The sequence below is a fragment of the Panicum virgatum genome, chromosome 4K, assembly GCF_016808335.1.
Source record: "Panicum virgatum strain AP13 chromosome 4K, P.virgatum_v5, whole genome shotgun sequence".
Classification (NCBI taxonomy): domain Eukaryota; kingdom Viridiplantae; phylum Streptophyta; class Magnoliopsida; order Poales; family Poaceae; genus Panicum; species Panicum virgatum.
In genome coordinates, this window is record NC_053139.1 from 211,587 (window position 1) to 348,579 (window position 136,993).

Sequence of the window (136,993 nt, forward strand, 5' to 3'; positions counted from 1 at the left end):
TCATATCATCTACATGTGTGATTTTTTTTCGTGAATTTAGATGATTTTTTGTCATAATTTGCACGAGTTTTTATGAAGATTTAGTTTCCACCAGATATATTCCCTAAAAAGCTATAACAAACTGTAGTTTGGAATGGTGGGAGTAGAGATTATTATTATTATTATTATTATTATTATTATTATTATTTGACGGCTGCTTTACCAAATTCTTAGCTAGCTATCTGGAGTTATTATTATATTAATTTGGTGCCAATTTCAAAGATATTAATTGATTTCCTGTCTCAAGGATGATGGGGGATTAGGCGTGAATTATTTACTGTTGGTACAAAAAGGAAAGGAGATTTGGTGGCAAACGAGGAGGAAGCAGTAGTGATCTGCTGACTAATCGCTGGCGACTGACTCCTATAGCCGGGTCCTAGGTACGCACTAGGCAAGGCCGCCGGCCGCCGGCCGCCGCCACCAACCACAAGCTCCTCCTCCTATAAATCGGCAGGTCTGCTGCTTGCGCCGGCGGCAACCAAGCAAGCAATGGCGGCAACCTTGGTGCGCGTGCTGTCCCGTCGCACCGTCAAGCCGCCGCCCCGCCCGCGCGAGCGCATCCCCCTCACCACCTGGGACATCTCCATGCTCTCCACCGACTACATCCAGAAGGGCCTCCTCTACGCGCCGCCGCCCTTCTCCACCGCCCGCCTCCTCGACCACCTCCAGGCCGCGCTCGCCGACGCGCTCGTCGCCTACTACCCCGTCGCCGGCCGCTTCGTCACGGAGCAGGAGCAGCACCCCGCCGGCTGCTCCGTCTACATCGACTGCCACGGCCAGGGCGTCGACATCATCCACGCCGTGGCCGACGGCGTCGCCATCGCCGACGCCATCCCTCCCGACGCCGACGTCCCGCGCCTCGTCCAGTCCCTGTTCCCCCTCGACGGCGCCGTCAACCACGACGGCCACCACCTTCCCCTCTTCGTCGTCCAGGTCACCGACCTCGCCGACGGCGTCTTCGTCGCCTTCGTCTACAACCACGCGCTCTCCGACGGCACTGCCTTCTGGGACTTCCTCAACGTCTGGGCGGGGAGCGCGCGCGCGCGCCTCTCCTCAGGCTCCGGCGCCGACAACCAGAACCAGAACCAGTTGCCGCCGCCGCTGCTGGAGCGCTGGTCGCCCGACGGCTCCGGAGCCGTCGTGCTCCCGTACCCCGACCTCACGGGGCTCATCGAGAGGCTGTCCCCGCCGCCGTTGCGCGAGCGCATGCTCCACTTCTCCGCCGAGTCCCTGGCGGCGCTCAAGGAGCGGGCGCGGCAGGAGCTCCTGGCGGCCGGGGACGCGGCCGGCGCGGCCGCCGTCACCAGGTTCCAGGCGCTGAGCTCGCTGGTGTGGCGCTGCGTGACCCGGGCGCGGCGCCTGGCGCCGGAGCAGCCCACCGTGTGCCGCGCCGCCATCAACAACCGCGCGCGGCTCCGGCCGCAGCTGCCGCCCGAGTACTTCGGCAACACCATCTACGCCATCTCGACGGAGGCGGTGCGCGCGGGGGAGCTGCTGGAGCGCGGCCACGGGTGGGCGGCGGCGGCGGTGGGGCGCGCGGTGGCGGCGCACACGGACGCGGACATCCGGGCGCGCGTGGCGGCGTGGACGGCCAAGCCCATCGTCTACACGCTGCGCTACTTCGACCCCAGCGGCGTGATGATGGGGAGCTCGCCGCGGTTCGACATGTACGGCTGCGACTTCGGGTGGGGCAAGCCGCTGGCGGCGCGCAGCGGCAGGGCCAACAAGTTCGACGGCAAGGCGTCGCTGTACCCTGGGAGGGAGGGCGGCGGCAGCATCGACGCGGAGCTGGTGCTGACGCCGGAGCACATGGCTCGGCTGGAGCAGGACAAAGAGTTCTGGGCGGCCGTGACGCCGGACAAGCCGTGTCCTCCTCCTCCGGCGGCGGCGGCGGCGGCCAAGGGGAAGAATTGATTGCCCGACGCCTGCTGCCTTGGAATTTTATTTGTTACTACCATATACATAACAATAGTAGTGTTTTGTTTCCTTAATTAAAGCAATATATAAATAAATAATATGCAGAAGGAGACATCAGTCAAATGTAACATTCATGCCATCAAATCAAAATTCAACTATGCCACTATATGTCCGGAGCTTCAAAACAATATCTCACTTTTAGTTTAGTATCTTTTAATCAAATCAAAGTGGTGAAGTTGCTCTTTCAAACACAAATCATACTTCCTCTGCCATACAAATTAGTTACAAGTTATTTCATATCATATATATTATTGACAAATTATTTTTTTTCTTAACTTTCACGAGAAGTAGATAAAGGCATAGGTGACAAAATGTTCCTTTTCCTAACATTAATTTACTACGAAGTTATTTTTCTAAAATTTTCAGAGTACAAAACACTGGTCTGTAAAATTATTTTTAAGAATATGACAACTTTCCTTTTTGAAAAATATGGTGGGATCATAATTTCCATTCTAAGAAAGTTTAAGAACTCTCTCTCTCTCTCTCTCTCTCTCTCTCTCTCTCTCTCTATTTAGAATTTACCTTTTATAAGAACATGACAACTTTCCTCTTTGAAAAATATGGTGGGATCAGAATTTCAATTTTAGGAAAGTTTAAAGACTCTCTCTTTGAGGTCTCTCTATTTAGAATTTAGCAATGTATTATGATGGATGATGTATCGGGAACCATCCCAGCAAAGAAGGAAAGTAGCACTCGCCTCCGAATTCCGAAATGCACTCAAATTCCTCTCTCTGATCTGATACAACATAGCACGGTCGGTCGCATACGAGGTGCCAACATAAATACAACATACATAGTTGCTGAACCAAGGATCTTCTTGGTTGGATACTAAAATATGGTGGCATACCAAAATATGGGTATACCAATTTTTCTTGCTAAAACCTCGACAAATTTTAAAAAGCACTTGGACAGGTAGGCTACTTTTCTGGCCTTTAACCAAACCACTTGCCCACATTTTGGTACGGCACATTTTCGAAGCGAGCTAATCAGAACCGATCAACACAAAGTTTTCACTGTACAGTTTGTCCAAATGTCTCCTTACAGCACGACAACCAAAAGCAAGCGAGCAAGCATGGATCCAATCACATCTATCTGTACACAGGGGTGCGGGCGGGCCTAATCATTAGCAAGCTCCCAGCTCCAACTTCAAGCTCGCTTCCAGACTTTCAGCTTCTGGGGGGCGACATCAGTTGCCACAAAAACCACTAGATATCCCATGCCACACCACGGCACAAAATCCACCTCTTTCTTTATACAATTTGGGGGTCGATACCTTCACTCTAGACAGTTAGATTTTTTTTGGTTATCATCACAAGCTCCCGGCCATATGCATGGAGCTCTCTCCTGTCTTCACGTCATCTTCATCGTCAAGTGAATCACCTGTCCCATCTTCCACAGGCATGTGGATGCATATGCCATTGATAGGAAATGCTTCCTGGGTTTCATTCGTGGTATTAATAACACTAGATCTACTTTCAACAGCATGCAATTATCTTCAACAACAAAATGCCAGAGCTGGCTGTTTACCTGATTTCCAGATTCCAGACCATTGGGATGAAAAAGAATGGGCCGGCACCTCTTATCCTCATTCATCAAGCTTGAATTCTGAAAATGTGATATCAGCGCAGTCCGTCCTTGGATTCTAGCATAAGCCAAGGAGGCTACTTTCTCACTGTTGAACTTCTCCCATTTCTTCCCATTAAATGCCTGCAGATTAAAGGCAAGATATCTTTCAAGATCCACTCTACTGGTAATCTGGATTCACTAAGCTACACATGGAACAATATCTTAACTCTGGTATTAACATTCATAAACAGAGGAGAAGGGCCGAGAAACAAGGCACACCTGATAGAATGATATAATGTGTGTTGGTGATATCATGTTAATGAATGCATATCCAACATTGCATTTGTTCTGCATAGGCACAACATAAAGTAATTTAAAAAATAGTTGCTGGCTGTCAAAATATACCCGTGTAAATCAGCAGCGCAAATGAACATGACGTCCAGTACCTTAAAATCAATAGGCAGATAGAAGAAGTCATAAGTCCCTTTGTGAAGTTCATCAATCGCAGCCAAAAGCATCTTAGATGTATATCTGTTGGATTCAGGAGTTAAAAAAAACTGAATAACACAACCAGCTAGCAAATATTCCAAATGAAAATGCGATTCGAAACTGCATACTTGTTGGGAATGTTTTTAATCATCAATGTCGTCCTAGTATCATCGCCTTTGCTAATCTTCTCCAAATCAAGCTGGTACTGCCTCTTGCTATCGGCTTGGAGCGCACTGCTGTCAACTCGGCGGTTACGGGCACGATCAATTGAGCTGTCAAGTCCGAAAGAGCCAGGACCTTGGTATGTGGGGTTACTGTAGAATGCATGTCCCAATCTTGGTGACAGCATCGGTCTGAAGTTACTAGAACTATTATCTGTCAGACTTCCACTCAGAGAAGAAACAGAACTCAAAGAAGCACGGCCAGCCAAGTTCAGCATGAGGCCTGCCCCGTTTCTGCCAGTACCAATATTTCCCATGTTCCCAAACCTGACTTGCTTCATAAAAGATGTCTCTGGCGATTCAGGTAAGAAGCCAAAATGGCTCTCAAATGGAGCACCTGAAGGGGCAGAACCAACATGATGATGGTGGTGGTGCTGATCTGAAGACCCAAATAACGAAGCCTGACGGCTGCTGTGCAAGAAGCCTAGCCCCTGAGAGCGGCTATTAGATGACAATGCAGACCCAATTGCTGGTGGACGCCAAACAGGGGATTGAGAGGTTTCTGAATAGGGCTTCGGACTACCCCAGAGAAATTGGGGCCCAGATAAAGTCCCAGGACTAGAATTCAAATGTTCACTGTTGCGATCCTGGTATGAGTGGGAGTGCTGAAATGCAGTTCCCAGGGACTGGTTGCCATTTGAGAATATTTGATCATATTTAGACCGATTGCTATCCTTCCCAATAGGTGCAATCTTCACAGCATTTGACATTAGCGAAGGCATTCCGATTGGACTCATTCCATTTCCGGTTGGAGACCTGTTGAAAGCCTGCAACATGTTGTTATCTGTTGGACTACTATAGTGAGCCCATACCCCTGCCACACAAGGATAAATAAAACTTTTACAAACAAGTGAGTGATTGCAAAATACATGAAACAGCAAAGCTCCAACAGAGGTACCTGGAGGAGAGTTAGCAATAGGTGAACCAACATGAGGATGTCTATAGCTTCTGGGCTCCTCTTGGTCCAAATCATGACCAAGCTGCTGCATCAAGCTAAATCAGAAGATAACAAGAAAACCTCATGGATCAGTAGAGTACACCAGAAACATTCCGTGAAGTAAGTAATGAGTACCACATGTATGAAAAATAAGTACAAGCATAGGCTGCCTAAAACTCAACGAAGATCTCTTTGAGAGAGACATGCATATCTACATTTTACAGAATGTACCATTCAGTGTAAAATGATTCAGTGGAAAGAATTATAGAAACTGTCAAATTGAAAATGAATTACTCAAATAAACTGAACATGAGACCAGAGTTGTAAAATCATCGGAAGTAACTTTAAACCTCCAAAGTATCATCACGAGTATGTGGTTTGTAAAATTATCGGAAGTAACTTTAAGCCTCCAAAGTATCATCACGAGTATGTGGTTTCAAGAAACACAGAAAATTTTAATGATATTGAAGAGACATATAAACAAATGGAAAAGAAACTCAAAATCATACTTTCTACGTGTTCCACCAGGACGACTTGGTTCCAACTTGATTCTTTTTCCAGCTATCTCACTTTTATTAAGTGATCGAAGAGCAGCCTCTGCTGCTCTTACATCATAGAACTCTATAAACTTATGATGCTTTTTGTTTGGTGTCTCTCTTATCTGCAAACAGAAACCAGAGCACCATTGACTTGAATACAGAAAGAAGATTGGAAGCAGAATGAAGGGAAATAATACTTCAAGTGGCATCCTAACCTCTTTTACTTCACCATATACCCCGAAAATCTGGCGAACCTCTTCATTAGAAACTGACGGGTCCAAGTTAAATATAACAAGAGTTCCTTGGTTTAAATCTTTGTCAGATGGATTCTCCTGCAAAAATCAACACAACAATCATTCCGAGTACTTTCGTTGGTTGTTTTGCAAAACACAAAAACAATCATGCGAAGAGGTACTTTTGTTGGTGGTTTTGCAAAATAAAAAAAAACATTCCAAGAAGTACCTTTGGGATGGAAAAATGGATGTCCAGCTTTCTCCTCCTCAGAGGCTTGTTCTGCAACGCACGCATTGCATTGCGTGCCGACCGGATATCAAAATAAGATATCATTACAAAACCCCTGTGCTTTGTTGCAGTGTAGAGGGTTCTGATATCCCCATATTGCTGAAATCGCAATAATAAACATCATCAGGCCCATACAACATAAGTGTGAAGATTCAGTATGGGAGACATGGCATGAATGATAAATGACACGGGGTTAGCATATACAACATAAGTCATGGAGCATCTAGAACCATTGAGGTATTTTAATACCTCAAAAAGAGAGCGCAGTTCAGAGTCTTCAACATTGCTATTGATGTTCCTTACAAACAATGTTCTGGAAGGGTGTTCTCCATACGGATGCTCCCCAGCCACAGTCCCGGCAGCGCTTGGGACACCATAAGGGCTGATCCCATTGCCTCTAGCCCCATCAGCAATACTTGAATTCGCAAAACTAGCCGTGACACTCTCCAGAGGATCCAAGTCCAGCTCCATGCCCCCTCCGCTGCCAAATACATCAAACTCTTCCAACTCCTCCGTGTTATTTGTCTTCCCAACTGGTTCGATCTCATCTGTGATCCCAGCGAAAAACTCATCTTCGTCAGGCAGCAAGTCATCTATCTGGCGAAGATCAAAATCAAACTTGTAGTCCTTCTCTTCTGGGTCATCATCAAGCACTTTCATTTTGGCAGAAGTGTCATCCATTGACGGGGTACCATGTGCAGAATCAGGAAAGTTCACTGAAAGGAAAAAGGGCAGGAGACGTGGTCAGGATATGGGAGGGAAACATATATGCATTAATTAAAAGATTAGATTTATTAGGTTTCTGACGCATCACAACAAATGGGGGCAGCATGAGGCTGCATATTGGACATTTGGACTCTGCAAACAATCATTTGGACCCTCTTACCCCTTTGCATTATTATCTCTAAGACATCCAGACACAAATGTTGAGACAGGAAAGCTACTAAATTTCAACAGCCAGCAGATAGTAAAGCGTATGAGCATGTAGTATGCAAGTGCATTAAGAAGATGCATGGGAAGCGGCACACATACATTTCTCGTGAGGAAGAAGCGGCAGCGAGGTTGAGAAGAGGCTTGCATCGCCCAAGCCAGCGTGTGCATTGAGCAGCGGTGGTTGAAGGATCCTCCAAGGGTTGTTACTTGCAGCCATCTGCCTGGGCTTGGAGGCAGGGGGCACGGCAGGACCTGATAGAAAAAGAATATGTGGTAGATTAGCAGCAGAAGATGGAGGCGGGAAGGATGATCTTTTGCGGAATGCACCGACCTGGCGGGTTGAAAGGATGGTCCATCACAGCAGCATTGGAGGGGTACCTGCAGAGCAAACAGAGGGAGGTAATAAGCAGCAATTGAGTTATGGCCACGAAGTTGAGCAATCGCAGTTGCAATCTAATAGGACGGAGAATTTGGTCCGGTGGACCAAGGAGGCAAGGCAAGCATACATCCGTGGAGCGGTGGATAAGTCAAACCGTGTAAGGTAATACTATCGTATCCTATAAGCAACGAAGTTTGACCCCGAGAGAAGCCGACGCTGATACTGGAGGAGGAAGCAAAGCAATCCAGCTCATAAGATGAATCTTATCTTACAGAAGACCTAGCGAAGCCTCTGTACTGGAGGAATCGGAAGCAAGTAGGAAAAAAAATTTGGGGGCGGGGAATACACTAGTGCACAGGAGGGTAGGTGGCTAGTGGTAGTAATCACAAGAGGGTGGGGATGAGGAGGAGGAATTAAAATTAATCTTAATCCGTGGAAGCAGCTGTCCCGCGCGACACGATGGCGATCAGGGTGGCATGGCAGATGAAATCAAATCAAAGAACTTGCAACTCACCTCCGGTGCGGGTGCGGGTGGAAACCCTAACGAGGGCCTCCAGATGCTGTGGGGGGTTGGAACTTGCAAGGGGGACGACTGCGAGAGGCGGGCGAAATCTTGCAGTCTCTTCTCTCCTTCCCTCGTCGTCCTGCTCCTCGCTCCCTCCCTCCCTCCCTCGCTTTTATATATATGTGTATATATTTATAAGAAGAAGAAGATGAAGAAGAGGAAGCGGCTGCGGCGGCGCAACTTCTCAATCAACAAGCCATTGCCGTCGAGTTGAGGTTGAGGCCAGCACAAGAAATCCCATTAGATTTATATTAAATAAATTTGTTGATTTATTTATTATCCCTGTCATCAAGTGAAGGTAAATAAATATTATTTTTTTTGGGCGAGGGGGAGGGATAGCGACAGCGATATGATTGGGGGGCGGGTCCATCTCCATCCTCCCGTCCTCATCTCTTCCGCCCAATGACATGCGGGTCCCACGCCCACTGGGAGGCTCACATGTCAGACGGCTAGTGGACATGTGGGGTACCATGTGTCAGTGGCCAGCAAGCGCTCTAGACTAGTACTCTCTCTCTCTCTAGGCTGCATTGGAATGGCGGCTGGCGTCCGCCCCTTCCCCTGTGCCTTGTCCAGTTGTTGTTGCCCCGCCTCTTGCTGGCTCAGGCTCAGCTTCCCTCTCTTCCTTCCTTCCTTTCCATGGAGGATGATGAGAGCAGAGGGAGCATTTTTTTTATTTTATTGATCAAGAGAGTAGAGGGAGCATGCGAGTTCCATCCATCCTTAATTCAGGTCAGGTGGTTGATTTGGTTGGATTCCATGCCATGCCATGTCTCCAGAGCTATCTATCTGTCTCTTCAGTTATCCATCCATTCATACATGCATCAGCAGCAAAATTAGATGCGACAGCTGGTAACTGGTCGCATTGCATTCCAAGGACGACGCGTAACTCTCTGACGCCGTGCTGTGCAAGTGCAGTGCCGTCCAATCCAACCCAATCAGTCCCAGAGGCCTGCCTGCTGCTGAAATCGTAAACTCGCTTCACAACTTGCAACAATAACAATGTAGGATCGATCGTGCGTGTTGCTTACAGCAATATATACTCTAGTATATACAGTTGTAAGTTTATTAGAGCAGCGCTTAGCAGAGGTTGTCAATCAGCAATCAGCAGATAATCAATCAATACACCTACCCTCCCTACTTACATAAGCTACTAAGCTTGTGAAACCGACCGCTAAAATATCACATTATTCCATTTCCATCCATGCCACAACTTTTCCTCTCACAATGCAAGTCGCGCTCCACATTGCCTCTGAACCCTTTTCTCAATCAACATGGCACCACAGATTAAAACACCAAACGACCCAATGCTTGCTTCCTTGCTTACTTCATCAGACATAAAACATCAATCATTCTTATGTGCAATCTACCTACCTACCTACCTACCTGCAGATGCTAACTGCTTGCTTCTGTTATATTCTATTCTACAGACTGCATCTTATTATTACATACAGATTATTCTGCCTTTTACACAACACGACTACGGGATAGTATAAGCTGGCTGGCTGGCTAGCTAATCTTTCTCATCCGCACTTGCAGCAGGCTCGCTCGCTGTGGCTCCAGTGTCATGTGAGAAGTGCGACTTCAATCCAATCCAGCATTGGTAGTAATCAAGGTCTCGGCACGGCGAATCAAGAGCCCACCTGCACACACGAGGGATGAGCGAAGACTCGAACATGAACGCCAACGTACCGCTGAGCCTGAATGGCTCATTGGCATCAGCACGGCTGATCGTCGCTTCGTATGTCTTGGTGTCTGGTCCATGTGGTGTCATGCAGCTGTGAAGGCTAGCACCTCCGGGGAGAAAACCATCAGCCTTGGCCTGCATATACAAGACCAGCTCATTGCATTGTGTATCATCCTTGAGCATAACATAACAGCTGGTTAAGAGTATGTCATTGATCCATCCAGATGCATGTTACCTCGTATATCCCATAAATCAGGCCCATGAACTCACTCATGCAGTTGCGATGGTAGTATGGAGGACGGAACGTATTTTCAGCAACCAACCACCTTGGTGGGAATATTACAAAGTCAAGTAATGCGACGCCAGGCTTATCAGTTGGCGCAGTAAGGACTGCAAATCAAATCAACAAGCAGACCCTCACACATGGTTAGCAGTAGGCCTCAAGATGCAGCCAGGAATGAATTATGCAACTAAAGGAAATTCAGTTACCTGTGTTGACTGAAGGATCACCATGATCAAATAGGACCGTATTAAATGGGCAGAACCTACTCAAATCATACTGAATGGAAAGGAAAAAACAAAATAAAGTCACTGTAAAAGTGAGAGAAAAAAAAAGGACTCACTCAAGAGACACCAGCACTGCTACAATTGGCTACCTTGTATGGGACATAATTCCCATGCCATGCAACCACATTGAACGGAGAAAAATCCTGCGTGGCAGTGAATAGTTCACCACCATACTTGTGCACTATTGTGTATCCAGGGCGGTGGACCTGCTCGAACCATGCTGTGGGGGAAAGGAAATCCCTTGGTGAAGCCAAACCATTGGCACCTGCAGAGAGATATAATTAGATTCTGATTCCAATACAATTGGAAAAGGGAAGCCGAAAAGGGCATGTGGTAGTATTACCGATTGGGCCAAGATCAGGGAGCTGAAAGTGGGTGCCGAAAATCTCAGAAACATAGCCTCGTGAGGGGCCATCAGGCAAGTCGATGGCAAAGCGGAAGCCTTGAGGAATCACAACAATTTCGCCAGGTGAAACTAGCATCTTTCCACATTCGGTTGTGATCAACAACCCTGGGCTTGGTAGCAAAAGAAGAGAGTGAGCATGTGTTGTGTGCTTTTTTATATAAAAAAAAGTGTTGTGTTTCCAACTTTCCATAGAGAAGGCATGCGTCATCCCAAGATTGCAGCGAAAATTGAAGGGACGCAAACATCATCTATTTTGGTTTGTTTTGGGGGGAACAACAGAAGCATGCATGTGATCGTTAATTGCTACCCTAATTGCTATGGACCTATGGTGGTGATTGTTAATTGGGTCTGATGACAAAACAAAAGAATATGCGAATGCATTTTGAAAAAGAAAAACAAAGTTATTAAGCCGTTAGGTGAGCGGTGAGCCTATGCCTGTCAGAGAGAGCAGAGGAAAGGTGATCAGAGGACGACGACTTACTTCCTTGCTGGGGAACAATGAGGAAATCACCATCCGCGTTGCAGAAGGCGCATCCGTCCATGGACTTGCTAGCAGCGTACCTGGAGTAGAGTAGAGCAAGTAGTACATGATATGAGGAGTGGAGGAGCCAGTGGTGGTTGTGAAATCTCTCAAAATTAATTCGCCACCCAGTATAGTATAGAATAGAAGAAGTAGAAGAAAACAAACATGTGGACGGCGTATCCGTGCCGGAGGAAGGAGCTCCCGGCGCCGCAGACGGTGTAGAGGCCGTCGATGAAGTCGAGGGGCGGGTCCAGGGGCACCTCGGGCGGCCTCCAGCGCAGCTGCGTGGGCGTGGCGGCGGCGGTGGAGCGGTCGAACTCCCCGACGAGGCGGGCGTGGGCGGGGCTGCGGGGGTGGAAGGGCTCGTGGGTCACCGATGGCTTGATCCGGTAGAGCCACCTGCAGCACATGGACATGGTTGGTTGAATGAATCTGATGGAGCAAGCGATGAGATTGCTGCAGAAAGGACGGGAAGGAGAAGGGGGCGGCGTACGTGCGCAGGTTCTGGGCCCGCGGGGTGGTGAAGGAGGTGCCGGAGAGCTGCTCGGCGTAGAGGCCCCGCGGGCACACCAGCGGGCTGTTCTGGCCGACGGGGAGAGACCCCGGCACCGCCTCCGACGAGAAGGTGTTGCCCAGCCCGGAGAGGTAGCGCAGCTCCTGCTGCTGCTGCTGCTGCGCGGCCATGGCTGCTGCTGGGCCTGTGATGATGTGATGGCGGAGGGAGGAGGAGACGGGCGGGGCAAGGCCTCCTAGGCGGCTCCTGCGGTGCTGGCTGCAGCAGCAGCTGCCTTTCCCGTCCTGTAATAAAATGGAGACTCTTCAGTTCAGTCTTGACTGCTTGCTTGCTGCCTTGCTGGAAGTACATGTCTATCCTGATAGTAGATCGATTGGGCTGTTGCTTCTCCAGCATTCCTTCCATTTTCCCCACAATTAAATTAGATCATTATTATTATTAGAAAAAAATCCATTTTACTACCATGTACTATGAGGAAAGTCCGGATAACCCCCTAAAGAATATTACCTTTCACTTACCCCCACTGTTTTGCAAACCGGTGCACTATTCACCTTTAATCCCCACTCTAATCTGATTTTGCTGACTAGATGGCTGTTTTGCTGATTGTTGTGCACACGTGGCTGGTCCAACGTGGCAGACATGTTTGGGCTCACTTAACCCCCTCCCGATTCCTCCCGGCCCCAGTTGCCAGAACCTCCTCTCCTTCTGCCGCCGCCGCCACCCGTCGAGTCCTCTTCCTCCTCTCGTCCGACACTGCATAATCTTCATCGTCAGTTTCATCATCATCAGCCATGTTATTAAAACATCGTGAAAACGTCGTCTTCACGACGTTTACACGATGAAACGCCATAAGATTGTGAAACGCTCGAACGGTTTTGACAAAATCACATAAAACGACGTTTTATGGCGTTTAAACGTTCCTTTTATTCATTTTGGCGTTTTACCTCGTGAAATTCGTTTAAACGCCACTGCATGGACGTTTTAGGTGCCCATCAGCCCCTCCCAGTCGCCCCATCCTATTCCGATTCAGATCTGGATCGAGTCCCTCCCGTGACTCTGTCTGCCGGCCACGCCGCCTCCTTCCTCTCTGTCCCCGTGCCCCGCCTCCCTTCTTCTCCGCGCCGGCGAGCCGTCGCCTCCTCCATTGGCCTCCCGCTGCGCCTGCGCGTAACGCCGCCGCGCCGTGCCGTGCCAGTGCCAGGGCGCTCCTGCGCGGAACGCCGAGGCAGTGCGCGTGCGCGCTGCGCGGAACGTCGGTGGCTCGGTACCAGGGCGCTGCCACTGCGCCTGCCGCGCGGAACACGGTTGCCAGTGCGCTGCGCCTGCCGCCAACGCCGCCTCCGCGCCTCCAGCAGCTGCTCCAGCTCCTTGACGCCGCCACGCCGGTGCCAAGACGTTACGCGGACCGCGGAACGCTGCTGTCGACCAGACTAGGTAAGCATTTCTCATTCTATACCACCCCTCTGTAATTTATATGCTCTGCTTATCCAGATCCAGGTTAATTTGAGCTACTTAGCAGTGTGATTTGCCTGTGGCCACTTGATTTACATAACCATTCTTGAAAGAAACATTGTTATCCTCAATTCCTCATTGCTTACACAAGAGGATGTTGTCTTTAATCAGAATTTGTTTAGGGCTGAGGGCTCATATACCATTAGTGAGAATGGATTTAGTTGTATTTGACTCCGATTGTATTTGACTCTTGCATAGTTCTTAATTAATGAGAATGCTGCTGTTGTGTGCTGTCTAGATGGCAAGTAGTGGCGATGTTGGACGAGCTAATGCATCTGCAGAGAGTTCTCAGAATGATGGATACGATCCGTTAAAAGATCCAAGAAGAAGGCCAAAATCTAGTGACCCATGATGGAAGTACGCCTATTATGTTGAACCTAGCAAGCGAGATTTGATCCAATGCGTTCTTTGTCCAAGAAAGATTAAAGGGGGGATCATTAGGGTCAAGCAGCATCTTGCTGGTGGAAGCACAGAAATTCTTGTGTGTCCCAAAACCACACCTGAAATCCAGAAAGAGATGAAGCCAGCTTTGTATGCAGGAAAGAAGGACAGACCCGTTTATGATGACTTAGAAGAGGGAGATGGAGAGGAAGATACTGTGGAAGTAATAGAATCATCTAGAGCAGGAAGCAATAGTAGCTCAAGATCAACCGGCAAAAGAAAGGATGGCCGCTAGGTTCCAAAAAATGCGTGAAGAAGGAAAGAACTTTGATCCTTTAGTTCTTGAAGATTTTGATTGGGACAATGAGTGGGTTGATCCATTTGCTAATTCAGCACCTATTGGGGGTGATCCTCTTTTCACATGGGACCATGTTGATCAAGCCGCTGGTGCATCTACACAACTTCAAGGACGTAATTTTCCTAGGCGAGCTCATGGTAGTCATGTGTCAAGAATTGTTCAAGATGAAGATGAAGATGATGCTGATGTGGGTGAAGAAAATGAGAATGATGATGATTTTGTGCTTGATGACCTTGATATGGATGACGATGAAGCAACAAACAATGGTGGCAATGGTGAAGAGGAAAGGAATGATGATATCAGTCTTTATGAATTAGATGATGGTTTTTGAGACATCATAGATGGGAGATTGAATAATGCTTGTGTGCTTATTATTGTGCTTGTGGTTGTGGATTTGATTTGCTTGTTTATGCACTTGTGCTTGTGGACTTGTCATTCTACTATTTTATTTTGTTGTTTGCTTGATTGCTTTGGTTATGGACATGTTATTTTGGAACTATTATTATGTGAACCTACATTGGTTGTTTGATATTTAACTAGTTGTTTGGTATTAAACTTAGTATATTGTGTGAATTAATTATTTATATTGATATTTTCCTATATTATTTGTCACTACATTTAAATGTTTGTTTAAATGTTTACAAGACGAAATCTGCTCTCCAACGTTTCAACATTTTATCGTGCTAATAACATGGATCATCAGAAGGATTGCAAAATGTCAATTTGTTGGGTGAAGTGTAGAATCCTCTCAACTTCTCAACATCCCTTCTAGTATTCTCAAGAGTTCTCTAAATCCTTACTTGCTGAGCTCCATCAGACCTGAACAACTCTACATATACCTCAGCCACTCCACCCTCTGAAATGCAGTCTGCCATGTACAGACATGTTTTTATCATCTGCTATCCTCCTTAACCCAAGTCCTAGATCTGATCCTGGGAACAACCAGTGAAACTCAACCTTGTCTTGTTCAGATAAGTCCACATGATCACCCAAGAAGCTTCTCAATTCTGGCACAGATAACTTGTCCCTATCCAAGTATGACATGTACACTCCCCCACCAACATACTTGAGATCATCATCAACGAAGTCAAATTGCCCTCCACAGTGAAACCGAACTGGAAGAATTTCTGTAGGATCTCTGGAATCCCCTTCCCCATCCATTCCCCTAGCAGTTGTCAAAAATGAAAAAAATTCAGAATAAAGATTCAAGAAGAGGCACTTCCTTTCAACGTTTTCATCATCAGACAATATACAAGCTTATCTGTAATCATCATAACCCATTCCAATCTAAAGAACGCAAGGCATCCCTTTCTGACCGAAATAATCCACATCAAAGCCCTCAATTTCACACTATGATCGATTCCGCCAAAAACGAAAGGAAATACCCCAACCCTAGCCGACTCAAGATCACGATTCTCACAAAAAAGGCATACTCAACAGGTGGGGGTGGGGGGATCGCACCTGGTTTACACTATAGGCGCCGTTCAACTCTTCCCTCCTGCAATCGGGCCCTTGATCGATCCGCCGTCACAGCCGAGAGCAGTGTCGGACGAGAGGAGGAAGAGGAGGACTCGACGGGCATCGGCGGCGGCAGAAGGAGAGGAGGTTCTGGCAACTGGGGCCGGGAGGAATCGGGAGGGGGTTAAGTGAGCCCAAACATGTCTGTCACGTTGGACCAGCCACGTGTGCATAGCAATCGCATAGCAATCAGCAAAACAGCCATCCAGTCAGCAAAACCAGATTAGAGGGGGGATTAAAGGTGAATAGTGCACCGATTTGCAAAACAGTGGGGGGGGGGGTAAGTGAACGGTAATATTCTTCAAGGGGTTATCCGGACTTTCCTCATAGTACAGGGTAGTAAAATGGACTTTTTCCTTATTATTAAATGCATTTTTGTTTGGGATTTTGCAAGAAGATTACTAGTACAGACTTATCAGAAAAACCTTATCATTCCTTCCAAAAAACCAAAACAGACAGCATTCCCATTCACCAGTTCGACATCATCTATCACAGTTGAAAACACTCGCTACAGTCCTCTGTTCCACTTGTCTGCTTTCAACTTATTCTCACTCACAGAACACTATTGAATCAGCGGATCAGATACCCACCTAATGGGCTAGGCTCAAGCTATTAGCCCCATGGCTAATCTGTTAACTCAAGTGCAGTGCCATTTAATTCAGCCTGAGAACCCTCATCTCATCTCCAAAAACTTGCAAGACCAACTCCCACCCAAAGCTGACTCGTTCGTCGCTACTACACAGACGGACAAATTTAGCCTATTTCACAGTTTCTCCGTCCACAAGATCATATGCATTATTTCTGTTTTTCCTTTTTCAGCTCATCAAGCCTCAAGGTAAAGGAACACAGCTAGCTAGCTCGCAGCCAATGCAAGCTCACACAAAGTAGCCCAGAGCAACCAGCTCCCACCTAACAGGTACCAAATCACCTTTATTTGTTACACCTCATGGCTTTCACAGGGCACCGCGTTTTTCTCATTCATTTTGCATATATACACGGGATTTCATGTTGCTGCTTAGAGCTAGTGCTGCACAAACCCGCTGGATTCTCCCCCCTCCCACAAAACCCAATGCAAGCCATGAGGGGTTTTCAACTGCTGGTCCTAGTGGCCTTGCTTATTGGGGAGTTGCACTGCGCAAGAACAGCACCACCACCAGCAGATGCCCCAGCAACATCACCACAATCTCCCGAGCCACCACCAGCAGATGAGCAAACTCCACCACAGGCGCCGGGGCCATCGCCTCCGCCGCCACGGCGACGGGGATCGCCACATCGACGACCAACAGCACCACTTATGCAGGATCCGGCACCACCGAAGCAGGAGCCGGAGCCGGAGCCAGAACCAGAACCGCCGCGGCTGGTTGTGCCACCAGAGGACTCTCCTGCGCCGGCACCACCCGGAATGATCAACCGCACTATGGGTTGCACCACTCTTCTTGTACTTGGGGACTCAACAGTGGACCCTGGAAACAACAACCACCTGCCCACCACAGCCAGGGCAAATTTCTTGCCCTACGGCTTGAACTTCTACGGGCGCAGGCCCACTGGCCGATTCACCAATGGCCGGTTAGCCACAGATATGTTGGGTAACAAAATGCATATTCATTCTCTGCATCTGCTCTTGCCTACGATACGTACTATTTCTTTTGATTCACAACATGGACTCGAGTAGATATGCATAGTGGTACAACAAAATCATGCATTCACGTCCCTCCTCTGGATAATTAATATACGATGCTCAGGGGATATATGCTCTGCCTGAACAAACAAAGAAGAATACAGGAAAAAAAAACGTATTGTCCTAGTTCCAAGGCCTACTTTTAAGAATACTTAACTGAGAGCTTTGATGTCATGCAGCCGAGAAGCTAGGTATAGCGAGAACTATTCCAGGCTTCTTCGACCCAAGCCTGAGGCTGGCCCAGCTCAGGAGGGGTGTAAGCTTCGCATCGGGAGGTTCTGGATACGACGACAGCACTGCCAACAGAATAGTATGTCATCATAATACAGTGCAAATGCAATAAGATCCACCTTAACAGATTTATAAATGCCAACCAAGTGTGTTACTTGATTAAAACAAAAATAATCGATTCATTCTTTTCACTGGTAAAGCTATGATAGAATTGATGAAGATCAAAATCAAATCGGGTTATTCAAGTGTTACTACTTATTACAGTCACATAGATACAGTAGATGAGGCAATAGAGCAGATTTTCTTAGATGTTCATGTTATACATAGTGGTGTGGACAAGGTTACTTTGAGGTTCTGAACTACTAACCAGACAAGCTTCCTACCTACAGAATGTGGTGTCATTCTCTGCACAACTGCACAACCTTTTCCGTTACAAACTACTCATCCGAACATTGCTTGGACCAAGAAGAGCAGAGCGACTTATTAACAGGGCTACCTTTGTGATAAGCTCTGGTACAAATGATATGCTTTCTGTCTATCTTGCATCAAATCGATCGAATGCAATTAGTATGGAAATGTACGAGAATCACCTGATAGCACGTGTTGCAAATTACACCCAGGTACGCATCTCCCTTTTCAAACAAGCACCTGGCATATAATATAATCCAACATAATTTGTAGCGCATATTTACCATACGTCTCAGGCTATGATAATGCTTGGAGGAAGGAGATTTGTTTTTGTTGGACTGCCCCCAATGGGTTGCTTGCCAATTGCCCGAACTTTGGTCGGCACAGGATCGGACAGATGTGTCGAGACATTAAATCAGCTTGCAACTTCGTTCAACTCGAAGCTAGTTCAACTGTTGAGTTTTATAAATTATCAGCGCCAGATTAGAACCTCATACATAGATACGTATACAGCTATACATGACGCAACAGTGGATCCTAAGACCTTCGGTATGCATCATTTCCCTTTCTAGCAGCCACAAGAAGTAATATTTTTATGGCCTAGCTATCTGATTGCTTGTGTTTTTGGAATGGCAGGCCTAACAGAAGTATCAAGAGGGTGCTGTGGATCAGGGGTAATTGAAGTTGGGCAAACATGCCGAGGGCGAAGAACATGTGGAGATCCCAGCAGGTACTTATACTGGGATGCTGTCCATCCTACAGAGAGGACAAACCAACATTTTGCGAATGTGATGATGGATTCTATTAGAGAACTCTATAGCTAGACTGAGCAAAGAGAGGGCCGTGATTTGGAGTCACAGCTTCATCAGACTCAGACATGAAGGGGCGGCTAGTTTTTATCGGAGTCATGTGTATCCAAATGTACTAGAGTTAATATATAGCTGAATTTGAATGACCCTTATGGCCATTTGTACCACAAAGTGACAAACCGTATTGTGAGGTTGATGATGGGATAGATAGGATTAGTGATATCTTATTAGAAATGTGTGTTGCTATATGTATGGAATCGCATCAGAAGCCATCTCTTGCTTTCCTGAAACGAGCTCCCCAGTGTAGTAAGCGAGAGGAATAGCGATTAAGGTGAGGGCAGTTACCATTGCCATCTCATAGCTATATCCTTTGGTTTCCGCCAGGGAGGTATGGGATCTGCCGGAGCTCGGAACAGAAAGATGGTTTGCTGCGGCTGCCAGCTGGAAGTAGCCAGCCTCTGGCAGTTCCATCCTGGTCACTCCAAAGAATCTGTGTAGAGAGAGATCAGTCTCAGCAAGCCAAGCCAAATAGATGTAGACATGTAGTACTATAAGATGATGCATGGATTGCAGATCATTCCCTCTGTTCGTGTTGGCATCACACAGGCTGGTGTTCATCAGGATCAAGCAATCAATGCTCCCTACAGTCCTCTCTGCAAGGACATCATAAGGGCAACCAACCAATAACAAACGAGCCAGAAAACAAGGCAAATTAGCTATTGCAACGCACATGCAGATTGATGATGCTAGTAAGAGCAACACGTCAACATATCAAAACATCACAACATCCATTATCATCACCCATCTTCATCATATCACAAAGGCATAAACTTAAAGCAGACGTCAAAACGGAAACTGAATCACAAACACCCAATGAGAGAACAGCATTAAGATAGACCAGACCACGCCTCGGAAAGCAACAGCCAGACAGACCACCTGCTGCAGCTGTGCTTGCCGCCGCTGCTGTACATAATTATCCTGCTTCTTCAACATATCTTAAAGCTAACAAGTTCCAATCGCCAGGATAACTAAAAGGAGCCTACTGCTACGGCCGCCTTACTGAAATCTATGTCCACAGCCCAAATTCATTCAACAGAGGGTCATATGACTCTTTTCAATCCTCTTCCTCCGCCACGTCCACCAGCTCGTACTCCACCAGCGACATGTTGTTGTCTTCCTTCACCTTGAAATCAGCAGCGTCAGTCACCTCAATCCTCCCCCACTTGTCGACTGCCAGCCTCATGGTCCCCTTGAACATGTCAATCTTGGCGTTGCGGAAGATGACTGTCGTATCCGGCTTCACAAGGTCAACTGTCCCCACAAAAAAAGGAAATAAAGCAAGGGTAGGTCAGTCGCAAGTCACATTGTAACCAACCAACAGTGATGAATATCACAAAACTATTGCGTAACACATTTACATACGAAAGGGTTCATCATGTGAAATGAGAGGTTGAATTGAAATGATGCAAGTATTACGCGGACTTGAGCTAGCAAGGTATAACGGACAAAATGTTGTTGGTGCACAAAAAGGTCAAATAGCATGCATGTTTGGTGGGCTGGTTGCTTCTGCATGGCCACTAAAGAATACACCATGTGACAGATTACATGTGTGTTAGTCATCCACAATTGAACACAATGAAGCCTGTACGATCAATATTAACATAACAAAAATTGCATATATGGGTGAACAAGTAGCACTGTAGCAGGGGCCGGCTATACATGGGTGAACAAGTAGCAGAGGCTACATAGCCTATTATCGAGCACTTAAAAGCTTGGAGTGCGAACGGGTCATGTAACAGGAGCGCAATATAACAACGGCGTGATACGAAAAAGGAACATATATATATATATATATATATATATAGGAGGAATCGAACAAGGCAGGAAATTGGACATATCTAGATCTATGCAATGCAGGTGACAAGTATAGCATGGTGACGGTGCTGGTGGTGCCCAGATCTGCAATGGTACCAGATGGAATCCCATCCCAGTAGAGACAAAGCAGTTGATGGATCAAGGAAGGAATAGTACGTACTCTGGTCGTTGCGCGCTGTGACGAGGATGGTGCCGGTGTGGTCTCCGACGAGGCACTCGGCGACGCGGGTGCGTCCGAGGTGCGGGGAGTGCTTCTCGAGGACGGTGCGGGCGGAGAGGACGCGGGCGGTGAGGGTGTGGCCGTGCGTCTGGGGGCGCAGCTGGTCGATGGTGGTGAAGACGGGCTTGCGCAGGGGCACCGGCGCGGCGGGACCGCGGGTCTTGGCGGCGTCGGCGGGGGGGCCGCGGCGCACGTAGCCGGTGCCGGGGGGTGGGGGCCCGCGGCGGAAGGAGCCGCGCCTCGCAGGCGTCGACATCGGCGGTGATCCTCTCCCTTCTAAACCCTAGCGGCGGCGGTGGGGGTTGCAGTTAGTGGCGGCCGATACGCCCTATGGAGAGGGAGACAACTTGTTGTTGTTGTTGGGGGTCTCGGCAACTGCCAGGTGGGGTAACAAGACGCACGCCCCCAGCAACGGAAGCCCATTCGACGCCTGACATGCGTGGTATCGTGGGCTGGGCCGAAACGGTTCGTTGGAGACCACATACTAGTTGGGCTGCATCTGAAACGTGGCCCGCCCGCCCGCCCTCATTATTTATCGGAACAAAAAAGAGTTCTATTTATCTCTCTTAACTATGGGTTGAATTTACTTTTCATTTTGAACTCGAAAACCGCCCATCCTATATATCTTCCGGTATATTTTTTCTTCCACATCTTCCAGTGTTTGAGATTCGTGCAACCCTTTTGCAACCGTTGGATTGACACAACCAAACCCTAACTCTCACCCTCTCTCACTTGCGCGCTCCCTCCCTACCCTCGCCGCCATCCCATGCGGCCCGCGCACCTCACCGCCGCTGGCGCTCCCTGCCCCGCCGCCCTCCTGTCCCGCACGTCGCGCCTAACTTGCCGCCACCGCTGCTCCGCGTGGGCACGGCCACCGCTGCCCGCACGCACCTCCGCGGCTCCGCGCGCTGAGCTCGCGCCCGCCTCCGCCCGCCAGTGCCGCCGCCGCGCGCCATGCTCGCCAGCCACCGCCGCCCGCTCGCCCGTGCCGCCGCTGCGCGCCGAGCTCGCCGGAGAAGAAGATTGCTCGTCGGAGAAGAAGCGCTTTCAACATTTTAATTTATTATTTTCAATATTTCGCGCTTCCAATTTCAACATTTTCTCTTTACAGTTCCAACAATTTGAAATCAAATGTTGAATCTGTTTATAACAAATGTTGAGTTAATGCTATCAAAATGTTAAACATATTTGCAGCAGCTAATTGGGCCAAATGAGCTTTAAAGATAGATAGCTTATCTATCTTCCACAAGATGCATAGGAGCCCCCCTCGAAAACTGGATATTTTTCCTCCTCGAACTCGCAAAACCGGATATATATAACCCCTATGGGTGGTTCTCTTTGTGTTTTCCCTCTTTTTCTTTTATATTTATTTCGGATGAAGTTTTGAAAAATCATAGTAAATAAAAAAAATCACAAGTGGGACTCCACAAGAGTATTTCTATGCATTGCATATATTATATGTTATAATTTAACAGAAATATATTTTTATTTTTAAATATATAATTTTTTGTAATTAATTCATATCTACATATTACTTGGTCCGATTATGGTGAAATTTTTATGATGAGCTAATAATTAGTACATTCTTAAATTACTGTAAAATTTTCATGGTCATTGTATTATTTATTCTTGACAAATTGAAGAGTGTGGTATAGCTTGGAATTAAACTCCTAAATCTATAACTCAAGCATAAATGATCTAATGAGCATAAAATTTTTACTACAGCTCGATCATTTAATTATTGGACCACCATAAAAATTTCACTATAATTGAACCAAATAAAATGTAGATATGAATTAATTATAAAAAAATACATATCTAAAATTCAAAATACGCCAAACAGCCCAGGCGTTGTAACAGGGAAGGACCGCCGCCGTCGCACAACGTATATCCGGCCTCGGGGGGCTGGATCTGCAATCCCTGGCCGCCGCCTGAATGCCCGACGCGGGTGCGATGTTGACCAGGGCGGGAGCCTCCTAGGCATTGAGGGAAGCCCTAGCCGCATTCCCAGCAGACACCGGCTTGCGGTGCCCTGCTCCAGCGGCAGTGAGGTGGATAGGAGGTCGGTAGGGGTGGTGGCGGTGGAGGAGGGTGGGGCGCGGCCCAGGTCGCCTCTGGGAGGTGACGACGCGGGAGGGGGGCGGGGGAGGACTACTGCTGGTTTGAAGGCTGTGACAACATCTGTAACAGCGGTACTCATAATTAGGTTTAATTTCAGTAATGCTTTTAGCTGTTCCACTTATTAATGGTTTAATGGTTGTACGTTATTGGGTATATTCATTGGCCCTCTCTGGTTCCCATGTCTATAATATTGAAGTGAGTTGAGTTGACATTGATTGTTCCCAAATATTGTAAAAGTAGTCTGTAGAAATTCTCACACTACCAAATGGGCAATTGTTGCTTTTAGCACTTCATTTTCTTAGGTATTAGTAGTTCATAAGTTGGGACCGCGTGTTCTCTCAGACTGTCACTCGATACAATTTTTCTATCGACTGACCTGTATTTCCTGAAGCTCCACTCCATTTCTCAAGAGTGTAAATTCTGGTATGATGGTCAAGCTTGCTTGTTCTGATGGTCTAGACAGTATATATAACAAAGGACTTTGACAATTAATTCTTGTAATGGGGAGACCTATCTGTTACGATGCAGGATGCAATTGAAGAATGCCGAAAGCTCTGTGGTGGGAATGGTTACTTGAACAGCAGTGGGGTTTCCTGAATTGTTTTGCTGTTTATGTTCGTGCTTGCACCTACCGACCTACGAAGGAGACAATGTTGTTTTGCTTTTGCAGGTTTGTGTGGTATTCCTTGGTTGTAATGATACTAATCAACAATCATGCTTTTAGCTAGTGTTAGTTATTGTTTGTGTATGTGTGACTGCATAATTTATTTTCATGCCTTTAAATATGCTTCTATTTTGGTCTGTTAATTGCCTTTGGTGGTGCCAGTAGGTTGCACGTATTCTAATGAAGACTGATGGCTTCTGGGAAGGAACTTGTTGGTACAATGGCTTACATCGGCAAAGTACGATTTATTACCTGTTGCCCGTATTCTAAGGAAGACTTGCTTACATGCGTGTTGTAGTAATAATTCATTGCCTTATGTTTAGGCACTCAGGTTATAGGATACGCTCAAGGCATGTAGAGTGCATAAAGCAGTAGAACCAAAGAACTCTGTCTACATCTGTCGAAACTATTGCCTGTTGTTCATTTACTGTATATGTGTCACAGAACCGCCAAGTTAAACGGCTTAATTAAGCGTAATGGCTATCATTTGAACGCATCAGTCACATTAGCTTAATTAAGTGTAACCTGACCGCCTGTTTTCAACCCACAGGCCGATCGAAACACACCAGAAGTCTCGCGCGACGGCGAGCGCAGACGGTACCAGCATGATACAATTTTACAAAATAGTAAACAATATTAAGGTATTCACAAAATGACTTTTACAAATTAAAGTTCATATAATAGATAACAGCAGCGGTAGAGAGATTCTAACATGAGGAAGATTTTCATTAGAAATCAACTGAAATAAAATGAAGTAAAACGATAACTACGATGACGTGAGGACGTCACATCGAGCCCACTGATGCGAATCTTGGTTAGCTTCTATACCTGAAACAGGGTAAACAACAAACCCTGAGTATACTAATACTCAGCAAGACTTACCCGACCAGTGGGTATAACTTAGCCCACATATCTAGACATGCAAAGCCTTCTGGCTGGTGGATTTATTTGCAGAAAAGCATCTAAGGGTAGATCCTTAAATTCAATATTTTAGCTCCAAATTTCCATATGCTTAAACCATCAACTAGTATTTGCATCTTCTAAGCAACCATAGCAAACATTGAAATATTAAATCAAGATAATTAATTTCTAACCACCATTTAAATTCCATATAGCATCACTACGATGTGGTGCTGTGATCAAGGTGCTCATATCCGAGATGCGACGTACGGCGGATCGATCCGATTTAACCTTGCAAGGTGGACCTAACCAACACGGCACGTATTTGCCCCGTCGGACAATACAAACCAACCATTCCCCTCCCCGCCTCGAACTACAGAACCGCCCCACCTACATATAGTCAGCCGGGCTCAACGAGAGACCACCAAAAGTAAACATATGCATCCCAATTCTCCGCGACTACCCGACTCGCCCTAAGGGGTGGTGATGAAGTTCTGTACTTTCGAAACAAGGCAGTACTCAGCTTACCGGTTTCGACTACCTCCTACTCCCGGCATGCGGTTAGTACAATTCAAACTCGATCACAGGGCCAGACAACGAACGGTCCTTAACCGACACAGACGGGGCTAGCCTTTCCCCGCCCGGTCTCCATTTTCTTTTCCTTATCCAACCTATTCCAATATTCCATATACTCAAAATAACGAGATATCCTATATCTCGCGAGTGACCAGGAATCACTCGACTTCTACCGAGATCTTATTACGCATAGCATTTCTATCGTCCTATACATACTAGTATAACTCCAGGGAACCTAGGGATCATGCAACTAGAGTTCCAAACAATTCCTAAACCTAATGCACAAGTAATAGAAACATATATAGGTGTCATAAATTTGAAATATAGGATGTGCACCGGGGCTTGCCTGGGATTAACACTAAGTCAGTGTTAGTTAGATGATACTCGCTTGGCGAGCATCTGCCTTCGGTCATGCACATCGGGATCCATCCATCCATCTTCTAGATGTGTCCACCATTCACCGTCTTCTGGCTCGGCTTCAATGTCACATCCCTCACGTGGTTCATCTATCGTACCTAAATGAAATGCAGCAATGCATATGTATGAATGCACAGTTCTGAGTTGCTCAACAATATAGATGCTATTATTTTTCCTTCACGATAAAGTTGTAGTCTAACAAGTAGCAAACAATCATATCACATGGGCAATCGTTTATAGAGTAGTTAACTACATTTCTAACTACCCAGGGCATCATGATCAACGGCACAAAAGAAGTTCACTAACTGCACAAACAAGCAGTAGTTGATTCCTATAACATGCAGGTCATGGCTTGCTAATAATTAAATAACTCAGTACATAAACAACAACAATTTCAGCAAAAATTATTCTAAACAGAAGGTACAGAGAGCAATCTAATCTGTAAAAATCATTTCTTTTCATGCATCCATTTAATCCGAACAATTCATTCATTCAGACAACTCTTAAAACAAGATTGAATTATACAGGTCAAACCAGAGCAATAAAGAAGTTGAAAATTTAACAGGAGGTCGACACAGGGATGACTTAGCTACTATGAATTTTTCATGATTTTATCTACACAGAATTAATTCTGAGAAAATAAACAAAACCAACATCAATCTAACAAGATTCATTTTTAACTTCTGTTCTAGTCATGAACTGGTGGTCAAACTTCATGGAAAAGCTAATCTATTAAAAAATAACACTCAGAAATATTTTCATGATTTAAAGGACTGAACTTCAAGGATGCAATTCAAATTGGTATCACGCTTCAAAGGTTTACCCTATATACCTTAGCATCACTTAGTAGTGATAACAATCCCACAAATTTCATATTTATGCATGTGTGTGAGTTTAAAACCAAATCTCTTGAGCACATATGTAGGGGGAGTTATCACTACCAAGTTGGATTTTTATGGTGCTTATCCAATCTTTCACAAGTGGTCTTATTGGTGGATAAGAAACATAAAATCCAAACCAAGTTAGCTATTTACACATGTGTGAAGTGCTAGCTTGGAATATGCTTAATTTCCATATCTTTGTAGAGTTGTCATCAATTACCAAAAAGGGGGAGATTGAAAGGCCCTTGTTTGGTTTTGGTAATTGAGTGACAACTTAGGTGGACTAATAAGTATTTATGTTGAGATACACAGGAGATTAGTCCACACAAAGACACTAGTATGAGCAACGTGTGCCATGGAGGAGAAATGGCTAAAGGTTGATGCTATGCTCATATATTGTGATCGAGGAGCTCATTGCATATGAGACATGACATGGAGTTATGTGACTAAAGTGGAGAAGATCAAGACAAGGCTTGGCTTGATGGACCGGTTGCAATGGAGAAGGGCAAGTCAAGGCTTTGAAGCGAGGGACCGCGAGGCGGTGAAGCTTGGGCAAGATTTGGCGCCGATGGACCAAGGCAACGGTGAAGAGCGAGCAAGGTCAAGATCGATGGACCAAAGAGGTCATGTGATGATATGGAGTGGATCATATCATTTAAGAAAGATCAAGCCAAGTGTTGACTCATGATGATGATCAAAAGGCTTGATGGAGTTTGGTGCTTGTGTGGCATCAACATTTGGGAAGATGAAATGGAATGCGCAAGGCAAAGGTATGACTTGTAGGGCATTTCATTTCACCGGTCAAAGGTTGTGTAGAGAAGTGCATGACCGGATTTAGGATAGATGGCCGTACTATCAAGAGGGGCAAACTTGTTTGCATATCGGTCATCTAGTGCCACTTGAGCGATCTAACATTACGATGTTGCTAGGATCGAGTGGCGTGGTGAGATCAAGTGAAAGTCCTTTGAAAATGATTGTGAAATGCTAACACACATGCACATAGTGTTGTTCACGTGGTTGTGTTGGAACATTTGCAAAGGAAAAAGAGTTGGAGTTGATGTTGATCAACTTTGGGAAGCAAGAAAGGTTTTTCGGTTTTCTCCGGAAATTAGGTGGTCTCTTGGAGTGGAATACTGCTTTGATCCATTGTGTTTTGGATCAAGTATTTAGTTGGGTTGTGTAGCCCTCTGAATTAGCTTTCCATAGAGTCCAAAATCACCTAATTTGGACATCGGAGCTAGGAGTTATGACCGTTTTACCGAGGTACATTTCTGCTGGAAATAGACCTGCGGACGGTCCGCCCTTGGGGGGCGGACGGTCCGCCGTTATCTCGGATAAGCTCGAACAGAACCGTTTTTGGCTCTGTGGGTGATCTAAAATGACCTGCGGACCGTCTGGTCCATGGGGGCGGACGGTCTGCCTTTAAAAGCTGAAACGGGCGCAGAAACTTGGTTGTTCTGTCTTGGGTGTCCAAAATGAACTGCGGACCGTCCGGTCCTTGGGGGCGTACAGTCCGCCTCCTACTGAAAATTCTGGGACAGAAACACTGCGGTTTCTGTGTGTGCTCACGTTTTGAACTGCGGACAGTCCGCTCCAGGGGTGCGGACAGTCCGCCGGTCACTTCCAGATTTAGTCAGAGACGTTTGCAAATCGGTTGGTTCGAAGTTTTGAACCGCGGACAGTCCTGCCCCAGGGGCGCGGACAGTCCGCCCGGGGCTCTAACGGTCGACTCTGACACATAATCATTGCAGTTCTAGCCGTTGGTTTTAAATGGCGGACGGTCCGGTTTTTGTGAGGCGGACAGTCCGCGAAAACTCAGTTTTCACGGGATTTGAGTGTAACGGCTAGTTTGGGGCCTCCCTCTATAAATAGAGGGTGTGGCCGGCCATTTGAGAGGGCTGAGCACCTTGGGGACTTGGTGTCCATGTGTGAGAGTGCTTGAGAGCCCTCTACTCACTCTAATTTGATAGTAATCATCCGATCGAGTGAGAGAGCGATTCTAGTGCGATTGCTTTGAGAGATTGCATCGAGTGGCACTAGGTGATCGTGTTGCAAGCCGGTGTGCTTGTTACTCTTGGAGGTTGCCACCTCCTAGACGGCTTGGTGGCAAGAGACTCCGTTGAAGCCCGCAAGAAGTTTGTGCGGTGCTCCGGAGAAGAGTTTGTGAGGGGTATTGTGCTCACCCCGCGGGAGCCGTGAAGAGCAACTCTAGTTGAGCGAGACTTGAAGAGCAACAAGTGGTCCGGCCAGATCATGTGCTAGAGCTCGGTGTGAGCACTCCATGTGGGAGAGTGTGACTTGAGAGTCACCACTAGCAAGAGGATCGGCGGCAACCTTGGAGCTTGTCTCAACGGGGATTAGCTTGGTGGCAACCAAGTGAACCTCGGGATAAAAATCACCGTGTCAACTTTGTCTACTCTTCTCGGTGGTTTGCATTCTCCAAATCACAAGCATTGTATTTACATTCTTCTATATCTTGTGCTTGTGTAGTTGCTCTCAAGTGATTAGTTAGCTTGTGTAGCTTGCTAATCAACTTCTTGCTTGTGTAGCTAGAAGTAGAGATCCTAGTGTAACTAGTTAGCTTGTGTAGCTTAATTAGTTGCTCTTGCTTAGATTGTGTAGCTAAGCAAGTTGAGCACTTGGATTTGGATTGTGTATCCTTGTCCTTGAGCATCTAGTGAGCTTAGGTTTGGCTTTGTGCTTTTGCTCATTAGAATTGTTTAGGAGCTCCCCCGGTTTGTGAAGTACTAGTGCTTAGGCTTGTGTGACTTGACATTAGAATTGTTAGGAGAGCTCTTACTAGCTTGGCACTCCATTTGCTTTGTGTAGGATCCTTTTTGGAGGTGCTTTAGAGTCATAGTTAGAGGGGTGAAGTCTTGGCTAAGCGAATAGTTTCAATTCCGCATAAGTTTCGGTTAGCCGGCGTAATTAGTATTAGAAAGGACTATTCACCCCCCCTCTAGTCCGCCATCTCGACCCTACAAGTGGTATCAGAGCCGAGGTCTCTCATTTGTGGTCCTTACCGACCCGAGAGGATGGCGACTTATGGGCTAGATGTTGAGTGTCCACACATTTTTGATGGCACACACTTTGCACTGTGGAAAAATTGGATGATATGCAATTTTAAATTTATTTGCCCTCAAATGTGGTGGATGGTGGATGTAGGTTTTTCTCATGTGTTAGATGAAGGAAATCTAACTCCAACACAAGAGAAATGCCTAGATCTAGACATCCAAGCTACTAACATATTATTTAGATCTTTGCATGATTGCATTCTTTGTGAGGTCATGGACCAGGAAACCGCCCATGAGATTTGGAGTTATCTAAATGAGAAATATGGGGCGGCCTCCGATGATCATGATGATTTTAAGGCCCTAGAGGAAATATATGAGGATGGTGAGCATATCCACGACATGGTAGTTGTGGAAGATTGCTCCACCTCATGGTCAAGTGATGATGATGATCAATCTACAACAAGCTCACTTGACATAATTGATGGTGATGATTCAAGTGTTGCAAATGATAATCCTACTCCAAGCACACTTATTAATAAAGTTGGTTCATGCATGGATGATATTTATACTTCAAGCTCATCTCCATCATCACATTGCTTCATGTCACAAGGTGACACAAAGGTATCAAATTGCAATGTGATTGATCCTAATTCATATGATGAGCTCTTGAATAGATATGCTAGCATGACCAAATTATTTGAGGAAGTGTTAGCCAAAACAATCAAATTTGAAAAAGAAAACTCTTTTCTCAAAGACACATGTGAACAACAAAAGCATCTACTTTATGTCATGAGTTGTTCACATGAGGAGTTAAAATTGACTCATGAGGAGCTTAGTGTTGCTCATGAGAATTTGGTACTAGACCATGCTTTACTCACTAACAAGCTTTCCAGTAAAGTAATTAAAACTAGTGAGAGCTCATCACATGGGTCAAAGGATCAATTGCAAAATATTGCTAACCCTTGTGATGTAGGCAAGAAACATGTATCCACCTCATGTGATGATTTATTGTCTATGCCATGTACTTCACATATAGATGCTTGTTCTTCTTCTACTATGCAATATGAGACTAACCTGGTAGAAGAAAACAAAGAGCTCCAAAGTCAAGTGAAGTATTTGAGCAACAAGATAGAGAGATGGACAAAATCAAAAGTCACCCTTGAAAGCATAATAAAAAATCAAAGAAGCTTCGGTGACATGAGCGGCATTGGTTCCATCGAGAGCAAAGCCAAAGGCAAGAAATGAGGCAAAAATAAATATAATAGAAAGATGAAGAAGTAAGAAGAAATGAAGCTATCTCATTTCATGTGCTTTCAATGCCATGAGATGGGACATCTTGCAAATGATTGCCCCAACAAAGAAAAGCTAAAGTTGAAGAAGGAAGAAGAGAAGCTTAAACATATCAAATACTTCAAGTGCCGCACTTGGGGTCACCTCACCTCAATGTGCCCAATCAAGCAATTGGTGAAGCAACAAGAACCTCAACCAAAGCCACAAGAAATCAACTGAAATAAAATGAAGTAAAACGATAACTACGATGACGTGAGGACGTCACATCGAGCCCACTGATGCGAATCCTGGTTAGCTTCTATACCTGAAACAGGGTAAACAACAAACCCTGAGTATACTAATACTCAGCAAGACTTACCCGACTAGTGGGTATAACTTAGCCCACATATCTAGACATGCAAAGCCTTCTGGCTGGTGGATTTATTTGCAGAAAAGCATCTAAGAGTAGATCCTTAAATTCAATATTTTAGCTCCAAATTTCCATATGCTTAAACCATCAACTAGTATTTGCACCTTCTAAGCAACCATTGAAATATTAAATCAAGATAATTAATTTTTAACCACCATTTAAATTCCATATAGCATCACTACGATGTGGTGCTGTGATCAAGGTGCTCATATCCGAGATGCGACGTACGGCGGATCGATCCGATTTAACCTTGCAAGGTGGACCTAACCAACACGGCACGTATTTGCCCCGTCGGACAATACAAACCAACCATTCCCTTCCCCGCCTCGAACTACAGAACCGCCCCACCTACATATAGTCAGCCGGGCTCAACGAGAGACCACCAAAAGTAAACATATGCATCCCAATTCTCCGCGACTACCCGACTCGCCCTAAGGGGTGGTGATGAAGTTATGTACTTTCGAAACAAGGCAGTACTCGGCTTACCGGTTTCGACTACCTCCTACTCCCGGCATGCGGTTAGTACAATTCAAACTCAATCACAGGGCCAGACAACGAACGGTCCTTAACCGACACAGATGGGGCTAGCCTTTCCCCGCCCGGTCTCCATTTTCTTTTCCTTATCCAACCTATTCCAATATTCCATATACTCAAAATAACGAGATATCCTATATCTCGCGAGTGACCAGGAATCACTCGACTTCTACCGAGATCTTATTACGCATAGCATTTCTATCGTCCTATACATACTAGTATAACTCCAGGGAACCTAGGGATCATGCAACTAGAGTTCCAAACAATTCCTAAACCTAATGCACAAGTAATAGAAACATATATAGGTGTCATAAATTTGAAATATAGGATGTGCACCGGGGCTTGCCTGGGATTAACACTAAGTCAGTGTTAGTTAGATGATACTCGCTTGGCGAGCATCTGCCTTCGGTCATGCACATCGGGATCCATCCATCCATCTTCTAGATGTGTCCACCATTCACCGTCTTCTGGCTCGGCTTCAATGTCACATCCCTCACGTGGTTCATCTATCGTACCTAAATGAAATGCAGCAATGCATATGTATGAATGCACAGTTCTGAGTTGCTCAACAATATAAATGCTATTATTTTTCCTTCACGATAAAGTTGTAGTCTAACAAGTAGCAAACAATCATATCACATGGGCAATCGTTTATAGAGTAGTTAACTACATTTCTAACTACCCAGGGCATCATGATCAACGGCACAAAAGAAGATTCACTAACTGCACAAACAAGCAGTAGTTGATTCCTATAACATGCAGGTCATGGCTTGCTAATAATTAAATAACTCAGTACATAAACAACAACAATTTCAGCAAAAATTATTCTAAACAGAAGGTACAGAGAGCAATCTAATCTGTAAAAATCATTTCTTTTCATGCATCCATTTAATCCGAACAATTCATTCATTCAGACAACTCTTAAAACAAGATTGAATTATACAGGTCAAACCAGAACAATAAAGAAGTTGAAAATTTAACAGGAGGTCGACACAGGGATGACTTAGCTACTGTGAATTTTTCATGATTTTATCTACACAGAATTAATTCTGAGAAAATAAACAAAACCAACATCAATCTAACAAGATTCATTTTTAACTTCTGTTCTAGTCATGAACTGGTGCTCAAACTTCATGGAAAGGCTAATCTATTCAAAAATAACACTCAAAAATATTTTCATGATTTAAAGGACAGAAATATTTTCATGATTTAAAAACAACATAAATTATTTATCATAATTAAAGTCTACTAAACAAGTATTAAATAAAAGAAATATCTACACAAATCTATAATTAACGAAATTTGGACAGTGGTGTTCATTTAGTATTGGAAATACACAGAAAAGGTTTCATACATATATCTAAATCAGAACATCTAGAAATAAAAGAATATATTATTCTACTATATCTAGCCAAGACTAGGGTTTCATCTAGTTAAAAGTATTAACTTTTGCTCAAATTTTTACACAAAGCTAAGCATGGCATGAAGTAGTTACCCACCAAAAATAACCCATAGTTAGTGAGTAGAACTCCTAGAATAATTATAACCTATGTAATCTAATCTTTTTCCTAGATTAAAATACAGACAGAAAATAAACATGTGCATGTAATGAAAGTTGTATATCTTGTTGCAAGGATTCCAGAACATTTGGATTTTCATTTTTATGATTTTTCTACGAATTTATAGGAATTTTCAAAGTTTGCTGTTTTGGAAAACAAAAGAAAAAGGAAAGGAAATCTTGCATCTAGACCCTGGACTTCTATTTCCTTCTCACTGTGGGTCCCTGGCCGGGTTGGGAAACAGAGGAGGGGCGGGTGGCCGGAATCTGGCGAGGTTCGGCCCCGGTGGCGAGGGGGAAGTTGGGGAAAAGGTTGAGGGGGCTCGTGCGCACCTATGGCTGGTGGTTTGGGGACTCGGGGTGGTCTGTAGTGGTGGCGCCACGGCGAGCGGCGGGCCGGCGGCGAACTGAGCCACGGCGGCGGCGCTCCGGCGTGGTGTGGAGGTGATGGCCGGGCCCGGGAGCTTCGTTGGGACGAGAGCAAACGGATTTGGGGGTTGGTGGGGGTCGGCGCTGGCTCGAGCGGCGGCTCGGCGTGGAGGGGTGGCCATGGCCATGGCGGGCGTGGCGGCGTGGCCGTTCCGGTGGCAGTGGGTCAAGCGGCGGCGGTGTGGCGCGGGGTGAGCACCAGCGTGGCCGGGCGGTGCCGACGCGCGTGAAGGCGCAGCCCGGTGCCGCGCAGGCACTGCTCGCGGCGTGCGGCGGCGACTGGCGGCCATGGCGAGTGGGCGCTCGCGCGAGAGGGAGAGGGAGAGGCGTGGACGGCTCAGGCAGCATGGAGAGGCTTCGGGAGAGGAGCGTGCTGGCCTGCGAGCGAGACAAGGACGGCATGGGCGGGGACGCGCGTCGTGAGCGCGCGCGAGTGGCGTTCGTGGCCAACTTGACCACGGCGACGACGCACGGGAGAGAGAGAGCAGGGAACACGTGGCTTGATAATTTGTTTACCAAATTTGAATCTTCAAATCTTGTTTAGCACTCCTAATTGAGGGGTGTTACAATATGTAACCTCGAGCTAAATGCGTACTTTGGAAAGATCAAGTGGAAGTACGTCTTCAGTGCAGGAACACGTACTGAGTGCTGCCGACTGATTGCCCGTCATCGTCTTCGCCCTCTTCCCGCTTGCTCGCTCCCTCCCTCCCTGCCCTCAACCCATTATCTATCACCTACCTACTGGTATATACCACCGCCCCCCCCTCCCTTATCCTCCTCCTTGCATGCTCATTCCATCTCCATGGCGCCTTCCCCCATCGCCGCTTGCCGGCCCCAGGCGCTACTGACGCCCTCCGCCGCCTTTCCTCTTCCAAGCCCCGCACACTTCTCTCCTCGCCACCGCCACCGCCGACGCCCTCGCCTCCCCCTCTCTTCTGCTCCTGCCGCCGCAGACGGCGACGCCTCCTCCTCCGCCGTGTCCGCCGCCAACCAACGGGAACCTCCCGCTTCCTCCCTTCTCACCTTCCAGCAGGCCATCCAGCGCCTCCAGGTTCAGTTCAAGTCCTTGATCAATGCTCCCCCTTCCCGCTAATTAATCCACACCTACTCATTTTCTCTGCCCCCCCAGGAGTATTGGGCCTCCGTAGGATGCGCTGTCATGCAGTGTAGCAACACCGAGGTAACGTACCTTGTTCTATTCTTCCGCATTGTTACCCCCTTAACTACAGATTGGATTGGATTACATTGCTTTCATCCACCACTGAACTCCAGGTTGGAGCAGGCACAATGAATCCTTTGACATTTCTTAGGGTCTTAGGTCCTGAGCCATGGAACGTTGCGTAAGTTCGCCTTCCCATCCCCTCATCATATAAATGTGTACCCCCCCCCCCCCCCGCTCTTTTTTTTTTAATTCCTACACATTCCGCTCTACAAATTATCAATGAGTATTTTTTAGATTAAGGGAAACCTGGTCTTGAACATTCATGAATGTTACGACTACAAATGAACACAAAGCCAGAAGCTTACACAAGTACGACTCCACACCTCCAACCAAGGAACACAAAAGATAAGAAAGGAAGAATTAAGAAAAAAAAAGCATGAAAGACTAAGCTTCGAACTTCTTCTACGTCATTCCTTCAACCTTGCTTTGGTCCTCATGCAGTAACAAAAATCTCCCATCAACTGTCTTCTTAAAAACTGTTGATGTAAGGATTGTCGATGGTCCTGTACTGTCTGGTCACCCTGATCAGGCACCACCGTTGCTCCAAACTGATCAAATGTTGCCATCAAGGACTCCAAGACGGCGCCTTAAGAGGAGAGCAGCATCAAGATGTTGTCGGTTCTTTGGTTTTCACCTGGATCTGTCCCTATAGGTTGAGGTCCTTACGGTAACGCCTTCTAGAAGAAAAACAATGCCCATGGCACCATCATCACCGGCAGTCGAGGGCCAAGCTAGGCTTTCGCCCGAGAACATGCACACCAAGAAGCAATGCACGGCGACCAGCGACCCCTGGCAGCTCCACCAGGATTCCCATAGGGCACCCAGCAGATCCCAGACGGGAGGGCGGCAATCGGAGACAAGGCCCCCCACGGCGGCAGCCACCGGAGGCGAAAGACGTCCTCTACCTATAGCTCAGCCTAGTAGAGGTTGGTTTCGCGTGTGCCGTCGCCGCCGCATGCCATTGGGGCCGCGGGCCACCGCTGCCGCCATCACATGCAGGGGCCGCAGCCGCCGCAGCCACGGTGGCGAAGCCGAGGAGCACTCGCCGGCGACGCGCTGGGAAAGGACCCCGCCGACCGTCGTCGGACCTCGGTCTCGAGGCACCGCGCAGCAGGCCGCCGGCCGCCGGCCGCCGGGCCCCCGCCACGGGGGGCCATGCCAGGCTGCCTTGAGAAGGGTCACCGGATCCGGGCGGGAGGGGAACGGATCGAGCTGCAGATGTACTGCCATAGCACCATAGCTCAAGACAAGATGGGGTAGCTGGGGGAATAGGGGAGGAAAGGAGGAAAAATCATCCGGCCGACGCCTTCCTCAAGCCTGTGCGGGCGGCGGCGGTGCGGGGTAGTGAGCAGAGAGGGCGGGCTGTGGGGCGGGGGCGGCGGCGGCGGTTCCGCCTGAGTCGCCTTTGGGGGGGTGGGGGTGGGGGAGGAGACGAGGGACTAGGAGCCTCCTATAATAACTTTGTTGGCCCCTTCCCTCTTCTTGGTAATGGCTGGCTGAAAATAGTTTCCCAATAGCTAATTCTCCCTTTCTCAAAATATTGAGACAAAATACTCTCTCTACGACAGTATTATATATAAGGCTAAAATACTAGGCCCTAATGAAACTGATATGGATGCACTTCAAATCAGTTATTGTCTGGTCACATTCTGCTCCAATTTCTACTGCAAATGTTTTCTTGAAGGTATGTGGAGCCAAGTATAAGACCAGACGATAGTCGCTACGGGGACAATCCCAATAGGCTTCAACGCCATACTCAGTTTCAGGTAGACTGAAGTTTCAGATGCTCCTTCATATCTTCTTTTTAATTGACCAAACCATATCCATTAGCTGATTTCAGGTATTTAATCATTCATGCAAATAGGTAATTTTGAAGCCTGATCCTGGAAATTCACAAGATCTCTTTCTGCATAGCCTTTCAGCAATAGGTATTACTAAATATGATCTAGCTTCAGTTCTATTACAAGCTTTGCAACAACAAGGAAGAGTAATGTCTAATGTCATAGTTTTTTTTTATTAATGAAATGAAAGGCTCAAAGGATGCATGGCAATGTTCTTATGTTCCCTCTTTCACATTTTTATGAACATAGATGAAGTCAGTGATTGGTTTAATTGTTTGTCTCACAGGTATTAATGTTTGTGAACATGACATCCGTTTTGTTGAAGACAATTGGGAGAGTCCGGTGAATTCCTACCTCCGTTTGCTGTTATTCTTTTATGCTGGCCCATGTCCTGGTTGAAGTATTAACTGTTTCTGCACTAGATTAGTCTTGTATATTATCATGTTGATGTTTCTTCTTACTGATGACAGGTTCTTGGTGCTTGGGGACTGGGCTGGGAGGTTTGGATGGATGGCATGGAAATCACACAGTTCACATATTTTCAGCAGGTAGGTCTAACAAAAGAGTATGCATTACTTTATTACTTCTGCTCAAATCACACTAGGACCACACAGCTATTTGATGTGCATATCTTGGATGTAGCCAAGAATGCAAACTAGATCAATATACAGTCACTCGTTTAAAAAAAAAACTAGACCATCCAGGTGGAACTAGATTATTTGCATCAAGAATAAAATAGCACCCAAAGTAGAAACTTTATATATTCAAAACTAGATATCCTACTATCCTAGGAGTAGTAACTGGGTGATTTTGCATCATCTCTTCGTTTATTCAGAATTTTCATTTGCTATTCATGTCTAACCTCTGTACATTTTTTTTGTAGTCAGGAAGCCTTCCATTGCAGCCAGTTTCTGTTGAAATAACATATGGACTTGAGCGTATCCTCATGTCACTTCAGGTCGGTCCAGTAATGGTCTTATACTTCCCTTGTATGAATCATGCATATATGGTGTTCTTTATTTCTATTTTTTCCTGTATAGAATGATAAACATTACTCTTGGTTTTGTTGATTATTGATCCTTGACTCCTGTTTGTTCGTAGCATAACAACTGTGATCTTTAGCCTAGGTTTCCTCTCTCTCCTCTCTCCACCCTCCAGCCCGCCGCCGCTGCCGCCGGCCACCATGGCCGGCCGCCGGCCCCTCCTCATCCTCCCCTCTCCTCCTTCCCCTCCCTCGCTTCCCTTCCTTCCCCTCTCTCTGCGCCGGCGCCATGGCCCGCTCGGCCTACCAGGCCCGCCGCCTCCCTGGCCCTGCTCGATCCCGAGCAGGGCAGGGCCGCCGCCGCCGGCAGGGGCCTGGGGGCCGCCGCCACCGGATCTGCCGCTGGAGCGGCCGCCGCCTGGGGCCGCCCCGCCGCCGCGCTGGCCGCCCAGGCCGGCCCTGGCGCGGGCGCAGGTGCGCACGGGGCCCAGGACGGGGCTGCAGCCGCCGCCGCCGCCCAGGTCGTCCCTGGCGCGGGTGGGCCCGCCGCCGCCCAGATCGGGCCCGCTGGCACCCAGATCGGGCCTGCCGCCGCCGCCGCCCAGGCCGTCCCTGGCGCGGGCGCGAGCGCGGGTGGGCCCGCCGACGCCGGAGCCGTCGCCGCCGCCGCCTCCTCCGGCTCCCTCTCGAGCCGAGCCGGAGGTATACCACCCGCCAGTCATCCATCGGGATCCTCGGCATATCCATCCCATGGTGACTCGGCGGATGGCGTCTCAGGCCGCGACTCTCTCCGCCACCGAGGGAGAGCCGCGGGTCTCTCCGGTACCCTCCTCTGTCCGCGACGCCTTGGCGGATCCTCACTGGCGTCGCGCGATGGAAGATGAGTACGCGGCTCTTCTTGCCAACCAGACGTGGGACCTTGTGCCGCGTCCGTCTGGTTGCAATGTGGTGACTGGCAAGTGGATCTGGACGCATAAGCGTCGGGCGGATGACACACTGAAGCGCTACAAGGCTCGCTGGGTTCTCCGGGGGTTCACTCAGCGGCCTGGTGTGGACTATGATGAGACCTTCAGCCTAGTCGTGAAGCCCGCTACGGTGCGCACGGTCCTCTCGCTTGCGCTCTCGCGCTCTTGGCCTGTGCACCAACTGGACGGGAAGAATGCGTTTCTTCACGGCACTCTGTCAGAGACTGTCTACTGCTCTCAGCCAGTGGGATTTGTGGATTCGAGTCGTCCGGATATAGTCTGCCGGCTCAACAAGTCTCTCTATGGACTGAAGCAGGCTCCTCGGGCTTGGTACTCTCGGTTCGCCACGTTCTTGCTGACATTGGGGTTCGCCGAGGCCAAGTCTGACATGTCTCTCTTCGTCTACCGCCATGGGTATGAGACTTCCTATCTGCTGCTCTACGTTGATGACATTGTGCTCAGCCTCTAGTCAGCGGTTGCTTCAGAGTGTCATCTCCTCTCTGCAGCAGGAGTTTGCTATGAAGGATCTCGGTCGGCTCCACCACTTCTTGGGCGTCATTGTTGAGCCTCGCCCGTCTGGTCTTCTCCTGCACCAGCGGCAGTACGCACTCGATATCCTGGAGCGGGCTGGGATGACTGATTGCAAGCCCTGCTCCACTCCTGTCGACACTCAGGCAAAGCTGTCCGCTGATCTGGGTGATCCGGTGGCTGATCCTACTGCCTACCGGAGTCTGGCTGGTGCTTTGCAGTACCTCACCTTCACCAGGCCGGACCTCACATACGCTGTCCAGCAGGTTTGTCTCCATATGCATGATCCCCGGGAGTCACACCTTGCTGCGCTGAAGCGTCTCCTCCGCTACGTCCGTGGCACTGTGGATCTCGGCCTGGTGCTTCACCGCTCATCCTCTGCTGATCTGGTGGTCTACACCGACGCTGACTGGGCTGGCTGCCCGGACACTCGTCGCTCCACTTCCGGCTACGCCGTCTTCCTGGGCGGCAACCTGGTCTCCTGGTCGTCCAAGTGGCAGCCGGTTGTCTCCCGCTCCAGTGCCGAGGCTGAGTACCGGGCTGTCGCTAACGGCGTAGCGGAGGCGTCCGGGCTACGACAGCTCTTGGCGGAGCTCCACAGCCCGCTCGCCAAGAGCACGCTCGTCTACTGCGACAACGTTAGTGCCGTGTATCTCTCCACCAACCCCGTCCAGCATCAGCGGACGAAGCACGTGGAGATCGACCTACATTTCGTGCGCGACAGAGTCGCAATCGGCGATGTTCGGGTACTTCATGTCCCGACTACCTCCCAGTTTGCTGACATCTTCACCAAGGGGCTGCCCTCCTCGACCTTCTCGGAGTTTCGATCCAGCCTCAACATAGCCGGTGGCTAGTTGTGGCTGCGGGGGGTATTTGCCCTTTGTACTCTATTTGTACTCTCTTCTTGTCCAGTCTTGAACACCGCTGCGTCGGTAGTTCAGACTGCGGGGGGTGTTAGCTTTCTTGTTGTCCAGTCTTGAACACCGCTGCGCCGGTAGTTCAGACTGCGGAGGGGGGGGGTGTTGGAGTATATTGAGCCCATGTGTATAGAGGCCCATCTAGAGGCCCATGTATAGGTATTATATATACCCACCCTTCTAGGGTTGGAGGAATACAAGCATTATTCTCTCCTACACTAACTTTTCCGCTAAGATTATTTCAACCTTACTCTGCTCGGTAGTATGACCTTTGAAAGAGCTGACCTTACTTTAGTTTAGATGTTGTGACAGGGAGTTGATCATTTCAAGAATATACAATACACTGAAGGAATTGCATATGGAGAGCTATTCCTTGAAAATGAGTATGTTTCTTCTCGACTGTTTTGGATGCTATGCTTATATTTTCTTTTTCTTTAGCACTATCCCTGCATTTCCTCCTCCTCCTCCTATATATCATGCATAGCAATTTTAATTGTGCTTAAGCTTAGGACCTCGTTTCTGGTTTCTTGACTTCAGGAAGGAGATGAGTGCATATTATTTAGAGCATGCGGATGTCAATCACATTCAAAAGAACTTCGATGATTTCGAAGAAGAGGCTCGCTCTTTATTATCATTGGGTCTGCCAATTCCGGCGTATGTTTGAATGATTTATATACCAAATTCTTTTGGACTGAAAGCAATTAAGTGGTAAATTGATAAGTTGGACCTTGATTTGTAATGAGCTAGGTACGATCAGGTTCTGAAGGCCTCTCACGCTTTCAATATTTTAGACTCTAGAGGTTTTGTTGGTGTAACTGAGCGTGCAAGATATTTTGGTCGCATGCGAAGGTGTGGAACTCTTATCCTTGTTTTCTCTGTGTTTTTCCTCACTTGTTATGCTGGAAACTATCAGTTGCCTCTTTGTTCCTAGTTGAGAAAGAGCACTTCTGTGCTTATCATTTCCAGTAATTAGGGGATACCCATATAGCTGTATTGAACTGATTCAGTTATTTCCATTTTACAAATGTCTTTGCAGAGGTGTAGCATCCTGCATTTTATTTTTAGTTTTAATATTTCTCACTACTTAAATTTTATTGTTTTACCTACCTCATTCTATGGGCATAGAATTCTTAGTTGACTGTATTAGAAGATATGTATAGCTGTAGGTGTTTATTCACCTGCCATGTATACTTGATTCCTTTCCATGTATACTTGAGCCCATTGGCAGTGGCGGAGCTAGCATTTCAGAGTTGGGTATTCCCATCTCAAACAAAAAAGACTAGTCCAAAGCTGTATAAAATAGTTTACAGGTAAAAGCTATACAAAAAAGGCTATCACAAGCCTGTCATGTACATATAAATGGTCAAAATGTGATCAATTAATTGTATTAGAATACTTCGACAGCTAATACATAAGAAGCATGTGTATATGTTTGATGTATACTTGGTTTGGTGTACAAAAGTTGGGTATTCCTAGGAATACCTAGGCATCAATGTGGCTCCGCCACTGCCCATTGGCTATATATGTGGTGCTCCCCAGTCTTTGCCTCTCTACATGGTATCAAGAGACCAGTTCAAAATTCATAATCACCTTCCTTTTCTGCTGCCTTCAACCTCTCCTTTCTGATCTGCACCGTGTGCTCCTGCACAGCGCAGCAACCCCACCAAGCCGTGCGGCACTTATTCACCTATAGCTATACATATCTTCTAATAGACTGCCTCATGTTACACTATATTATTTCACTGAACTGATTTGGTGTTTAACCATCCATTAGTTTGCTACATTGTTTGATATTGGTTCAGTACTCTTCTTTCTTCCAGCTTCTGCATTGAATTCAAAATAAAATTATGATCTTGCTGAATGTTTTGTGTAGCCTTGCTCGTCAGTGTGCTCAGCTTTGGGTGGAAACTCGAGAAAAACTTGGGCATCCATTGGGTACTTATGAAGATGCTAACCTTATCTATCCTCATGTCTCTGAAAAGCCTAGTAGAGAGGTATTCCATTTACATGAGTTCGTACCATTGAGTGTTTTTAAGGAAAAAAATAGACAAGATTGCGCATGTATGATGTTGCAGACTATACAAAACAAAACAACATTGTCTAACTTAGGCCCTTTTTTCCGTCCTTTAGGAAGTGCAAGGGCAGCCACGGGCGTTTGTTCTTGAAATAGGAACGGAAGAGTTGCCACCCCGTGATGTTGTAGAAGCAACCGAACAGGTAAAATCAAAGTTCTTCCTGCACCTTACAAGACAGATTTCAATCCCATGATGATCCTTGCTACACAAATTTTTCTTTTCTGGATAGAATTTTCTGACTTCATTTCATAGTGAAATGACCTGCAGTTTATTGTCTGTTGATCTTCTCCAGCTTGAGAAATCTCTAGTTAACACATTGGAGAAACGTAGGTTGAGCCATGGAAAAGTGCACTCTTATGGGACACCAAGGAGATTAGTGGTATCATGTTGATCATTCTTATCTTACATTTAGTTTCCGACAAGCCCTCTTGATGTATTTTTATACACCATCACATTTTCAAGCTTTGTCAGAAATTGTAGACACTTGAGTATCTAAAATATTTAGACAAAGTGTTCTTTCTGTGAGTAGTCAGTCAATTTGGTGTGATTTCAGGTTGAAATGAATGTGATAACCTGATGACTTGGCCGATTTCATGGTGGAGAATTTTTTCCCCCCTACTCATTAGGCTTCTCTGCATTTGCTTAGCATGTTAGGGATGTTTTGTGCTTTTAATCACATGGAAACAACAAAAAATGGTGCGCATGAACAAGTGAGCATTTTTTGAAAGAAGTTATTTCATGGTAGCATCTTTTAGTTATGTTTGTTTTATGAGAAGTCCTTGATATATTGGACCACTGTTTTTCTTTTCACATCAGTACTTGTCAAATCTGTAGCTATAAGAAGTCCAGCTTTGCTTTACAGATTGTTGTTGAAAATCTTAGTATGAAGCAAACAGAGGTAGAGGTTGAAGTACGTGGTCCACCAGTTGCGAAGGCATTTGACCAAGAAGGAAACCCCACAAAGGTTGGCTATCCAATTGGCTATACTCTTGTTACTGTTCTTGGGTCTCTTCTGTAGCATGGTGCATGAGTATTTGCATGAGGAAAATTTATTTTGGTTCTTAATTAGAAGTGAAATTGTTTGCAAAAGCTGTGTTTTCTACCATTTCTACTAAGGGGCGTTTTCTCTAGAATAATTTCATATTTTATTTAGCTTGTATAGGGATTCTTACAGAATAATTTTCTTTATTCTTATCCAGGCTGCTGAGGGATTTTGTCGAAAGAATAATGTCTCTGTAGATTGTTTGTATAGAAGAACAGATGGTATGCAAAACAAGCTCTTCCATTCTTAATATTGAAATGCCACTTCCTTTTAGAGTTGCCAATATATGTTTCTAATGTTTGTGTTTATCTTCATAACTGCACCATTTATATTGCTTATTATGATTGGTTACCTACTTTTATCCCCACTTCCTCTTCCTGCTTACTATCTCTATCTGAATCACCATATGGAATTGATTGCATGGAATTTATAGTAGAACTGATTATCTGTGCAGCTCAATATAGGTCACAGAATCATATTAAAATCTGCCTCCTATATCTGATTACTCGACGGCCGTGTTGAGACCTTATACTCAAATTAACGGATAATGGTTCATACAAGGAACATATGTAAATTATTTAATTATTTGATCCTACTTTCCCTTTTTAAGCTTGAATATCCCTCCTTGTTGTCCAAAGAGGCCTAAGTTTCATGAAAAGTTTATATTTTACAGGCAAAACAGAATATATCTATGCTCGAGTCAGAGAGTCTGCTCGTTTTGCTGATGAGGTTCTTTTTTATCCTTTATATTTACTTGACAGATGATTGTATTGGGGTAACTGGTGTAGGAAGTTTGGTTCCTTGTATATTTATAATGTTTATAGAGTGGACTTTTTGGCACTGGAATGGGAATGATAAACATTTGCGCATTGGCTAGGCTTTCTTGTGGCACCTTACTTGTATCCTAATCAACAAATTAGTATAATGAATTCAAATTTTGGAATTATTGGTTCCAGATGGCAATTTTTCACGTTTAAGCAGATTGGATGCTCCGTCCTATTTACCATTAGTCAACCTCCACAATTTGTAATAGACTAGGTGCTATATTTCTTTGTACTAAGAGTTAATAAGATAAGAACCTTTAATGGGCCATTGATAATTTAGTAGGTTCTGTGTTCGGGATCATGTCTCTTCTGGTGCCTAGCTCAACATGCGTGATTGGGCATATTCTGTCTCTGTTAATTAACTGTAGCATGTGAATTGCAGGTCCTAACTGAAGATATTCCTACTATTGTTTCTGGTATTTCGTTTCCCAAGTTGATGCGCTGGAACTCCAATGTACGTGTACCCAAAAGGCATTGATGCTACAATGTTACTATTTCTCTAACACGCAGGAGATATGCGTATCATTTCATTAAAAGAAGAAAGTTGTTATGATTCAGGCCCTTACTGCATTATGATAACCACACACATGCCACTAACCAATCGAGAGACAATCCAACAACCTAAAACCGCTGATTGGAGGTCCATCGCCCCTTCTGTGCACCACAGTGATCCTTTGTTGTGCACAGCTTGCAACCCTTTATCTGGGCCTGGTGACACACCTGGGTGACCTAGACCGACAGTGCTCCTCAGATATCATAACGCACTTGCGATCAGTAAATGCTTTTTGCATGATGTCCTTGGTGTGCACCAGTGCGACAAGATTAGGGGCAAGGTCTTCGTCTGTTTGACCATGTAACCAGCGATCTGTCCAAAACTTGGTTGTCATTTCATCACCCACTATTGTTTCTACTGCTACATAGAACATTGCCCTGCTGTAGCCAAGATTAGGTGCACCTGTGTATTTAGGCTGCGCCAAGGACGCGATTGATTGGTTTTCTGGAACCACAGCCGCAGTAGCCGCAGAGCCAAGCCGTTTGAAGGTCATGAACGCCGAGGCCTTCATATTGGATTTTGTTTGACTCACTCTTTCCCAGGATACTAAACAAATGCCACCATTAATTTTCTGATGCTGCTTCCAAAGAAAATTCCGCTTAATTTTGTCAATCCCCTTAAGAGCCCATTTAGAGGCAGCAGAGAGAACTATTCAAACCATAATCAATCTGCCAACATGGTTCATAAGTGAGGCTTTCCAACCTGGAAGATAATCTGCAATCGTGTCAATTAGCTTTACATATCTCATTACAAGTTTAATGCAAATTTGCGTGCCACTCACTCTGGATTATTTCACTAACAGATTGTTTTTAGTCGTCCAATACGCTGGATCTTGGCACTTCATGGGGATTTTGTTGTGCCATTTTCTTTTGCTGGCATCTCTAGGTAATACATTTTGTATAATTGTATTAGTTCTGAACCATTTTTTGTTATGAATTCTGAGTATTATTATTCCTATGAATTATAACTAACATGATTTCCAATGGCAGTGGGAATTCATCATTTGGCCTTCGTAATTCTTCTGTGGCTAATTTTAAGGTGCTAATTGGGCTTCCTTGTATGTTTCTTTCGTTACTTCTGTTTGATGTTAGTCTCGAGTAAGAATGTTGCTGCATAAACTAAAAATTATGATATTTTATACTATTTAAGTTAGTTCTTTTTGACATCTGCCCTTGCTCTTGTATCATACAGAACTTAAAATAACTAAAGCAGCATATTACCAACTAATTCTATTGATGTAATTTCTGAACCCTTGGGGGGGTACCCCTTTCTTCTTAGTATAATGATGCGCAGCTCTCCTGCGTGTTCGAGAAAAAAAATGTAATGTAATTTCTGTAGCTCAATGAACTATAGTTATACAAACTTGCATACTGGCTCAATTAGAAAAAAACTGTGGTTGTATTAGTTTAGAGGTATTTCACTTAATACATGCCCCTTTGCCTGCAGAATTTTTTTAAAAAAACTCAATCAGGGGAAAGGACGTGACTTAGCTTTTAGAAGGCCCCACCTAAGCCTGGCTGTTGGTGTATATGTGAGCCCATGTATAGAGGCCCATCTAGAGGGCCATGTATAGAATCTATATATCCCACCCTTCTAGGATTTGGAGGAATATACAATTTATTATTCTCTCCTACATGATATCATTAGCTTAGGTCTCTCTCACCTCTCTCCTCTCTCTCCAGCCGCCATCAGCAGCCGCGCCGCCGACCTCCTCCTCCTTCCTTCCCCTCTCCTCCTTCCCTCCCGCCCCTTCCTCTACTCCACGCGCCGCCTGGGCCCCTTCCTCTGCTCCTGCCGCCGCCGCCGCCTGGAGCCGCGCGGGGGCCGTGGTCGCCGGCGCTGGGGCCGCGCCAGCCGGTGGAGGTGCTGCCGCCGCCGGGGCTGGCGCCCTTGCCCCTGGATCCGCCGCGCTGGCCGCCGTCCCTGGCGCCCCTGCCGCTGGATCCGCGCTGGACGCCATCGGCGCAGGCGCCGGGGGCGCGAGCACGGCCGCCGCCGCGGCCACGTGGGACCTGGCCACCGCCCGATCCGGCCCCTGGGCGGGGGGCGCGCGACCGCTCGCGCGCGGGGTTGGTGGCCAGCGCTGCTACGCGGGCCAACAGCCCAGTACAGGCCCAAGCTGGAGCGCGCCCACCCAGGGCTGCCCCTGGCCACCGCCGCTGGTGCTGCACCTGGCCCCCTGGGCCGCCGCCGCCACCCCCTGGGCCGCCGTCGCCGCCCCTGCTCATGGCATGGCGCGGCATATGGCGGATGCCGCCGGTCAGCACCGAGTGGATCGCCGACTCGGGTGCCTCCTTCCACACCACCCCAGATGCCGGTATCCTCTCTTCTGTCCGACCCCCACACCCCTCTTGTCCTTCTTCTATCATGGTTGGTGACAGGTCTTGCCTTCCTGTCACCGCCGTGGGTTCTGCTCCTGGTTCTTTTCTTCTTCCAAATGTCCTTGTTGCTCCTCAGATGGTTCATAACCTTCTTTTCATTCGTCAGTTTACAGCTGACAATTCTTGTTCCATCGAGTTTGACTCTTCTTGCCTCACTGTAAAGGATTCGGCCTCCCGGCGTCCGCTACTCCGGTGTGACAGCACGGGGTCCCTTTACACCCTTCGCCTTCCTTCTTCCGCTGCACCACTCTCGCCTTCTTCACCCTGGCCGTCTTGGTCTGCCGCGACGCCGTCTTCCACCACCTGGCACCGCCGTCTTGGTCACCCTGGCCGCGACATTCTGGCTCAGCTCAGTCGTAGTACCGATGTTCCTGGTACTAGGGCTCCTGCTGAGCCCCTCTGCCATGCGTGTCAGCTCGGTCGTCATGTTCGGCTCTCTTTTTCTTCTTCTTCGCATGGGACGCATGCCTTTGATCTTGTTCATTGTGACCTGTGGACCTCTCATATTCTCAGCCTTTCTGGCTATAAGTACTATCTGGTGGTGGTCGATAATTTCTCGCACTACTCTTGGACTTTTCCTTTGCGCGCCAATTCTGAGACCTTTCCCACCCTCCTCCACTTTGTCGCCTGGGTGTCCACTCAGTTCGGCCTCACCATTAAGGCTGTCCAGTGTGACAACGGGCGTGAGTTCGACAACTCCACCTCCCGTTCTTTCTTCCTCTCTCGGGGTATTCAGCTGCGTATGTCTTGTCCGTATACCTCTCTCCAGAACGGCAAGGCTGAGCTGATGATTCGCACGACGAACGACGTCGTGCGCACCCTTCTGATCCAGGCCTCTCTGCCCCCGCGCTTCTGGGCTGAGAGCATCCACATCGCCACCTACTTGCTTAACCGCCTTCCGTCCACTGCTTCTCCTGCTCCCACTCTACATCACGCTCTTTTCGGTACCCCTCCTCGCTACGACCACCTTCGGGTCTTCGGGTGTGCGTGTTATCCTAACACCTACGCCACTACTCCTCACAAGCTGGCGCCCCGCTCGACTCGTTGTATGTTCCTTGGTTACTCCCCTAACCACAAGGGGTACTGATGCTTTGACCTCACCTCTCGCCGCGTCCTGATCTCCCGACACGTTGTGTTTGCCGAGTCGGATTTCCCCTACTCCGCCTCCTCCACACCTCCTGACCCCGAGCTGGAGTCTCTGTTTCCGACTGACCCGGTGGTTCAGCCACCTTTTCCTGTCTGTCCTTTCCCTGCAGGTTTTCCCGGCACACCGGCGCCGCTTCCGGTGATCCCTGCTGCGCTACGCGCGGCCCCGGTGCCCGCGGTCGCGCCACAAGCGGCCCCGGTGTCTCCTGCTGCGCCACGCGCGGCCCCGATGCCTTCCCATGCACCTGCGCGGTACGCTCAGCCGGTGCAGGTGTACCAGCATCGTTCGGCGCCGCCTCCGGCTCCGGAGGCTCCTGCGGCGCCTACACCGGAGCCGTCGCTGCCGCCTCCTACACCGGAGCCGCCGCCTCCTACACCGGAGCCGCCGCCTCCGCCGACTCGCTCTCGAGTCGAGCCGGCAGTGTACCATCCGCCAGTCATCCATCGGGATCCTCGGCATATCCATCCCATGGTGACTCGGCGGATGGCGTCTCAGGCCGCGACTCTCTCCGCCACCGAGGGAGAGCCGCGGGTCTCTCCGGTAGCCTCCTCTGTCCGCGACGCCTTGGCGGATCCTCACTGGCGTCGCGCGATGGAAGAGGAGTACGCGGCTCTTCTTGCCAACCAGACGTAGGACCTCGTGCCGCGCCCGTCTGGTTGCAATGTGGTGACTGGCAAGTGGATCTGGACGCAAAAGCGTCGGACTGACGGCACACTGGAGCGCTACAAGGCCCGCTGGATTCTCTGGGGGTTCACTCAGCGATCTGGTGTGGACTATGATGAGACCTTCAGCCCAGTGGTGAAGCCTGCTACTGTGCGCACGGTCCTCTCGCGCTCCTGGCCTGTGCACCAGCTGGACGTGAAGAATGCGTTTCTTCATGGCACTCTATCAGAGACTATCTACTGCTCTTAGCCAGCGGGATTTGTGGACTCGAGTAGTCCGGATATGGTCTGCCGACTCAACAAGTCTCTCTATGGTCTGAAGCAGGCTCTTCGGGCTTGGTACTCTCGGTTCGCCACGTTCTTGCTGACATTGGGGTTCCCCGAGGCCAAGTCTGACACGTCTCTCTTCATCTACCGCCGTGGGGATGAGACTGCATATCTGCTGCTCTATGTCGATGACATTGTGCTCACAGTCTCCAGTCAGCAGTTGCTTCAGAGTGTCATCTCCTCTCTACAGCAGGAGTTTGCTATGAAGGATCTGGGTCAGCTCCACCACTTCTTGGGCGTCACTATTGAGCCTCGCCCGTCTGGTCTTCTCCTTCACCAGCGGCAGTACGCACTCGATATTCTAGAGCGGGCTGGGATGACTGATTGCAAGCCCTGCTCCACTCCTGTCGACACTCAGGCGAAGCTGTCTGCTAATCTGGGTGATCCGGTGGTGCCTACCGGAGTCTGGCTGGCGCTTTGCAGTACCTCACCTTCACCAGGCCGGACCTCACCTACGCTGTTCGGCAGGTCTGTCTCCATATGCATGATCCCCGGGAGTCACACCTTGCTGCACTAAAGCGTCTCCTCCGCTACGTCCGTGGCACTGTGGACCTCGGCCTGGTGCTTCACCGCTCGTCCTCTGCTGAGCTGGTGATCTACACCGACGCTGACTGGGCTGGCTGCCCGGACACTCGTCGCACCACTTCCGGCTACGCCGTCTTCTTGGGCGGCAACCTGGTCTCCTGGTCGTCCAAGCGGCAGCCGGTTGTCTCCCGCTCCAGTGTTGAGGCGGAGTACCGGGCTGTCACTAACGGCGTGGCGGAGGCGTCCTGGCTACGACAGCTCTTGGCGGAGCTCCACAGCTCGCTCGCCAAGAGCACGCTCGTCTACTGCGACAACGGCAGCGCCGTGTATCTCTCCACCAACCCCGTCCAGCATTAGTGGACGAAGCATGTGGAGATCGACCTACACTTCGTGCGCGACAGAGTCGCCATTGGCGATGTTCGGGTACTTCATGTCCCGACTACCTCCCAGTTTGCTGACATATTCACAAAGGGACTACCCTCCTCGACCTTCTCGGTGTTTCGCTCCAGCCTCAACGTAGCCGGTGGCTAGTTGTGGCTGCGCGGGGGGGGGGGGGGGGGTATTTGCCCTTTGTACTCTCTTTTTGTCCAGTCTTGAACACCGCTGCGCCGGTAGTTCAGACTGCGGGGGGGTGTTGGCTTTCTTATTGTCCAGTCTTGAACACCGCTGCCCGGTAGTTCAGACTGCGGGGGTATTGGTGTATATGTGAGCCTATGTATAGAGGCCCATGTATAGGATCTATATATCCCACCCTTTTCGGGTTTGGAGGAATATACAATCCATTATTCTCTCCTACACTGGCCCCAATAGGAACCTCGCCTGTGTTGCTGCTTTGGCACCCTGGGGCCCATCTGCATCCGTTGTGCAGCGAGGTGGGCACAAATGTGGCAGTACCCAGGGTTTGAGACCGCCTGGGCTGGTGACACCTCACTGGGCGCTCTACCATTGAGCTACACGCTCTTGAGCCTTTGCCTGGAGAATAGTTGCCAATTTTTCTGTCCATGCTAAAATTGACCCCTCTTTATTTTATGTTAGAGTATATTAGGCAACTCGGGATATGGTTAGTTTAGGATTGATTGTAATCCCGGGATAACCTTCCTTATCTCTAGGAGATGCTACTTGCCCTTCAAGCCATGTACTCCTATATATTGCCCTAGAGGCTCAATGCAATATATCCCACGCATTATACTCAATCTTACATTTTAAAAGCATTAATTAATGCACATTACCTGGTACCATCTAATGTAAGTTGCCTAGTTGCTGCATGATACAAAGATATGATGGATACATCCAGTTAGTAATTTAGGTTTGACTTTTAGTGCTTGCACTAATTCTGGGAAGGTTGCGACCCATCATAATAGAACTAATTATTATCTAGTAGAAGATTGTGAAGCTTGTGGCGTAGTACCTCCCTTTTTGAATTTTCTGCATCCAGTATGGTGATGCTACAGCTCGGAAGCATTTGTTACTGTTCTGTTGACATCCAGCTAATCATGTCTATCAAGTAATCTAAAACTTTCTCCAATTTTCAGGTGGAAACTGCAGAATCATATTTATCTGCTGTGGGGAAAGCTGGGCTCTTGATTGATATGCAGGTGAGATGAGCACATATAGGTTCTTCATACACACATATATGACCCACAAACTCATTTTATTCTTGTTAGTTAATAAATCATGTTTATTTTGGGGGTTCCTTGCAGAAACTTGCAATTTCATGTAATATTTGTCATTAGAATTTTGATTTGAACATTTAGTGTTGGTTAACTTTTGTAGCCTGCATGAAGCAGGGAAAAGGTTAAATGGACTCATTAATAATTTTCAATTGCAGCATTCTTGGTTTTACTGTAATTACAACAATAACAACATAGCCTTTTTTCCCAAGCAAGTTGGAGTAGGCTAGAGATGAAACCCGAAAGAAATAAGTTCAAGGTTCAGACACATTGATAGCTAGTCTCCAAGTGCTCCTATCCAAAGCTATCTCTTTAGAGATATTCCAATCCTTAAGGTCTCTCTTAACCGACTCATCCCACGTCAGTTTAGGTCTACCTCTACCCCTCTTTACATTATCGACCCGCTCAAGAACCCCATTACGCACCGGCGCCTCAGGAAGCCTTCGTTGGACATGTCCAAACCATCTCAGGAGGCCTTCGTTGGTCTTACTGTAATTAAGTTTCACAAAACACTCCACTGCAGGAGCGCAAGGAAAAAGTCTTACGTGACTCTAGTATATTGGCTAAAGATGTCGGTGGAGATTTCCTTGCGCCTGATAGCTTGCTGCAGGAGGTAGATATTCCTTTCTTCAATGTTTCACTTCTTATCATAATTCCTACTGTCAGAAAGTGTGACCTATCCCAAATATTTCAAACCACATGATGCAGGTTGTCAATCTTGTGGAAGCGCCTGTGCCCATCCTTGGTCAATATGATGATTCCTTCTTAGAACTTCCGAAAGATGTACTGATTACGGTATGTTCAGCTTTTGATTGTTGATGCCTATTAGCTGTACAGTTTTTTTATTCTGACGATTTGCTGACCAAAATGGTAAGCCTGCTAACATGTAACCTTGTTTGGTAATATTTGTAATGTGCTACATTTTTGCAAGTGCAGGTTATGCAGAAACACCAGAAGTATTTCGCTGTAACTTCCAAGTCCACAGGCAATCTGCTACCATATTTTATCACTGTGAGAGGATCTTTGCCTGTCTTATACTTGATAATTAAGTAATGCATTTGCCCCTTAGTTTAACTCACTTTTCTTTTAGGTTGCCAATGGTGCCATTAAAGAGGAAGTTGTTCGCAGAGGGAATGAAGCTGTTCTCAGGTTATGCAAAGGCGCTGTGATAATTTTATAAACTATTCACGGCGTGCATTTTAATTTCAAGTTATTTGCATGAACAACAAATCACCATAGTCAACTAAACAACATTATGTTTGAAGTTTTCTTTCTGTGCCCTCTTGTAGGAGGAATAGAATTGGTGTAATGGATGATTGTATTAGCTTGAGCCTTAGGGCTGAATATATAGGGGTACATGACTTGGAGGGCAAGGAGCCTCTCCTTCTAGATATGGTAGGATACGGATACAATTCTAATCTACTTAATATAGAGATATCCCTAATATACTCTAACATCCCCCCGCAGTCACAGCGGGAGCGTCGCAGACGGTGAGACTGAGAGAAGTCGACGAGCTGACATACCCCCGCAGTCACAACGGTCAGTGCGCCGCAGATGCTGTGGCTAGAGTGGAAACCCACAAGGTTGCTCAAGCAGATGGTAGCCCTTTGTGCCGATGTCGAGGTAGCCGAGCTAGAGGGTGAATAGCCATGGTCGAGAATACCATGCGTAGGGTAGCCGTGGTCGACGTAGCTGTCGAGGTAGCTGCACATGAAGCCGCTGGCGCACAAGGGGGCGCCAAACAATGGTGGCGCGGATGCGCCGAAGACGAAGACGGTGACGCGTCGAGGACGAAGTAAGGATGACGCCGTCAAACCGCCAAGGCCGAGGCGAGTACCGGGTTTGCCAGACCTAGTAGCGCGTCGGGGACGAAGGCACGTGCCGGTGTTGCCAATACCGGATGTACAAGGGAGAGCGCAGAACCAAGTCACGGAATGTAGGGGACCAGCAGAGGAGGTCTCGACGACAGTTGCGGCGCAGAACGGCGAGGGAGAAGAAGCCGAAGTAGCTCGCGGTTATCGGAGTAGACGAAGTAGAGGCGACGGTGGTGGCGACAAGGTCGTGCTAGACGTAGCGTAGAGATAGAGCAGTCGAGCACTAGCCCAAAGGCTAGCTAGCTTGGCGTAGTGGTCGCGGCGGCGGCGGTCATAAAAGTCGGTGAAGAACTCGAACAGCTTGACGAAGACCATGTGCAGTGCGCAGCGACACGTAGTCGACGACGAGGTCGTGGATGTGGTCGGCGGCGGTGAGGATGCAACGGCGAAGGAGACCACGGGTGGCACCACTGCTGCCCTATGAGGCGATGCAGCGGCAACCCTCCATACTCGGGGAAGTGGCGCGCAGTACGAGGACGGACGTCACGGGAGCCAGGTGGATCACACACGTCGGCTGATCAGATCGAGTAGCGTGAGGTGAGACGACGATGGGCGAAGTCGGTGAAGGCGTCCCGATCGGTGGAGGCGACGACAAGCCGGCGAAGGTTGACGTGCGGACGAGGCGACAATGTAGGCGGCAGCGCAAAGAGCGCCCCTAGGGTGCCGGCCATCTCGCCATGCCGCAGGGTCGGAGAGGAAGAAGTGAAGTTGACACCGACGTTGCAGTAGAGGCGCGAGGTCGACGGGCGGCGGGTGACACAATCTCGATCAGTGATCGAGCAAAAGAAAAGACGATGCAACAGCAGGTCTTGTATTATCCCTGGGTGCGCGTAGCACAGAAACCCCCCCCTATCCTCTTCCCTATTTGCCCACCAAGGTGAAACACACCACAGTGCGAGAGGGGGAAAAAGAAAGGAATAGAGGAGGGGGGGGCGAGAATCCAAATTTACAGTCGCTCGCTATCTTTTTTTCCTGGCGATCGATCCAATAACACTCCAAACCACCACGTGTGTGGGCCCACTATTTTCCACCATTTTCCTTTCCGTGTAGCTCCCTCACCTCATTCCACAATCAACATCCACTCGTTGATCCCCTTCTACTTGCCCTCGACAGGAACGGCCGACAAGCGGCGCAACACCTCAGGCTCAATGACGCAGTGCCTCGCCTGCCGCAAGCTTGCTGCCGGAAAACGGCTTGGGCTTCGCCCGTTTCGCGCGGCCGTCGGAGGCAGCTCGAGCTCAGCGTCGGTACGATGTTCGGTGAAACATCGCGGTCGTCCTTCTTTTGAATTTTTGGTGCACAAAAAATTTGATATGCAACTTTGTTGGACCGACTAGTAAAGCTTCAACTCCAACTTTTTGGTTGTGAACAATTTTTGCAGAAAAGTTATGCACGCGACAATATTCTCATGTGAATTTGTGATAAAAATTTACAAAATTCTCATTAAAAACTTGGGACAAGAAATTACAAGTACAAATTATACAGAAAAGTTGTTTGCAAAAATTCTTTAGAAATAATTTTTCTGAAAAGATGGCATGAAAAAGTTTATACATAAAAATTATATATAAAACTTTTATACATAAGTTGTTAACTTTCTAAAGTTGGAAACTGGTGGAAGATAAACTTTCCAAAAGGGGAAAGTTTGGCTTTGTCGGAGATCGCTCGCTCAGAATGTTGCTGGCGCGCGCTCGCGAACTAGAGGTGGACGGCGGAGAGCTCTGGAGGGCGGGCGGCGTGGGTCCAGGCGGCGGCGGGGGATGAGCCCACTGGAGCAGGTGACACGGCCGGCGGTGGAGGTCCCCATGCAGCGACGATGGGGCGACAAAGGGGGCGGGACGGAGCGGAGTGGCCGCACGAAATCCGCCGGCGACGAGTTGAAGGCGCCACGCCGAGCACCTGCTGCCAGCACAGGGTGGGAGGGTGGGTCATGGGCGCCGTCGGGAGACCTCGGCTGCCACCACGGCAGCGCCGGTCGGGGTCGTCGGTGGCTTCCATGGCGGGTGGCGTGGTACGCCACGATCTACTGCTGCTTGACGCTATGGGGCGGCAGACTAACGGGATCCATCGTGGAGATCGAAGAGGGCGTTGCCCCCGGTGGAGATCGACATGAGTGATCTCCCCGGGGGCGCGCTAGAACGCCGTCGAGGGGGCGCCCTTGATGGGCGCTGTTGGAGACGACTGGCGGCGCGCGGAAGGCAAGGGCGCGGGTGGCGGCGGCGGAAGATTTAGCCTAGAATCCCAAACCCTAATCTCGTGATACCATGTAGGAGGAATAGAATTGGTGTAATGGATGATTGTATTAGCTTGAGCCTTAGGGCTGAATATATAGGGGTACATGACTTGAAGGGCAAGGAGCCTCTCCTACAGATATGGTAGGATACGGATACAATCCTAATCTACCTAATATAGAGATATCCCAAATATACAACACCTCTGAAATTTTTGTTTGATGAGAGAAGTCAACTTCAGATTCTGAATGGGTGTAGAATGCAGGGCAAGGTATGAGGATGCCAAATTCTTTTATAAGATGGATACACAAAAGAAATTTTCTGAATTCCGTTGCCAGCTTAGTGGCATTCTTTTTCATGTAAGTATACTGTCCTGAATTCTTATACTATTAATTTTATAATGCTTGCCTTATATAATATTTACATCTGTTGAATAGGAAAAACTTGGCACAATGCTCGATAAAATGACACGTGTTGAGAATATCGTTGCTGAATTGACCCTTATTCTTGGAATAAACGAGACAGTGATCCCGATTATCAAAGATGCAGCTGCATTGGCTATGTCAGATCTCGCCACTTCTATTGTGACAGAATTTACTTCACTTGCTGGAATTATGGCGCGCCATTATGCTTTGAGAGATGGCATTCCTGAAGAGGTTTCTGGGTCTTCTTTAAATGTGGTAAATTGGTACCAACTTGTCTTAGCATTTTTCCCATTTTGGCTGAGTAAATATTCATGTCAAAGATTGCAGAAGCACTATTTGAGATAACGCTTCCTCGGTTTTCGGGTGATGTGTTTCCAAGAACAGATGTTGGCATAGTCCTTGCGGTTGCTGATAGGTACGTGTGCACACAGAATTATCCCATTCCCGACATTGAGAAAATAACTTGCATGTTGCATTTGCTAATTTTGTTAGCGCACACACAAATTTTGTGGGAACTTCTTAGATCTACTATTGCATTTCGTTTGTCCAAGAATGTATACAAGTTAGAGAGGTTGCTACCCTTTAATCATTTGTTTCACAGATTGGATAGCCTAGTTGGCTTGTTTGGAGCTGGATGTCAGCCAAGTTCTACGAACGATCCATTTGGACTTCGAAGGGTCTCTTATGGACTGGTAAGGAAATTTGAAAAAGTACAAATGTCATCAAATAAAATTTTCTTATATTTATTTTACCTAGGTCCAAATATTGGTTGAGAACAAGAAAAGCTTTGACCTCAGACGGGCCCTCACCTTAATGGCAGAGGTGCAACCCATTAAAATACAGAGTGATGTTATAGATGAGGTCAGTATGCATTTCAGTTTATGTTCATATACTATTGTCATTTAGTATGAAAGCGGTTCCTCTGTCTTAACGTCATGTGACGTGGTTAGTGACCACGACAAAAGATCTATGTGCGTTTAGTGTATGATTCCTGACTGCTTTTATTGTCAACATCATTTTTAGGCAGTACAATTCATCACGAGGAGACTGGAACAGCTTCTGGTACATATCATCTTGATCTTTATGATAGTTATACACATATTATGATTTTTCATTTTGGGTATCTACTAAGGATAGAGATACATGGTTATATCTACCATGGATTTAGAAGTTTTTTTGGATGTACAGATTAGTTTCAGCATTATGATTTCTTTCTTCTCAAAGTTAAATAATTCATATGTATGCATACCACCATGCGACAAGTTTAATATAGCTTCAAGTGCTGTGCTGATGTTGTACTGGTATATCTGCATTTCATGTAAAACTCAACTTGCACCATGTCATCAAAACTTTGGTGGATGATATCCATTAGGTTTTTGAAAGTGCCATATATTCTTGTCATTTTTATCAGGTGGATGAGGGAATTAACTGTGAGATAGTCCGCTCAGTGCTTATGGAGCGTGCAAACTGCCCTTATCTTGCAGCACAAACAGCAACTGAAGTAAGATGTTATGTACCTCTCAGACATCCTCCCCCAAAGATTCTTCAGTTCTTCTAAGTATTCTATGAAGTCCTGAACTGGATATGGCTTTCAAATGTGTAGTACTTTGCTGAATTGTATGAAGGGCTTTGGGTTTGTGGTTAACCGTTTATGGTTTTTGTTATATGGACACTTGCAGATGGAAGCATTTTCAAGGACGGAAACTTTTCCAAAAATTATTGAAGCGTATTCAAGGCCAACGAGAATCATACGTGGAAAAGAAATTGAATCTGCTTTGGAGGTACTGGCTTAAACATGTCCATCATAAAATGTGATTACATTTGAAGTTACGTTTTAAGTTTTTGACTCGGCAAGCAGCCCATAACCAGTCTTGAGTAACTATTTGAATTGGTCATTTGTGCAGTAGCTTTTTTCCTAACTGAATTTATGTGTAGGTGGACCCAAGTGTATTTGAGAAAGATGAAGAAAAAGTTTTGTGGTGCGCGTACTTGGAGGTTGCTGATAAGATCCATCCTGGTACACATTTTTCATTTTCACTATTGTCATGATGGTTTGCTTCTCTGCATTCTCCCTGTTTACCTGTACTGTATCTGTAGGTGTTGATATTAAAACCTTCGTGGATGCTTCTCTGCTCTTGATACAACCCCTAGAAGATTTCTTCAATAATGTTTTCGTCATGGTGGTGAGTTTGAGATGCCCTTCAATAACCTTTGTTTCTGTTGCTGCTGCTGCTGATCCTTGCTGGGTTTCTTACTGATATGGTGCATGTCATGCACAGGAAGATAAGAGAATTCGCAACAACCGGCTGGCGCTGCTGAGAAAGATTGAGAGTTTGCCCAAGGGAATTGCAGAGCTATCAGTTTTGCCTGGGTTTTAGCCGGGGAGCCTGCATGGTTGCCTGTAGGTACCACTTTCACTGCTGTTGCTCGGTTATGAGCATGCTGCAAAGCGAGTCTAAAAGAGAAGGGCAACTTCTGCTGGTGCTGGGATTTCTGCCCGAGCAGATTTTGCCTATATTCACTGCCAGCAAACTAATTTTGTAACAATATTATCTAGCAAAGCAGTGTTTTAGAAGCAAGTTTATTTAAACCTCCTCAGTGCTTGGTAAAGAATTGGCTTCTCAGAATCCTTGCAACGGAGAGCAGCAACAAGATTTAGATCGGTTGATGAGCACCTACTCTTCCTGTTTTCAGTTGGGCCTTTCGGACTGAATGAAGAAACGGGAGTTGAGATCACACTTGGGTAGGAAGTGAGATTTGAGTTGATTTGATTGGTATAGGAAAGCAGGATTATTCATTATGTCTGACATAATTGATATACTAAGACAAACAATATTGTGGGAGCAATCAAAAGAAACAAGGAATTAATACAGCATGTTACAGTGGAAAGCAGATGGATGGCCAAAGCTTTTGGAATTTGTGCGTTAGCCTCTCAGATAACACCAACACACAACGCAATGTGCGCTAGGTTTTAGGCAACACAATATTTCATTTCCTTTCATTTCAAATTCAAATACGTGACGGTGCATCATATCACAGCAAAACATGGTACTCTTCTGAACAAGAGTAACACAACCATTGTTCATACAGGTTACAACATCTTACTCCTACAAAAGCTACAGCTACACCAGCCTCTAGCAACTCCCGTCCCTCGTTTGGCAATGATGGTGAGCCGCAAATCAGCCTGAATGAATCTCAAACATATATATACCATCTTCTCTTCCACAATTGCTCATACTTGAGTGGGCACTCCTTCAGCGATAAAAGCTAGCTTTTGGGCAAAGCTTTTCTACAGATCCATCAGCTGGACCATCCACTGGCCGTAGCTTGATCTCATAAAGCTTTGGCCACAACTTTCCTGTCACTGCAAATTCAGCACCAAAAAGGCTCATCACATCTTTTTAATTCCAAGGCCACTTATTATGAGAGGTGCATCTAGGACAAAAACAGACAACTGCGTAGAACTCACCAAATAATCTGTGATTTCCTTCATCCCAAGCTATTCCGTTTAGGACATCGATATTCTGGAACATAAAAGCAGATTCCATTGAAGACATCGTGTCATTTCTGCTAATTAGATTTGGATATTCTGATGCAACTACGTATTTGTTCAATTCTGTTATTCCAGAATTGACCATCAACAACTGGGAGTATAGAGAGTAAACTACCTACCGTGTTACCAGAATTCCACAAGTTCCGCCTGCAATATGACAACAACGTAAACATCATTACTCTTAAGTGGGAACACTACAATGACGACAAAGCCTTTTTAGACCTAAGCAAGTTAGCGTAGGATAGAGAAGAAACCAAACATGAGTCAATAATACAACAACAACAACAATATAGCCTTTTTTCCCAAGCAAGTTGGGTAGGCTAGAGATGAAAACCGAAAGAAATAAGTTCAAAGTTTAGACACATTGATAACTAGTCTCCAAGCGCTCCTATCCAAAGCTATCTCTTTAGAGATATACCAATCCTTAAGGTCTCTCTTAACCGACTCATCCCACGTCAGTTTAGCTCTACCTCTACTCCTCTTTACATTATCGACCTGCTCAAGAACCCCATTACGCACCGGCGCCTCAGGAGGCCTTCGTTGGACATGTCCAAACCATCTCAGCCGATGCTGGGTAAGTTTCTCCTCAATTGGTGTTACCCCGACCCTATCCCGAATAACTTCGTTCCGGACTCTATCCCTCCTTGTGTGCCCGCAAAACCACCGCAACATCCGCATCTGTGCCACACTCAGTTGCTGGACATGTCGCCTTTTTGTAGGCCAACATTCAGCACCGTATAACATCGCCGGATGAATTGTTGTCCTATAGAATTTGTCTTTTAGCTTTTGTGGCACCCTCTTGTCACAAAGGATGCCAGAAGCTTGCCGCCATTTCAACCAGCCAGCTGAAATTCTATGCCTAACATCTGCATCAATGTCGCCATCCTTTTGTAGCACCGATCCTAAATACCGAAAAGTATCCTTCTGGACCACCACTTGCTCATCTAGACTAACGTCTCCCCCCTCATGGCTAGTCGCGCTGAAATCGCACATCATGTACTCGGTCTTGGTCCTACTAAGTCTGAACTCTTTCGACTCTAACGTGCGTCTCCACAGCTCTAACTTCCTATTAACTCCTGCCCTACTCTCGTCAACTAGCATCACATCATCAGCAAAGAGCATACACCAAGGGATCTCACCTTGTATATCCCTTGTGACCTCATCCATCACTAAAGCAAATAAATAAGGGCTCAATGCTGACCCCTAGTGTAGACCTATGTTAATAGGAAAGTCAGTGGTGTTGTCATCACATGTCCGGACAAATGTCGTCGCATCCTTATACATATCCTTAATGAGGGTAATGTACTTAGTTGGGACTTTGTGCTTCTCCAAAGCCCACCACATGACATTTCTCGGTACTTTGTCATGTGCCTTCTCAAGGTCAATGAAGACCATGTGCAAGTCCTTCTTCTGCTCCCTATATCTCTCCATCAATTGTCGTATTAAGAAAATCGCCTCCATAGTTGACCTTCCAGGCATGAACCCAAATTGGTTTTGGGTCACACTCGTCACTCTTCTTAGGCGATGCTCGATAACCCTCTCCCAAAGCTTCATCGAATACAACAACAACATAGTCTTTTTTCCCAAGCAAGTTGGGGTAGGCTAGAGATGAAACCCGAAAGAAATAAGTTCAAGGTTCAGGCACATTGATAGCTAGTCTCCAAGCGCTCCTATCCAAAGCTAACTCTTTAGAAATATTCCAATCCTTAAGGTCTCTCTTAACCGACTCATCCCACGTCAGTTTAGGTCTACCTCTACCCCTCTTTACATTATCGACCCGCTCAAGAACTCCATTACACACCGGCACCTCAGGAGACCTTCGTTGGACATGTCCAAACCATCTCAGCCGATGCTGGGTAAGTTTCTCCTCAATTGGTGCCACCCCGACCCTATCCCGAATAACTTCGTTCCGGACTCTATCCCTCCTTGTGTGCCCGCAAAACCACCGCAACATCCGCATCTGTGCCACACTCAGTTGCTGGACATGTCGCCTTTTTGTAGGCCAACATTCAGCACCGTATAACATCGCCGGACGAATTGCTGTCCTATAGAATTTGCCTTTTAGCTTTTATGGCACCCTCTTGTCACAAAGGATGTCAGAAGCTTGCCGCCATTTCAACCAGCCAGCTGAAATTCTATGCCTAACATCTTCATCAATGTCGCCATACTTTTGTAGCACCGATCCTAAGTACCGAAAAGTATCAAAACATGAGTCAATAATATCAACATTATTATTTCCTTTTAAAAAAATACCTCAGCTCATGAAGAAAGATCCAGCTCAGCACTTGGCCATTTTCAGGGGAGACTCTAGCTATGCAGTCTGTCTACATATCATAGCTTTCAAAACCGAGGTCCAGATCAAAACATTATAGAAAATTAACAGGTACATTGATAGATTATAAATTAATAGGATGCAGCAAAATTACATGGAAATACAACCAAGTCACACAAGCCACTTAGCCACAGGTGGACAGAAAGATAGATAAAAAACTCCACCATCCTTATTGCTGAATTTGAAAGCAATTCAAATTGATCAGCTAACACAGTTTGTACAAAGAAAGCAACCGGTTTGATAGTATCGTGTTGCATTATGACTTAAGAGAGCTTTTAGTCAGCCATTTAATCAGCTACTACACCGATGATGATGATGATGAGACGCTTGACAAAAGAAAGCCTGAGATAATCCAGACTGATCATGCATATATAACACCTAAGGTGGCTAGTTACTGTGAACAATTTGAGTAGGTGCATTTTGTCACACTCACACAACTCAGACACCTGTGTGGTATCAATGGTTCAGACAAGAACAACTCGGTAAAACTTGGTTGTTCTGAGGAAAGCTGAGGTACACAGAACAAATAATAGGCTGTGAAACTTTTAAATATCACTTATATTTGGTCTAGATTAGGCATTCATGGATGGGAAATAAGCAACAACTTGGCCGCACTAAGGTACTAATGAAGATACCGTGGTCCTTGCCCAATGTCGTTATATAGCTACACTAAGATAAGATACTTCGTAATAAGAGATTGCCAGTCAGAGGAAGTAGACAGCTAACCTGCCAGACATTTGCCCATACTTCACCATCTATATATTCCAGCTCGTTAATAAAGGGGACTTCATTATCCTGATATTTGACGGTCACCATTTTCATGACTGCATGAAAATACATATTAAACCAAAAAAGAAGAAGACTCTAGGTTATTAGAATATCAAGCACAAGAATAATAACCTTTAAATGACTTTGGATCCATCTGATATAACTTTGAACTACCATCGCTACCAAAAAGAACTTTTCCATCAGTCGCCAGACCCCAACCATCGCGCATTTTGTGGGTAAAACTCTTGCGCTGCATATTCGGCAGATAGCACATTAACATGCCACCTAAAGCATTATCCAGAAAATATGGTAGATGAAAAGGCAATTATGAAAGAGCCAAATATCTGCAGCAATCAAAACCATCCTCTGAGTTTGATAATAAATGCTGGAAGCCTTTATCAATAATTTTGTGTCTATGATAATCTTTTCACTGGAAATCAAGCACAATGAACAATAAAAACATTTGGGATATTCTTCTGATGATACTATAAAAACATCTTTTCACTGGAAATCAAGCACAATGAACAATGAAAACATTTGGGATATTCTTCTGATGATACTATAAAGGGTGGATAGGAGGAGGGTCGAAGCAAACAAAAAAAAATAATGTGTGTCCAACTTGTGCATGTATATGCCATAGCAGTAAGACGTATATGCTGTGAGGAGCCTATAGAGTGGCTTAGGTACAAATCTAGAAAGAATAATAATTGCATCTCTGTTTGGAAGTAAATCGGGTGGCCAATAATAGCTCAAGAGATATGAGTAAAGCGTAAAGAAATTGTACATCCAGAATTACCAAGAAGATTAGTGTCGCAAAAAAAGAAATGAAAAGAAAAGCTGCTATCCCGATTAAGTGGGATATTAGGATTATTGACCAAGGTTTAAAAACAAAAGGTCTGCATCATCTGTAACTGGGCCAAACATGGGAGGAGGGGCAGTAACATACTTTGGTGAAGTTATGTCGATCGTATATAAATCCATTGTTCTTCAACCAGGTGACTTGAAACAATCTACAGGATGATTGAAACAAAGGAAATGAGGTCTGGGAGAGAAGTAATTGGATATAAGGTGAGCTTGAGGTTTATGCACCTGTTGCCTAGAAGAGTTAGACCTTCTCCAAACATATCCCCGTCCATTTCATGGTGAACCAGAACCTAAGAAGTGGTGATGTGAGGAACATCATTGATTAAGAGTGTTGCAAGCATGAGATAATAAATAATATGCAAATGATCAATATGAGTAAGCAGCATACTTTTCCAGTTGGAAGCTCAACCTTTCGGACTGAAGACTGTTGAGAAACCAAAAGTAGAGACCTTTATTTAGTGATGATACCGTGGATATAACCATCCATACGATGAGTAGGGTAGAGTAGAGTAGAGTATTGTTGGACAAGGTAAGGTAGGAAGAATGGAGATAATTACCCTGTGGTAAAGGCCAGTGGACTCAAAAAGAGTGTCATTTCCCCCGTACAAGAGACCCTGCATGAAGCACACAGATGAAGAAAATGGATGGTCACGAATTGAGAAAATGTTGTTCCTTTGGACTAGAAGGGTCGTGGGTTGATGTCATGAGACATCCACATCCACATCCACAGATGAAGAAAGAGAAGCAAAATTTCCCAGTGGTGACTGCCTGACTGGCGAGTTGAGATCTCAGGAAGAAGAGAAGAAATATACTGTAATAATTAATTATAACAATACCTGGGTGAAGGCGTCCGGATCGTGGGGGTACTCGCGGACGAGATCGAAGGAGTAGAACCTGGCGGTGGGCGCCGCTGGGCGGGCGAGGAGGGCGGTCGGTGGGATGTCGGATCTCCAGGAGGCGTAAGCGGCGGCGAGGAGGAGAAGCAGGGCCAGAGCGGCGGCGGCGGCGGCGGCAATGAGCGAGCGGCGGAGGTAGAGCGGCTTTGGGGGCGTGGGTGCGGAGACGGAGAGGGTGGAGGAGGTGGGGAGCATGGCGCGACGGCGGTGCGGCGGCGGGGGCCTCCGTCGGGAGGCGGAGGGCATCGGGGTCGGGGTCGGGGTCGGGACTCTGGAGAGACAAGTGAGGAATCCCTTGGCTGGCTGGCAGAGGAAGCAGAGGCGGGCGGCGGTGGGTGGGCGGGCGGGAGACGGGCACGCGGAGGGGGCGGACGCTCAAGGCAAGGCAGGAGCAGCGGCGTCAAGGCCGGATGGCTGATGGCGTTGACTAGCAACAGGAAAGAGACGATCTTCAAACGCCTTCAGCCAAAAAAAAAAAGCCGCGTCATCACCAAAGAAAAAGCCGTTTCAGTTGGAGCTAAAGCCCGGCCAAACAGACCCTAACTGCTCGAGGGTGGAAATTCAATTTATTTTTTACTCTCATTTACGTATATACTAGTTGATTGATGAAGAAAATTGAGAGCAACTATTTTTTTTCGAGAAAGATTGTAACATATATTAAAGGAAAAGCACAGTACAATTCTTTCTTGCAGAAAGGTCCCCGAGTAACATGAAAATTACAACAAAGTCCTGACCACTACTGTTTCTCTTCTTCCCCAGGTCTTGCCGCCACCGACGCTTCACTGACCATCGAGCAAGGCACCAGGACTTCACGCCACCCTTCGTCGCCATGCCGGACCAAAGAGCGGACCCCAAACATTGGTAAGCTGCAAGAAATCCGCGATACCCTCTCTCAAATTGAGAGCAACTTGAACATTTGAATGTCTCATGCATATATATATAGGTCCCTATTTACATGTTTCATTAGATTTATTCTAAGTTAAATTTGATCAACTTTAATCAAATTTATAGAAAAAATAATAACATTTACAATATCAAATTTATTTCATTGAATCCATCACTCCTCAATGTGATCTGTGGTACTCCTGAGTAGATTATCGATCGTGCACGTACCTTCTCGTCCGCCGTTGACCTCGTAACCGGAGCAATAATGCTTCTAGCTTAGCTAGCCGTGTACTCGTAATAAGATAATGTTGATGGTCAAGGACAGCATACATGTGCATCGATTTGCATGGATCTCAATCGGAAAGAGACACTGATATTAGTACTCCTATAACCTTTCTTCTAAATAAGTGTGCTAGTGAGGGGGGCTAAACTATAGTCAAAATTTAAAAATTTTATTAGCAAGCAGCATATTGCTAAAGTTTAGCACTCAATTTTAGTTTATCTAAACATAAATGACATCTTATCGTGTAATGCATGCGCGGATCATGCATCCATCAGGCTTCTAGCTAGTAATATCTAGCTAGCTTTGTAACATAGTAGATTTAATTAGTTATCGTGTAGTACAGGTGGTGGTACGCCCAACATCCTGTCCGTCAGGTCAGGTCAGGTCTCATGTGTCCACACATGCACATACACCTATCTACCCATCTACCAACCAACCTACCTACCTTATTATAAAAAATAGAAACCCAACTGACCTGGAGTACCTACTTACCTGTAGTTATAAATTAATCTAGGAAGAAATATAGAAAAACAAAGGAAATAATAAAGAACTATAAGCGGCATATAAACCCAAAAGATTATTAATTTTAAAGTGATCGATGCCTACCTTTCAGCATTAATTTGAGAAAGAAAAACATAATTTGTATCCACAAACGTAATGCAGGCATGCAGTGGGTACACGGTACCTTTGATTGAGAAATTTAAAGTTATGTGTGTATGTATGTAACTCCTTTTGTTCCCAATTATATATTATTTTGATTTTTCTAAATAAATAGATTTTGCTATGGATCTAAGTAACTCTAGATATGTAGTAAAAATTATATATTTAGAAAAGCTAAACCGACCTATAATTTCGAACAAAAGGAGTAGCAAGCAAAAAAATTGAATGAACAAAAGTATTAATTAATATCTTTGGGTTACATTTTTTTTGTTTCAACGATGATATATACTCACTCCTTCCACGTTTGTAAGGCATATCAGAACATGAAACGGTCTTCTAAATAACACTTGGACCATTCGCTTCTGATATACTATATCACTTATGGTTATAAACTTATTATCATGGTAAAACATATTTGATTACGAATCCAACCATACAAAAACTACATTATAAAAATAAAAAATATTAATAGTCAAATTATTGGTCAAAGATAGAAAAATTTGGATCTTGATATGCATGTATGCCTTATATACATGGATGGAGGGAGTAGTAATGAAGCTCACCAGAGATTAAGCAAGGTCGCTGTTGTGATGACAGCTGAGTGGGCTTAATGAATTATATACTAGCTAGTATGCGATGGGCTTTAATTAATTAGCTGGACATTGTTGTTGTATTATACGTATTATTAATTGTTAATATCGGCCGGTACATGGTGCCATGATCTGTAAGTAGGCGTTGAAAAACATATAATCAGTACTAGCTAGCTAGCTACTTCAGTTACTATTTGAAATAAATATATAGTAGTCGTGTATATAATGTCGTCATTAATTCCTTGGTCTAGGTCATGCAAGAGTAAGGCTAAGGCCTGGCCTGCTATTAATTTATTATATATGAGAACTAACATGAATATGTGCATGTGCTGCCAGAGGAGCATATAACCTCTGTTGTTCGTTCAACGGTGTCCGCTGCACGCAGCACGCCCTTCTAAATTTTATTTTGTTTTTCTTTTAAAAAAAGAAGTATATAACAGGATATCCTTGTTATTAGTCTTTGATGTACTGGTGCTAGCTGTCATTTGACTTTGTGAGTACATAGGTACTACGTGTATCCATCATCCATTATTATTTATTTACAATATAAAAAATAGACACCCGGCTAGCCGGGTCAAAGTACAAACTTTGATTTGTCAAGAACTACAATAGCATGTGTATATATATATATATATATATATATATATATATATATATATATATATATATATATGCTGTTGGTGGTTTGGAATTGATTGCAGCGAGCAAGCGTGGATCACAATTCACACCACACCACACCACCCCTCAAGGTAACTAGGTGAGATACATAGCAAAAACTAATCATATGTCCCTAGAAAGCCAAAACAAATTGTAATTTGGGATGGAGGGAGCATGCGTGTATATAGTATAATGTGTGGAACAAAAACCCTCAAATATTCTCTTATTCATATATTTTTGATGGTGGAGGATAATAGAAGCAGATGGATGGACCAAACAAAAGTCCAGTGAGTGAACTGCTCCTATCCTACTGCAGCAGACATCTTGGGTCCCAGCAGCAGGTGGGTGGGGTGGGGTGGGGTGGGCCCAAAAGCTCCGGTGTGAGTCGGTGTACTTCCTCCTCTAGTCCTTCCAAGCCGTGGTTAACGTTTGTTCCCACGTGGTTAACGCTTGTTCCTTCCTTCCTTTACCCCAGCGGCGGAGGCGCAGGCGCCGGCGAGGTCCCTCACCATCGATCTTGGTCTTGCTCCTCTTTGGGTGTATTTACGTCCTAAAATTTTTCAACGCTACAATAACTTTGAACGTTTGATCACTAATTAAAATGATTAAATGTGAATAATTGACAAAACTTATTCCACAATCTCGGATGTAATTCCGAGAAAAATCTTTTAAACTTAATTGAACCATAATTACATAATGTCAGTGCTACAATAAACAATCTCCAATGACAGATTAATTAGGTTTAATAGATTCGTCTCGTGATTTTCCATCCATTCGTGCAATTAGTTTTATAATTAGATCAGATTTAGCCCTTCTAATCTTCAATCGAAAATTACTAGAATAAATTCCATCTAAATTTTTACTGAAACTAAACACCCCTTACTCCAAACATGAATTCCTCTCCAACAATCTCCATTGATTGATTCATCGTCTCCAGCAGGCTAGGCTAGGCCACTGGAGACGCGGGTCCCACACAGCCCGCCTCCTAATCAAATCACCACTAATTAGAAACTCCTCTTGACCTTGACAGCAGAGCAGAGCAGACCGCGCCCTCCCCGGTCACAGTCTGCTAATCAGACCCTTGCTGCTTGGTGCTTGCTACTATAAAAGAGGGAGAGGAGCTGCCTGTCTTTGTTGTTGTTCCATCCCAATCCACCCCTCATATAGGAGTTCTACTTGCTAGTCTCAATCTGCTGGGGTCAGGGTCAGGCCCAGGGAGGAAGAGAAGACGATGATGGAGGTGGAGAAGCCGTGGGAGACTGGCGTGCAGCACCAGCCGGAGCCGGCCATGAACGACGACGAAGCCGCCGCCGACGGGGGCCTCCAGACAAGGGAGATGAAGAAGAAGATGGCCGGCCCTGGCAATGGCGACAACGTAGGCGATGTGGCGGTGGAGAAGCTCCTCAAGGCGGCGGCGGCGGCGGCAGCAGAGGAGGAGGAGGACAAGAGCGTCTTCTTCGATCCAGCCAAAGGTAATAGTAATGCATACCCTCTTCATTCATTGCTTTCATCTCCTCTCCTTGCACTTGCAGTCAGTCAGTCAATCCAAGCTGGAGATTTGATTTCTTCCATTGCGTGCTTACTCTTCTTCTTCTTCTTTAATCCCTCACTCAAATCCAATGTTTTCTTCTTCTTCTAGCTAGCTAGTAATAGCATTTTAGTACTAGTTGTTTTCTTTCGGTGGGAACATATAAAGAGAGTGAACTCCTGTTCCTGCCTGTGTGTCTGCATTATTTCTGCTGCTCATTTTTGTCCCCTTTCTGGCTGTGCACCCAGTACTCTGAGATCGAGCATTGTACATATAAAGGGACCAAGGCATGACAAAAGATGTCGCAAACTGCAGAATCTTGCTGATTTGGTTGGTTGTGTCTTCCCGGGTCCCTTTCCTTTCCTCTCCTCGCTCACAGCTCACATTTACATACATATGCATATATAGAGACGCACAAATTCCATGCCATTTCATTGGCCACCACACCACCCAGCCTGCTAGCAAACAAACTCTCTCCCTCTCTATATATGGATCACGACGACTCATTTGGAGCCACGCACCTTCATTCTTTTGCAAAATTTCGATTCTTTATTCATAAGCTTGCAAATCAAATCAGACCATGAATTCCAGCAAGAAGGGTGGTACATACTTGCTGTCTTGGGAGCCACTTCCTTTCCATCCCTGGGTGCTGTTCGTCTTCTTTGCAAAGGAACTAGCTTGCTTAGTAGTATGTCTCTTTACAAGGACACTCAAGGTTTGTCTGTCGCTGTTCCTATTCTTACCTGTAAAGTTCAACTTTTTTTTTTTTTGAAACGAGAGAACTCTGCTTTTATTGAAAGCGAATTAGAGGTTCAGTACAAGAATGGGGGAGACCCATTTTCAAAGGCAGGAAACTTAAAACAAAACAGCAACGCAACTAATTGCACTCAAAGTTCCACAATATCCGAACTACTCCCATTGCTCGGAGAGTGGTTTTGGAACCACGTCTTCATCTTCTCTCCCAGGGTCGCGACACTTGCTTGGTCAGATGCTCCCAGCAGCAGCCGCCATTTCTGCACATAAGCAACACCCGAACGAATTACATCCAAGGGGTTTTTGGGGAACAGTTTTTCAATTGCCATTCTATTCCTGGAACGCCAAATGGCCCAGGTAACACCCGCAATAATAAAGAATTTCAGCCGGATAGGGATCTTTCCACCCCAAACGTGGTCACCTAATGCGTCGCTCACAGCAGTTAAAGAGATCAGGGAATTGAGTTTTCAAGGGCACCTGACCCAGCCAAACATCTCCCCAGAAAGCAGTTAAGGACCCATCTCCAACTTTGTGTAAGGCACCCCATTTAAAAAGGTGCTTAACTTTGTGCAGCCCCTGCCAGAATTGCGAGGCTCCTTTACTCTTAGAAGTGAAAAAGTTGCCATCCGGCATGTATTTAGCTTCTAAGAGCTTAAGCCAAGTCTCATTGCCTCCCTTGGCAATTTTCCAAATCCATTTCACAAGCAAACACTCGTTCATAATCTGAGTGTTAATGATGCCCAGGCCCCCTGGTCCTTGGGTCTGCTAAGAGTATCCCACTTCACCATGTGGTACTTGAAGTCATCTCGCGCCCCTTGCCAGAAGAACTTACCTCTCACCGAGTCCATCCCACCATGGGTGCCCTTGGGTAAGAGATAGAAACCCATGGTATAGATCGGAAGGCTAGATAGGCAAGCATTTGTCAGGATAAGTTTACCCCCAGAGGATAGGTGTTTGCCTTTCCATGGGTCTAACCTCCGAGACATTTTCTCTTTCAAACCAGTGAAAGCTGCAATTCCCAACCTGTATTCCGACAGGGGGATGCCTAAGTATCTCATCGGCCAAACCCCTAGTTTGCAAATTAACATATTTGCCATTCTTTCCTTCTCGGGTTGATCAACACCAAAGACATAGACCTCACTTTTATGAAAGTTTATTTTCAAGCCCGAGAGCCATTCAAAGCAGTATAGGATCAGCTTAAGATTCAAGATAGACTTATCAGAGCCATCAATCATAATAACCGTGTCGTCCGCATATTGTATATGTGAAATCCCCCCCGGAATCAGGTGAGAGAGGACCCCGACAAGATGCTTTTTCGCCACAGCTTTGTCCAATAAAGTTCAACTTTTTCGTTAGCCCACGAGTCCAAACTGGCATTCTAAGGTACACGGTGTAATATGTACTGTACGAGATTCTTGCTTTCTTGCTCTCTAATAATACTACTTTCTCTTCCAATCTTCTGGAATAAGATTATTCATCATAACTCTACTTCTTACTAGTATATGTGTTTAACAACAGGAACAATTGCCATTAGTATTCATAATAATTAACACTACTATTCGTCATGAACCTCAAATATGCTGAACAACTCCTGGAGTGCATGTAAAATATCTTTTCAGTTGCACCAGAACCTTGTGATGTCAGGAAAACCATCCTCCCCTCTTCTGTTTACCAAATATCAATCCACCCCATTGAAATTATTTGCTGCTGCATGTGAATGCATCCACAGCGAAATTCTTCTAGTCACGGGTACAGGGTTAGACTATCTAAGTGGATCCGAAAAGTTACCTTTCTATTTCTTGACTGAAGGTCTATGGAAATGCCGGCACTGCGATTGGACGCACCGCTTGAGTAGTCCATGCACAGATCATATCCGCAATCATCAAGGATATTGCCAGATTGCGAGGAATCTTGAATCGTTAGTTCGGAGTGAACCGTTTTACTATTCACCAAACAAAGGTTAGTCTTAAGTATTCACAAACATAGGATCATAGCGATCAGCTCCTCAAATTTCCTTTCTCACTCAACAAAATAATGAGAAGAAATCCAGGCAAACATTCATTGAATACTAAATAATTAATGAGAGGCTTCCATTTTGTATTCTTTCTATTTGCATTCAGCTACTTTGCTTTGTCTGTCTGGCTTCATTTCTTTGCACTTTCTTCTCATCATTTCCTAAGGTTCTTAACTGCACAAAGCATACTCTTATATATGGCAAAAGAAAAAAAAGAGTAGCTTCACAATGTTAGAACTAGTGCTGATGTCACTACTCTACTTTTGGTTTCAGTTTCTGATCATGCTACTGAAGAAGATGAAGTTACGGAAGTGGTGCAATTCGACGGCCAAGTGGAAAACTCAAATGAAACTTCAATTGCAGAAGGCAAAGGGACTGAGGAAGAGGAAAATGTCAATGGTCAAGAAACTAACCGCAGTTCAAGCAATGGCAGGTTGGAAAATGGGTCACACTCTAATGGAGTGCATGAAATCTCTAGGGGTGCTGAAACCATGACTGTTGCAGTGGGAGAAGCACGGCCGCTCAAACTGATAGCAGCAATAGGCGAGAGCAAAAACATCTTGCCAAACTTGAGCGCTGTTCTTGACATTTCCAATGGCAGCACAAGTACAACTGAAGTTCATGAAATTGAAGTTGAGAAGGATGAAAATGGCACCAAGGATAAAGTGAACATTGAAGAGTATGATCTTGAGAAAATCCTTGATGAACAAGAGACTCATGACCTCTATTGTCCCAACTGCAAATCGTGCATAACCCGAAGGGTGATCCTTAAAAAGAGGAAGAGAACAGCAAGACAAGCAAAGCGCGAGGAACCACCAAAAAGACCACAGCTTGAAGAGCCTTCTGCCAATGTTTCAGACCAAACTCCAGTCGAAAGCCATGATCAAGAGTCGCCTGAAGTATTTAGATGTTTATCATGCTTCACTTTCTTCATTCCAACAGGTATCTTAAAACTTGCCTCCACGCATTATTGTGTCTTCATCCTCTGAACTAAAAACCTGACTTGTTATTTACAACTGAACTTCTACACTTTGTAGTTTTTTTTTTCCAAGGAAAGCATGCTTTCCAATGAAAGCATGCTTTCTTTTAAACTAAATTAGCATCAGTGCATTTGAACTGAGGACTGTAGATCTATGACTAATATATCTGGAAATTATTTCTTATGTAGTCTGAGATATGTAAAGAACGTGGTCACATTTTACTGCAAAAGTAAAACTGGAACTGCTGCAAGATTGATCCAGACATAGATAACTTTCTTTTTGGAAAACTGATAGATAGCATTAATACAGATAAATTTCTAGTTTAGTTTTAAGAAGAAATAATCATAGATTCATGTACCTGTGCTTACACTAGTGTCGCTAGAAAATCTTATTCCAAATGGACCGGCTTAACTCATGTGCCATCAACAGGTTGTGGTTTTAATATATTCCGTATATTTGAAAGGAGAGATGCAAACCAACAAGTCCAGGTTCAACATCCTGTTGCTTCACAAGAGCCGTCTGAACATTGTGGAAGTTGGCTTCTTTCTTGTTTCCAGACAGTAGATAGTCCAAAGAAATCAACTGATGCAGGTATGTAATGTATATTCCACTTCAGAGGTTTTTTCTAGTAGTTTCTCTGTAGTACAGAATACAGGTTGATTAGTAATTGAACCATAGTTGACTCTGCGATGCCTTAAACATGCCCAGGCATTATTATAATACAATGTTCCTCTTATAAATGTGTTCTTTTTTTCCTTTTCTGCTATTTTGCTATCAGAAGTTCATGAACAAATTATAGCATTGGCGAGTTATTTTTGGTGTTATGAAAGTTTCTTGACCAATGGCATTGTTACATACTAAACTATTATAGTTTCTCGACCAATGACATTGTTACATACTAAACTATCTTATTGATGAACACTTAGTCTGAAGGGTAGCAAGTACCTGTTAATGTTCTGATCAACAAGACGTTACAGATTCACAGAAGGAGCCACTGTTAAGTGGCTCACATAGTACCGACAATACAATTTCAGTTGAAGACAGCGCATCATCTTCTCAAAGTCACTCTACAGTTGGTGAAGCAGAACAATTGAAGAAACCTTTAGTAGCTGGATCATCTCCTACAGTCCAAATCGCCACTGGAAAGAATGAAGAAATTAAACAACCGTTCAGTGAATCCCATGGAACCGCATCTTCATCCGTAACAGTTCACACAACATCTTCGCAGAGCGAGACAGGTTTGTTTCTCTATAGAATATGCCATCAAGGGCACATAGCCATGCAATAATGATATTTTTTGGTTCACATAGCACAATTTTGCTGTGATGTGCCAGTAAAGCTAGCATAGCTTTCTACTTGCAAACTATGGAGGAATTAATTTTTTTGTTCTTAACAAATAACAGTAGTGTTATAATGCTACTGAAACAGAAGATAGAATAATGAGATATAACAATGTTACCTGGACATTATGACTTTCGCCCTTTTTATTTTCTATTAGAAAACAACCAGAGGATAGATCAGGAAACTTAGAATCATTGATCATCTACCCAGATTAGTTGCAGAATTACAGTTTGTTTAGGACTAGTTAAATTGGCTAGTATCAGAGTGGTGCAAAAGAGTAACAGATATGTATGAAAATCTTGTGCAGGATTATTCACACAGACAGGACATGTGGTAACTGAGCAGCGAGGCGGAGCACACCAAGAACAGATTCCTCCCTCAAAACCTGCTGATGATATGATTAATGGCGTTCACAAACAAGGTAGGTCTGATGAATATGTATGAACTAAGTAATTTGCATGCTTACATTGCCAATTTGTTTTCTTACAGATAATCAAGGAAACACAACAGGAGCCTCTGGGAACAACTCATTTTTCAACCAACCATTTTTCAATCCTGAACTTAAAGTCCCAGCAGGTATGGTGCATTTGGTTGTCAGATATCTCGTTCACACTATTTTGAGGTTCCATATACAAGTACTGCTCATATGAATAAAATAAAATATTTGAGCATTGTTTGTCACCTCCAAATATTACTTAGCCTGTCTAAACAACCTAAAGTAACATGGAGCACATCGGTGAAGTCAGCTAACCTTGAAGAGCATTTCATCCTGAAGTAGTGTGATATTTTCTCCCTATGTTTATATGTCATTTGGGATTGTTTTGTTTATATTGTAAACGATGATGGCATGTCATCCTGCAGGAGTCAACAACCTGACAGGTGAGAAACCAACTCCGGTTATTTCTCAACCAAGTCAGTCGCCTCATGTAGTAGTGCAAGTCCCTGAGGCTACGGAGACACCAGTTCCCCCTGCACCATCAGATCAAAGGGATGAATGGGACATACTGAAAGCCATAGTGTATGGTGGCCTTGTTGAATCAATCACGAGCCTCTCGGTTGTATCAGCAGCAGCAGCAAGTGGTGCCAAGACTCGTAAGTTTCTTTCTTGGTTCTTGCATTGTATTACTGAGCTACTTTGAAACTCAAGTCAAAACTGTTTCTGGCTTAGTTCCCCTGGTGTTGATGTAATCACGTTGTTCATTTGCAGTGGATATATTCATCTTGGGCATAGCAAACCTTATTGGAGGGATTCCCGTAGTTTACCACAATGTAACATACTTCTCTTGGCTGGATTGAATTTTACGCATCCTCTTTGCTGTCACCATGTGACTCACATCTGACAAATTCAAGTTTCCCTTGTCGCAAACAGATCGCTGATCTGCGAAACACAGGAGATGTGGCAGAAAGCAGTGAGCAAGTGGGACACTACTGGTTGGAGCTTGGAAGGCGAAGAAAGTACCGGCTTCACATGGTGGTAGCCATACTGTCATACATCCTCTTCGGGCTGCTACCACCAGTCATCTACGGACTGTCATTCAGGATGAGTGACAACAGGGAGAACAAGATGATGGCGGTCGCTGCTGCATCTCTCATGTGCATTGGGTTGCTCGCGATTGCAAAGGCACATGTCAAGAGACCCAGGACATACATCACAACCCTCCTGTACTACCTGTCCATCGGACTCAGTAGTTCTGGGCTGTCGTACGTCGCAGGCGTGCTCATCACAAGGCTCCTGGCACACTTTGGCCTCATTAATCAGGGTGGTGCATCAGCTCCTGCTCCTCCAAGTCTGTTGTTTCCTCAAGCAATGGGTGCAGACGCAGCCACCTGGGCTTCATACTGAGCCTAGACTGGAGTTTCTTTGTTTTGATGGTCTATGAAATTATCCCGGCGCACATCTGCATCACGACACTCGCTTTGATTCACTGAGTTTTAATTAGCAGCACTAGGCCACTGTATAATCTTTATCAATGAGCTTTGTCTGTACCAAAACCCTGTTATCCTACTTTTGACAGGAACATATTATCAGTTACAATCTCCTTTTGTCACATCAGCATCAGATTATTAAATGCAATAGCACATCAAAATATAAGTATAACATCATCTTATACATCACTGCAAAGTGTTACAAACATTGAAGGCAGCTAATGATTAATGAAGATGTTCGACACCTATCCCAACTACATACCTCACATTGCCTCCTATATACAAATATCCTGAAACTAGGAGAAAACTGGCAATGAAGACTCAATCGAAAGCGTGATGGTGGACTGGTGGTACCAGGCAAGTCATGTCTACAGTTTTGCTGATGAAGAACAGTACCAAGGCTGCAGCTATTGCTTCTGAGCGGGCTTTCCAGTCCAGTAAGTCTTGACCGCCACTAAAATCTTCTCAGGGTTGAACGGACCTGATTCATGATCCATGATTTGGCTCTTCCACCTCATGCCTTCGGTAATAGCTTGTACCTTTCCCAGAACCTCAACCGTGTCCCTGATGATCACAGTCCCTTCAGGTCTTAGGATTCGGTCCATCTCCAGGAGGATGTATGTTATGTCACACCTGCAACAAGTCCATTAATATCTACTTGCTTAAGCTGGATGTTTTACACATTACGACCCAGATACTAGCACAAAAAGCAAAGAAACCTATTAATCTGTACAGTAAAGAAAACCACATATCTTCAGGGAAGTGAATGCAGAAAAAAAATGTCTAGAGATAAAACTAGTTATTTCATTACCTATCCTGATAACTGCTGAAAATGTTATCAGCATGGATGAGGTCATATGTCCTCGGATACGTTGAGAAAGCCTCACACCAGTCCTGGTACGTGCCAATAAACCCTCGCTCATAAATAACACCAAGGGTGTCATGAGGAGAACCTGAAGGCACGACATTCATCACCCAAAGAGGGTACCTCATCAGTGCAGCTGCAAGACCCCCCATCCCTGCATTCATGTCCATCACATTCCTGTATCGTCTTTTACCCAGTGGTGGAATCAATTTCTTGTAGTGATCCACTCTCTCTGACCACAACTTGCTATCTTCTTGGAACTTCTCAGGAGTAAGGCCTGGAACTGAACCTCGGGTTATTCTTGGAGGAACAGTCGATGCTCTTTTTGGCCATTGCTCAAGAGCTCCACCAGCAACTTCATCTTCAGTCTTCACATCTGGAAGAGGAGATATGCAAGTTTCCATCTTCTTGTACCTAAATTGTTCAGATCAGGATGAGCTGCTGCAACCAATAGAGTAAACACTTCACATGAGGAGAGTAAAAGTGTAAAACAAAAGAAATCTTACCATGCAGAATCCACATCATTGCCCTTACAAATCTGAGGAGCGTCATAGACCTTCCTACTATCAACACATTCAATATGGTTGATAGGTTTCTGCCATATAGCAAGATCACCTTTCTCTACAACCTTCTTCCAGCAGAGACGTTTCGCTAAGTCCTCAATCTCATCTTGCTCTTGCTTCAGGTCTTCTTCTGTCCTCTCCCACCCCTTAAAATGCCTTTTCCAATGGATTGGAGGCCCAGAGAGGATCCAGTAGCCCCCTGGTCTAAGAACTCTGTCTACTTCAATCAGATAGATACCGTCTGTTGAGATCCATCATGTGGGGTTAGACTCAATCAATTTGTGTTCAATGTAATGTAGTTACTGTAAGCCATACACATAACGAAACAAGACTTTACCAAGCTTATTCCATGGGATCAAACATCTAGAGCAGTGCGCCATGTCAAACGCTCTAGCGGGATATGGGATTCTCTCAGTCCCCATCACTCCAATCATGGCTGGCACCCCACGCTCCAATGCAAACTGCACCTGTGCCTCGTGTGAATCCCTTGGTGCAAATGACATGGTGATGATGTTCCTCTTCATAAGATAGGCACCCCAACTTGCAACCTGTACAACAGCAAGGATATAGCATCTCCAAATTCTGGAAACTCTTTTTAGTTCTAGAGAATAATAACACACACAATATCATAGAAAAATGGTTCAGGTCACTCACACCACATCCAGTATCAAGTGCAGTTCGGATGTTGCCATCATTCAATGGTATAAGAGCATTTATGTTGTCAATATAAGCATCAGCACCATGTGGAAACATGGTGCCACCTCCAGGGAATCTAAGCAGGTCTCCCTCAACTTGAATCCAATTCTGAACTGCCTTTTCAATACTGAGTTCCCGATGAGGAATGTTATTGTACCAAGCATAGTCCCGACTTTTCGGCCACTCGAAGGGATTCTTATAGCCTGGAGGTGCAGGAATCAAGCAGCGGAGCATGTCCTCTTTCTTAGGGCAGTGCCTCTCCCTGTACTGCATCATATTCTTTGGGAACTTCCTTGCCTTCCTCGGGTCTTGGCAGGGGGTATACTCACTGTACTTGAGCTGGCAAGGTGGGAATTTCTCTGGCGCAAGCGACGATTCATTGAAGCTGACCTGGTGGTGGGCTTGGAAATCCAGGTGAGTACCAGAGGATCGCACCATATTATCGCACCGAGTTTTAGTGCTTATGAAGGATGGCTTGATGCTGTTGGAGGTGCCTTGCCAAGCCCCAAGAATGTATGATGTGACACAGAGCCCAATGACGCCTATGGTGAGTGTTACACGCATCCTTTGGAATTCTGGGTGGCGGGGCTTGGGGGATCCATCCTGTTCTTTTGCCATTGAGCTGCGAGAGATGAGGAGATGCTAAGTAAGTCAAGTGCATGCCATGGAGAGGAAAGCTAAATCCTTAGGACGGCAAAACTAAGTTTACTAGCTGGGCTCTAAAAGGGACGATCTGGCAGCCATAAGAGTACATAAGAAATCCAGTGCGTCATTCCTGAAAGAGAGTGGCGGCAGCTGATAGTAAAGAAAGGCAGTACTGCCCTCATCATCCCTGTCTTGCAGCCTTTGTAAAATAATAACATGTGCAACTAAATCGCAGAGCAGATGGAAAGCAAAAGCGACGCCGTGTAGTCCTTGAGTGCGCATGTATGTAATGATCACAGGCATGAAGTGAGCAGGGCCGGTGTAAGAAAGCCTGCCGTTTTGCAGGCAAAAGTAAGCAGGTTAACAACCCTGCTGAGAGAATGGAAAGGAAAGGGGTGGCATTGCTGAGCGGAGAGCATGTACAAAATCCTCACAGTTTTGGGCACTGGATGTGTGGAAAGCCCAACCAGGAAAAGAAAATTGAAATGTTTCTCTCTATCCAGTGGCGAAAAAAAATGTTTCTCTCTATCTCTCTCTCTCATAAACTCACTCATTCGCTCCCCAACATTGCAACAACCGATGGAGGGTAAAAAAAAAACATCTTTGGATAAACAAGAAAAAAATATCCTTCCCCATTTTTCAAGGAGGAGGAGGGGATAAAAATCTCATGTATGTAAGCCGATGATGATGTCATACTATTCTTGAACGGCCGATGAATACAGCGGGTGTAATAGGAAAACAGGTTATGGAATGACAGTTTTCGATAGAGTAAAGGAAAAAGGGAAGGAATTAAGAAAATTGGAGCACGAAACCCCCTACCTCGACTGTTAGGATATGAAGAGAACCCGCAGGCAGCAGCGATTTGGAGGCGCGGAAGGATCCCCAACCACAGTCGCCGCCGTCGCCGCCGCCGCAGCACACTGAGTGAGCGCAAGGGATGGGATGGGAAAGACCGAAAGAGACAGAGCCCAGAGGAGAGAGAGGCGGCGAAGGGGAAAGGAAGAGGGCCCGTCCCCCACTCGACGTCATCCACCGATCTATCGGAGCCGTCCATCTCATCAGACTCATGAATATACTCGGAGAAAAATGTTTAGTGGGCCCAAATATTAATAAATTTTTTGAAACGACCAAATATAAATAATAATCCTTGTACTAATATACTTCTCTCACGAATTAGTACTAACAATACTCACATTATGAACAAATAAAAAGGAGGTCTACCTTCCTCTAAAAAAATAATGGTTGTACATTACATTATTTAAATTACTCTCCTTTGAAACACCATGCCTCCAGATCTTTTATGTGTTTTTGTTCGAACTGTGATTTTCTCAAAAAAAAAACTAACAATCCATTTTCTTTTCCTATGGTTAAACTTTGGAGTTATTAGTAGATGTTTAAATCAAATAGTAAAACATTCAAAAATCCTAGTAAAGAGCGTTTGAATCTGAGCAAAACTTTTAGCATCTCATCATGAAGAAAATTTGTCAATTTGATGAACATTTTTTTTGTATTTGAACAGAAGTTCTATTATGTTATAGTTGTTAAAATTAAAAAAAAAACATTTTTTTTCTTGTAAATGAGAACCTCTCAAGCATCACAGTTAGTTTCTAAAGAATAGTATTTCAATTTTATTAATAAGATTAACAAGTTCTGAAGTTGGATCGAATGGTTATGCAGTTGATCAACACGTTCTCTCAAGGGCTTAGGATTGAATGATTGTGCAGTTCCTAGTATATAGTATTATATAACAGTGACTCGAACACACAATTAGGTGACTACAGATCCAATCTTATGTTCAACATTACATTGCAATTTATTAACATTTTCCTCCAATCCCATAAGTCATAAACGAGTCCCGCAAAATTGAGGCTATCTCGTAAAAAAAGGTGAGGCCAACAAACAAAAGATAAATTACGAGCAGTACAAGAAAAAACAAAAGGCACACTATTTATATCTTAGTTTGTGGAAATTGATCGATTAATCATCAAACGAAATAACCATGGCAGATAGATAGTCACAGTTGACATCAAGAGATGGAGGGAGTTGCATTGAGAAAAGAAGGGGGGATTAGATCCGGATGCTTTCTGAAAAGACAAAAAAAAAAAAAAACCCAGAGATATGCATGTCCACTTGGTCCCAGTAGATCAAGTTAACAACAGGTAGCTCGATCAAAGAGAAAGAGAACCAAGAGTGTCAATGTCCGAGCAGCACAACGACTCCAATGCCACAAGACTCGTGTCATAGGCAAAGGGTAACCTGCCTTCTTGCTCGATTGATTGATGCATCATATCTTACCCATCGTCTTTGAATAAAAAAACTAACAGTGCACAAGTACCATGCTCCTGAATCACACCTTTTTTTCGAAAACTAAAAAAAAAAGTCTAGTATCCGAGAGATGAGATACGAGAAGAACCCTAGATGTGACAGAGACACTAGAAAAAAAAACTAGGAAGGTAGGTAGTAAGAGAGACGAGAAGAACAAATAACCTATAGATTGCTTCCTCCTACAGGCGAGGGCGAGGGCGAGGCGATCCTAGCTGGAGTACGAACACACGCGTTGCTGTTATATTTATACTGAGTGAAGCCATCACCATCATCATCATCATCATTATCATACACAACGACTCGCGCACAAAAAGGAGTTACCGAGGTTGCCAGTTTGACGAATTTCGCCGGATCGGAGAAATGCACGGAAATTCGTTACAACGGCATCGGACCAGAGATTTATCCATTTACGACTAGTTTTTTTTTCTAGAGGATTTCCCAGGGCCCAACGTAACCAGGCCCAGATGAGACGAGACGAGATGAAGTAGAGTAATAATGGCGATATATCTATGCACCAACAGTAATGCTGATATATCGCTTGTCCAACGCAAAAAAGAAAAGAAAATGCTGACCATGTATGTTATGTACATAACGCATAGTATAATTAATCCTATTAGCAGCATCTAATCACCCTGCAACCACCATCATATAATATATACCTCTTCTGTTTACTGCTTCATTTGCATTTGCCATCTCTCGACCAGCAGGTCGTCTCTTTTCTGATGACGCCCAAATTTGGCATCTGCTCCACGCGAATAGCCAGCCATGTATTATGTACAACCACCAGAGTTACTGTAGTTGTGTTGCTATAGGAATCGACAGGGCTCAAATGCAAGGTCTTTGCCTCAGGTCGCTGCAATGTTGGACTACACTCAGGTGTGATCCATTCCATCGACAGGATTTACATCAGGCTGCACAAACAACACAGATAATTTCAGACATAAGGCAATCCTATAAGCCATCATAGCAACTCTATATATATCATCATCATGCGCCCGCCCACCCACCTTGCTCTGTCCTCTGTTCCAACAAGCTATCCCACCGGCTTCTCAGGATCCCATATGCTTCTGAACATGGAACGCCAATCACACTCGACCCACCATTGGTTGGAAGCTCAATCACCAAGCCCAACCGCACAAGCGTCTCTATTGCCTTGTCAATCGGCATCTCAATCTACAAGTTAAATAAAAACCTCAATCCGTCATCATCTATACATATGGCGGGAAACAAGAGGGTACAAGAAAATACTGTTTTTCACCTTCGCCTTGAATTTCTCGTACATGAATTGCTCGCATGTATCTCTGATGCTTGCTCGAGATGACACCTGCATAGGACAAGTTAAGACTAGTCAGTAACACGATGGATATGAGTCAAGGTACCAGGCGTAAAGCATGCAGTACCTGATACTTCTTTCTGCACAGCAACATGGCATACACCAACAGTGCTTCTTTATACTGCACAAAACCAATCATTTAATGGGATTATTTCCCTCAAACAGCAAAACTGAAAATAGCACATTATGCTTTGCCTGCTCAAGAAGAATCTAACCTGTTGTTGCTCAGAAGCGTCCAGAAGAAAGTAAATTGAACCAAACCCACTTGCTAATGTCTTCTCATACAAAGTCTTATTCACAAGAAGCTGGAAAAGATATACAGTTAACTAAAGGATCATGTTGTAAATTTTTTTTTAAAAAAAACAGATTATTTACCTGGTATCTGTCCCGGGTCTGTTTGTAGCCTAGTGCTACACGGAACACAAGTATCAGTAGTGCACTAAGAGCGACTACATCAAGGAGAAAAGCTGATCTGCATTACCATGGAAAAGGAAAAAATAACATACATTATTTTCTTAATTAAAGAAGTGGTCTCATCAGCTACTGATAGAAATCACATACTTACGGAGATGAGGCCAAACTCTCAAATTTGTAGTTGACAACGTATGCCAACAGACCTATTACAGTAGCTATGTCCAGCCTTACCTGTATTAAAAAAGAAAAAAGCTATTAACAAACCGAAGTGGATGAAAATAAAATAGCAAAAAATTACAGTGTTTACATGGACAACGGGGAATGATTATAAAAAGATAAGTTCCATAGAGAATTACTGTATCTAGGATGCGGAAGGACAACTTCTTGTGGGGAAAAACCACCTGCAGACAAATTTCAGCATGTTAGTTACTATGTTGCCACTTGCCAATGTGGGGAATAGCGTGCAGGTTTTTGAAAGCCATATCAGTACTAAAATAACTAAAAGAGTTTCTGGCCAATTTTCTCATTCTATTAGCCACGATAGTTAATATGCATTCTTAATGTTCAGAGGCTCAGGCACTTACTGGCAGATCTGGGATCGGAATCTTCTCATAAATTTTTAGTTGTAGGGGCAACATCTCGTATTTATCCTTCTTTTCACTTTGAGCAGTTTCATCGGTATATAATAGGATCAACTCTTGGAATGCCGGTTCCTGTCAAAGAAAAGTTATGTATCTTCTTTGGAAATCTTGTGTAAAGTAACATTGTTGTGGTTTAATGACACCCAAGTACAAACAGAACAGCAGATAAATCATTTGATTGAAGATCAGTTCCTTATTTGCCATTGCAAAATTATTTCAATCCCTTATTTGCTTGCCATCGATGCCTCAATGATACATAGGGCACCTGTGTCCATCCATGATAGTACTGTGTCGGATTGTTGGGACAATAGTTGTGTCCATCCTGTGTCGTATTCGAAATGCAGTTTTAGCTTTTGTTTTGATGTCCAAGGCACTTCATGGACATATGTGTGTGTTTTATTGTGTACCTGTTTTTTTTTCTCTTGCATGTGATGTAAGTATTTGATCAAACAATTATTGAACAAACACAGAAACAAGGGCGGATCCAGCGGTGGCTCTCGAGGGGCTCCAGCCCCCCCCCCCCCCCCCCACCCACACACACATCCATTCCTCGATCCGCCACTGGCAGAAACCACTCTGCATTCTTTGTGACAGGAACCATATCAGTAAAAAAATGAGTGGCCTGAAATCAACTTCCCACATACCTGAAGAGTGGACCTCCCAAATAAGATACGAAAAGAAGCTTTCACTATCTCCCAAAAATTGTTGTTGCAAGATTCTCTGCTTGCAGGTTCCCATATATTTGCAAGGGTAATTCTCGGTAGAAAATTTGGCCTGAAGGGAAAGTTGGAATATACTTTATTATTAAGACATGAAAAATCAACAGTCAAGCTATAGGATAACACAATTTCATTGTTGGTTATAGCAAAAATTTTCCACATTTACAGATTGAAATTGAAACAATTAAAGGATAACAATATCAGTTGTGGCCTGGAAGGATGTGTGCAAATGAACAAGAGACTGTGTGTGGACTAGCTTCAAAATTCTGGAAGTTTTAATAAGAGCTTGGTCATCAGATTCTCATGTACGCCCTGGGCTGCATTAATTTGCACAAACTACTACTATTACCGAAACATGATAAAGCGTCCCTAAGTGAAGATAAAGCCACATCTTCTTGGGGTCTAACCTTACATGTCCTTCAAGATGTTTAGTTTCGTCATCAGTTTTTATCGTTGCTTCAGGCAGAGAAGGTATTAAGCCAGTCCATGTAAGCAATCTCCTTAACAATCTACCACGAGGACCAACAGGTGATAGAATTCCTTCGTAACGAGACACCGCCCTTTGTGCAGCAATCCAAATAGGAACATCATCATCGGGTAACTGATCAGAACTAAGCTTGTCCCATGAAGAGTTTTCTATCAAGAACAGTGAATTATCTGCGTAGGTTTGCTCTTTAAGCCATTCTCTTAATTTATCGATCCAGATCTGAAATCCCTGGTTCCCTGTTGATCTTTTCAAAGCCTGCCACGAACTAAATAATCACATACAATTAGCCAAAAGTTCTCAGGTAGAAGCAAACACATTGAGAGGTTTAGAATCCCAAAATCCTTGGAGAGTTCCGGCAATTGAGCATAACATGCATGACGATTCATAACATGTTTCCCAGACGCTCTGAGAACTGCAGCACTCAAATTATTCTGTATGGTTTCGCTAGCTGCTTAGCTCAGTTTGCAATAATCTAGGAGTTCATAGGAACAAGAACAATATCGAATGTGATTTTTATTCCATTGGACAAAGAACCAAAAGTATGTGTAGTCTAGTGTGCAACAATACCTCAGCTCTTAAACTGCTATGACAACATTTGTAGATGATCCGGGATGTATGTTATTTTAGAATCTGAACCATCACTTACAACTCTATGTAGGTGTGTACTACAGTACTCTAGCTACTAGGAGTTAAGGTTAATTGCATGGAAGGTCGACAAGAATACATATTGATGATCGTGAGCGCAGGCGCATGTCTTGACAGAAAGATTGACTGACCTCGTTAAGCCATTTCCCTGGCTTTTTCAAGGGTTTGGAGAGGCTGAAGAAGATATTCTGCAAGAGTTTTGATTGCAGGTAATCGAGTTTCTCAACTAATAGGAGCCCTTTCTGCCTCTCCGTGGCATACCCACGCCTGAAATAGTGAGTAACAAGTTTTACCACAGCAATTTGCTTTGTGCCTGTGCATCAGGCAGGAAGGAAGAAGAAAAAGATGACCTGAATATTATTGCATTGGATTCAGCTGCCTTCTTCCAGTCAACATAAATTGGCAAGGTCAAGAGGTAGTCAGTGTTTAGGGCGTATGTCAAGAGCAAATCTTGCGCAGAGAGTTCTTCAAACTGAGCATTGCGTAGAAGGTTCATGAAGGAGCGCTGGAACTTAGTTGCAAAAGCAGCTCTGTTTTTTTTTCCATATACCCCAGGCACACAAGCAATCGATCGATCATTAGACACACGAACAAAATAGTGTGTTAGACAAGCAACTAGACGATCTCTATATTGAATTTGTTGCTATTACCTTGTGTCCGAACCAGGTTGTGGGGTTAATCCGAGCAGAGTTCTCAAGCCCAGGCTTCTGGTAAGGAATAATGTCCCGTCCTCTTGGGTGATGCCGAACAAGCCAGAGGAGGTTTTGCCGTTGACGATGGCTTGGACGTCGGAGCTGCCCGTCTGATAGTCGTCCTCCTCCTGGTGGCGCTGCGTGAGCATGTAAGAGGTGCGCATCTCCTCGAGCATCCCCTTGTGCTCGGCGTGAAGGATGGCGTCCAAGCATCTGCACAGCACAAGCACAGGGAGATTGATGATGATGATGGCCTGGGATTTGTTGTGCCTGCAGGCACCACATACATATATGCATAAGCATCTCAGAGCTAGCACCTGGCGCAGCGCTTAAAGTCCGCGGCGTCGGCTTCGGAGGGGAATTGGGAGAGGACCGCGTCGAGGAGGGCTGCCTTGGGGACGGCGATGTAGCGCTGGCGCGGCACGTGGATGCCCTTCCGATCTCTGTCCGGCCCATCCTTGTTGAATCGTTGCTCGCCGTCGTCAGTAGTGGCCACCACGCCCTGGTCCGCACCCCAAGGATCGGAGTCGGAGCGGAGGGGCTCGGAGAGCTTGGCGGAGGAGCCGACGGAGCAGCGCGCGGCCGTGCAGCAGGAGGAGGACGAGGAGGGCAGGGGGAAACTGTAGTAGGCGGAGGTGGTGGAGGAGGAGAGCGGCACGGCGGCTGGCGGGCGCGCGCGCAGGGGGAGCATCGCTGTTGCTGTCGCTGCGGCGGCCGGCGGCGAGGAGGAGTCGAGTGGTGGCTGCGGCTCGCTCACTGTCGGATAAGAAGAATCCCTTTTCTTTTGGGCCGGGCCGGCCCGGCCCACTTAACAACAAAAGCAATCTCCGCCGCCCAAGCCCAACAGATCCATCCATACCATACTCCATCATCATCTCTCTCCGTCTCGGCGATCGCCGCCGCCGCCGCCGCCCGACCGCCGTCTCCGCGGTACGCTTCTCCTCCGGTCCCTCTCTCCCTTGCTCTGCTGATGGAGAGCGCCGTGCGCCTCCGCCCCCCTTCTCCTCCCCTACCCGCGCTCTCCCTCACCTCTGGCTCATGCACGCCCGCCACCAGGCGGTAGTCCGTCCAGACTATGCTAGGTCACGACTGATTCAGCCAGGACATCCTTCTCTAAAACTGCAGCTGGTTTCTCCATCTCTCGTCATATATCTGTCCACCCAGTATGTATGTATGTCAAATTGTTCTACACATTACCCCCTCAGTGTATGTTGCATCTTATGTTATTCAGCTTCAAATCAATTGCAAATTACCTGTGGGCATGCCATGTTTGATTTGGGTGCGAATTCACAACTTTAGACATTTAATAGTCGTGTTACCTGTTAATTTCCTTTATCAGTAACTTACCACACCTTGTTCTCTTCAGCTCTTCTATACTGCTTTTTCAAAAAAAAAAAAAACTGTTCTATACTGCATCTAACTGTGTGCATTTTCCTCTTCACTGTCCTGCAGGACCTTGTTCACACCTGACAACAGGATTCATGAGCGCCACGCCTGCAGCAAGCGCTAGCCTACGAGCAGCTCTCTCATACTGCGTTAGGCAAGTCCGCAGCTATGACTACCACCACTATCTGTGCCTTCTCCACCTGCCCCCAGCCGTGCGCAAGGCTGCATTCACCTTTCGGGCCTTCAACGTCGAGACGGCAAAAGCCATGGATGTTGTGTCGGACCCTAAGACTGGCCTCATGCGCCTACTCTGGTGGAAGGACGTGATCGACAAGGTCTTTGCCAACAAGCTGGTTGAGCACCCCGTTGCCCAGGCACTCTCTTCAGTTGTTTCGGACCACAAGGTTAGCAAGCATTGGCTCAAGAGGTCCGTGGATGCAAGGATAAACGACGCAAACCGTGATGAGGGTGCCATTCCTGAGACAAGTGCTGAGCTGGAGAGGTATGCTGAAGACACCCAGTCCACCATCCTTTACATGACGCTGCAGGCTGGTGGTATACAGTCCACTGTCGCTGATCACGCCGCCTCGCACATCGGCAAAGCCAGCGGTCTCTTGTTACTGCTCAAGGCACTCCCTCACCATGTAAATAAGCAAGGGGTGATACCGTATATCCCAGCTAATATCGCCAAGGAGTGCGGCCTGCTTACACGGGAGGGTGGCCGGTCAGAGGTCAGGATGGACGAGAGGCTGCCTGATGCAGTTTTCAAGGTTGCATCTGTTGCTGAAGCTCACCTGCACAAGGCGCGCGAGTTGGCCTCATCTGTGCCAAGAGAGGCAATCCCAGTGCTCCTTCCGGCCTTGCCAGCCCAGGTCCTCCTAGATTCCCTGCGGAGATGTGAGTTCAATGTCTTTGATTCGCGGGTGTCGAGGGGAGTCCACGGGGTCTCTCCCCTCTGGTATCAGCTGAAGCTTAACTGGTACTCGTGGCGAAACAAGTACTGAATCCGGTCACCGTTGTTCTTTGAACGAACTGCTGGTTGTTGTCGTTCCTTGTAGCAAAGCTGACCTCATGGTTTTGCTGTAAGATTGAAGAAGATGAGCAGTGTCTGCTAATCGCTCCAACCGGTCACCTTTGAGCATTTTTTTTAAGCTTGCTGTACAATCTCCCACACACTGTTGGGAAGTTTATGTTGTTTCCAAAATACCGTTTTTACATGAAGCAGATGAATCTGTGTTGTTTACTACTGGTACTGAGGATCCGTTGTGCTTCTGGTCTCCTTTCACAATACATGTATCCTTCGATATTTATATTTTATATGACCCTCTAGCCTTGCTAATTGATTATATGCTCTGCAAGGCTTGCTTGAACGTTACGGAATACAGTTTGTGATTTTCCCAATCGATTGAGGCTCCAGGAGGAGTGGAGTCGGCCGGCGGCGGCTTAGCAGGACACAGGAGCAGCCAAGCTGACGGATCGGCGCCGTCAGCTGCTCTCGTCTCTCGCCTGCACAACCTGCAGGGCCGGATTGATGGAGATCCATCCCTATCGTTGAGCTGTCAAGAGTTCCATGCCATGGCCTGTCTTGCAGGCTGACCTGACCGTCGATGCTCTGCTTGTTTCCACTACAGAATCGAATTTAAAGTCGTGGCCTCTGCTCTGCAACAACAAAGTCGTCAAGAAACATGAAAAATCTGGCTGGAGCACCTACTCTGCAACATGATTCGTCAAGGTCAGGGAAATGAATGGCTACCTCTCTTGTGTTGTCTCTCAATAAATATGTGTTTGGCATGGCTGAAATTAACTAGGTGCTATTGCTCTATTCTTGCTTCAATAAAAACCTGCCACCTGTCATGTGTGCTAATTACCCACCTAAAATATCTAGTATTCTCTTTTCTGCTTTCGTCCTTTTTCTCGATGACAGATATCACCATTACCATTTACTACTTTGCAGCCAATTCTGATGAGTAGCAAATTTTTACTACCAGCCACCAAGGTATGTCCAAGTAACTTTACTAATTCACTGAAAGTTGTTTCAAAAAAGTCACGCAGCATAACTGCTAAAGTGCTTAACTGTCTGAGGCCATCAGGAAATGGTCATGCATACTTCCAAACCTTGAGTGCCATGGAAGTATGGAACTGCTCACTTGATCTGGAATTAAATAAACAACAACAACATAGCCTTTTTTCTCAAACAAGTTGGGGTAGGCTAGAGATGAAACCCGAAAGAAATAAGTTCAAGGTTCAGACACATTGATAGCTAGTCTCCAAGCGCTCCTATTCAAAGCTATCTCTTTAGAGATATTCCAATCCTTAAGGTCTCTCTTAACCGACTCATCCTACGTCAGTTTAGGTCTACCTCTACCCCTCTTTACATTATCGACCCGCTCAAGAACCCCATTACGCACCGGCGCCTCAGGAGGCCTTCGTTGGACATGTCCAAACCATCTCAGCCGATGCTGGGTAAGTTTCTCCTCAATTGGTGCCACTCCGACCCTATCACGAATAACTTCGTTCCGGACTCTATCTCTCCTTGTGTGCCCGCAAAACCACCGCAATATCCGCATCTCTGCTACACTCAGTTGCTGGACATGTCGCCTTTTTGTAGGCCAACATTCAGCATCGTATAGTATCGCCGGACGAATTGATGTCCTATAAAATTTGCCTTTTAGCTTTTGTGGCACCCTCTTGTCACAAAGGATGCCAGAAGCTTGCCGCCATTTCAACCAGCCAGCTGAAATTCTATGCCTAACATCTTCATCAATGTCGCCATCCTTTTGTAGCACCGATCCTAAATACCGAAAAGTATCCTTCTGGACCACCACTTGTCCATCTAGACTAATGTCTCCCCCCCTCATGCCTAGTCGCGCTGAAATCGCACATCATGTACTCGGTCTCGGTCCTACTAAGTCTGAACCCTTTCGACTCTAACGTGCGTCTCCACAGCTCTAACTTCCTATTAACCCCTGCCCTACTCTCGTCAACTAGCACCACATCATCAGCAAAGAGCATACACCAAGGGATCTCACCTTGTATATCCCTTGTGACCTCATCCATCACTAAAGCAAATAAACAATTTGAATAAACAATTCGAACAAAACAATTCCTTTTTTTAATGCTTCTTGTTTTCTAATATGAACTCAGAGGCAGCAAGAAACCAATTGTTAGTAAAAGGATCTGATCATGGTGGTCCACATTTAGCTTGCCATAATCCAGTAAAACTCTCATGTAATTCACAACTTGGACTCCTTGCTATAAAGACAAACAAGACTGGATTAGTTGAGCACTGGTGTTATGATATATGTATATCCTTGCTTTAATATTTACAGCTTCCATAGCTGTGATGATATTAAAAATTAATTACGTGGTCAGGTCATTCTTTATATTGCTGCTGGACTGGTCCAAGGTTGTTTTGTTGAAGTATTATTCGAACCGCATATGAGCCATGGATTATACATATTGCTTAAATGAAGGTAATAAATTCCGCATAATATGATGGATAAGTCTGTGTACTTGGTCTTTGTGGGGCTGCACAAGAGGAGATGCTCTTGCAACAGCACGTTGTGCTTTGCTGCCCCTAGAGGACAGCAAGGACAGCATCTTGACTACCTTTCAGTTGGCATCTAGGACAGCAGTTAGGACTAGCAGTTAGCATCTTGGACTAGTGTCCTTAGCATCTAGCTTGGCTGCCCTGCAGCCCCTTGTATAAATGTATCCCCAGCCCCCCTTGGGATGGCATGGCATTGTGAATGTGAATGAAGAAAAACCCAGAAAATTTCCCCAACTTGAGTGTCATCCTCTCAGCTCAATGAGAGTGAAAATTGAGCCGCTAACATCTGGTATCAGGGTCGTACTTTCCTGTAGACTGGATATCTCCTGTTCTTCTCCCTCCCAAGCAGCAGTAGCAGCTGCTGCAGCACCAGTAGCAGCTAGCGCAGCAGCACCTGCAGCAGCCCCTCTTCCACCTTCCTCACCTGAGCAGACGAGCAGCAGCTCGTCTGAGGCTGCGTCTTCTCCACGCAGCAGCCCCTTGGAGGCACGCCATGTCCGACGCACCGTCTCAGCGCTCGGTCGCCTCGAGCGCACGTCGTCAGCGAGATGCCGAGCTCGCCGCGGCAGAGGAGCGCAGGCGAGCGACGGCACAAGCCGCTGCAGTAGCGGCGAGGGCGGCCAGGCTGGCTGCAGCGGAGTTGGCGGCGGCCAGGGCGGAGGTGGAAGTAGAGGCGGCGAAGGATGCAGCGCGTGCGGCGGAGGTCGAGGTTGAGACCTTGCGCGGCAGCCTCAGCGGCTCCATCGCCGGCGACACCACCGCCGACGGGGACCTTGAGGAGTTGGAGAGGGAAAGAACGCGGGAGCGGACCGCGCGGTGGGCAGCAGCCCACCCCGGCGGCGGCGGCCTGGACGGCAGCGCGCCCGGCGGCGGCCTGGAGGGCGGCGCGCCCGGCGACGTCCTGGACGGCCGCGCGCCCGGCGACGGTCCAGGGGGCCGCGCACCCGGCGGCGGAGGCCGCGCCCCTGGCGGTGGCGCGCAGGGCGGAGGCGGCGCGCAGGGCGGTGGGGGCGCTCCTGGCTGGGGTGCGCACGGCGGCACCCCCGGCTACCACGACCTCCAGGCGGTGGTCAGGGACGTCGGTCCCGGCGGTGGGTGGCCCACCCTCACCAAGACCAACTACGTCGAGTGGGCCGCAGTCATGGAGGTGAAGCTCCAGATGCGGCATATGTGGGAGGCAGTCCGGTACGGCGACGTCGACTACGATGAGGATCGACAGGCGCTGGATGCTCTCATCGCAGCAGCCCCGCCCGAGATGCAGTTCACGCTTTCCAAGAAGCGAACTGCCAAGGAGGCCTGGGACTCCATCGCTGTGGCACGTATCGGCAGCGACCGCGACCGCAAGACCACTCTCCAGGCACTTCAAGGAGTGGGAGAACCTGGCCTTCAAGCCAGGTGAGGATGTTGATGACTTCGCCCTCCGTCTCAACACTCTGCTGCAGAAGGTGGTGCAGTTCGGCGACGATACCTACGACGAGGAGAGAGCCATCGAGAAGCTCTTCCGCTGCGTCCCCGAGAGGTACAGGCAGACCGCTCGCTCGATCGAGTCTCTGCTGGACCTCTCCACCATGACGATCGAGGAGGCGATAGGTCGCCTCAAGGTCGTCGACAGCGACGAGCCACAGCCTCCCTCGGGAGGCATCTCCATCGGTGGGAAGCTCCACCTTACTCAGGAGCAGTGGGAGACCCGGCGCGGTGACAGGAGGAAGGGGGAGCCCTCTTCCTCGACTGGTGGCCGCAAGCGCGGCAAGCCGCGAAAGGGGCGCAGAGGTGCCCAAGCCGGGGCACGAGGGCGCGCCGAGGGTGGTGCCCGCGGAGATGCTCAGGGCGGCGCCGCCGATAGGCCCAAGGCGGCACGAGACGACGCCTGCCACAACTGTGGCAGGCCTGGCCACTGGGCCAGGGACTGCCCGCAGTGGAGGCGTGGGGGCCAAGCCCACGTCGCGGAGGGCCAGCCGGATGACGAGCCGGCTCTGTTCCTACTCCACGGGGACATGGAGCCGCATTCGGCGGCACCGCCTGCCACCGCTCTACTCCACCTCAACGAGCCGCGTGCCCGAGTCCTCCCCGGCAACGGCTCTGCCGACGACAGGGTCGATGGCTGGTACCTCGACTCCGGCGCCACACACCACATGACCGGGCGGCGGGAGTTCTTCTCCGACCTGGACGTCGACGTAGGTGGCTCCGTCAGGTTCGGGGACTCCTCCGCCGTGGAGATCAAGGGCGTGGGCTCCGTGATCTTCACCGCCAAGTCCGGAGAGCACCGGATGCTCACCGGAGTCTACTACATCCCGGCGCTGCGGAACTCCATCATCAGCCTTGGGCAGCTCGATGAGAGCGGCTCCCGCATGGTGATCGACAGCGGGGTCCTCCGCATCTGAGACTACCGTCGACAGCTTCTCGCCAGGGTGGTTCGGGGTGGCCCAGCCTCTTTGTCTTGTAGCTCGCAGGGACGACGAGGCATGGCAGTGGCACAAGCGCTTTGGGCACCTCCACTTTGAGGCCCTGAAGCGGCTCGGCGCCAAGGAGATGGTGCGAGGCCTCCCATGCCTCGACCACGTGGAGCAGCTCTGCGACGTCTGCGTGCTGACGAAGCAGAAGCGGCACTCCTTCCCCCAGCAGGCGAGCTTCCGAGCCAAGGAGCGGCTCGAGCTCGTACACGGGGACTTGTGTGGCCCGGTGACACCGGCCACACCAGGAGGACGGCGCTACTTCCTGCTACTCGTCGACGACCTCTCCCGCTTCATGTGGGTGATGATCCTCGGCAGCAAGGGAGAGGCTGCGGACGCCATCAGGCGTGCTCAGGCTACTGCGGAGGCGGAGAGCGGCCGCAAGTTGCGCGTGCTGCGCACCGACAACGGCGGCGAGTTCACGGCGGGCGAGTTCACGGCGTACTGCGCGGATGAGGGCATCCAGCGCCACTACTCCGCGCCGTACAGCCCGCAGCAGAACGGCGTCGTCGAGTGGCGCAACTAGACGGTTGTGGGGATGGCCCGGGCCCTCCTTAAGCAGAGGGGGATGCCGGCTGTCTTCTGGGGAGAGGCGGTGGTGACGGCCGTCTACATCCTCAACCGCTCGCCCACCAAGGCACTCGACGGCATGACGCCGTATGAGGCTTGGCATGGGCATAAGCCGGTGGTCTCCCACCTGCGGGTCTTCGGCTGCCTCGCGTTCGCCAAGGAGCTTGGCCACATCGGCAAGCTCGACGACAGGAGCACTCCGGGAGTTCATCGGCTACGCGGAGGGTTCGAAGGCCTACCGCATTCTCAACCCGGAGACACAGCGTGTGCGCATAGTGCGCGACGTTGTGTTCGACGAAGGGCGTGGATGGGCGTGGGACAAGGCGGTGGACGACGGCTCGGCTCCTACGTACGACGACTACACCGTCGAGTACGTCCACTTTGAGGGAGCTGGGGTAGTAGGCAGCTCTTCTTCGCCGAGCGTGCCTACCCCGGTCCCCGAGCCTCCACCGACTCCGGCGCCCGCCACACCGGCGGCACCACGCCCTTCAGCTACGACTCCGGCTGCGCCGAGTTCCTCGGCTGCACCACCACAGCCGGCGACGCCGCGCACTCCAGTACCGATAGCCACTCCTCCGGGCACGTCTACTTCGACACCTGCTCGTGCTAAGCACAGTCCGGTGGAGTTCGCTACTCCGCTCTCTCACGACGAGGAGCGCGTCGACGCGTACCACGACGGCGAGCCGTTGCGGTACCGTACGATGGAGGACCTTCTCGGCGATCAGCCGGTGTCGGGACTGGTGCCTCACGACCTGGAGGCGCAGTTGCACCTCGCGTGCGACGATGGCGAGCCTCGGTCTTTCGCAGAGGCCGAGGGACACGCGGCATGGCGTGCCGCGATGCAGTCGGAGATGGACGCTGTTGAGAAGAACCGCACTTGGGAGCTTGCTGACCTCCCTCGTGGTCACCGCGCGATCACCCTTAAGTGGGTGTTCAAGCTGAAGAGGGATGAAGCCGGCACCATCGTCAAGCACAAGGCTCGCCTGGTGGCACAAGGTTTCGTGCAGCAGGAGGGGGTCGACTTCGACGATGCCTTCGCTCCCGTGGCACAGATGGAGTCCGTGCGACTTCTCCTTGCGCTGGCTGCCCAGGAGGGCTGGCGCGTCCATCACATGGACGTCAAGTCGGCATTTCTCAACGATGACTTGAGGGAGGAGGTCTACGTGCACCAGCCGCCGGGGTTTGCGATCCCCGGCAAGGAGGGCAAGGTGCTACGCTTGCGCAAGGCCCTCTATGGCTTGCGGCAGGCCCCGAGGGCGTGGAATGCCAAGCTGGACTCCACGCTCAAGGGGATGGGCTTCGAGCAAAGCCCGCACGAGGCGGCCATCTACCGGCGGGGCAATGGCGGAAATGCCCTGCTGGTGGGTGTCTACGTCGATGACTTGGTGATCACCGGCACCAAGAATGCGGAGGTGGTGGCGTTCAAGGAGGAGATGAAGGCCACCTTCCAGATGAGCGACCTGGGGCCTCTCTCCTTCTACCTGGGGATCGAGGTGCACCAGGACGACTCCGGGATCACACTTCGACATATCGCCTATGCCAAGCGCATCGTCGAGCTCGCTGGGCTCACCGACTGCAACCCAGCTCTCACTCCGATGGAGGAGAGGCTGAAGCTGAGCCGTAACAGCACGGCAGAGGAGGTGGACGCTACTCAGTACCGGCGCCTTGTGGGGAGCCTCCGCTACCTCGCCCACACACGGCCGGACTTGGCGTTCTCCGTCGGCTACGTTAGTCGGTTCATGCAGCGACCGACGACGGAGCACCAGCAGGCCGTGAAGAGGATCATCCGCTATGTTGCGGGGACTCTCGACCACGGTCTCCACTACCCGAGGTGCCCTGGAGCGGCACACTTCGTCGGGTACAGTGACAACGACCACGCCGGCGACATCGACACCAGTAAGAGCACGAGCGGGATCCTCTTCTTCCTCGGCAAGTGCCTCGTTAGCTGGCAGTCGGTCAAGCAGCAGGTGGTGGCCTTGTCCAGCTGCGAGGCCGAGTACATAGCAGTCTCCACCGCATCGACTCGGGCGCTCTGGCTCGCTCGACTGCTTGGTGATCTACTCGGCAGAGACACTGGAGCAGTGGAGCTCAGGGTGGACAGCAAGTCCGCTCTGGCCTTGGCGAAGAACTCCGTTTTCCACGAACCGGTTGAGGTATCACTTCATCCGAGGCTGCTTGGAGGAAGGAAGCATCAAGGCGAGCTACATCAACACCAAGGACCAGCTTGCGGACCTGCTCACCAAGCCCCTTGGGAGGATCAAGTTCCTTGAGCTCTGCTCCAGGACCGGGATGGTTCAATCTTCCCACAAGACGACGCACAAGACTTACGGGGAGAATGATGGATAAGTCTGTGTACTTGGTCTTTGTGGGGCTGCACAAGAGGAGATGCTCTTGCTGCAGCACGTTGTGCTTTGCTGCCCCTAGAGGATAGCAAGGACAGCATCTTGACTACCTTTCAGTTGGCATCTAGGATAGCAGTTAGGACTAGCAGTTAGCATCTTGGACTAGTGTCCTTAGCATCTAGCTTGGCTGCCCTGCAGCCCCTTGTATAAATGTATCCCCAGCCCCCTCTTGGGATGGCATGGCATTGTGAGTGTGAATGAAGAAAAACTCAGAAAACTTCCCCAACTTGAGTGCCATCCTCTCAGCTCAATGAGAGTGAAAATTGAGCTGCTAACATAATGAAGTTAATAACCTGCAGTAGTGCTCCATTGTTGCCAAACACACCGAAAAATTAATAAAAAATTAGTATTCTGCTTCTTATTTTACTTTGTTTTTTTCCTCGAAACTGGAGATTTCACAGCATTTGAGCTCGAATTACTGGGCAAACAAACTCCTCGGAACTGGTAAATAAAAAGTAGAAGTAGCAACCTCCGAAAGGTACTTAGGACAAACACCTGTGCTGACGCTTGAAAGCAACTCAACATTGCCTTTTTGCTCATGCCCTTTATGCCTTTTTCTGAGTGTCTGGTCCCTGGTGGAGTAAACAGCAATCACTGATGGAAGAAGCATTGTCCCCTTGTAGGTTGCCCCCCCAACTGAGCTCCACACCGTATACATGCTTGCTTCTGCCTCTAGAACTAGCCGCACTATTGTTGTTTCACTGTGGTTGCTTGTGGTTGCGGGCTTGCGGCTAAGGAATGGTATTCATGTGTGGCTGGGTCTATGCCCAACTCAACTCATGAGTATATTTTGCTTGGTCCTGAGTGCTGCATACAGGTGCAGCTTAGTCATGCCATATCAATTCCAGGCAAGAGACACGCTGCAATCATTGTTGCATATGCAGCCACCGCAGTCAGCGGTAGGATTGGTGTTCCCAATCCCAGCGGCAGCACACAAGTTTGGCTCTGCCATATAGTGAAATGCCATCCAAAACCATTATAACTGTGTCTCCTATTTTTGTTTAAAAAATCAGGGGTAGATTTCTGTGAACTCAACTGCAATTTATATCTAGTCGCTGTATGTGTCTTTGTCGCCCAATCCAAAACCAAAGTATTCTCTAGAACTTTCCCCCATGAGGCAGCACTGAAGAGTTTGCTTATTTCTTCAGGTTACATATTCGTTTTATTTGAAAAAAACTATACCTGTACTTAGATGATAACTAGGCATGCATGGTTGCAGTTCGATATTTCTTACTTCATCAGCTAGCTTGGTCAAAGGTGGGAGGTGTGCATGAGAGAGGGAGCTGCATAAGTTCAATCATATATAGCACTAGCTTAGGAGTTATGAGTTGAACACTAAAATTGGTTTTAGAAAGAAATAAAAAAATGTTAAAACACTAGTAACAATCAGCATTTGGAAAGGATTGCTAGCTACTTTGCTAGGGCATCTGGCTTAACATAGACTGCATCATCAGTTATAGAATATATAACTGACAATGCAGTCTATATTGTAATCTTGTGCCGCATAGTCCCCTGTGAGCCATCTAGTGGTGTGCATGCGCCCCATACGGCCCGCGTTGTAAAAATAAATTATCATTTTCTCTTCTTAATGGAATAATACGCAGCTCTCCTGCGTATTCTCGAAAAAAGTTATAGAATATATAGATAGATTCAACTGAACTTTTCCTCCCTTGTTTTGGATGATATTATTTTTCCTTCTTGTGGACTGATATATAAATGAACTTTCGAATTCCCGCATGGTTCCTTGAATAAAATTCTTTATATATTTCACTTTGCTCATTCTGCACATTGTGAGGTTATATACTGTTTTATAAATAGGAGTGAAGCATTTCCATCTGCTTCTGTGGAATAGATTTTAAAGAATTTTGATCTGAATTGAGTGGTCCTTGTTCTTTTGCAGCCCAATGATTCGATTCATTTCTGAGATAGGTGGAATAGAAATATTGTTTTCTTTCAAGAAAAGAACTGGTAGAAATATAATAGATCAATGTTATATTTGGTAGCTCATGGGCCTTGGTCCATGCATGGATGACATCATACATACTTCTCCAGCGTGGAATGAACACAATAATGAGGCAAGTACAAGGAGCCTTTTCCCTTGGTCGCATATCTTTCGTTTTAGTTTCTTATATGCATGTCCAGGGAGCATTCTTTCAAGTGCATCTATCTATATGCGTAACGTAGCGTCTATTAACCTCTTACATGCATGGCCACAATATGATGGAATCCTTTTTTTTATTTGTTTGCTTGGGAATAAGATTGGCACATGAATAATTGTACATGCAGTGTGAAAACTGTAGATGTGTATGGCGGATTAACTATAGATTTAGAAGGGCTGTGAGCAGAAATGATGGGGTCTCACATGAGGGCTTTCACGCAGGCATCATGTTATCTTCCTCTACAAACAAACATCCCCTTCCCCTTCCCTCTCTCCATGTACTTAATTATACCCACTTCGATGCCCCCTCTCACTCATCTCATCTCATCCTCCATCGATCTCATTCATGCATGTTGCTGCGGCCTGCCTGGTTCCCAACACCCCTGCCTTTTCCACACCTTCTTTCTAACCTCATACACGCGCAAATAATTCCATCATATTGTGGCTGCCTTTTTTCCTCTCGGACTGTTGCCACTGACATGCAGGCCCGTATGTAACCCATCATACCATGTAGTATACACAGCTAGGTAGTAGTTGAGAGGTGTGATGCAGGCCATGCTTTACCGGAGTGTGTAATGCTTGCATTGCTTGAAGAGTGTGTGTCTGCATGACCGGCTTGTGGTCAGGCCGTGTATGTGGGGCTCTTGCACTATATAAGCCGGAAGCTCGATCATCAGTTGGTGGGAGGCATGCAATGCATTCATCCATGTCTTCTTTGCTGCTCCTATGCATATATATATGCTTGCTGACTTTGATCCCTTAAAGTAACGGCCAGGAAGCATTGCCCTTCGCTCCCTGCATTGGTAACAACTCCTTCAGACGGTGTCACTATCCGGCATCTCTAGCTTTCTCTTCTGTAATCTTGTCATCTCTGCTGGCTTGTGCTTGCTCCACATAATCCTTGGGCCATGATCACCAGCGTGTTCTCTGTGGTAGGTGAGTTAATGTTACTGTTATTACCCTTTCTTTCACGTCATTAGTTAACCTAATATTTGCGAACTTGCCATTTTTTTCACCTTACCTGTTCTCTAGAGATAGACATTTCTTTACTGATCAACTTGGTAAATATACGACAGTGAGTCTGTGTTATCATTCTACATATCCCTTTGAAAAGAAGTGGCATGCCTTTGCTTCTAAACCTGTCCAAGTACTTCTTGTATTGATGCTCATGGCATGTATTTATAACCACATATATGATGAAACTGAGTTTTAGTTAGTTTTCATTCTTTAGCCTGATCTGTTCATGATCTGGACAAGTTTTTCCATGCATGCGCCCTTTAGTCTTCTCCATATCGTTTCTTAAGCATCCTGCTCTAGGTATCAAACTAGCAATTAGTTGCCCTGCTAGAATACTCCTGTCCAGTTCTGCCTTACCAATTATGATCTTGTCCTTTGCATCATATAGTCGCTATACTGTAATTGAGGTCTACACATCCTCACTGATTCCTTGAAGAGTTACTCCAGACGAGGGCACACACCTGTGAGAGAGAGCTAGTGTGATGATCTGTGATAGAATTTCCTGTTGATGTGACCACTACTGGTGTTAATTGTGATAGAACATGGCCACCATAAGTACTGCTATCCGAGAAGTTCGAATGATGTGCCACTAATATCCTGTCCTGAAATTTGTTTCCCATTAATTGCAGATAGTGGATGAAGGTTAGGCTCTAGCTACATAACACGTGTCCTAGGGACTCATATAGCAAGTCATATATAGTTGATCTGCTTGAAGCCCTGAACACAAGTTATCCAAAAGAAAATTCCGAAAAAGTTATTCAATCAAACTAGTTGGAATATATTCAAATGTAACGAAAAACACATGTCTCGATATATTTTCGTCCATATATAGCCTTCTTTCTAGAAAAGAAGAAGGGTTTATTTTTCTTTCTAAAAGCGTTTTTTAGAACATGAGCCTTGTGTGTGTTCTTATAAATAGAACGAACGAGGAATTATCAGTCATTGAGTTAGTCCCTGCTAATACGGCTGTTGTAGAATAAATGGATTCATTTAATTTATTCACATCCTTCATACAGATTGACAAAGAATGATTGCTCACCCTTCGATTCGGATCACATATAGGAAATGATTAGTCATATCCTTCAAATTCTTGTGAAAGGGTGCCTGGCCGGATTGGTTAGGTGCAGTAGCACTCCTTAGGCCCTGGTTCGACTCCCGGTGGGAGCGAATTTCAAGCTGAGGTTAAAAAAATCCCCTCGCCTATAGAGACGCCAAAGCACGTGGAAATAGGTCTTGGCTCATCCCGGCCCGCTCTTACACGAGTTACGGTATGGATTACGACGCTCTTGTGTAAGGGTGGGGCTTCTTACATTAATGCCCGGTGGGCGGCTTGCCCCTCGCAGGTCGAGTTTTTCATATCCTTCAAATTCTTGCTCAATTAAGAATTATTTATTTAGTCCAACAGCTAACGGGCACACACACTTTTGATATATTTCCACATCTTTTTCTAGATATAAATTTTTTACTTTTATATTAGAAAAAATGATGCAAAGTATTAGAAATATATATAGTGGTACATGTATGAACATCTTATATCATATGTAGTTGGTCAAGTGGACTGAAAAATGATGAGGACTAATGCTACAGCTCTTCGAAAACAATTTATATAACTCCAGGTTCAACCTGGTTCACATAGTAAACGTATATCTTGTGAAATATTGGTATAAAGTAAATGAGACGATTCAGTGAAATATCATTTGGGCTTTAGAATGCATTTTTTTTTGCATGTTAATCTCTCTCTCTCTCTCTCTCCCCCCACCACGTCACTTTAGGGATTTCATATTATATATCTAACTTGCCATAATAGTATTCCACTTAAAGTAAAAAAGTGATGCCAAAAGTACATTATATAGAATCACAGCAAAATACAATATGTAATGTGGTTATTGAGTTAATTTGTTGATAGACCAACAACTGAAAGAGTGACATTACCTATTACAAATCACGATTCATGAAGCGTCTAAGTTATCCATGACCTTATTTCATATAGAAACACAGTGATGAAGTATATTCAGTACAACATCATCCTGAAGGAAATAATAAGTAGTACACTCATCTCAATATATATAGTCTTATTTACATGTCATTCCGGAGATCAAATTACTTAGCTGTCCAATCGATCCGATATGATAATCATCATTACTGTAGCTCTTAAGATGATATTTCTATATATATGAGGTATTATGTTTGATTAATTTGCATCATCACTTCCATGGATCAACTTGGCTGCTGGATGTTGACGTTGACGCATAGTCAGTAGCCACCTCTTGCTTCTCATTGACCTGAATAATATCTCCTTCGTCAGTATAATCTACACCCTTTGTTGCATCATGACTAAGTTGAGATGCAACAAACTTGTCTAGAACTCTCCAATCGGTGACTTGGTCTACTGCATCATCCATGAGCTGAACATGCTGGTGAGCATGGTGCGAATTTGATTGATGATCTGGTGAGACCAACAGAGAATGGAAAGAAGGACTCTCTAGCTCGTGAGGAATGGTGTTGAGAACATGATGGCTTGGCATTTGGAATTGTAGCTTCAGTTCCCTCTTGTAGGTATTGTTCAGCATTTGGAGGTGCTGTTCTTGCAGCTGTGACATGGCGTGATGTGGTGGCATTCTGCTCATGGGAGAGTTAAGGTCATGCATGAAGGGTCCATCTTCATCAAGATACCAGCATGGTGCATCATGGTCAGATTCTCTTCTAGTTGTTGGTAGTCTCTTTTTGAACACCCTACATACTACCCATCCTTCTTCCTGAAATAAAGACGGTTCATGTTGAAAATATAATTAGTAGAATTTATTGCTATGCACTTAGACATAATGTATATTATATCTAGATGCATAGCAGAACTATGCACCTAGAAAAGTCAAAACGACTAATAATTTGGGACGGAGGGAGTAATATGCAGTTGACTTCAGAGCAGTCCTGTTTTTAGGATGAACGTTGAGATGCAATAAGCATGAGCAGACTGTATCCTTGGAAAGTAATGCTCTCAGTTGTCATTTTTGTTCATGATATTCTGATATGCAGGTAATGCTGGTTGCAAAATGATCGAGTAACAACGACAACTGAGAAGGCTATCAGCTGGCTACTGAAGGAGATGTGTGTCGAAGAATTGATCAATACACAAAATATAATGACCACTAAGACCAATGTGACATTTTAGGATTTCCATTTTGAACTCTTTATGCATGATATAATGTATTTTGAAACACATTGATTATATACATGATAAATAAAAGATCAATGACTTGCCTGCGGAGGGCCATTCTCATTGGTTTCAAGGCGGTACTCGTGCATGATCCAGTCGGACTTGTGGCCGTTGGGAGCCCTGCCCTTGTAGTACACTAGGGTCTTCCTCATGCCCACCAGCTGCCGCTGCTTGTTGGCGTAGATCGGCTTGTCCCTGCCAGTGGCCTTCCAAAACCCGGCCGCGGTGGCCCGGTTGGTCCGGGTGCCAGTCGGGTATTTCTTGTCCTTGTGGCTGAAGAAGTACCACTCATTCTGCTCCTCCTCGCCAGGTCCTCCTAACCTGCACTTCTCTGTATTGTATGGATCGATATGATACAAATTAAAATTAATTGTGTATGAATATATATGATCAGGTAATAGCAATGTAATGCATGCAGTAACGACCGATGACTGACCTTGGAGATCCCATGGCTCTATCTTGTAAAGATCTACATCTTTGATGACGTTGAGGTCGATCCTTCTCGAGGCCACCTTCTTCCTGAGGTAGTAATCCACGAGCTCTTCGTCGGTCGGGTGGAACCGAAAACCTGGAGGAACTAGCTGCTGCGTCTGTGCTTGTGTGCTGCTCATACCCATCTTGATCAACTGGCTGGGATCTCTATTAATTGATCGATCTGAAATTGAGAGATCATATGCATGCATGTTTTGTATCAAGCTAGCTATAAGATCATATATCGGACGCATGCATGCATGCGATAATAATGGACAGATAAAAAGTAATACTCGAACGAAGCAAGCATGATGATTTGCCGTAGTGACGCATGCACTAATGACCTCAATGCATTGCATGCATGTGATGTATGTGGTGCTGAGCAGCTGATGAGTACTCATTACTCTTTGTGGAATGTTCCCCTGCTGCTGCTGCTGCTGCTGCTGATGAAAGCTTCTCTCATCATACATGTCCTGCAGTGCAGGCTGGCTGCTGGCCTCTATATATATATGATCGATCACTACATGTATGCATTGGGGTCTCCATCAATAATTCCACTAAAGTGTGGCACTCACGCATTGCATCTATATCCATGATCGAATATGTGCTACAACCATCATTTTCGTTCTGATCAATGTAGAATATATAGGATATATATATATATATATATATATATATATATATATATATATATATATATATATATATATATATATATATATATATAGACTGATTATATTTGAACCGATTTATATATATACGTACCTTATGATCTATCAGTTATTGCATACCATTGATATGATTAATATATATAGTACTAATGTAAGTTACGACGTGTACAAAAGAGCTTGTGGAGAACATATATGCATTTTTTTTCTTGTGGAGATAGATACTATATATTTTGTCCACATGGAGTACAATTAATTTTTTCATCACACCATCCAGTATAATATAATGTACAAGGCACAGTGGGAGAGAGACAAATTAAATGTGAAACAAAACTCCAGAAAAGTTTAAAAAATATTTTTGCAGAAAAAGAAATTGTGTACACCCACATGCCTAAAACAGGCGGGGATTATTCTTCCATTTGTCTGATAGAATAACACCCTAAGGTTTTCCATTACATAAATCAATAAAATCAAATTAGACTTTGATGCATTTAAGGTAACAATGGTAAATGGTTTTAATTTCAAACTTGGCGTAGCAAAACAAAATGTACGTACTTGTATTCTACATATATACTACTGATTAGTACTCGTGCAACCTAATAATCGGCCCTTTCGAAAATATATATGTCTAGAAGACAAAATCATTGCAGCACTGCTTGTATCTTGTATGTTATGTGTGTGTTTCTTAGCCTGTGCGTTATATATAACAAAAAACAGTTTTTATTTCCAGATATCAAGACGAGCCTTGTATATGTACATTCGAATTTGAATTGAGAGAGAGATGTATAGATATAGATAATATCATATTCATATCTAGGGTTCTAACTAAATCAGGGTCTTATATAGCCTGAATATAATGCAACCCGGCCGTGAGATCCAACATAAAAAGTATAGCACAAGATCGTCACAGAATATATCAGGAGAGAGAGAGAGAGAGAGAGAGAGAGAGAGAGAGCTGTGTGTATATAATCCGAATCAGAGAGATGTGATGAAACCTTGTACAAATGCAGAAGATCTTGCTTGCTAGCTGCTGCTATATATAGTACATAGAGCCAGGAGACAGAAATGAAGAACCTTTTCTGATCTTCCTTCTCCCTGTCTTTTGGTTGCTCTATGTGCGTGTATTCTCTCTCCCTCCTTTCTCTCTCTAGGTCACTACTATCTGGTTCAGATCCCAAGAAGAATGTCACAGATAGATACGCGTACAACAACAAGAGGATCAGCACAAGAAATGAATGATATATATATATATAGGATATCAAATCAAAAAGAAGAAATCACAACAGTCAAGATCGATTGATGAACCGATCGAATAGTAGTTTAGGTCGAACTCACAGCATGCAGCATCAGGTATGATACCTACATACCTTGCTATAGCAGGCAAGAGTTCATCGATCTGCATGCATACAAGCTCCGTCCCTTGTTCCTCTTCCCTTCCTCTCCTCGCCTAGCCTAAGCTAGTAGTAGCACAGAGAGAGGAGCAGGGAGGAGAGAAGGGAGGCTGGGAGGGAGGGCCGGCTAGCTGCCGTGTGCAGATCGATCGGGAACGGGAACGGGGACGAACGGGGTTGACGTGAGATCAAACTAAATGCAGAACGGGATTGATGGAAGTGCTAAAAAGAAACCCTGATGAGAGAGAGCTAGCTAGATAGCAGAGATAGATCGACGAGCGAGCTCACAATCTATCTATGGTGGCCGTGAATATCGATCGGAGGCAACAAATAATCAACAAACTGAGAGATACAAACTGTAGATGATCGAGGAAGAAGATCAGGGAATTGAAGAGCTTGCTAAGGTAAGTGAAAGAGGAGGAGAGAGAGATGCAATGGTGGATGGAGATAGATGGAGCTAGCAAAGGTGCTGCGTGCGTGGAGGCCGGGCTGAGGAGACGTAGGAGAACAGCGACCTTAACTTTGTCTAGTCGTCCCGGCCTCGATGGAGGTGGGACCCTATACTAGCTCACAACACGCAAAACTAAAGCCAAGCCCGGCCCGGCCGACCAGCACCAAACAAATCCCCCATCCACTGCCTCGCGCCATCATTCCTTCTTCCTTCCCATCATCAACTTCTTTTCTTCCTTCCTTCCTCCTTTTTCTTTCCCACCACACACTTTGCAAGAATATATCTTCTGTCCTGCTAGCTAGTACTTCATTCAACTCGATCAGCTCATCACTAGCAAGATCGATCATCCTCCTCCCAAATCAAGGCTGCGGCTCCTGAATGGTGTAATTACTAGGCAGGGCAGCATAATGAGATTTTGTTTAGTTAGGATTTTGCTTTTTCAAATAAATTTGGAGCAAATTGGAATTTTGGGCGACCGGCTATACATAAATTTTGCCTCAAATTGAAGTCTTCCAAGACCTTTCATGCATGTTTCATCTACATATGTTAGGCATTTCATCTTCATATACTTTATATGACTTCAGATATAGCCCACTCTATATCGAACAACTCCTCACAACGCGCACCATTCGTTTTCAACCTCCTTTTCAATCCGGCCTCTTCTTTTCTCCCTCCATCTATTCCTTTCCTTCTTTCCTCTCTTATTCATTCCTCCTAAGCATATATGCAGGTTTAAACCATCCCCTACATCTTTATACAAATAATAATGAAAGGGAATAATTCACTAATGCTCATCAGGGTTTTTGGCGGCGACGATGCAGTTTTAAGAGTATTATTATTACTCCCTCCATCCCAGGACAATATAATGTGTGGTCAAATTTGGCACGGTCTTCAATATTAATATTTGACTCTTAATATCTCTTATATAATGTTTGTAGCAACAAAATTATATTCATATGAAACTACTTTTAAATATGAATAAAATGGTAAGATTGTTAGACGATGAAGTTTTTATTATATACAAGACTAGTCGTAGGTCAAAGTTTTTAATGTTTGAATCTTGAATTACTTGCGCGCCTTGTATCCTGGGACGGAGGGAGTACTAGTGTGAAAAGAATTTGGAGGGATATATGTGTATCTTCTGGTAGCATGGTTAGGTTTTGACGTAACCGTGTTTCCAACCTAGGAGATGTAATAAACAAATAAGTTAAGAAAAGATAGTCCTTGCAAAGATAATAATGACACATGTATATATATGATGGGTAGCCTGAACGCCGAAAGGGATGGTTTTACTAGTGTTCCACTTTAATAAATTTTAGTTGTTACTGGATCATATATAGTTTTGTTCTCAAGAATTGTCTTTATTTGGTTTGAATGCATATATATAAATATAAACATCGTCTGAGTCAGTGAATCATATACTAGTGCATATATATAGTTTTACTAGTGTTCCACTTTAATAAATCTTGATAAGTTTGAGTCTCGCTCGTCTGATGGTATTTTTCTCGGTTATGCTTCTCACTCTAGAGAGTACCGTGTGCTGATTATTGATACTAACATCGTCAGAGAGACTTGTGAAGTCACTTTCGACGAGACTGCACCGTGCAATTCTTCTATCTTTGAAGTTGCAGGAGATGATGAGTTCGGCACCTCCATCTTTGAAGATGAGGAGGAAGAAGCTGCAGATGGCGACACTGAGGCTACCACGCGTGCTGTGGACCCAGCTATCTCTGCCACGAGTTCAGATGATGACGACGGCCCCGACCCGACTACGTCTACTTCCCGGGGGCTGTTCGAGGAGGTGACTCAGGCTTCACCAGCTGCACCTGAGGAGGCACCAGCTTTGGTTGAGGAGGCGACTTCAACACGGGAAGCACCGCGACACATTCAGCGTCGCCATCCACCTCAACAGATGCTAGGTGATCTCAACGAGCGAGTCACCAGGTCCAAGGTAACAAGTATCGCTGGTTTTGCTCATTCAGCATTTGTTGCCTCTTTTGAGCCCAAGGATATTGGACACGCTCTTTCTGATTCTAATTGGGTCAATGTCATGCATGAGGAACTTGAGAATTTTGAAAGAAACCAAGTTTGGGTTCTGGTCGAGCCTCCACCTGCTTGTAATCCCATCGGAACGAAGTGGGTTTTCAAAAACAAGCAGGGTGAGGATGGGTTGGTTGTTCGAAACAAGGCTCGTCTTGTTGCCCAGGGGTTTTGCCAAAAAGTGGGTATTGATTTTGAGGAAACTTTTGCCCATGTTGCTCGTTTGGAAGCTATTCGAATCTTTCTTGCATTTGCTGCTTCCAAGGATTTTAAGGTTTTCCAAATGGATGTTAAATCTGCCTTCTTGAATGGTTTTATCGAAGAAGAGGTTTATGTGAAGCAACCCCCTGGTTTCGAAAATCCCAAGTTTCCAAACCGTGTTTATAAACTTCAGAAAGCTCTTTACGGTTTCAAACAGGCACCTAGAGCTTGGTATGATAGATTGAAAATCTTTTTGCTGACTCAGGGCTTTAAAATGGGATGTGTTGATAAAACTTTGTTCCTCATGCGATCTGGCACTGATTTTCTTTTAGTTCAGATATACGTGGATGATATTATATTTGGTGGCTCTTCTCACGCTCTTGTCTCCAAGTTTTCTGAGCAGATGTCCAGGGAGTTCGAGATGAGCATGATGGGTGAGTTACAGTTCTTCCTCGGGCTGCAGATCAAGCAAACTCCTCAGGGCACTTTTGTCCATCAAGCCAAGTACACTAGAGACTTGCTGCGGAAGTTCGACATGAGTGACTTGTCTCCTCAGCCGACTCCGATCAGCACATCTACGGCGCTTGACGAGGACTTGGACGGCGAGGCGGTGGACCAGAAGGAGTACAGGAGCATGATCGGCTCTCTCCTATACCTGACGGCGATGCGACCGAACATCCAGTTCGGCGTCTGTCTCTGCGCGCGGTATCAGGATTCGCCGCGCACCTCCCACAGGCAGGTGGTGAAACGCATCTTCAGGTATCTGAAATTCACCCCTGAATTTGGTCTTTGGTATTCTGCGGATTCTTCTCTGGTTTTGGTGGATTTTTCTGATGCCGATTTCGGTGGCTGTCGGTTGGATCGCAAGTCGACATCCGGCACTTGTCAATTTCTCGGTACATCTTTGGTGTCTTGGTCCTCTCGCAAGCAGGCTAGCGTAACGCTTTCTTCCACAGAAGCTGAGTATGTTGCCACTACTAGCTGCTGCTCCCAGATACTTTGGATGAAACAAACCTTGCAGGATTATGGCTTGAGTTTCAGTAGGGTTCCTATCTTTGTAGACAACATGTTAGCCATTAGCATTGCAAAGAACCCTGTCCTACACTCCAGAACCAAGCACATAGACATCCGATTCCATTTCCTGCGAGACAACCATGAGAGAGGACACATAGACCTGATCCATGTCCCTTCAGAGAGGCAAACCGCAGATATGCTCACCAAACCGCTAGAGCAGGACACCTTTGCTCGCTTGCGAGGGGAGCTTGGGGTTTGTTACCCCTTTTGATTGCTGACTTTTCTTTGGTTAGCTTTATAGATTTTATTTGCTTCTCTTTGTTTTCTAGGTTTGGTAGTTGCATTGTGCATATGCATTGTACATGTTTGTATTTTGCAATGTCTCACTTGCACTAGCATTCTTGTATACATTGCTATGATCTTCTAGTGCCTGCTAGTGTGAGTTGATAAACTTGATCATGTATAGCTTGCTCCACTGTGTATATGACATCATCTGAGTTAAGTTATTTTGATTTGAAAATCTGAAAACATGATCACCCTGTCTTGGCTACTAGCATGTTAGGGCGTGTTGATATACTTTGCTATCTTATTCATGCTAGTGTGGCCTTTCGTTCAGCAATTCATATTTGAAATGATCTAAATCTGATAAAATTGCTTGAACTGTTCTGGAAATGGATGGAAAAGATCCAGGTGGGATTGCTTGTCGCACTGATTGAGCTTTCGGGACGGCTCACTTTGCACTTGTGAGAACCCGGGCAAGGCTGTGCATGACTGAAACGAGTGCTTTAAGCTTCTGATTGTCTTTTGGCATAGGCTTGGCCTCGTTGCTAAGTAAAGCATGATAAGCTTTCAACCCCTGGCACTTAGAATTGCTTGATATAAAAATTGATTGAAAAATGAATGTTGGCAACTTGTTTTGGCTGATTTGGCTCACATGTATGAGTATGAGTAGCACTGTTTTTCATTCCCTATTTCTTAGTGCTAGATCATGGGCGACAGGGGCGGACCCAGTGGGTGGGCCGGATATGCCCCAGCATACCTAAAATATCGAGTCCTGCTTAATAAAAAACTCTCAATCATCAAAGACCCAAATCAGCCGTTGGTCGTGGCTGCACCCTCACGCAGGCATAGCAGCGGAGCAGCGTGACTCCGCGTCGGCGCGTCCGTGGGGCAGCTGAGCGGCTCTGTCTGGACTTGAGCATCTGCCGCCGTTTGGCGCGCTGCGCGGGGCCAGTGGGCGGTGGGCTGCTGGCTGCTGCAGACCTAGCTGTGCCGCATGCATCCGCCGACCAACGATGCCTCGGCCCTCTCCCGCTAGCTCGGCAGCTCCATTGCCTCACAAACACATCCTCTAGTATGAAATTTGTGAAACTCTAACCATAGCTCGCTAATTTTTTTATAGAGATTGAACAATTAGACAATTGCTAATTAGTGTAGGATATAGAAATAGATTGAGTGATGCTCTTTTTTTTATGATTGTCTTGTCACATTAATTGAGCGGGATATTTTTTTGAAGTGGATGAAAATGACATAACCGATACTTTCATGAAGTTTAGAAATCGTAGACCAGACAAGAAGTAGCTTCTTTTATTCATTTGAACTAGTATGTTTGAACTATTTGTATTAACATCGGTATTTAACTCTTGAATTTAAACTTGGAATGTAATTTTTATTTTTTGTACCGATTTTTTCGGTGAAATTTAAATTCTATTACCGACTTATATATGGATTATATCGAATTAGAAGTGCAAAAAATATTGTGGCATACCCTTTGTGAAATCCTAGGTACGCCACTGATGGGTGATGCTTTTATTTCTCATAAACTGAACTTGCCTAGCTCTAGACTGATATGATATACCCTGTTGAGCTAGATGCAGGTCTTGTTTATGGATGCACACGTGCTTGTGACTAGATGTTGCTCATATCCTTGTATCCCTAAATGCTTTCACTTACACCTCCTGCATTGCATTCATTGCATAGCATCTGTTCAGGGGGAGTTTCAGCTTCAGGGGGAGCTTTAGGTCTTTTTAGACTTGATGTGTGCATGTGCCAACAAGGGGGAGAATTTTGAGAGAAGTGATCGAAAAGGGGGAAACTTGTTTGATTTTTGAAAAACTTGTTGTGCACAGGGCTTCCAGAGTGTATTATTTTGGGAGAGTTGCACTTTTGAGAGGGAAAAACTTTGCTTGGGGAGTTTCTGCTTTGTTCTTGGCTCCTGGTTTTCCTCATTTTCCCTCTGCTTCTTGCATGACTGCGTCGAGCGTTACCTCTGTCTTTGAGGAGTCATGTTTTGGCTTTTGACCGATTGCGTCGAGCCTTTGCCTTTGTCTTAGGGGATCGATTTTGCTTGAGTGAGTGACTGTTCCTGCCTTTCTGAGCCTTTTGTCACTTGCTTGTGCTTCTTTGTTCTTTTCTGGTTTCACTTCTCTTGGTTTGTTTGTGGTGTGTTGACAATGCACTCATCAACGGGGAGATTGAGGAATGTTGAGTACTCTATCCTGCTTGTGATGAGTGAATTGTCAACCGTGCGGTGTGATCGTGCGCTTGGTCTTTGGATTGTAGGTACACGGGCGTCGAGTGTCGACGGGGAGCTGCCGTGGAGGTGCTGTGGCCGATGGACCGTGCGGTGGACGGCGGTGAAGGGCAGCCGGGACCGGAGCTCGGACCGGGCGGCAGCTGTGGCGTCCACTCCTGGATCGAGGGCGCAAGCGGCGACGGAAGACGGGTTTCTTGGTTTGCGCCACAAAACCAAGGAGGCGGACGGCGGTTGAAGACGCCAAGTCGTGGAGGCACGGGCGTCGGTCTCGGGACTGACGGAGGCGACGGGCGTCGACGGCGTCTAGGGCCTCGCTGCGGGCGAGGAGGTGACGGGCGTCGGGCGGCGTCTAGGGCCGTCAGAAGGCCGAGGCGGGAACGGCGTATAGGGCCACGGCGTGGAGGCAGGAATCTTCCCGCGCGTGGAGTTTTGGCGGTTTTCTCAAAACCGGCCACCTATTCGGGTTTCGCGGACCCCCAAAAACCGCGAACCGGATCTTCATCCACACGGCGGCATCGTGGAGAAGACTTCGACTCGAAGAAAGAACCTCGACCGTCGGATGAGTCATTGTATCTTTTTCCGGTTTTGCCCTTACGGGCTTTCTAGTGTCTAATAGAGTATAGGGGTAGTTTAGTCTTTTAGTCTAGAGTTAGTGGAGGATAAATATCTCTCTCCCTCCCCACTCTCTCTCTTTTTCCTGCGGCTCACAAGTCCCCATCGCCCCCTGCTGTGTTGTTTTGTTCTTCTGGTTCCCCTTCCTTCCTCTCCTAGGGTTAGAGTTTTTGGATGGAGAATTGAACTTTGAATCCATGGGAAAGGAGGCCCTTCCCTCCTCTTGACCTCGGAGCGGTCATTTTTGATTCAATTCACTGGCTCGTTTTGGATTTGTTTGGTCCCTTTCTCTGTTCTTGTGCGTGCAGGTTCGGAGAGCACTGGGCAAGCAGCGCCTGGCTCACGGTGCTTGTGCGCGCGGCATCCCAGCAGCAGGCGGAGACGCTGGTGGGGAGCAGAGCGCGCAAGCCCAGGCACACAGCAGCAAGAGCAGCGGGCCAGGCCAGAAGGCAGTACACGGACGCACAGCAGCAGCTGCAAGGCAGGGAGGCGATTTGGCCCTTGGCATGGCACATGGCAGCAGGGAGGCAAGCACTAGCAGGCATGCGGCAGCTTGGTTGATTTGCAGTGCAAGGACCTGCTTTTGGTGTGCGTGTGTGGGAAATCCCACCTCTAATCCAGTGTGTTCTTCAACAAAAAAAAACTGCGCCCAGTAAGTGTTTGACAAAATGCTTCATCAGGCTTTTCTTTTTCCGTTAATTTTGCTAGAATTGTTTTAGGTCTTAGATGAGTAGCTAATCTTGTTTTTGGGCTGTCCTCTAGCTATAGCTCTTTTGTTCTCTCACTAGATTTATTTTCATGCTAAGGGTTTAATTATTTTCTGCTTAATTAAAAAAAAGGGGAAACAAAAATTAGATTAGTTGTGCCTGTGTTATCTAGATTTAATTCCAGTATCTATAGCATTTCTTTCTCTGTGTGCTAACTCCTCCTTGCTAGAGTAATTGAGATGGTTTCTCTCCAATGATTTTTCTCTGATCGGCTTTTGTGTGGTTGTGCGAGTTTTGTGTGCTTTTCACTGCTTTGCTTTCGCATGTGAGTTCTGGCTTTTCTGTGGGAGTATTCTTAGCGCCGGTAGCCGTTCTGAGCTACGCGGTGTTGATACTCGCCATTTTGAAGTGTGTCGGATGTTATTGGGACATAGGCCCTTCGATTTTTTAAATCGAATTTGCGGCTCTCATTCACCCCCTCTGGTCGCATGTCCGGTCCCTCAATTGGTATCAGAGCTTGGTTGAGGTTTTCAGTACCTTAACCGGTTCGAAAACCACTCGGCGACCATGGCGAGTCTTGGTAAGATCCCAGTGTTTTCCGGCGAGGACTATGCCTACTGAAAGGTTCGCATGAGAGCCTTCCTGCAGAGCATGGGAGCCGATGTCTGGGAGATTACCACGAACCAGCTTTACGAGGTGCTTGCTGTTCGGGCCACGCCTCTTCAGGTGACCCAGCACGAGGCTAACGCCAAGGCAGTCAATGCCTTGTTCGCTGGCGTTTCTCGTGCGGAGTTCTCACGCGTCCAGGGTTTTCAGGAAGCCCACAAGATTTGGACGTGCCTTGAGAACTACCACGAGGGTACACCTCAGGTGAAGGCCAGACTGTTCGAGACTCACCGGCGTGAGTACGAGAACTTCACACAGGAGCCGGGTGAGAGCATTGACCTGATGTTCAGTCGTTTTCAGTCGATTGTAAACAAGGTCAATGCGAACAGATCTGCTGGTGCCCTTACGTACACAGAGCACGACAAGGCTCTCAAGTTGCCCCTCCTTCCAAGAGCGTCGCTCTTGTGACTGGCCCGGGTGGATCGGGCTCTAACGCTAACTCTGCTCTTGGCTTTTCTCTTGCCTCTTTGCCTTCTGTTTCAGATGAGCAGCTGGAGAACAACTCCTTCGACTACTACCGCGACGAGGGAGGCTCCAACAAGGAGCGTCGGCGCCACAAGCACCGCAGTCGTGACCAGGGAGGACGCTTCGACAAGGAGTCGCTCAAGAAGCGCTTCCAGTACAAGGCCAAGAAGCGGGAGAAGACCTTCCTGGCGCAGCTCAGCGACCTCGACAAGAGCTCCGACACCAACCGCTCTTCTTCACCGACCTCCGACGATGACGACAAGAAGAAGAAGAAGAAGAAGCGGGACAAGGAAGCCACCGGCTTCATTGGCCTTTGCTTGACGGCCGGTCGGCGCAAGAGCTTCTGCACCATGGCGGGCGAAGCCAATGGTGCTCGTGCGTCTTCGGGTGGACATGCTACACCGACGCACTCCGGCTCTTCTCCTGGATCCGAGAGCGATTCAGAGGTAAACTCCACGATCGACCTGCTTGATACAGAGGTTAGGGAGTTATACGCCGCTCTCGACAACCAGAAGAGGCTACTTAAGGAAGCAGCCAGAGAGCGTAGAAAGCTTAGGGCTGAGCTGGCTTGCGCTAGGGAGAAATCTAGTGAGGATGAGTGCGCTGGCTGCATATCTCACATGAATGATCTTGTTGCTCTCCGTGCCAAGCATGATGAGAACGTCGCGAAGTTAGATGTTGCTAAGACTTCGCTTTCTGACGTGTCTCACGAGCTAGCCAAGGCCAAGTATGAGCTTGAACTTGTCAAGGACGCTCCCATTGTTAGTGATGTGCTTGAATGCGATGAGTGTCCTATCTTCAAGTATGATCTATCTTCTTTGCAGTCCAAGTTTGCTACTGTTGTTTGTGAACTAGAGGAGCTTAGATCTAGGCCTGCTTTGCTTGGCACTTGTGAGCTTTGTCCCACGCTTAGGTTGGAGCTAGAGGAGAAGAACGCTTTGATCAAGTCTTTTGGAAAGACTAAGATCGTAGAGTCTAGCCCACCTATTGACTGCTCTGTTTGCCCTGGTTTGATCTCTGATTTGGATAATCTTGCGGTAGAGAAAGCCAATTTGGAGAATGAGAACACATACCTTAGGGCGATTCTGTGTTGGGTTTCTAGCAGTGAGCCGCAGTTGGGCATGATGATTAAGCAGTTCAAGCGTGGTGATGGGTTTGGGGTCGGTTACACATACACGAAATCAGACTTTGACAGGTTGTATGGTAAGATTGGCAAGGCTGCTGGAAACACTGCTAGCACAAGCACGCAGCCTTCGCTTGTTGACCCCGCGGATGGTGTGCTTAAAGAACCACCGAAAGCACCTCTGCAGAAGCAGGTTTGGGTTCCAAAGCCCAATGTGCTGAGGAACCCCCTCGACTCGCTCCTTGCTGCCACAGCCCAGGTTGCCCAGAAGAAGAGGGCCGCTCCTCCCCGTCCGCAGGCTAGGCCTCCACCTCCCAAGCGTGAGGTGAGGTACCACTGCGAGTTCTGTGACAGGGAAGGTCACCTGGAGGAGTTTTGCTTCAGGAGGAAGCGGGCTGTGAGGAGAGAGTAGGAGAGACGGAACGCGGACATGTACTCTGCTCGGGTGCATGGTCCTTCTCGGTGTGGTGATAGGCGAGATGCTAGGGCGCGCCGTGTAAGTGGAGGTCAGGGAGACGGTAGTGGTTACCGTGCTCCAGCGGGTGGTCGCTTTGCCGGTCGTGCTCCTGGTCATTTTCAGTACGGCTATGGACCACGGGACCGAGGCTTTGGAGGAGGTTTTGAGGCTCCACGCTTTCCTCGCCGTAGTGTTCGTCAGTCACGCGGTAGACGGGACGGGGGATACGCTTTGTCTGGTTTTGCTAACCCTTCTGTAGAGCAAATGGCTCGACACTGGTTTGCTTCTCACTTTGCTAACCCCAGTGTTGAGACATTTGCTCACCCTTTGTCTCACTACTGATGTGCAGGTCGGAAGCTTGGAGAACAGGTGGATCATGGACTCCGGTTGTTCGCGCCACATGACCGGAAATGACAAATGGTTCTCCAGCCTCACCCCGATGCGCTCAAAGGAGTACATTGTGTTCGGGGATAATGGAAGAGGAAAGGTACATGGACTTGGCGCTGTTCGAGTTTCTGATCGCTTTACCTTGAAAGAAGTTACTTTGGTTTCGAATCTTGGCTTTAATTTGCTCTCTGTTTCGCAACTTCTTGATGAGGGGTTTGAGGTTCGCTTCAAGGTGGGTTGCTCGCGTGTTTTGGATTCCAGGGGAGATTTGGTTTGCCGGATTACACCTCGCGATCGAGTTTTCTTGGTTGACTTCTCTGGAACCCCTTTTGGCCCTTCTCATTGTTTGATGGCTGGTCCTTCTTCTGATCTGTGGAAGTGGCATAGGAGACTTGGACATTTGAACTTTGACATGTTGTCGAGACTGAGCTCACTTGGCCTGATCCGAGGATTGAACAAATTGAAGTTTGAAAAAGACCTTGTTTGCCATCCGTGTCGCCACGGGAAGATGATTGCCACTTCACATCCGCCTGTTAATCAGGTGATGACCTCTCACCCTGGAGAGTTGCTACACATGGACACTGTCGGTCCTTCTCGGGTGATGTCTGTTGGTGGGAAGTGGTACGTTCTTGTGATTGTGGACGACTTTTCTCGCTATTATTGGGTCTTTTTCATGAGAACAAAGGATGAGGCTTTCGAATTTGTTCGAGACATGATCTTAAGGTTGAAAAACGAGTTACCCCAGGCCATGAGAGCGATCCGCAGTGACAATGGCACAGAATTCAAAAACGCTTGTTTTGACGCCTTTTGCAGTGATCAAGGGCTCGAACACCAGTATTCTTCTCCCTACACTCCACAGCAGAATGGAGTTGTAGAGCGGAAGAATCGGACGCTGGTTGAGATGGCGAGGACGATGCTCGATGAGCATAGGACTCCTCGCAAATAGTGGGCTGAGGCGGTTAACACCGCTTGTTATGTGTCCAACCGCATTTTCTTGCGTGCTTTCATGCACAGGACTTCTTATGAGTTGCGGTTTGGACGCCAGCCCCGTGTTGACCATCTCAGAGTTTTCGGTTGCCGGTGCTTTGTGCTGAAAGATGGAAATCTTGATAAGTTTGAGTCTCGCTCGTCTGATGGTATTTTTCTCGGTTATGCTTCTCACTCTAGAGAGTACCGTGTGCTGATTATTGATACTAACATCGTCAGAGAGACTTGTGAAGTCACTTTCGACGAGACTGCACCGTGCAATTCTTCTATCTTTGAAGTTGCAGGAGATGATGAGTTCGGCACCTCCATCTTTGAAGATGAGGAGGAAGAAGCTGCAGATGGCGACACTGAGGCTACCACGCGTGCTGTGGACCCAGCTATCTCTGCCACGAGTTCAGATGATGACGACGGCCCCGACCCGACTACGTCTACTTCCCGGGGGCTGTTCGAGGAGGTGACTCAGGCTTCACCAGCTGCACCTGAGGAGGCACCAGCTTTGGTTGAGGAGGCGACTTCAACACGGGAAGCACCGCGACACATTCAGCGTCGCCATCCACCTCAACAGATGCTAGGTGATCTCAACGAGCGAGTCACCAGGTCCAAGGTAACAAGTATCGCTGGTTTTGCTCATTCAGCATTTGTTGCCTCTTTTGAGCCCAAGGATATTGGACACGCTCTTTCTGATTCTAATTGGGTCAATGTCATGCATGAGGAACTTGAGAATTTTGAAAGAAACCAAGTTTGGGTTCTGGTCGAGCCTCCACCTGCTTGTAATCCCATCGGAACGAAGTGGGTTTTCAAAAACAAGCAGGGTGAGGATGGGTTGGTTGTTCGAAACAAGGCTCGTCTTGTTGCCCAGGGGTTTTGCCAAAAAGTGGGTATTGATTTTGAGGAAACTTTTGCCCATGTTGCTCGTTTGGAAGCTATTCGAATCTTTCTTGCATTTGCTGCTTCCAAGGATTTTAAGGTTTTCCAAATGGATGTTAAATCTGCCTTCTTGAATGGTTTTATCGAAGAAGAGGTTTATGTGAAGCAACCCCCTGGTTTCGAAAATCCCAAGTTTCCAAACCGTGTTTATAAACTTCAGAAAGCTCTTTACGGTTTCAAACAGGCACCTAGAGCTTGGTATGATAGATTGAAAATCTTTTTGCTGACTCAGGGCTTTAAAATGGGATGTGTTGATAAAACTTTGTTCCTCATGCGATCTGGCACTGATTTTCTTTTAGTTCAGATATACGTGGATGATATTATATTTGGTGGCTCTTCTCACGCTCTTGTCTCCAAGTTTTCTGAGCAGATGTCCAGGGAGTTCGAGATGAGCATGATGGGTGAGTTACAGTTCTTCCTCGGGCTGCAGATCAAGCAAACTCCTCAGGGCACTTTTGTCCATCAAGCCAAGTACACTAGAGACTTGCTGCGGAAGTTCGACATGAGTGACTTGTCTCCTCAGCCGACTCCGATCAGCACATCTACGGCGCTTGACGAGGACTTGGACGGCGAGGCGGTGGACCAGAAGGAGTACAGGAGCATGATCGGCTCTCTCCTGTACCTGACGGCGATGCGACCGAACATCCAGTTCGGCGTCTGTCTCTGCGCGCGGTATCAGGATTCGCCGCGCACCTCCCACAGGCAGGTGGTGAAACGCATCTTCAGGTATCTGAAATTCACCCCTGAATTTGGTCTTTGGTATTCTGCGGATTCTTCTCTGGTTTTGGTGGATTTTTCTGATGCCGATTTCGGTGGCTGTCGGTTGGATCGCAAGTCGACATCCGGCACTTGTCAATTTCTCGGTACATCTTTGGTGTCTTGGTCCTCTCGCAAGCAGGCTAGCGTAACGCTTTCTTCCACAGAAGCTGAGTATGTTGCCACTACTAGCTGCTGCTCCCAGATACTTTGGATGAAACAAACCTTGCAGGATTATGGCTTGAGTTTCAGTAGGGTTCCTATCTTTGTAGACAACATGTTAGCCATTAGCATTGCAAAGAACCCTGTCCTACACTCCAGAACCAAGCACATAGACATCCGATTCCATTTCCTGCGAGACAACCATGAGAGAGGACACATAGACCTGATCCATGTCCCTTCAGAGAGGCAAACCGCAGATATGCTCACCAAACCGCTAGAGCAGGACACCTTTGCTCGCTTGCGAGGGGAGCTTGGGGTTTGTTACCCCTTTTGATTGCTGACTTTTCTTTGGTTAGCTTTATAGATTTTATTTGCTTCTCTTTGTTTTCTAGGTTTGGTAGTTGCATTGTGCATATGCATTGTACATGTTTGTATTTTGCAATGTCTCACTTGCACTAGCATTCTTGTATACATTGCTATGATCTTCTAGTGCCTGCTAGTGTGAGTTGATAAACTTGATCATGTATAGCTTGCTCCACTGTGTATATGACATCATCTGAGTTAAGTTATTTTGATTTGAAAATCTGAAAACATGATCACCCTGTCTTGGCTACTAGCATGTTAGGGCGTGTTGATATGCTTTGCTATCTTATTCATGCTAGTGTGGCCTTTCGTTCAGCAATTCATATTTGAAATGATCTAAATCTGATAAAATTGCTTGAACTGTTCTGGAAATGGATGGAAAAGATCCAGGTGGGATTGCTTGTCGCACTGATTGAGCTTTCGGGACGGCTCACTTTGCACTTGTGAGAACCCGGGCAAGGCTGTGCATGACTGAAACGAGTGCTTTAAGCTTCTGATTGTCTTTTGGCATAGGCTTGGCCTCGTTGCTAAGTAAAGCATGATAAGCTTTCAACCCCTGGCACTTAGAATTGCTTGATATAAAAATTGATTGAAAAATGAATGTTGGCAACTTGTTTTGGCTGATTTGGCTCACATGTATGAGTATGAGTAGCACTGTTTTTCATTCCCTATTTCTTAGTGCTAGATCATGGGCGACAGGGGCGGACCCAGTGGGTGGGCCGGATATGCCCCAGCATACCTAAAATATCGAGTCCTGCTTAATAAAAAACTCTCAATCATCAAAGACCCAAATCAGCCGTTGGTCGTGGCTGCACCCTCACGCAGGCATAGCAGCGGAGCAGCGTGACTCCGCGTCGGCGCGTCCGTGGGGCAGCTGAGCGGCTCTGTCTGGACTTGAGCATCTGCCGCCGTTTGGCGCGCTGCGCGGGGCCAGTGGGCGGTGGGCTGCTGGCTGCTGCAGACCTAGCTGTGCCGCATGCATCCGCCGACCAACGATGCCTCGGCCCTCTCCCGCTAGCTCGGCAGCTCCATTGCCTCACAAACACATCCTCTAGTATGAAATTTGTGAAACTCTAACCATAGCTCGCTAATTTTTTTATAGAGATTGAACAATTAGACAATTGCTAATTAGTGTAGGATATAGAAATAGATTGAGTGATGCTCTTTTTTTTATGATTGTCTTGTCACATTAATTGAGCGGGATATTTTTTTGAGGTGGATGAAAATGACATAACCGATACTTTCATGAAGTTTAGAAATCGTAGACCAGACAAGAAGTAGCTTCTTTTATTCATTTGAACTAGTATGTTTGAACTATTTGTATTAACATCGGTATTTAACTCTTGAATTTAAACTTGGAATGTAATTTTTATTTTTTGTACCGATTTTTTCGGTGAAATTTAAATTCTATTACCGACTTATATATGGATTATATCGAATTAGAAGTGGAAAAAATATTGTGGCATACCCTTTGTGAAATCCTAGGTACGCCACTGATGGGTGATGCTTTTATTTCTCATAAACTGAACTTGCCTAGCTCTAGACTGATATGATATACCCTGTTGAGCTAGATGCAGGTCTTGTTTATGGATGCACACGTGCTTGTGACTAGATGTTGCTCATATCCTTGTATCCCTAAATGCTTTCACTTACACCTCCTGCATTGCATTCATTGCATAGCATCTGTTCAGGGGGAGTTTCAGCTTCAGGGGGAGCTTTAGGTCTTTTTAGACTTGATGTGTGCATGTGCCAACAAGGGGGAGAATTTTGAGAGAAGTGATCGAAAAGGGGGAAACTTGTTTGATTTTTGAAAAACTTGTTGTGCACAGGGCTTCCAGAGTGTATTATTTTGGGAGAGTTGCACTTTTGAGAGGGAAAAACTTTGCTTGGGGAGTTTCTGCTTTGTTCTTGGCTCCTGGTTTTCCTCATTTTCCCTCTGCTTCTTGCATGACTGCGTCGAGCGTTACCTCTGTCTTTGAGGAGTCATGTTTTGGCTTTTGACCGATTGCGTCGAGCCTTTGCCTTTGTCTTAGGGGATCGATTTTGCTTGAGTGAGTGACTGTTCCTGCCTTTCTGAGCCTTTTGTCACTTGCTTGTGCTTCTTTGTTCTTTTCTGGTTTCACTTCTCTTGGTTTGTTTGTGGTGTGTTGACAATGCACTCATCAACGGGGAGATTGAGGAATGTTGAGTACTCTATCCTGCTTGTGATGAGTGAATTGTCAACCGTGCGGTGTGATCGTGCGCTTGGTCTTTGGATTGCAGGTACACGGGCGTCGAGTGTCGACGGGGAGCTGCCGTGGAGGTGCTATGGCCGATGGACCGTGCGGTGGACGGCGGTGAAGGGCAGCCGGGACCGGAGCTCGGACCGGGCGGCAGCTGTGGCGTCCACTCCTGGATCGAGGGCGCAAGCGGCGACGGAAGACGGGTTTCTTGGTTTGCGCCACAAAACCAAGGAGGCGGACGGCGGTTGAAGACGCCAAGTCGTGGAGGCACGGGCGTCGGTCTCGGGACTGACGGAGGCGACGGGCGTCGACGGCGTCTAGGGCCTCGCTGCGGGCGAGGAGGTGACGGGCGTCGGGCGGCGTCTAGGGCCGTCAGAAGGCCGAGGCGGGAACGGCGTATAGGGCCACGGCGTGGAGGCAGGAATCTTCCCGCGCGTGGAGTTTTGGCGGTTTTCTCAAAACCGGCCACCTATTCGGGTTTCGCGGACCCCCAAAAACCGCGAACCGGATCTTCATCCACACGGCGGCATCGTGGAGAAGACTTCGACTCGAAGAAAGAACCTCGACCGTCGGATGAGTCCTTGTATCTTTTTCCGGTTTTGCCCTTACGGGCTTTCTAGTGTCTAATAGAGTATAGGGGTAGTTTAGTCTTTTAGTCTAGAGTTAGTGGAGGATAAATATCTCTCTCCCTCCCCACTCTCTCTCTTTTTCCTGGGGCTCACAAGTCCCCATCGCCCCCTGCTGTGTTGTTTTGTTCTTCTGGTTCCCCTTCCTTCCTCTCCTAGGGTTAGAGTTTTTGGATGGAGAATTGAACTTTGAATCCATGGGAAAGGAGGCCCTTCCCTCCTCTTGACCTCGGAGCGGTCATTTTTGATTCAATTCACTGGCTCGTTTTGGATTTGTTTGGTCCCTTTCTCTGTTCTTGTGCGTGCAGGTTCGGAGAGCACTGGGCAAGCAGCGCCTGGCTCACGGTGCTTGTGCGCGCGGCATCCCAGCAGCAGGCGGAGACGCTGGTGGGGAGCAGAGCGCGCAAGCCCAGGCACACAGCAGCAAGAGCAGCGGGCCAGGCCAGAAGGCAGTACACGGACGCACAGCAGCAACTGCAAGGCAGGGAGGCGATTTGGCCCTTGGCATGGCACATGGCAGCAGGGAGGCAAGCACTAGCAGGCATGCGGCAGCTTGGTTGATTTGCAGTGCAAGGACCTGCTTTTGGTGTGCGTGTGTGGGAAATCCCACCTCTAATCCAGTGTGTTCTTCAACAAAAAAAACTGCGCCCAGTAAGTGTTTGACAAAATGCTTCATCAGGCTTTTCTTTTTCCGTTAATTTTGCTAGAATTGTTTTAGGTCTTAGATGAGTAGCTAATCTTGTTTTTGGGCTGTCCTCTAGCTATAGCTCTTTTGTTCTCTCACTAGATTTATTTTAATGCTAGGGGTTTAATTATTTTCTGCTTAATTAAAAAAAAGGGGAAACAAAAATTAGATTAGTTGTGCCTGTGTTATCTAGATTTAATTCCAGTATCTATAGCATTTCTTTCTCTGTGTACTAACTCCTCCTTGCTAGAGTAATTGAGATGGTTTCTCTCCAATGATTTTTCTCTAATCGGCTTTTGTGTGGTTGTGCGAGTTTTGTGTGCTTTTCACTGCTTTGCTTTCGCATGTGAGTTCTGGCTTTTCTGTGGGAGTATTCTTAGCGCCGGTAGCCGTTCTGAGCTACGCGGTGTTGATACTCGCCATTTTGAAGTGTGTCGGGTGTTATTGGGACATAGGCCCTTCGATTTTTTAAATCGAATTTGCGGCTCCCATTCACCCCCCTCCGGTCGCCTGTCCGGTCCCTCATATATATATATATATATATATATATATATATATATATATATATATATATATATATATATATATATATATATATATATATATAAAAGTGCAATGCATGAGGAGCAAACAAAATAGGTAACTGAGATTTTAATGTTTATTATTCTTTATTTTTCTTGTGAGATTTTAATTGTTCTCAAGAATTATTCTTTATTTTATATTATTCCCCTACCTGTAATTGCTCTTTGTGATTTTAATGTTATTATTATTTATCTTAAACGTCATGTGTGTGTGAGAGAGAGAACCAGTCAGGTTGGTATTCTCCTACATGTGTATTACAGGTGCATTATGTGAGATATCAATCCAGTTCGAGTAGGGAGAGGATGAAGGAAAATATCACATCGATTTAGATACGCATCATAATTTTCCATTGGATTTGTCAAGACATTAAACTCAAGCATCCACTGTACGTACATAGCTTTTTTCGAATCGAGGTTGAACCCCATTTCCATTTCACAACGGAAATACAAGAGTTAAAAGTACTGTAGCGAAGATAAAAGAAGGGGGAGGGGGGAACAACCAGCGATTTTCACCCCTAACCTAGCCTGATTCAAGTTAGATTAAGGGGGGTGAGCGTCATTCCTAGGATTCCTAAGAAGACGCCCACACGGTAGTTCGACATAGATCCTTATTTAGAACAAGGTCCTCAAGCGCGACAACCACTCTAAACAGTCATTACTCAAAAGAAAAACCTTCAGCTCACAAGACGGCCACCACACCATCTTTTCTTGTCACACATCTTCCTCTTGGTCGCTTGCATCCTCTTCATTCGGTAGAAGTTGACGCAGCTAGACGGGACGCCGAGTTTCTCCCTCCATGGGTTGAGGTAGTCGCAGTGGTGCCGGGTGTGTCTGCCGAGCCAGAACACGATGCGCACATGAAAGAATGAACTTCACGCTGACAGCCAACTGGTCCTGGAGCTCCGGAGTGTAGAGTCCTGCCCAAAAAACCATCAAAGCACAAGCATGAATCACAATTTCAGCCGGGTTTCGGATAATTTTGTTGTCGAAGCACGCCCTGTTACGAGATTTCCATATTGCCCAACAAATTGCAGCAAAGCCCAACATGTGCACCGAAGCACCATTGGGGAGCTAGAAATTCAACCAATTCTTGTACTGATTCATATCTCTCGGGGTGTTATCAGCACCCAGACATGTGTCAATAATCCCCCACACTACTTTGGCTGTAGGACATTGAAAAAATAGGTGATCAAATGTTTCTGGCCAAGGGCAGAAATGACATGTGGGATCACCATCCCATCGACTCTTAATCATGTTATCCTTGGTGAGGACAGCTCTCTGCTCAAGAAGCCAATAATCCCCCACACTACTTTGGCTGTACGTACGTAGCTAGTTTGGTCTGGACCCTTGGTCGTACCATATGCAATAATTAATCCTCACTTTCTACTTATATAACAAGTGAATTGATGAAGGAGGTCTAATACACGAGAAAATGACTTCATTTTCAGGAATTTACAGCCGCCGTCCCTGCAAGCATATCATTCCACATTCAAGAAAGAATTTGCCTTGGCTCGGCTCAATTAAAAAGAGTTCACTTACAAACTTGATGAAAGAATGGATAGACAATCTTTTGTAATTTCTCTGATTTTCTTTGTTTCCTTTTTTTATTTCGTGAGACAGTGCTGTATTTGTGCCCCTCTTTTATTACTATTCTTAATATATAACCAGTATGTTTCATAAAAAAATACACTAGAAAACAATTTTACCAAGTAAACATGGCCAATAATAATTAATAAGCACTATACACATCAAAGAGAGTTTACACGCATAATAATAAGTGGTGAGATCCAACTCACCTAGCTAGAAGTAGATAAGTTAATATCATTGTCAACTAGCTAGTATATTATTCAAATCATCGTATTTAATAAATCAGGTTATTAAGAAACAAACAGATCATCATATATACTGTATGTCGTTGTGGATCTGGATCATGAAAGATGGAGAAACCATACTTTCCATGGAAAGGCTCTCGTGTTTCTAAAAGCCAGCCGGCCGGCAGAGAGGTGTGTGGGAGAATACAGTTTTGGCTTTTGCTAAAAGGTTGCTGGTAGCTCCGATCCATTCATCCATTGCAGCAGCGATAGCTAGGGACGGAGGACATGCAGGCGAAGGCGTGAGCTTCACTCGATGATTAGTCTCACTAGCTCCGGCTGCACACCCCGGCCGCTATCCTTTTTTATTCACTTGCTTCTGACCTCTCTTCGATCATCCCCATACATTGCTTTGCTTTCTTTAGTTCATTCGTTCTCTTTTTTTTCCTCGTGCCCTAGGCCAGTGACGGAGCTAGAAATTTTGTATGGGTATGTCAAACTAAAATGTTCATTTGCAAACCGGTAAAATCCATTTAGCAATTCGGTAAAATTTTATAAAAATTACCCAACAACTCGGTACACAACTACTAAATGGCATAATAAAGCTTAAATTACAATCTAGATAGTTTAAAACAACACATTAATAGTTTAGAATATAAATAATGCAAGCTTAAATAATAAATAGGATTACAACACAATTTTTCAGGTCTGTGCTTTCTAATGGTTATGAAAGTTTTGACAACATCATCTTCATCCACATCTTTCAAAATACCTAATGCATTGTTGGGCTGGGCCGGAGAAAGGGCAGAGCGTCGCCGCCGGCCATCGGGGATGAGCGCTCGCGGAGTCGCGAGTAGAGGAGCGAGTGCAGGAGCAGCCACGAGGGATGGCAGGTCGCGGAGACGACGGGTGCCGCCAGGGGCTAGAGAGGATTTGACAGCAACTCCAAGAGACTCTCTATATCTTTCCTCGTTGTTAGGAATAGAGATGTTGATGGAAAAAGTCTCCAACAATTTCTCTAAGTGATTATCCAAATGTAGTCATTCTCCATTTTGTATTTCTCGTTAGCCAAAGATAGATAATGAAAATAGCTTTATAGAGTGCACACAAGATATAGAAAAGCTGAGCATCTCCAAGAACCTATACATCAACTATGGAAAGTAATTAACTAAATACGTACTCAAAGCTAGCTTATGTATAAATCAGCAAATATTTTTTAAAAAAACTGCCGCTGCAACCCCCCCCCCCCCCCCCCCCCCCCCAGCTCCTCCAGTGCCTCAATATGTTGGTTGATCTTATTGTTCGGGCATATTTTTGACTAAATTGGTGTCCACATTTTTCGACCTTCCTTAGCCATTACTAGTTCTATGGTTCTGGAGGGATTTGTGTATTTCTCGAATTTCAATGGATTTTTGGCCTAAAGTTTGTTGAACTGTGGCTCATGTTTTCCTACCGTTCATGGTTTTTCTGGAGTATAATAAATATTCTTTAATTTAAAAGGATGTTTTGCCCTCTTCGGAGTCCTAGTGTGAGAATTTTGCAACTACCACAATAAACTTTCCTATGTTCATGCGGGAGCCACCCCACGAATCAATAGAAAGCTAGACGTACATCTATCCTCTGCACAAAATAGAGCCATTATTTGAATTCGTCAACCCTCAGCTACCAAAAAGGTTCTGAAATTCAACCTACAATGCTGTCAGATGTCAAGCTTGCAGGGTTTCAATTCATACAAACAGCTTCAACCTACCGACCGGTTGCTCCATTCAAACCATTTATGCATTTCTCCTGCTAATCATAGCGATCAAGCATGTTCCTATGACCACTCATCAGTCATCACTGCTTTAAGCGCTCCAGGCCGGTAAACAGCAAGAAAGCAAGTCACGCTAAATCATGCCGCGTCGACTAACGGTCCACCACATGTACAGCTGTATCCTGTGGCTCCCAGTAGTAAAACAGCACCTGGTTGAAGCCAATGAAACAAGACTTGTATGTCTAATGTCATGCGATGCCACTGTTTCAGGACTAGATCTTTTCAGTTCAACACACTGATCCTCAAATTCACATGACACTAAAAAGAAACATTTTGCCTGCAAAGTGGATGACAATATCCAACACTCCACAAAGCAATTAAAACATCACAGGCAACACAGCACTCCTTTCTTTTGCGGGTGCCGACTGCCGACAGGCTCAATGTAATACGATGCAATTGGTTTGCTACTACTACACAATTCTCATCGTTCAAGATGCACAAATCCGCCATTTCCATTTCCACACAAATCATGAATGCAGCCTACACAAATCGAGTCGAACCTACTTCAATTCTGTCAAACTCCTAATCTGCAAACAGCAGCTGAGCACAAGCTGGCAATTTCTGTCAATGGCCCAACGCCAAGGCTAACAAAGAGACCAAAACCACGAGCAGATAGTTGTTCAGTTTCGCTGCAGCAGCTGAACTCGATGAACCATGCGGCTTCTGAGCCCTGGGTACAAAGAAAAACAGTTAAGGCATTAGTTATACGAACAGGAATCTACTATCTACATTCTACAGTTGGGTGTGACCAAATAGCATACTTCTGTTTATCCTTGAGGAGGCCACAGTAGAGCATGTTATCTGGTGACACCATCTCAGTAACATTATAGCCTCCATCTGGATCCACCACCCTGATGTAAGTCTCCTGACCCAGATACCATGTGTCCAGATTTTCTGTGCGCACATTCCAGAAACCTGGGCTGTCAAGTGACAGCATCACAGCAGTCCATGCTCCAGGAAACACCTACAGTGTCAATGTGTAGTAGTAATATCAATAAACTGCAAGCATCAACACCTTCAGCAATCATATCTACACAGGTCCATGTTTCTTTATTGTAGTATAGAAGTAACAGAGATTTGTATCCACAAGGGTATCAACATTACCACCCAGGAATACAATAGAACTCACAAAGACAGATCATACTTATCCTACAATCATTACCTGAGTTGTGCAACGAGAAACACCATCCCACTTGTTGTAAGTTCCGCGGCTATTCTCAGTCCACTCACCATAGTCCATTCTGTTGGCAATATGCAAATAACTCAGTATACAGGAGACATGCAAATGTGTCAGCAAAGGAAATGAGTTCTGGAAGCTGTACTCACCCTACAACCCAGAATGCATATCCATCGATATGGTAGGTCTGGACAATTGTGTCATTGTTCTGAAATACAATTTCCAAAAAGTTCTTGTATGTGGAGTTAATGACAGATGTTCTGATCACTGGTGGCCCATCAATTGGCATTGTAGGGAAGTCGAGTGTGTAGAGTCCCTTCTTGTCATAGAGATCTGCCAATCTCAGAGGAGTATCAGGTGGCGAATAAGAGATACCACTCAGTGTAGTCCGTTTTTTCCCATTGATGATAACAGGTGGTTCATTCCTCAGCTTGTAAATCTGGCTCACATTGATAGAACCATAGTGAAATGAACCCTGAGGATTCGGACGAGCAGCGCCTGTGCTCACATTCATCCTGGAAGAAGGGTTTTTTTAGACCAAGATATGGATGCACAGATCATCCAGGCTATTGTATGTGCATAAAAGCTTGTGCAGTATTGATTGGTAATGCTAGAGACAAAACTAATGGCAATGAAGCTTAAGTCACTATTGCTATTGATAACAAACTGAAGTTACTAACAAGGCAGACCGCTAGAGCATGAGGACTAATATTTGTGCAGAAAAATTCCCAGATGAGTACACTGCCAAAAGCTTTGATTTGTGAAAGAAAAAGGATGCATGCATTTTACTCAAATGGTTTTCCCACATAAACAGACAGTAAACCATATCTGGGTAAAATCTCTTGGAGACCAACAAATGACTAACAAATGTACTCAAGCTACGTTGACAGAGGCCAAAAGGCCATAGAAAGGTGTAGAAGGAAGAAAAAAAAAGAGAGAGAAAGAGCACGGCTGTGTGCACTTTGCAGAGGCTGGAGATGCCTCCATTTTCTTATAAAAACTATATTACTGAGCAATAAACAAGGAAGTTAGATAACGGTGGATATAGAAAAGACTTGTGAAGTAACAGCACATGATAGGTCAGATATTTCTATGATCATTGCATGTTAAAATAGAAATTAGGATTACATGAGAGAAAATTAAGCCAGCGATCATTTGGACAGTCAGTAACCAAGAAGGATTGATTATTTTATACACACCTGATTGAGCGTGCCTGGTTCATTGAGAAAGTTTTGTCATACTCATCATTTGGGGGATCAGGAAGAGGACCAGATGCTTTGCCCTTTGAATTTGAATATTGCAAAATTGCAACACCAGTAACTCTGGTCCAGAGGGATTCATTCACAAACCTAGCACTGGCCACAATGTAATAATCACTGCTTGCATTTTGATCCATTGTAACCAAGAAAGAGTAAGACTGTCCCACGTGGATGTCGAGATTTGTGAAATTCTGCTTCATTGTGTATGAACCTTCTGTTTCAACAAGGGCCAGGTTGTGGTTCTGAATCCTGAAGTTCAAGCTTGTGGAGACACCCACATTATGGACACGGAAACGGTATGTTTTTCCTGTTGAGTAGAAGATGTCAGCTATCAAATTACAGCAATGTAGAAAAGCAATAGTTAACCAAAAAAACATTACTAGGCCTCATCAGAGAGATAGGGAGAGAGATAATAATGAACCAGTGCCTTCATTCATGCTAATATTTTAAAGACAGGTGATGCAACCATGGAGAGATGGCTTAGTTTTTAGGGATTCAAAAAACATGGGAAGCAAAAGCAGAGATAAACTTTTAGGGATTTTTTTCTGTTAACATGGAGCTCAGTAGAACACATAAGTGATAGAACTCATGCGGGTTTAATGCAACAACCTATTATGATGATTGATGGAAGTAAGAAAAAAAAAGGAATCACCTGGCTCAACTTTGATAGTCTCGTACTCAATGCCATCCTGGACGAGGGAATCATTGTACCTATATGGCCCCTTGCCATTCATCAAAACACCGTCTGGCATCCCCAACTCCTTTCCATCATCAAGCATCTTCCTAAGGTGCTATAGCAAAAATGATAAAGACCATGAATGCCCATGATTACTGGGAAACAACTAAGTGATGAAGCTTGCACAGTGAAACATGCCCCATACCGTGTGGTTCTTCTTGTACCAATCCCCGATGAATAACGTGATGTCCCCATCTGGCGTGTCGAATGGGACTGAGATCACGGCACGGTTGTTGACGGTGATACCTCCGAAACCCCCAGCAGCACGCTGCATACCAAGGGATGGAAAGTAGAAGAAGCTCCCAATCTGATCCTTGACTTGGAAATTGTAGGTCCAGTTCCAACCAGGCGGTATGGGGCAGGTTGTGCCGAGAACCCCATCCTGCCAGCAATTCTTGCGGTGCTGGATCCCATCCCTGGTTGCAATTAATATGGCACGCGTTTGGGAGTCAAGAAAATAGAACAGGCGCATAATAAGCGTAGAAGAGGCCATAAAGGCGAAAATGCAGAAGAGTGGTCACCATGTGATGAGCAGTGGCTCATCCAAGCTGTTGAGCACATTGACGACGACATTGTAGTTGGTGGTGACATTCATGACAGGGCCAGGGAACTGCTTGTTGATTGCAATCACCTGAAACAAGATAGGAACAGGGAAGCACAAGATTAGATCGGGAAGCATATGCGACGAGGAGGGTGGGGTACAGGAGATCTGAACGAATCAGTGCCTATCACTACCTATGGAAGCGTGGATATATAGTTGGTAATTGGTAAAGAAAAAAACGAAGTTATCGAGGTAGGAATTCGTTTGAACCGGCCCGCCAAAGGGGGTTCAACCGAGAGACCGTTCATGTCCGAACACTTCACAGTTTTTTATAATAAAAATATAAAAAACAAAAAAAAATCTTGTTCGAGCGAGGAAGTAGCAAAAGCAAGTGTTAAATCCTGACAGCGAGCGAACTGCAAGGAACGCATCCAGTGAGGATGCAAATACGCGAGGAGAACGACGGCGTGAAAAATGGAATGCTGAAGGCGACTCTGACGCAGGAGCGAGTGGAGATTCAGGCATCCAAGACTGAATCTTTCCCCGTCCCTACAATCAGGGACGAGAAAACGCGTAGCATCTAATACGAATAAAAGATCAAATCTTTTGGGCCGCCGTAAGCTTTGGGTCCCGATTTGATTTGGTTTGGTTCGATTTGTGCTGCCTGGGATGAGATGCAGCGCTAGTAGTAGGCAGGAGGAGGGAAAAAATGGAATGGGGGGAGGAGAGAGATGGGAATCGCCGACCTGCTGCGGGACGCCGAGCGGGGAGGCCGTCATGTAGGTGACGTCCCAGTCGAAGAAGGCGAAGGGGTCGGCGGCGTGCGCGGCGGCGGCCAGGAAGGCGACGGCGAGGAGCGGCGCCAGGGCCGCCATTGCTCTTGCAGTGCTGGCAATGGCTTGGGAGGGAGAAGAGGGCTTGCAGGCCGGCTGGCTCGCTCTCCCTTTTGGTTAGCAGTGGCCAGTGGGGGGGATGAAGGGAGGAGGAGAGCGCGTGCGTGACTAGTGTGAATAGATGGCTAGCGGAGGCAGCAGCAAGGGGAGCGGGGGGGTTTTGGGTTTCCTTTCCGTTGAGAGGGGGGGGGGGGGGGCAGTTCACACCCAGCCCGGAGCTGAGCGGCGGCGGGGCCACCAGACCGCACCACTAGGGGTAGTACAGCTGTACATGGGTTGTTGACTCGCTCGACTCGAGGAGGGGAAATGTGGATCCGAGGTAGACGACGACAGGCGGATCACATGGACATGGCCATGGCTATCAATCTAACTCCCTCCTCCCATGACCAACTGACTGCGTGGCCATGGCTATCAAGTCTAAAAAGTTTCGCTCGAGGAAGATAAGGGAGTCCTCGTCCATTGCGTTGCCTTCCTTTTCTTTCTCTTTTTTGTTTACACCATCACCAATTCACCATGGCATGACAAGGAAGAGATACGATGATGCTCTACCCAAGACGTACTAGAGTTTTTTTATCAATTGGGCAGGACAGCATTCCTTGCGTATACTCCGGGGCGGGACCCGGCCGGGACCGGGGAGGGCAGCAACCAATATAATTCCGAATCAGCCGCCACATTTCTATCTATACTACAAGAATCCAAAGAAATTGAAATTCTCTCCCACCAAAAAATTTATCCGCATCTTCTCACAGAGAACCCACAAATCAGAAATTTTTTGGTTCAACCAAGACTCGACCAAACCCTCTATCAGCAAAACCAGCGTTTCCGCGATGTTTCTGCCGTCTGAGGCCCCTTTTTTTCACCGCGAAACCTACCCTTCTTGATCGCTACATGTCCGTGGTCGTCATAGTCACGGCGGGCATCAGGCGGACAGACGGGTGCAACGATTCTTCCGTGATTGCAGCATCCAATTCCCTCGGGAGCGAGGAATTCTTCCGTGATTGCCGCGTCGAGTTCCTCTTTTAGGTTTGCTACGGCGGACACGGAGCTTCGGCCTCATCGTCGACGACCCTCCTCCTCGCCCTCTGACGGAAAAAACGGAACCCCGGTGAGCTACTCTTCCTCCCTGGCCCTTTCCCCATGCGAATCGATTGCCGTGCCGTCGAGCCCTGCACCGCGCCGCCATGTGCTCCGGCGCTGCCCGACCGCGCCACCCTGCCCCGCCGCCGGTTGGCCTTGTCGCGTGCGTGGTTTGGGCTGGCCTGCTCGAGCTCCCCCTGTGACCCTTGTTGCCGCCCGCTACATGTTTGATGGCCCTTCCGTGATTGCAGGTCGACTTCCTGCTTTGCTGCCTTTCCTCAATCGACATGGCGGACAGGCGGGTTCTGGTGATGATGGATAATTGACATCCATTATCTGATTTGATGGTCTTTGAGACGCCTTCTAGCTTTGCAATTTTCAGTTTTGATGGAGTCAAGCTCTATCGGCATCAGCCAGATGCCATCCGGGTATCCTATTTTTTCTATGTTAATGCCGCGTGCAGAATGCCTGGCCGAACTTTCTCAAGGAGTACTTGTCAAAAAAAAAGAGTTATTAGTGCCCCCCCCCCCCCTTTCTTTCATTACTGTAGTTTCTTTATGTTGCTTGTCCCCAATTTGAACTGAGCGGGGTTCTAGAATAATTTATTCTTGCCGCTTATATTTGGTTTATGCTTGCCACTTACATGTATTCTTACTGAATGAATGAAGAGATACGAACATGAGCTCATTTGGGCATTAGCTGTTTACTAATTTTGTATACTCCAAACATAACCTTAACCCCTCCATAAATATGTTCGGCGAACATGTAGCATGATCATTTACGTGTTTCCATGTATGCCCAAAATAGTTGGGGGCGTATTTTTCCTTGCATCCTGGGGCGATGTGGGTTGGAATTGGGAGATAGTAACACTGACTGTTTCTTTCCCAAAAGCATTATATGTTTGGCTATTATTTTTCCCATTTGACATACCTTCTGATATTATAACTGTTTATTTTCAGGCGATTTAGGCTCATCTCCACCGAGACAATCAAAATCTGACTAAGAGGACGGTATGCTCGTCTAAGTTTATTTCCAGTGCTCTAGATAACTTGCTTCTTCGGACTTTGAATGTTTTCCACACTTTTCAATATTATTATTATTAGTGTTATTGTTATTATTTTGTAATATATGTTTGTAGAAAGTCTATATGTAGTGATAATAAATGCACCACATGGTTGAATAGAACAGATTGACGCTAGGGTGCGTGGATTGATGGCCCGCCCGCTTCGGCAACGACACGGCACAAGGCCTCCCATTGAGCGCCATCCTCATCATGTCGAGCTATTGGGAGACGACCACACCGGCGGACATCCTCTTCCCCAAGTTCATGTACCACGTCCGCTCTCCAGCATTTTCAAGTCAGATCCATTGAAAAAAAATATAAACAACAATGACTGAGCTCAAATTAGTATGAAGCCCATCATTGGATTTCTATTAACTGATATAGGATGGGAAATTAGGTCTAATTTTATCTACGAGTGCTTTGCGCGGGTCTTGGCGCGCGTAATTTATTTACTTGTTTCCGGTTGGCAATATAAGTTTATATAGAGGTTTGTAGTAGATGTATAGATAAATGGATATACATAAATAGAAATATGATATTTATTTTTAAAGCAAAAAAGGCAAAAAAGTAGTAGCTGAAATCCTACGTCTCAATCTCGCCGTCGAAGGCGGGCGGGAGCGGTCCTTGGGCATCTCCTCACCATGCAATGCGCGGCTATCACGCCCGACCTGCGGCACCGCGGCGTACTGGAGCGAGGCCGGGTCGCCCGCCGGTGACGGCATGAACTCGCCGCACCCGTCGAGGGCGTGCCCGGCGGCCCGCCCAAACTCGCCGCGTGGCTCTCCGGCCTAGCTTCACTGCCGTCGTTGTAGTAGAGCACACACCCATTCGGAGACCACCAAAATTACCGGTCGAGAGTTCTAGATTCAGATATTTTGCAGTGACCGAATGGAGAGCTGACGCGTGGACCATTCGTGTCTCAAGGCCTCAAAGATAACGATGGCACGGCCAGTCACATGCACTGTCAATTTAGGATCGAATGGTGGGAATCTTTTTTACTGATGTGGCCGGTCTGCCCTTGCTCCGACCTTCGGAGCATTCACATATAGAAATTAGGGCCGTGATTAGATTCAAAAATTTTATCCCAAAAACGTCACATCGAATATTTGAGCACATGCATGGAATACTAAATAAAATCTATTTACAAAACTTTGTACACGCATAGGTTGTAAATAGCGAGACGAATCTAATGAGCCTACTTAATCTATGATTTGCAACAGTGGTACTACAGTAACCATTCACTAATTATGAGTTAATCATGAATTTAGTATGCTCATTAGATTCGTCTCGTGATTTACAACCCATCCGTGCAAAAGGTTTTGTAAATAGATTTTATTTAGTACTCCGAAATAGCAAGATTTCTTTTTATCCATAGCCAGACAGTGATTCTATAGTAACCGTCCACTAATTATGAGTTAATCATGAATTAAGTATACTCATTAGATTCGTCTCGTGATTTACAACCCATCCGTGTAAAAGGTTTTGTAAATAGATTTTATTTAGTACTTCGAAATAGCAAGATTCCCTTTCATCCGTAGCCATACAGTGATACTACAGTAACCGTTCACTAATTATAAGTTAATCATGAATTAAGTATGCTTATTAGATTCGTCTCGTGATTTACAACCCATCTATGTAAAAGTTTTTGTAAATAGATTTTATTTAGTACTCTGAAATAGCAAGATTTACTTTCATCCGTAGCCATCGGATCGCGATCGGACGGCCGAATTTTTCCGGCCTACGTGGCCTGCCTGGCCGCTCGCCGCCTCTCGGGGCTTTAACATATAGAAATAAATCTTTCTGCTCATTTGGATGGCTGCAATGCTGTGTTTCCCTCGCACCTCTGACTTTTTTCTGCTCCTTTCTTTCATAGCCATTTTCAAGAACCACGAAGTCTGCAATTAGTACACCATCCAGGTGAATTCGTCAGTGGTTTATACTTACAAATGATTGACATTTCCTGCAATTGGCCTCCTAATATTGCTACCTTTGTGCAGTATTTGTATCAAACAAAGACGGTATTTATACCTGTTTGCTTATCAGCCTTTAAATTTTAGATAAATACTTGATAATTGATTTTTGGCAAGCAATGCATGACTGATTCCAAGGATTATCTCAACCCATAAGAAAACTCCAAATCATATTTTAAAAATGGCCAGATGGAATATGATGAGCTTGGCTGTCTGAAGATGCTCTTATCTTCTGAAACCTTCAGTGATTGGCTCTCATCTGTTAACTTTGTGGCATTGTTTGATGGATATCATTCACCGGTTTTGGTTTATGGATGTAATACTACTAGGACGATAGGCGCGCTTCGCCGCGCCTGCCCGTGCTGTACGCGTAGATGTGTGCCAATACTTTTGACGGGAGTGTTTACACTGTTGTTTCATTTGTTGTTTGCTTCACCTATTTGGTGTTTTACAGAGGATCATTTTATAATTCAATAAATTTTGATTGAACGGTCACTGTTTGAATCGGCGAGGGTTGTAGGGGCACGTGCGAGTAGCAGTGGGCCGGCGGTGGGACATGTGAGCGTCCCGAGCGAGACGGGAGACGGCCATGCATGGGAGGTAACAGCATCGGTGTTGGAGGCGATTTGTTTCGCAGGCACTGACGACGCGCCGGCTTGTTGATGGGCCCACGTGTGGGACGCTGTTTTTGAATGAGTTGGAGCACGCCACGCCACCACTCCATGCGCGTAAAGAAAACGCAAGCACTACTACATGGTGACAGTCAGGTGGCAATCTTCCATTCGTGAGTAGCAGTAAACAGGAGCAGAGGCTCCCATAGACCTTGAAATCTTTCAGCGATATAGATTTACATATGAGCAACATATAATACAATTGAGCATCCTTTTTTGCAGAGTCGACCATATGAAGGCAAGTAGGTGATGGGATCACATGCGAAATGTAGTATTATATTTGTTCTCTTAGAAATTGCCTCTTAATATTATTTCTTACATGTCTGTTCCGTAGAACAGTGAGTATGTGTTAGGTAGGACATGCAATTTCCATTGGTTCAGTAAAATAAGAGGAATGAATTTTTTTCTTGCAATGGTTGGCTATTTGTTTAGGGATATACAAGGTGAGATCCCTTGGTGTATGCTCTTTGCTGATGATGTGGTGCTAATTGACGAGAGTAGGGCAGGGGTTAATAGGAAGTTAGAGCTATGGAGACGCACGTTAGAGTCGAAAGGGTTCAGATTTAGTAGGACAAAGACCAAGTATATGATGTGCGATTTCAGCGCGACTAGGCATGAGGGGGGAGACGTTAGTCTAGATGGGCAAGTGGTGGTCCAGAAGGATACTTTTCGGTATTTAGGATCGGTGCTACAAAAGGATGGCGACATTGATGAATATGTTAGGCATAGAATTTCAGCTGGCTGGTTGAAATGGCGGCAAGCTTCTGGCATCCTTTGTAACAAGAGGGTGCCACAAAAGCTAAAAGGCAAATTCTATAGGACAGTAATTCGTCCGGCGATGTTATACGGT

General features: G+C 46.2%; 13 protein-coding genes and 2 long non-coding RNA genes across 36 annotated transcripts; 7 read left to right on the forward strand and 8 right to left on the reverse strand.

The window, feature by feature from the left end:
- The first annotated feature begins 379 nt into the window (after positions 1-379).
- Positions 380-2,122, forward strand: LOC120702313 (uncharacterized acetyltransferase At3g50280-like). Its single transcript, XM_039986039.1, has one exon. The coding sequence runs from the start codon at positions 529-531 to the stop codon at positions 1,951-1,953; it is 1,425 nt and encodes a 474-aa protein (XP_039841973.1). The 5' UTR covers positions 380-528; the 3' UTR covers positions 1,954-2,122.
- Positions 2,123-2,985: 863 nt separating this feature from the next.
- Positions 2,986-8,445, reverse strand: LOC120702314 (protein MEI2-like 2). 2 transcript variants are annotated; one of them, XM_039986041.1, is made up of 13 exons: positions 8,117-8,445; positions 7,555-7,601; positions 7,323-7,475; positions 6,540-7,006; positions 6,231-6,389; positions 5,984-6,100; positions 5,739-5,890; positions 5,191-5,285; positions 4,200-5,106; positions 4,029-4,113; positions 3,862-3,930; positions 3,544-3,723; positions 2,986-3,451 (listed from the first exon to the last, which is right to left on the reverse strand). In XM_039986041.1, exons 2-13 carry the CDS (start codon positions 7,577-7,579, stop codon positions 3,326-3,328), a joined length of 2,535 nt encoding a protein of 844 aa, XP_039841975.1. In that variant the 5' UTR covers positions 7,580-7,601; positions 8,117-8,445; the 3' UTR covers positions 2,986-3,325. The 2 variants fall into 2 exon arrangements, with proteins under 2 accessions (XP_039841975.1, XP_039841974.1); XM_039986040.1 differs by having other exon boundaries at positions 4,200-5,285; positions 8,117-8,425.
- Positions 8,446-9,392: 947 nt separating this feature from the next.
- On the reverse strand, positions 9,393-12,174 carry LOC120702315 (homogentisate 1,2-dioxygenase-like). The gene is made up of 8 exons (XM_039986042.1): positions 11,841-12,174; positions 11,513-11,746; positions 11,306-11,385; positions 10,762-10,929; positions 10,508-10,683; positions 10,341-10,410; positions 10,087-10,241; positions 9,393-9,986 (listed from the first exon to the last, which is right to left on the reverse strand). The coding sequence occupies exons 1-8, from the start codon at positions 12,029-12,031 to the stop codon at positions 9,678-9,680; spliced, it is 1,383 nt and encodes a 460-aa protein (XP_039841976.1). The 5' UTR covers positions 12,032-12,174; the 3' UTR covers positions 9,393-9,677.
- Positions 12,175-16,562: 4,388 nt separating this feature from the next.
- LOC120702316 (GDSL esterase/lipase At5g45950-like) lies at positions 16,563-19,004 on the forward strand. Its single transcript, XM_039986043.1, has 5 exons — positions 16,563-17,216; positions 17,488-17,618; positions 17,929-18,159; positions 18,244-18,496; positions 18,584-19,004. Exons 1-5 carry the CDS (start codon positions 16,577-16,579, stop codon positions 18,769-18,771), a joined length of 1,443 nt encoding a protein of 480 aa, XP_039841977.1. The 5' UTR covers positions 16,563-16,576; the 3' UTR covers positions 18,772-19,004.
- A 515-nt stretch (positions 19,005-19,519) lies between these two features.
- On the reverse strand, positions 19,520-21,217 carry LOC120702317 (uncharacterized protein At4g28440-like). Its single transcript, XM_039986044.1, has 2 exons — positions 20,792-21,217; positions 19,520-20,067 (listed from the first exon to the last, which is right to left on the reverse strand). The coding sequence occupies exons 1-2, from the start codon at positions 21,105-21,107 to the stop codon at positions 19,871-19,873; spliced, it is 513 nt and encodes a 170-aa protein (XP_039841978.1). The 5' UTR covers positions 21,108-21,217; the 3' UTR covers positions 19,520-19,870.
- A 13,144-nt stretch (positions 21,218-34,361) lies between these two features.
- Positions 34,362-58,724, forward strand: LOC120702318 (glycine--tRNA ligase, chloroplastic/mitochondrial 2-like). Of its 6 annotated transcripts, none has more exons than XM_039986045.1 (36): positions 34,363-34,695; positions 34,774-34,824; positions 34,917-34,984; positions 36,551-36,632; positions 36,731-36,794; positions 36,994-37,049; positions 37,178-37,255; positions 37,591-37,665; positions 40,412-40,482; positions 40,637-40,753; positions 40,847-40,948; positions 41,973-42,093; positions 42,230-42,316; positions 42,467-42,553; positions 43,037-43,138; positions 43,374-43,437; positions 43,890-43,945; positions 44,423-44,494; positions 45,396-45,478; positions 45,583-45,631; positions 51,168-51,230; positions 51,829-51,918; positions 52,014-52,100; positions 52,242-52,316; positions 52,396-52,454; positions 55,673-55,766; positions 55,845-56,087; positions 56,153-56,247; positions 56,434-56,524; positions 56,589-56,693; positions 56,856-56,894; positions 57,244-57,333; positions 57,512-57,613; positions 57,768-57,849; positions 57,930-58,015; positions 58,112-58,724. In XM_039986045.1, exons 1-36 carry the CDS (start codon positions 34,447-34,449, stop codon positions 58,208-58,210), a joined length of 3,234 nt encoding a protein of 1,077 aa, XP_039841979.1. In that variant the 5' UTR covers positions 34,363-34,446; the 3' UTR covers positions 58,211-58,724. The 6 variants fall into 6 exon arrangements, with proteins under 6 accessions (XP_039841981.1, XP_039841982.1, XP_039841979.1 ...); XM_039986046.1 differs by having other exon boundaries at positions 55,845-56,063; XM_039986049.1 differs by having other exon boundaries at positions 34,372-34,695; positions 36,707-36,794.
- A 77-nt stretch (positions 58,725-58,801) lies between these two features.
- LOC120702320 (glutaminyl-peptide cyclotransferase-like) lies at positions 58,802-64,693 on the reverse strand. 2 transcript variants are annotated; one of them, XM_039986051.1, is made up of 11 exons: positions 64,186-64,693; positions 63,907-63,963; positions 63,738-63,773; positions 63,575-63,639; positions 63,432-63,495; positions 62,618-62,735; positions 62,444-62,541; positions 61,639-61,709; positions 59,505-59,532; positions 59,302-59,356; positions 58,802-59,196 (listed from the first exon to the last, which is right to left on the reverse strand). In XM_039986051.1, the coding sequence occupies exons 1-11, from the start codon at positions 64,489-64,491 to the stop codon at positions 59,087-59,089; spliced, it is 1,008 nt and encodes a 335-aa protein (XP_039841985.1). In that variant the 5' UTR covers positions 64,492-64,693; the 3' UTR covers positions 58,802-59,086. The 2 variants fall into 2 exon arrangements, with proteins under 2 accessions (XP_039841985.1, XP_039841987.1); XM_039986053.1 differs by lacking the exons at positions 58,802-59,196; positions 59,302-59,356 and having other exon boundaries at positions 59,515-59,644; positions 61,594-61,709; positions 64,186-64,601.
- A 3,642-nt stretch (positions 64,694-68,335) lies between these two features.
- Positions 68,336-75,984, forward strand: LOC120702321 (membrane protein of ER body-like protein). 5 transcript variants are annotated; one of them, XM_039986055.1, is made up of 10 exons: positions 68,336-68,792; positions 71,411-71,560; positions 71,889-72,557; positions 73,025-73,186; positions 73,573-73,833; positions 74,244-74,357; positions 74,426-74,512; positions 74,816-75,028; positions 75,144-75,205; positions 75,306-75,984. In XM_039986055.1, exons 1-10 carry the CDS (start codon positions 68,552-68,554, stop codon positions 75,777-75,779), a joined length of 2,433 nt encoding a protein of 810 aa, XP_039841989.1. In that variant the 5' UTR covers positions 68,336-68,551; the 3' UTR covers positions 75,780-75,984. The 5 variants fall into 5 exon arrangements, with proteins under 5 accessions (XP_039841989.1, XP_039841990.1, XP_039841991.1 ...); XM_039986056.1 differs by having other exon boundaries at positions 74,867-75,028; XM_039986054.1 differs by having other exon boundaries at positions 68,338-68,792; positions 74,798-75,028.
- LOC120702322 (probable methyltransferase PMT17) lies at positions 75,966-79,673 on the reverse strand. 2 transcript variants are annotated; one of them, XM_039986059.1, is made up of 6 exons: positions 79,451-79,673; positions 77,945-78,608; positions 77,628-77,838; positions 77,234-77,531; positions 76,674-77,141; positions 75,966-76,495 (listed from the first exon to the last, which is right to left on the reverse strand). In XM_039986059.1, the coding sequence occupies exons 2-6, from the start codon at positions 78,602-78,604 to the stop codon at positions 76,270-76,272; spliced, it is 1,863 nt and encodes a 620-aa protein (XP_039841993.1). In that variant the 5' UTR covers positions 78,605-78,608; positions 79,451-79,673; the 3' UTR covers positions 75,966-76,269. The 2 variants fall into 2 exon arrangements, with proteins under 2 accessions (XP_039841993.1, XP_039841994.1); XM_039986060.1 differs by lacking the exon at positions 77,945-78,608 and having other exon boundaries at positions 76,060-76,495; positions 79,451-79,581.
- A 1,635-nt stretch (positions 79,674-81,308) lies between these two features.
- LOC120702323 lies at positions 81,309-86,633 on the reverse strand. Of its 2 annotated transcripts, none has more exons than XM_039986062.1 (15): positions 86,205-86,633; positions 85,846-86,100; positions 85,546-85,725; positions 85,327-85,462; positions 83,989-84,118; positions 83,752-83,927; positions 83,288-83,416; positions 83,060-83,104; positions 82,855-82,934; positions 82,665-82,761; positions 82,505-82,594; positions 82,357-82,410; positions 82,215-82,280; positions 81,964-82,129; positions 81,309-81,867 (listed from the first exon to the last, which is right to left on the reverse strand). In XM_039986062.1, exons 1-15 carry the CDS (start codon positions 86,576-86,578, stop codon positions 81,863-81,865), a joined length of 1,983 nt encoding a protein of 660 aa, XP_039841996.1. In that variant the 5' UTR covers positions 86,579-86,633; the 3' UTR covers positions 81,309-81,862. The 2 variants fall into 2 exon arrangements, with proteins under 2 accessions (XP_039841996.1, XP_039841995.1); XM_039986061.1 differs by lacking the exon at positions 83,752-83,927 and adding an exon at positions 84,471-84,805 and having other exon boundaries at positions 86,205-86,629.
- A 50-nt stretch (positions 86,634-86,683) lies between these two features.
- LOC120702325 (NADH dehydrogenase (ubiquinone) complex I, assembly factor 6-like) lies at positions 86,684-88,590 on the forward strand. Of its 6 annotated transcripts, none has more exons than XM_039986065.1 (2): positions 86,684-86,797; positions 87,340-88,583. In XM_039986065.1, the coding sequence occupies exon 2, from the start codon at positions 87,369-87,371 to the stop codon at positions 88,275-88,277; it is 909 nt and encodes a 302-aa protein (XP_039841999.1). In that variant the 5' UTR covers positions 86,684-86,797; positions 87,340-87,368; the 3' UTR covers positions 88,278-88,583. The 6 variants fall into 6 exon arrangements, with proteins under 6 accessions (XP_039841999.1, XP_039841997.1, XP_039842001.1 ...); XM_039986063.1 differs by having other exon boundaries at positions 86,705-86,817; XM_039986067.1 differs by lacking the exon at positions 86,684-86,797 and adding an exon at positions 86,852-87,062 and having other exon boundaries at positions 87,340-88,590.
- A 7,935-nt stretch (positions 88,591-96,525) lies between these two features.
- LOC120702327 lies at positions 96,526-102,697 on the forward strand. The gene is made up of 2 exons (XR_005686342.1): positions 96,526-102,110; positions 102,454-102,697. It is a non-coding gene; the product is annotated as an uncharacterized LOC120702327 (long non-coding RNA).
- On the reverse strand, positions 101,450-105,669 carry LOC120702326 (NAC domain-containing protein 105-like). Of its 4 annotated transcripts, none has more exons than XM_039986073.1 (5): positions 105,141-105,669; positions 104,848-104,935; positions 103,071-103,289; positions 102,679-102,965; positions 101,450-102,176 (listed from the first exon to the last, which is right to left on the reverse strand). In XM_039986073.1, the coding sequence occupies exons 3-5, from the start codon at positions 103,249-103,251 to the stop codon at positions 101,625-101,627; spliced, it is 1,020 nt and encodes a 339-aa protein (XP_039842007.1). In that variant the 5' UTR covers positions 103,252-103,289; positions 104,848-104,935; positions 105,141-105,669; the 3' UTR covers positions 101,450-101,624. The 4 variants fall into 4 exon arrangements, with proteins under 4 accessions (XP_039842007.1, XP_039842005.1, XP_039842008.1 ...); XM_039986071.1 differs by having other exon boundaries at positions 104,769-104,935; XM_039986074.1 differs by lacking the exon at positions 104,848-104,935.
- Positions 105,670-127,009: 21,340 nt separating this feature from the next.
- On the reverse strand, positions 127,010-131,531 carry LOC120702328 (monocopper oxidase-like protein SKU5). Its single transcript, XM_039986075.1, has 9 exons — positions 131,216-131,531; positions 130,450-130,559; positions 130,074-130,344; positions 129,845-129,983; positions 129,133-129,499; positions 128,083-128,448; positions 127,919-127,997; positions 127,518-127,720; positions 127,010-127,426 (listed from the first exon to the last, which is right to left on the reverse strand). The coding sequence occupies exons 1-9, from the start codon at positions 131,342-131,344 to the stop codon at positions 127,321-127,323; spliced, it is 1,770 nt and encodes a 589-aa protein (XP_039842009.1). The 5' UTR covers positions 131,345-131,531; the 3' UTR covers positions 127,010-127,320.
- A 535-nt stretch (positions 131,532-132,066) lies between these two features.
- Positions 132,067-135,967, forward strand: LOC120702329. The gene is made up of 5 exons (XR_005686343.1): positions 132,067-132,467; positions 132,691-132,867; positions 133,399-133,449; positions 133,628-133,797; positions 135,376-135,967. It is a non-coding gene; the product is annotated as an uncharacterized LOC120702329 (long non-coding RNA).
- The last annotated feature ends 1,026 nt before the right edge of the window (positions 135,968-136,993 follow it).

Excerpts from the sequence above, each read along its gene's own strand:
- LOC120702313 (XM_039986039.1), top strand. The coding sequence starts at position 529 with ATGGCGGCAACCTTGGTGCGCGTGCTGTCCCGTCGCACCGTCAAGCCG.
- LOC120702314 (XM_039986040.1), bottom strand. The coding sequence starts at position 7,579 with ATGGACCATCCTTTCAACCCGCCAG. Across the intron at positions 6,101-6,230 it reads TCCATTTTTCCATCCCAAAG|GAGAATCCATCTGACAAAGA; the intron begins GTACTTCTTGGA and ends TGATTTTTGCAG. Across the intron at positions 5,286-5,738 it reads CCTGGTGGAACACGTAGAAA|CTTGATGCAGCAGCTTGGTC; the intron begins GTATGATTTTGA and ends CTTCTGATTTAG.
- LOC120702315 (XM_039986042.1), bottom strand. The coding sequence starts at position 12,031 with ATGGCCGCGCAGCAGCAGCAGCAGCAGGAGCTGCGCTACCTCTCCGGG. Across the intron at positions 10,930-11,305 it reads CATTGTTCCCCAGCAAGGAA|GGTTGTTGATCACAACCGAA; the intron begins GTAAGTCGTCGT and ends TACCAAGCCCAG. Across the intron at positions 10,242-10,340 it reads TGATCCTTCAGTCAACACAG|TCCTTACTGCGCCAACTGAT; the intron begins GTAACTGAATTT and ends TTTGATTTGCAG.
- LOC120702316 (XM_039986043.1), top strand. The coding sequence starts at position 16,577 with ATGGCTTTCACAGGGCACCGCGTTTTTCTCATTCATTTTGCATATATA. Across the intron at positions 18,160-18,243 it reads GTGTTGCAAATTACACCCAG|GCTATGATAATGCTTGGAGG; the intron begins GTACGCATCTCC and ends CATACGTCTCAG. Across the intron at positions 18,497-18,583 it reads AGTGGATCCTAAGACCTTCG|GCCTAACAGAAGTATCAAGA; the intron begins GTATGCATCATT and ends TTGGAATGGCAG.
- LOC120702317 (XM_039986044.1), bottom strand. The coding sequence starts at position 21,107 with ATGTCGACGCCTGCGAGGCGCGGCTCCTTCCGCCGCGGGCCCCCACCC. Across the intron at positions 20,068-20,791 it reads CACAGCGCGCAACGACCAGA|TTGACCTTGTGAAGCCGGAT; the intron begins GTACGTACTATT and ends TTGTGGGGACAG.
- LOC120702318 (XM_039986045.1), top strand. The coding sequence starts at position 34,447 with ATGGCGCCTTCCCCCATCGCCGCTTGCCGGCCCCAGGCGCTACTGACG. Across the intron at positions 51,231-51,828 it reads GGCTCTTGATTGATATGCAG|GAGCGCAAGGAAAAAGTCTT; the intron begins GTGAGATGAGCA and ends ACTCCACTGCAG. Across the intron at positions 56,694-56,855 it reads AGAGTGATGTTATAGATGAG|GCAGTACAATTCATCACGAG; the intron begins GTCAGTATGCAT and ends CATCATTTTTAG.
- LOC120702320 (XM_039986051.1), bottom strand. The coding sequence starts at position 64,491 with ATGCCCTCCGCCTCCCGACGGAGGCCCCCGCCGCCGCACCGCCGTCGC. Across the intron at positions 59,533-61,638 it reads ATCTTTCTTCATGAGCTGAG|GCGGAACTTGTGGAATTCTG; the intron begins GTATTTTTTTAA and ends GTCATATTGCAG. Across the intron at positions 59,357-59,504 it reads TGTGGAATTCTGGTAACACG|AATATCGATGTCCTAAACGG; the intron begins GTAGGTAGTTTA and ends TTTATGTTCCAG.
- LOC120702321 (XM_039986054.1), top strand. The coding sequence starts at position 68,552 with ATGATGGAGGTGGAGAAGCCGTGGGAGACTGGCGTGCAGCACCAGCCG. Across the intron at positions 68,793-71,410 it reads CTTCTTCGATCCAGCCAAAG|GTCTATGGAAATGCCGGCAC; the intron begins GTAATAGTAATG and ends TCTTGACTGAAG. Across the intron at positions 75,206-75,305 it reads TTCCCGTAGTTTACCACAAT|ATCGCTGATCTGCGAAACAC; the intron begins GTAACATACTTC and ends TGTCGCAAACAG.
- LOC120702322 (XM_039986059.1), bottom strand. The coding sequence starts at position 78,604 with ATGGCAAAAGAACAGGATGGATCCCCCAAGCCCCGCCACCCAGAATTC. Across the intron at positions 77,839-77,944 it reads CACTTGATACTGGATGTGGT|GTTGCAAGTTGGGGTGCCTA; the intron begins GTGAGTGACCTG and ends GCTGTTGTACAG. Across the intron at positions 77,532-77,627 it reads GATCCCATGGAATAAGCTTG|ACGGTATCTATCTGATTGAA; the intron begins GTAAAGTCTTGT and ends GGATCTCAACAG.
- LOC120702323 (XM_039986061.1), bottom strand. The coding sequence starts at position 86,578 with ATGCTCCCCCTGCGCGCGCGCCCGCCAGCCGCCGTGCCGCTCTCCTCC. Across the intron at positions 83,105-83,287 it reads TTCCGATCCCAGATCTGCCA|GTGGTTTTTCCCCACAAGAA; the intron begins GTAAGTGCCTGA and ends ATTTGTCTGCAG. Across the intron at positions 82,762-82,854 it reads GAGAGTTTGGCCTCATCTCC|ATCAGCTTTTCTCCTTGATG; the intron begins GTAAGTATGTGA and ends ATGGTAATGCAG.
- LOC120702325 (XM_039986065.1), top strand. The coding sequence starts at position 87,369 with ATGAGCGCCACGCCTGCAGCAAGCGCTAGCCTACGAGCAGCTCTCTCA.
- LOC120702326 (XM_039986070.1), bottom strand. The coding sequence starts at position 103,575 with ATGTATGATGAGAGAAGCTTTCATCAGCAGCAGCAGCAGCAGCAGCAG. Across the intron at positions 102,966-103,070 it reads AGAGCCATGGGATCTCCAAG|AGAAGTGCAGGTTAGGAGGA; the intron begins GTCAGTCATCGG and ends CATACAATACAG. Across the intron at positions 102,177-102,678 it reads ATGAGAATGGCCCTCCGCAG|GAAGAAGGATGGGTAGTATG; the intron begins GCAAGTCATTGA and ends TCTTTATTTCAG.
- LOC120702328 (XM_039986075.1), bottom strand. The coding sequence starts at position 131,344 with ATGGCGGCCCTGGCGCCGCTCCTCGCCGTCGCCTTCCTGGCCGCCGCC. Across the intron at positions 130,345-130,449 it reads GAGCCACTGCTCATCACATG|GGATGGGATCCAGCACCGCA; the intron begins GTGACCACTCTT and ends AATTGCAACCAG. Across the intron at positions 128,449-129,132 it reads AACCAGGCACGCTCAATCAG|GATGAATGTGAGCACAGGCG; the intron begins GTGTGTATAAAA and ends CCCTTCTTCCAG.